Genomic DNA, 144179 nt, shown 5'->3' with positions numbered 1-144179 from the left:
GTTTTTTTATGAACAACTAGAAAGAGCTTTGGTGATGGTGTGTGTATCAACAGGGGCTGAGCACAACTCAGAGCAGATTTCCAATTGTTAAGACCAAGACAGGTGCAACACAGGCATTTTGGAGAAATTTCGTGTCAGTGACGATCCAATTCAGCTCCTGAAATTAGATACTGCCTGGAAAAGATTGAGAACTATGCACCACGAACCACATAGTATCTGAAATACCAGAACACAAAATTATCTCAACTTATTACTAGTTTTATGATTTCTATATAGCCACTTATAATTTTCCTCATAATTTTGAAGGAATGAATCCAAGAAGTCCACACTGTTTTGAAAAATCTGTTTTGTTGTTGGTTGTTTAAACCCCCAAAATTTGTACTTATCTATGCTTAGCAAGCTTAACAGCTCTTCAGGATGTATTCAGTTGAAGGCCTAGAAAGTTTCTACACAATTAATTTTAGGAAGTCAGGAAGACAGTCTCCTATGCTAGTGTTAATGTGCAACACCACTAAAAAAGGAAAAATCTAGTGAAAGTATAAAATTACACTGAATTTTAACATTGAAGGTCCCCTTCACATATGGGAGCAACATGTTTTACATTCTATCAGGCTTTCATTCTATCATAATTCTATTCATTAATCTTATTTGTTGTTCTCTGACCTACAGTTTATGACAGCTGTTTTTCACAATGTTTCTTTCTGGATTCCCCAGCTAAACCTTTCTAAAAATCAGTGCTGTTCTCATTTCAGTTTTAACTATGGACAGAAAAAACAAATGCATACAAGAGGGGAGGAAGTAAAATAAGGACTTAGAATATTGTAAATACAATATATTTCCAAGCAGTGTACAGCATATGACCAAACTGTAGACAAACTTTACCTTAGGAAGCTGATTTTGCATCCATTACTTCAGACCCAATCTAAGTTTTCACTATGGCAAAATAAGCATGTTTCAGTACGTATCATCTGGTGGATGGTTTAAAAAAATTTTAAGGCAGACACCCCTTATCACTACAGAAATATCATCAAAGGCATTCCTACTCTGTTCAAAGAGGGGACTGAAGAATCAGGGAAAATACCCCCTACCTCTAACCCTTTTCCAAAACACAAGAACTTCCAGGAAAAATAGCCAGCTGCACCAATGCTGCTAGAAGGTTTATGCCTTGATACTAAACACACACAAAATTTGCGATGAATTTACACTAACATAATTTTAATAAAATAGAATTTGAACATTTTACCTATAATACACTTCTTCCTTTAATTTCTGGGGCACTGGCTAAAACAAACAAAAAAACCCTCCTGGTTTCATTTGCATTCATATGAATGTTACTGCACATTTCACAGTTCGCATTTCACCAACTGCTTCTGATGTCACTTTTCCATTTTAGAGTTATGGTTCAAGTTTAGTATTTGCCCCAGATTTAAAGAGTACAAAAATAAACAACCTTAACTGAAGTCTTGAACTCTCCTTCACCACAGGTCTGAACACTGACACCACGTGGCATATACAAGTAGTACCCTTAAGTCAGTGGAGCAACATCTGCTCACACCAACTAAAGATGGCCCTCACAAGCAAATTAACAGCCAAAATCAGTAGTTTTATCAGCAAAAAGGTTCTATGTTACTGTGCTCAACAAGACCCTATAAGCAATATCCTTAACATCTATAAAGTGTTGAAGTATCACACTAAATGTTAGGAACACTGTAAACAGTCTTTATTTGTTCACTAAAACTTACATACAACATGTTCATTAGTTTAAAAAAATCTCAACGCAAAAGGCAGTAGTTGGAATTTTTATTTGCAAAGGGCAAAACATCTAAGATAAAATTAAGTTCTAACAATTCTGAGAAGTCCACAGAGGATAAGTTTACTTATAATTTAGTATCAGAAAAAAAAAAAAAAAACTGTTAACATTCCAGATCACTGTAGAAAAAGTTAATACCACACTTAGGGCATACAAGATTTACAACAAACAAAAAATACCCTGTTTTAAAAGTAATCTCCCTTCCAAACAGGTTTTCATTTTAGAGCATCCTATCTCATAGACTTTGCATTTACATTTCTCTATATACAAAAAGGTACAACAAATTGGTACAGTATTTATTGCAACAAATTAAGAATGCTAAAATATACACAGTTTTAATTAGCCCCTCCCCAACTTGTATATCCTCTTGCTTCTTACTCCTCCCTTGAAGCAGTCTCATTCTCTGGTTCTAAGATTAAGTTCTTTCATTGAAAGGCACATACTTATCTACAACAGAAGAGATCAATGCATTAATGTGAAATATCCTGTTTCAAGGGTAACTTTAGCCCACATTTTTAAAGACCAAATATTAAGACAAAAAAGTACAGTATTTTATTACTAAATTTGTCCATAAAACACTTAGTTACCACATTACTATGAAGTGCCATAAAACAACATTCATTTAAAACTCCCAAATGGAAAAACAGTGTGTCTACAATGACATATTAACCCTCTTCCACCCATGTTAGATGTATTTTTAAAGTAGACAGGTTAAATAGTGAATAGATATGTTGTCACATGAAGCAAAACAAATACTTAATATTTATAGATCTCCATATATTATTATTTTAAAAATATATATATATATATATATGTGATGTGCAGCCTGTAAGATTAAGTACCACTTAAGACCCAGTGAACTTACAAGGCTCTTGAGTTCCTATTCAAATTTCAGTAACTCTAAGTAGCATTCCGTAACTGGAATGCTATCATAAATAGAATTATTGTTTACCTTGTGACTTGCAGTGCAGCGAGTAGGGCATACATGAAGTGATTTAATGAAGATTGTAAACTATCAGTGTGACTGCATTGGGTTTATGTGGCAAGGGTTTTGCTAGCAGGGGGTTGCATGGGTGGCCTCTGTGAGCAAAGCCCAGCAGCTGTCCCATGTTAGATCAGAGCCAGCTCCAGCTGGCTCCAAAAAGGGACCTGCTGCTGGTCTGAGCCGAACCAGTAAGTGACACTGGCTGGGCCTCTGTGACAGCAGACTGAAGAAAGGGAAAAAAAAATCTGCTGCGCAACAGCAGCTGGGAGAGGAGTGAGAAGCAGCCCTGTAGCCCCCCAGGTGAGTGCAGCAGGAAGGCAGGAGGTGCTCCAGGCATGCAGCAGCAGTTCCCCTGTGGCCTGTGCAGGGAGAGGCCCCTGGTGGAGCAGGCTGTCCCCCTGCAGCCCACGGGTCCCACATGGAGCAGATCTCCACGCTGCAGCCCCCCCGTGGAGGAGCCCCCGGTGGAGCAGGTGGATGTGGCCTGGAGGAGGCTGCGGCCCATGGAGAGCCCCCGCAGGAGCAGGCCCCGGGCCGGAGCTGCAGCCCGTGGAGAGGAGCCCACGCAGGAGCAGGGGGTCTGGGGGGAGCTGCCGCCCACCCGTGGGGGACCCGTGCTGGAGCAGTTTGCTCCTGGGGGATGGATGGACCCCGTGGTACAGAGCCATGTGGGAGCTGTTCTTGAAGAGCTGCTGCCTATGGGCAGCCCCCGCAGGCTCAGCTCAGGAAGGATGGCATACCGTGGGAGGGGCCCCATACTGGAAAGAAGGTGTTTTTTCCTTTGGGGAGTAGGTGTTTTTTTGTTTGCTTTTAGTTCTCACTGCTCTAGTCTGTTAGTAATAAGCAATAAATTACATTAATCTCCCAATGCTGAGTCTGTTTTGCTTATGATGGTAATCAATGATCTTGTTCTCATGAGCCTTTTTTCTTATCTTCTTCCCCTGTTCTTTTGAGGAGTGAAAGCAGTATGGTAGAGCTTAGCTGCCCATCAGCTTTAAACTACCACAATCTGTCATGCAAATACATATGATTTAGTTGAAACGAGGTAAAAGAAACTAACTGAAAAAGTGTATACCTAATTATTGATACAGATTATATACATATATATTATTTAAAAAGTACTCTATTTCAGTTTTCAAGCTTCCTTCCCAGCAATGCTGTCCCTTTGCAAAGTATGGGCAGCATTTTATTAAGCTGATCTATACTGAGTTTTGTTGAGCACACTCACATCGTCCAGCACTGTCTTTCTCCTATGCGCAAACATTATTTCAAGATAACAGCAACTTTTGTTAGAATAAATTTTCAGAGCTTCTCCCTATACAGAAGAACACAGCTAGCTCTCAGTATACATATGCAGGGTAAATTTGCTTTATCAACTATATATACCTTAAAGTATTTGTTTTCTCATAATGGCTTTGATCACTGAAGCACTTACTTTCTGAGCTATTCTGAAAAAACAGTAACATTTTCTTCCTTTATTATCTATCGTTATTCACTTCTGTGGTTACTACTTTTATTCTGTTTATTTCCTCAGCATGTTAACAGAAACATCTGCTGTTTGGTTAGATCACTCAGTTGCTGCAATACAATTCATTTTCTTGCAGTTTGGCTCAAGAGTGACATTATCACCTCTTCTGTAAGCCAACACCATTAAATTTTATGCCATTTTGCAGACCCACAGGAAAGAAAGAAGGATATACATATGCTACAAGTTATATCACTATATATTTACCCCAGGCTACGATATGTTCTCATGTTGTTCAAATATTCCACTTATCCCGAGCCTTGTGTATTCTTGGTTTTCATCTGAAACTGATGCTTTTAAATCAAATACGATGTATGCACCAGAGGTTCTTCCATCAACAAGATGCCACAGTATGTGAGGAGCTAATTGTTAACACTAATAAACACTTGACTTATCTGACAACAGCTATGTCATCAGATAAACGAAATACTGCTAACGTATTCAAATTGTTTCTACCCTATGTCATTTTGACAACTATTTTTAAAATGGTCTGATCAGTAAATTACTTTCAAATACTTCAAAATTACTTGGTATATCTAAAGCAAATGATTTGCTGCAGTACTGAGAAGAACAGCTGAATAGAAATTAAGTATTTGGAAATTGGGACAGCTTCTTCCTCAACTACGACACTACACTATAATGAAAATTTGTTTCTTAGATACCGAAGTTAATGGCAAGTGCAGTCTGGGGCCTGCTGTCTATAGCTGTAAAGCACCTTAGAGTAAAACATACTTCTGTCCTTACTGTTTTTGCTTCCATTTCCTCCTTATGCATCCTGTAAGGGACAAGAGTGAAATATCCAAGAATGGAATAACTGAAGTATGTAAAGCAGATAAACTTGGTAAGCTTTAGTAATGACACTATTTTTAACCAAAATATCCTACCTTCCTCTCCATTTCTCTGGAACTCATATGCTGAAGACAAACGGTGTTCTGGAGTAGATCAAGAGTAGATGAAGTACTAAGTTTATCTTCTTGCCCACTTAATTCTTGCCCATTTAAAATTTAAATGTTCTTGATACCCTTTCTGCAACTACATACATATGAAACAAAGTAGTGAGCTGTTTCAGTCAAGCTATTTATCATCCGTACCTTCACTGCATAGACATACAGCTCCTATATACAAACCTTCGAGGATGATTGGCATCAAATAGTGTTGTATCATCATCATCATCATCTTGCTCTAAGGGAGTCAGCTCCATGTTCTCTATGTTTGTATCCAAAACTCCATATCTTCGGGTTTTTCTGTTACGTCTTCTGAGCCTGAAATGTATTTTATGATATTTAAGTTCTATAAACTTATGACTACTTTCAATTCCAACAATGCAAGAAGACCATCCCTTAAAACATAGCTATATTGATACTGATCATAAATTTTAAGAAATTACCGTATTTACACTGTACACCCTTAGCTCAGTGAAATTCAGACTGCACACAATTCCAAGTGTGAAGAATTTACAAGAAATGACTGAGGCCAATAAAAATTTGTCACCTTTAGCTAGTATAGAATTACTGCAGAGAATACAAAAAGGCACTTAACAGCTAATACAAAAAGTGAATACAAAACAGTGTTTAGTAGCTATATGCAAGAGCCAGATAAAAATATATGCAAGCACACTTCTAGCAGATCCTACAATGAAAAAAAAAATCACCTCGTTATGAATTTGCTACTTGCTTTATAAAACAGCAGATCAAATCAGAGATAAACTCAGTAAAACTATAGTAGAGATGCAGCGCAAGCCATGGGTTCCATCATTTTAAGCCTGATGCCTAGAGAAGACTTCACAAATTACAATAAAAAGCTTCACTGTTCATAATTGAGTCAATCACCCATACAATAAATAGCAGTATAATGTGCAGAACAGAATCTGAAGAAAAACAAAGATCTCTTTTTCATAGTAATGAGTAATAAACATCTTGCATTAATAACATTGCATATATACAAATGCACTGCCTCTTATATTGTAAGTGAACTTATTTAGACCTTTGACCTTAAGTGTGAAATAGAATAAATTCTTGACATAAATGAAAACTCATGTGTAGAAGAGAATTAACTTTTTCAAACCAACTCATGGTGAGGGAAAACCTAAAAATACTCAGCAGACACTCACTATTCATCAAGGTCATTGCTACTGCAATCAGGAAATGGACAGGTCAAGTTCGTAATTTTTAAAACTAACACCTCTGTTTCTCAGCTATTTCCTCTTCAATACACAACCTCGCATCTACAGTTGTAGGATTTTTATTTTATTTTTTATTTTATTTTTATTTTGTGAGGATTTTTACTTTATTTTTTTAACACTTCAAAAAGTGTTAAACACTTTTAAAAGTTAGAGAGAACCTGTAGAATCAATGTCATCTGCATTTCACAAAACTGATTCACAAAGTGAAGAGTATTTCAAGATTAAGACAGTACTTACAAACACTGTCTGAATCTTACTTTCTTATGTTCTCTGTGTGGGCCTGCGTCCCATGTAAGCCTCATGCACGCTTTTGGCTTTGCACAACTATAGGCATTGAATATGCCTTGCCCATCTCTTTGAGGACCAGGAACTCAAGACAACTAGCAATATAACTAACAATATACAAAGGTGTCTGTTAAAAAATGCTGACAGAGTCACTTTCAGCTACTTTATACTCACAAACAGCATCTATGTGAGAGCTGTACAACTGAGTAAAGTTGTCTTAAAAACAAATACTTTGTAGACATTTACAGCTAAATCCACAGAGACACAACATTTCCTCTTAGCAACACCAGAAGTAGAATTTACAAACCTAAGCTAAGTGCCTAGGAAAGGCATTCATGGCTTTCAGGAATTTAACTACGAGATATTTCAAAGCTTATCATCAAAAAGAGTATAGTAAGTTATGCTTAAATAATATTATATACATTATACTATTATTATGCAACATATAATCACCTCTGAGGCAACCCTTCAGTTACCTTGTTAGATAGATGAATATGATATTGAGAGTTATGGCTTCAGAGTTTGTCCTGAACTCTGGTATGCTTCTAGAATTCTTTTTATTTTTGCTTACTTATTTTTTAAATGTTACAGAAAAGAACCCTCCTTTTCAAATTAAGCAGCATCCAGTCTTGGTCTACATTATATCCCAGTGAATTAGATCTCCTTTTGGAGTTGAGAAGCAAATACCAACATGTTCAGATGAGAAAGGTAAAAATATATACTTTTTTTGAAGCATGCAAACTTATGATATCATTAAAAAAACCATCATGATGATTTCCTCCACCTGATTTGAAATAGAATCAACTGTTTGCCAGACATGCTTTAGTACAACTTATTGTTTAAATCTAAAGCTAATCACAAAGACACACGAATATCACCTCTCCGCTCAAGATAAAATTCATTTTTTTCAACAGTCCTTAACATAGAAAAAAGCAGTATACTAGAAAGTACCAAGTAGAAGAAAATTCAGAAGCCTTATGATGAAAAATATGCTTCATACACATCGTGCTTCATTTTTACTAAAGTATAAGCTACACAACTGACACTCGGACAAGCACTTGTGGACATGCAAACAGTAGAAACCCTCTGCCATCCAGAGGGACCTCGGAGGGGTGGGCCTGTGCCAAACTCATGGGATTCAACAAGGACAAGTGCAAGGTCCTGCATTTGGGTTGGGGTAATCCCAAGCACAAATACTGGCTGGGTGGAGAATGGGTGAAGAGCAGCCCTGAGGAGAAGGACCTGGGGGCGTTGGCTGATGAGAAGGTCAACATAAGCTGTCAATGTGCACCTGCAGCCCAGAAAGCCAACCTTACCCTGGGCTGCATCAAAAGTAGCGTGGCCACCAGGGCTGGGGAGGTGATTGTCCCCCTCTGCTCTGCTCTTGTGAGACCCCACCTGGAGCACTGCGTTCAGCTCTGGGGCCCCCAGCACAAGAAGGAAATGGACCTTTTGGAGTGAGTCCAGAGGAGGGTCACAAAGATGGTCAAGGGTCTGGAGCACCTCTTCTACAAACACAGGCTGAGAGAGCTGGGCTTGTTCAGCCTATAGAAGACAAGACTCTGGGGAGACCTTTTAACAACCTTCTGATACCTAACGGAGGCCTATGGGAAAGCTGGGGAGAGACTCTGTCAGGGAGTGTGGAGATAACAGAAATAGTAATATATTTAAACTAAAAAAAATAAAAATAAAAAAAAAATCTAGATTCAAGTGAATGCTGTTGAGAACCTGACAACAGAATTACTAGTGACATGAAAACTTTCTCTGTATACAGATCAGTTACCAAACTAAAGCTAAAACGATACTGGAGATGCTTATACGACATACACGTATAATTACTAGGGCACTAAAGCACTGTCAAGAAAAATTAACTTAGGCTTGGCTACCATGTGACTTTTAGGAAGAAAACCTAGGACAAAATCCCAATTTCGTTAAGGTCTGTAGCATTCTCTACTGCTCTCAGCAACTTAATGCAGACTATTTTTATCTCTGTAGTTATAACTGATAAAAGGTTTTATTAGACCGCATGGTCTAAGAAGATGAAGTTACAAAAAATGTCATTAAAAGTGTATAAGACAACTCATATTTTTATTTGTTCAGTTCCAATCCTTTTTCAAAGCCAGCTGACAGCAATAGAGGAATCTGTAATAAAATACAAGCAAATAGTATGACAATAACATCAGAGATGGTATAAATAATAGACTGTTAAGAGAGGAGATAAATAAGAAATATTGGTGGTCAAAAAAAAAGGGCAGAAAATACAAGAAAATGAGCGCAGAAGGAAAACAGGTCAAGTTCAAAGCACATCTAAGAAACATGAAAAAGGAGAAAGGACATAGGAGGGTAAGAATCTCTTTTTTACACTACCCTAATTTGCGCAGGTACAAGGGACTACCCTTCCTACAAGCCACAAACACTGAAAACAAGATCAGTTCAATACAGTATGAATTGCTAATTAACCTTTCTATGTAAAATGCCTTTCTACTAGAAGATTTTTACTGATAGTAAGCTCTCCAATAAACCAATCTCCCCTATTCCCTACTCTTCAGCTTCACAATACTTTAGAGGATTCTGTGAAGTACATGACAAGGGAATTGTAGCTCTCCAATCACCTCAAGCCTCAACTGTTACTTACAGGCCAGTATATATCTCCTTAAAAGTGAAAATCATCATTTTTTGATCAACAGTTCCAAAGAATGACTACTTTCAAAAATGTGGATAAGTTGAGGTAAACACAGCTCAGGAAATATATATATGTATCATTGAGGAGTTCGGTAATGGTCTTTGTGACAGAACTAAATTCTATCTGTCCCAGAGTTGACCCAGTGTTGGGAAAGTCGCACCCTAAAGTATAGCGCATGGTATGAGAAAACGACAAGATACAGCCCATTCGCATTCTCCATTAATGAATATTTCAAACTAAATGGATTCTTCCTGAACCATGAACTGGGTCAGTTACAAAATGTATTCTCAATAAAAATAAAGTTATCACTTGAACCTAACTGAGCTTTTTTTCTTTTTTTTTTTTTTTTCCTGTGAAGGGCATGCATGATCTACACATTTATATTACACATATATATACACATTTATATCCATGAAAGGATCAAATCCAAAGGCTTACAAATAAGTTCCTGGAAAATTGTTTTAAATTGAAATTATGGAACACAATTCATGCTGAACCACGTTTTGGAATTCTGTCTTAACATGCCGCATTGTGTAGCACACTAACAGTTGTCTAAAAGAAAAAAAGCCTTTCATCTCATCTGCTACACTTGCTTTCTCATCATCTCAGAAAGACTGAAGAACTAATGGCATGTACTTCTTCCTACATAAACAAGGAAGACAACCTTTGACTGCAATAGGCTTCATGTAAAAACAACAGAGCTGTACTAACAAGAGGAAGGGGGAAAAACAAAGGATGCATGAATTGCAACACTGGCACTTCTGTGCATGGTGAAGTGCAAACAGAAGGCATTTTTTGTAACGTATCAAATTTAAGAGGCAAAAAAGGCAATAAAACTAAAGCTGGTAGACTAAACAAGGCATCATACTGTCCGAGCTTTCTTACTCCTAGCTTTGATGGATGTGCTGTATGGTCTTGCTGCTACATACATCGTTCCTTGAAAATCTTCTGTTATAAAAGGAAGGTGCAGGCAGCTCAACCTTTATAACAGGGAGGCTGAAACAAGTCCCACACATAAAACTAGAAACAAAATCAAGATACATTGTTTTCCTGGCAGAGAAACTGCATCATCAGCAATGTCACGGAGAAGGTCCATGGGAGCTTGATACAGTTTACACAATATTACTCCGAAAAAAAATAGTTATAGCCACAACAGCAAAGTTGTAACAGCTCTCAAGATTTTCTTGAAAATGGATTTTCAGGGAACCACCTTGAAACAAAGTCAAATGGCTCTGAAAACAGAAAAGTCGTATCTTTATCAGAATGTACAAAATTTATTAATTATCAACATCCATTAAGAAAGCTTTCTGATGTGGTAAAGAATGCATAGTGGCTACAGACTGAATTATTTTATAAAGAATCTTCATCACCATTCAGTTTCTATACCTGAGCTATCTTTTATAATACCTAAATTTCTGACAAATAATTGAGTGTAACAAAACTACTCCGCTAGCAGAAAGATAAAAATGTCTGTAAAACCTCAAAATTGTTGAGAGCACAAATAGAACTTGCAGACATTTTCTCTCAGACCAACACTAGCAAACAAGCATTTTTCTCACTTGGATTTAAGGTTGCTGCTACAAGTCTATCTCCAAGTTAATCTGAACTGCTTACTACAGGCATAGATTGAATGTTTCAGACAAGCACTTCCAACCAGGAACACCTTAAAAGTGCAGCTGTCAGGAGCTTATCAAACCCAAAATGGACTGGTGCAAGCGGGTAAATGTTTTTGTGCACTAGAAACAAAATCAACTAGGCTTGCACTTAAACTAAACAAAAGAGTGTATTGAAAAAAAAAAAAAAGGCTTTTAAGATCTAATCCTCTAAAGTGGTAACCACTTATTTAGTTGCCCCTAATCCTAACAAGACAAGTACAGAGAAATTGGTGTTTTGTTCTGAGTGAGCACTCGCGCTGTGCTAATTTAAGCAAGACTGTCACATTTCCCCAATGCTGGGCAACGTTGTGTTCATTCAGGAAGAGGTTTGTTTAACAAGGTTTCCCAAAACCAAAAAAAAAAAAAAAAAGAGGAAAAAAAGAAAAAAGTCAACTGCATATTTATTTTCTAGATGTTGTAAAAAGCTCTACTGAAACTCTAGTGGACGTGGTTCTTTAAACAACGAATTAAAATTATCTGCTAATGAAGTTGTGAAATTTGTAAGCAAATCTATAGAAACTTGAAAGAGAATTACATCTGTTGAAAGAAACAGCCTGATAGCAGGCTGATTTGGTAACACCAAAAAGTGGAAGCATTCACAGTGCTGTGTGGTGGGTCAACCTCAGCTGGCTGCCCGGCGCACACCACGCTGCTATCTCAGCCCCACACAGCAGGGCAGGGCGAGAAAACTAGATGAAAAAAGTTCCTGGGTTGAGATAAGGACTGGGAGATCACTCACCAACTACTGCTGCGGGCAAAACAGACTCAACTTGGGGAAGATTAATTCAGTGCCAATCCATACCAGAGTAGCACAGTGAGACCTGAAAGTTATGAACACCTTCCTCCCTCATCTCCCCCCGACTTCCCAGGCTCAACTTCACTCCCACGCTTCCACCTTCTCCCTGCCCCTGAGCACCTCAGCAGGGTGGGGAATGGGGGCTGTGGTCAGATCACAGAGCTTTTATCTGCGCTGTTCCTTCTTCCCCATACTGTTCCCCTGCTCCAGCGTGGAGTCCATCCCAGGGGATGCAGCCCTTCACAAACTGCTCCAACAGGGGTCCTGATCACAAGCAGGGGAACTTCTGCTCTGGTGTCTGGAGCACCTCGTGCCCTCCTGCACTGATCTGTGTGTCTGCAAGGCAGTTTTTCACTCCCCTCCCAGCTGCTGTTGCACAGCACGTTTTTTTTCCCCCTTCCTTCAATCTGCTCTACCAGAGGTCCACCCAGCGTCGCTCCCTGGCCCAGCTCTGGCCAGCAGCAGGTCCCTTTGGAACCGTCTGGAGCTGGCTCTGCTCTGACATGGGGCAGCTGCTGGGCTCTCCTCACAGGGGCCACCCCTGCAGTCCCCCTGCTACCAAGCCTTGCCACGTCAAACCAATACACTCTATAATTCCTTCATAATGCTAACCTTTATCATGCAAAGTGACAATGTTTGTATACCTGTTTCCATCTTCACTTCCATACTTTCTATGGAAGAATACCAGAAACAGTAAAAAAAAAAAAATTTCAACTGCTGAGTCAAGGAGGTGCATCTAGCGTCTGAATAAGAATCTCACTCAAAAATAAAATCAAATTTGAACTTAAGGTGTAATTTCATAATATCATAGAACCGTTTGGGTTGGAAGGGACCTTAAAGATCACCTGTTTCCAACCCCTGTCCCATGGGCTGGGACACCTCCCACTACACCAGGCTGCCCAAAGCCCCATCCAGCCTGGCCTTGAACACCTCCAAGGATGGGGCATCCACAGCTTCTCTGGGCAACCTGTTCCAGTGCCTTACTGGAAGTATAAAGAGTTTCTTCCTTATATCTAATCTGAACCTACCCTCTTTTAGTTTAAACTATTGCTCCTTGTCCTGTCACCGCACCCCCTGACAAAGAGTCAGTCCCTCCCCAGCTTTCCTGTAGGCCCCCTTTAGGTACTGGAAGTCTCCTATAAGGTTTCCACGCAGCCTTCTCTTCTCCAGGCTGAACAACCCCAACTCCCTGAGCCTGTCTTCGCAGGAGAGGTGCTCCAGCACTCTGATCAACTTTTTGGCCCTCTGGACTCCCTCTAGCAGCTGCACATCCTCCTTCTGCTGGGGGCCCCAGACCTGGATGCAACACTCCAGGTGGGGTCTCACAAGAGCAGAGTAGAGGAGGAGAACCACCTTCCTCAAGCTGCTGGTAATGCTTCTTTTGATGCAGCCCAGGATACAGTTGGCTTTCTGGGCTGCAAGTACACACCACCCCAGCTCACACTGAGCTTCTCATCAACCAACACCCCCAGATCCTCCTCCTCAGGGCTGCTCTCAACCCATTTTCTGCCCAGCCTGTATTAGTGCTTTGGATTGCCCCGGTCCAGATGCAGGACCTTGTACTTGGCCTTGTTGAACCCCAATGCTCACACAGGCCCACCTCTCAAGCCTGTTCAGGTCCCTCTGGATATCATCCCTTCCCTCCAGCGTGTCAGCTGCACCACACAGCTTGGAGTCATCAGCAAACTTGCTCAATCTCTCTGCCCATGTCACCAACAAAGGAGTTAAACAGCACCATTCCCAGTACTGACCCCTGAGGAACAACCACTTGTCACTGAGCTCCACCTGGACACTGAGCCGTTGACCACAACTGCTTGAGTGTGACCATCCAGCCAATGCCTTACCCACCCAGTGGTCCATCCCTGAGACCCATTACTCTCCAAATTAGAGACAAGGATATAATGGGGGACAGGGTCAAATGCTTTGCACAAGTTCACACAGATGATGTCAGTTGCACTTCCGCATCCACCAAAGCTGTAACCTCATCATAGAAGGCCACCAGATTTGTCAGGCATGTAGCGAAGCTATGTTGGCTGTCACCAATCACCTCCTTATTTTCCATGTACCTTCGCATTGTTTCCAGGAGGATCTGCTCTGTGATCTTGCCAGGCACAGAGGTAAGACTGACTGGCCTTAGTTCCTGGGATCCTCCTTTTTTCCCTTTTTAAAAATGATTATTTCCCCTTTTCCAGTTAGTGGGAACTTCATTAGACTACCACGACTTCTCAAATCAGATGGAGAGGAGCGCAGCAACTACATCCGCCTGTTCCCTCAAGAGCTGTGGATGTATCCTGTCCCATGATCTTAAGGAACCTTCAAGTTCCTTAAATGGTCTCAGACCTGATCTTCTCCTACAAAAGCCGGTTCATCATTCTCCAAGACCCTGCCTTTGCATTCTGGGGGCTGGGCCATGTTGCTGGAGCTTTTGTCAGCGAAGGCTGAGGCCAAGATGTCACTGAGTACCTCAGCCTTCTTCATATCCCAGAAACATGATCTCCCATTTCCTTCCAGAGAGGGCCCACAGTTTCCCTCATCTTCCTTTTATCACCAACGTACCTACGAAAGCCACTTATAGCACCTGCAGAGCCAGGTTGGCTTACACTTCAACAATACCAAGTTCTTATATTGTACAAGCTTTGAATTTAAACCACCTTATTTTTGCCGTAAAACGGGATTACTTGTGTCATGGTAAAATATGTCGTATTTATGTTAGAATTCTGCTTAGTAAAACCAATGTGAAGGAATTATTTTTCCTTTGCTCTCAAAAAGCAAAAATTTACTCAGCACTTCTCACATTAAGACACTATTCTGGTTAAGTGCCAGTTTTTTCCTTTTTTTTTTTTTTAAACTATTTTGCACCACCTTGAATCTAACTTTGTGTTCCCTCCAAGGATAGGGAACTTGTTAGTCACAGCATAATGAAGCACTGCTTTAACTTTGAGCACAAATATTCATCTGCCTCACAGGATCAGTGAAATAACTAAGCTCAGTGCCTCTTCTTCCCGTTCATAAACACTTCACAGCATCAAGATGAAGATGGTTTTCTCTGCAGAATCCCAGTGGAGCAGAACACATCGTATTAATGGTTCTAGACCTCACATAAGGTGCTGAAGAATTCTAGAAACACAACACCAGGTTTAACCCTTCTGTTCGCATTAGTGCCTAGAAGGCAGCGCTCCAGTTTCGAATGCAGAATAGTAACCTTCCTATTCCAAATACAGAATACCAGACAACTGCCAGCTATCCAGAAAATAATGACAGCAGGTGAGATGTTCTTCCTGCACCTTAAGCATTGACAAGCTTTTATTTATTTTCCTTCCTTGGCCTTCCCATACTCAAAACTCCAACCCCAGTCCATCTTCACTTGTTCTAGAGACCATGCAGACTCCTTTAGAAGGTATTACCATCAAAACCCGTGCTCTGAAGACAACGAGGGTTAAGGCTGCTAAACCACGACCTACAGAGACTGCGGAGCACTCAGGCCACCCATGTCCGCTCGGAGGGCTCCCGCAAGGGTCCCGCAGAGCACAACATTTCCCCGCTACCTCCCCACCATCAACAACGAAGGCGCGCAGAGCCCCCGTCCCCACCGCGGAGCCCGTCACCGTCCGCCCTTACCGCACGGTCCGGATGACGAAGTAGACGATGAGGGCGGCGCTGGCCAGCACCAGCACGGACAGGGCGCGCTGGGTCATGGGCTGGCCCTGCTCGGGCGGCGCCGACACCTCGGCCAGCCGCCCGCTGCCGCCCCGCGTGGCGCCGCCGCCGCCGGCCGCCTCCGTGGGCCGCGGGGAGGCGGAGGTGGCGGAGGCCCCGGCAGCGCCGCCGAGAGCTTCCCCGCAGCGCGCTGCCAGCACCAGCCCCGCCAGGAGCCAGGCGGGCGGCGGCGGCCACATGCTGCTGCCCCCCGCCTTCCTCCTCTTCCTCCTCCTCCTCCTGCTCCGGCCCCGCGGCCCAAGCGCGGCCGGGCCCCGCCGCCGCCCGGCCCACGGAAGCGGAAGCAGTCGGCGCCCGGCGGCTGCCGCTGCCATGGAGGCGGAGGGGGGGGGCGTGACTGCGGGGCGGTGCGGCGGCAGGGGGGGGACCCTGGCGGGGATTGGGCTGCCAGGCACGGGGATGGCTCGCTCGCGCCCCCCCAGTCAAAAGAACAGAGGGGTGGAAATATAGTGGGAGTGAAACGTGTAGGGTGAGATACCGAGAGGGAGACTGCTGGCCGATTACGGCCATAGGAAAAACACACTCAACACGGGGAGATTAATGTAATTTATTGCCTATCAATAACAGACGAGAGTAGTGACGACTAAAAGCAAACCAAAAACACTTCACCCAACCACCCTCTTCCACCTCCTCTACCCAGGCGGTGCAGGGGAATGGGGAATGGGGGCTGTGGTCAGTCCCGGACGCTTCGAGTCCTGCGAGGGCTCCTCTCCACGGGCTGCAGCTCCGGCCCGGGGCCTGCTCCTGCGGGGCTCTCCATGGGCCGCAGCCTCCTCCAGGCCACATCCACCTGCTCCACCGGGGGCTCCTCCACGGGGGGGCTGCAGCGTGGAGATCTGCTCCGTGTGGGACCCATGGGCTGCAGGGGGACAGCCTGCTCCACCAGGGGCCTCTCCCTGCACAGGCCGCAGGGGAACTGCTGCTGCCTGCCTGGAGCACCTCCTGCCCTCCTGCTGCACTCACCTGGGGGCTGCAGGGCTGCTTCTAACTCCTCTCCCAGCTGCTGTTGCGCAGCAGATTTTTTTTCCCTTTCTTCAGTCTGCTGTCACAGAGGCCCAGCCAGCGTCACTTACTGGTTCGGCTCAGACCAGCAGCAGGTCCCTTTTTGGAGCCAGCTGGAGCTGGCTCTGCTCTGACATGGCACAGCTGCTGGGCTCTGTTCACAGAGACCACCCCAGCAGCCTCCCTGCTACCAAAATTTTGCCACTGAAAGACGTGTAAGCCCAATGCAGCCTTGCTTGTTTTGGCTTTCCCAACTCAGAGGTAACTTCTGTAGGTCAGAGTAGCAGAGGGTACCCATCTATTTGGTAATGACAGTCACACCGCAATGTTTGATGATTATGAATCAGAATTGTTGTCTCCTTGGCTTTTTCTATATTAACCTTTTGTGCAAAGTGTTTAAAAAGGGAGAAGCAAAAGGAGAGTTTGGAAGTAGTAGTGTCTGAAGAGTTTAGATCCTGTTTCCATTCAGGTAAATTGTGGATCAGGAAACTAGTGTGTCTCCATTGGTGACAAACCAAGGCCACAGAGCCATCAGTACCTTAAAAAGCTAGTGGAAGTTCATAAACTGGAGAGGTGAGACCCCAAATTATGTTCAGCTTTTGTACAGAGTGAATCCACTGTGATATTTATGCTGCTTGTGTAATGTGCGTGTCTAGAGTGCAGTTCCTTCAGTAAATGTCATCCAGTAGGATAATCCTGTAATTATTCTTTAATTAGGGGGTTGTTTTCTTTGGCTCCTTTTTTTTTTTTTTGCTTGTTTTTTTTTGTTTGTGTGTGTGTGTGTGTGTGAATAGTAAACTACAGCAAGGAGTTCAGAGAGTTCCATGGAGCACTGGCACAGGTTGCCCAGAGAGTTTTTGGAGTCTCCTTCTCTGAAGATATTCAAAACCCGCTTGGCTGCCATCCTGCGCAATGTGGTCTAGGTGACCCTGCTTGGCAGGGGGTTGGACTAGATGGTCTTCAGAGGTCCCTTCTGACCCCACCCATTCTGTGATTCTGTGATTCTGTGATTCTGTGATTGATTCTGTGATTCTGTGATTCTTTTCAGCTTGTCATACTGTAGAAGAAAGTAGAAGAAATGGGTAAAATGTGGGGATAGAAAAGAAGCCTTTTACATTTCTGCAGCTGAAGTATAGTTAACATGGGTAACAACCAGATTTTGTATATGGCTTTTTTTTTGTTTGTTTGTTTGTTTTTTTTTTTTTTATATCCCAGAAAACTTCAGGTTTTCCAGTAAGCAGTTATACTGTGTCATATAAGATCATGTATAATACAGATCATTTCAATAATGATTTGCTAATAATCTATTAACAAGTTTGGCTGTTACTGATAGTTAACTGGGAAAACATTTTCAAGCTTTAACCCACAAAGAGAATTTGGCATTGAAAGGGTGAAACTAGTTTACATAGCATGTGCACCATATATTTGTCATTCCCTTGAAAATTCCTGGTACTTTTTGTGTGAATGTTCTTTTCAGATGCTTTGGAACAAGTTTATCCTAAGGGTGCTGAAGGGAATATGTGACTAAACTTTCTTCATAAGCTTGTCTGTGGTTTATAACTTGGATAAAGTTTGCCTGATTGAGACCATAAGGGGTCCCCTCCAACCCCAATATCTATTATAATTTCTCTTCCCTGTGAATCCCCTTGAGATGTACTTCTTCGTGCTGAGTCCAAGCAGCTGCATTCCAGCCCAGTGGGAACATCAGTCATTAACGTTAAACTGTTCTAAGGATATGGCAATGATGTGTGGACCGTGTAAGCTGTACAGCGCTGGGACATTTACTCAGGGGAATGTGGTGGTATATTTCATGACAAACTGCATATCTGCAGTCAATGTGTGAGAAGAAACAAGGGTGATTGTCGTGATCAGTAGAGACTATGGAATGACTTCTTAAATACTCTCTTCTTTCATAGTATGTATTTGCAAAGCTACTCTTTAAAAGCAAGGGTGCCAGTGTTGTATGTCCAGGAAAATGTATTTTTTGAAGTTTTTTCCAAAATTAGAAGATAATTCACTTACTTCAGTAAGGTAATATAGTCTTTGAATTTTCAGAACAGAAGCCAAAGCTACAGTAGTTTGTGTTCATTGTTCTGAAATAATAACAATTATTTTAATTAAATATTTGCAGATTTCTTTTTATATTCTAAGTCATTGAAATGCTTAATTTTGTTAAGTATTCAAGTGAGGCATAAATAGATTCCAAGTTTGTAAACAATTTGCATTGAGAAAGATGTAAGATAATTCTTTGATGAAATGTATTGCTTAAATTTGTCATGACTTTGAACCTGCATAAGGATTGATTTGACAGCCATTTAAAAGTTTTCTAAGTGTACCAGCTTGTTAGTAATCATTGTCTAATTTATTGTTTTCAGTGAAAGAAAGAATTAAACACAAATTGTGACATTCTGTGATCATTCAGGCAGCTGTCGAAAGAAGTGGGTTATATTCCCCATTTCATGTGGTTATATTCCCCATTTCTTTTCTTGCTTGCAAAAGAAATAAAAAACTTTCAGATTTATATCTTGTATCCAAAAGGTGACAGAACGTCAGAAGGTGCCATTGAAAGACTCTGAGACTGCTAAATTGTCCATTAAAATTAATGGAGCTTACATGACTTCCACCTTTGACAAAAACAAAATTGGGCAATTTTTTGAATTCCTTAAAATAGGCCTTGTAGATGAATTGAAAGAACAGAGAAATTACTTTGCAAGATTATGTGAGTGTCAAAGATGTCTGGGAAGGGGCCTTTTCATCACAGAAAGAGATGATAACTTAGAGCAAGGCACTTAGCAGCTCTGTATATTCTTTTTTTTTTTTTCTTCTCTTTTTGCTAGGCCAACTAAAACTGCAGTGCATGTGTCCTGATACTTATAGAGACAAAAGCACAGTACAGAACACATCTATTTCCTTTTCCCTCTGCCCTCTCAGTCTGTAGCTGCACTCCCTGATGAAGTCCTTGAGGAATACTTTCACGTGGTCTTGAGAAGGTACAAAACCAGAGATGACACTCTACACTACAGGCTTCTCTGCTCTGATAGGAGGCTAGAAGGCTACTGCCCTCTGCCCCCTAAAAGAGATATGAAGCTCATATACCCTGAATAGCACTATCAAATTCTATGGGTCTCCAAACTCCATTGTAATCACTGCTATTTATACTATCTGAGGACATCATTGCAGAGGTATACCTATCTGTGCTTGCCCTTGCATAGGTCAAGAAACTTTTCAAACAAGCCAAACAAAAAAGAGATTAATATGTCCCTTTTAGTGATTCTTCCCCCACTGATATGCAAATTTAGTAACTGTGGCTTGTGGCAAAGGATTGCAGGTGAATGTACTCTGGAAAGAAACCACAGATGCTACAATTTCAAAAAAGACACATATAAAACTTCTCTAAAGAAAGGAATATAGAAAGTGAAGCATTTTATGTTTATGCACAATCAGATGGAGATTGGTCCCTTTTAGAATGTAATGCTTTTTAAAATGTAACAAAGTGCAGTAGATAGAAGACATTTCAAATCAACCAGTCAAACTATTATCTTAAAACAACAACAATAACAACAAAAATGCCTTTGTGATTTTGATTTTCTGGATGTAAAAATGGCATCTAGTGTTTGAAGGTAAGGAACCTTTCTGGAGTTTGAGAAAGGACTATCTGAAAAGAGTCTTTGAGTGGTATTTTGGCGGTGCACAGAGACAAACACTAGCAGAGATGGGGAATAGCTTTTCCCACACAATTAGAGAGCCAGAGACTACTTTATCTTGTAACTCTGAAGTAAAATAATTCTATGATGTCATTTTCATGATAGTCCTGTGCAAAATGTTTATCATAAAGAAAATAATATTTTATACTTCTGTATTTTAAAGTTTGTTTATTACCTTTTATCCTGGTAGTGTCAACAGTCTCTGTTGATTTCCTGTCAGTTTGTTGTGCTCCAGAAAGTGCAGTAATTTGAAGGGCAAAAAGAATGCTACAACAAAATCTCTCAAATGCTTCTTATTATAAATCATGCACATAGGAATGCATCATATAAGTTTAAATTCTTTCTGTAATAGTGTGTTTATTATATGTGTAATATGATATTTCCTAATAATATCACAGCTTTTTGTATTCTCTGCATTTTTTTTTTAATTTTATCTTAAACATGAGTATAATAAGACTTAACAATCTGTGTTGCTCTTTTATAGTGCTTTTGTAAATTTGGGTTGCCAGATAAACTCTGTTTTTAGCATAATTGCATATTGTGGAAGGTAGACAAGCTAGTTCAATTTGTTGCAAAGAAGAAATTATTTTATATACCTCCATAAAAAAATCAGTAGTTTATAATGGCAATAAATTGGCTTAAGGATTTTAAAATGAGTTCTTATTACTGGTCTGAAAAAATGTTTCTCTGGAAGGTTTTCACCTACATCAGTCTCCTCTAGTATTACAGCAGTATTTTCTTTCATTAGTCTTACACGTATCTGTATCTCCAACATGTTCCAGCAGAATTTAGCCTATTTACGTAGATATAAGTTGAAGGGGTCAAGCATGGTTATATGTGATCTTCTATTATTACCTGCTGTTTGTTTATTTTTTCTTAACTGAATTGGTCTAGATCTGTGTTTTTTAAATGTTTTAGGCCTATGGGCCATTGTCACCTCTTCCTCTGCTACACAGAAACTATAAGTTTCCTAGAAGCAGACTGCATTTCCATTGAAGTTTTTGGTAGCAACAGTTTTTTACTATCAGTAAAAAAGCCATGGCTGTGCTCCCTGGAAATCTGTTCTCTCTCCCATAAATCACATATATGTCCTGATAAGCATAAGGAAAGAGAGGTCCCAGTAGAAACAGCTGCACTGAATGCTGTATATTATTTGTCCTGATGACAGCAGTCACGTCTTTTCTAGGCAACTCCAGTGAAATTTAACCGCACAGGTATGCTACTTTTGGCACACTGCAGGGTATCCCTACTTCATGCAGGTAGCCGTGTTCCTCCCTAGAAGCACTGAATATTCTCTAAAAGGATGAATGGTATGTGGTTGTACCCTGATGGTGAAAACATGCAGAATGTCTGCTGTCAAAAAGAGTTGGATACCTCCCGCTGATCCTCACCCTTCTCCACCCAGTTATTCACACTCTTCACAAAGGTGTTTACGTAGAAAATGTGGGAAGAAAATCTGAAATACAGACACAAAAAGCTGGCCCTGCTGTCCTGTCAAATGTGGTAGGGTAGAGTGGGAAGCTCTTTGCTGTTTTGATGTTATTTGTTTGTTTGTTTTCCCTCTCCCTTTTTCTCTAATAGCAAATGGCTGAGGTATAATGGACATTTCACTCAGCCTTTAGACTTTTGTCTTTGACTCGGTCTAGTTGTAGAAGAACACATTTAATTCTGTCCTGTGATACCTCAAATCATTGTGGCCTCTGATACACACATTCAGTCTAGAAAACAATGACCTAAATTTATAGTTTTAGGGAATAGAATTTGGGTTGAATATCAGGGCTTAAAAATAAAGAGTACTGCTTGTCACTTTATTTATTTTTTTATTTATTTAAATCTGATCTATCAGTTCTGGAGATTTATCTATATGACTGTCTCATTGGATGCCAGAAGTTCAACAGCTTTTACATGCAAGAGTATCTTGGCTTGCATTATTATTTACATTTTAAAGTTTTACGTGGGCTTGTTTCTGTTTCTGAAACTTCCATTTTTTTTGTCTGCTTGCACTCTTCTTTTCAAAAGTGTCAAGAACAAAATGTGTTTTTTTTTTTTTCAGTAGAGAAATATACCACATAGGATTTTACTGCTTTCCTGAAAGATTATTTCTGTGAACAATCAAAAAAAAAATCAGAATAAAAATAAAATTCCCAAAGTATTGTAAACATTTCTGAAAGAGACTTTGTTTTAGGAATAATAAAAGTACAGTGGTTAAATAAAATAGTTACAAAAATCCATTTTTTTTCCTCTGTGAAACTACAATTACAGCAGAGTTTCCTGCTTAGAACTGCCTGGACTGTTTGCAAAGTGTGAATTAAATTTCAAAGGCTTAGATTCTCAGTGTTATGCACACACCTAATTTACATTTAAACTTGTAAGACTAGATACAACTGTACTTTGAAGACATACAAAGTAAAGTACATTATTAAATTTTACTGTAATCCTAAAGCAGATGGTGACATTAAAAGAATAGTCAGTTTAAAATCTAACTGGTTTTCAACATAAAAATGAGTTAGAAATGTTTTCAAATACAGCCTATATCCATGAATCAGGGTGTCAAAAAGAAGAGTTTTATAACTGTATTTTAAGAAATATTTTTATCTTTCCTTATTTTTTGTCTTCAAAGACACAGTGAAATGGAAGAGAGGGAAACGAAGACCAGACCATATTGGGGTAATAGTTGAATACTATTTAAAGAAAATATGGAGAACACTTTGTTCATAACACTTGCTATTTTTTATTGTCGTTAAATATTTGGAAGTGTTACCTGTAAAGAATTGAATATATTAGAGACAGAAAAGGAATTTTTATTCAGCAATCTGTTTTTTTGGGTAATATACGTTTAGCAAAAGAAAGTATGAAATGTATCATATCCAAGCAAGATGCAGACAGAAAATAGAGCCCTAAAGAGGGCAGAAAATTTCATAATAGTGCCTGTCTAGACATTACAGCAAGACTCAGATGTACTTTAAATCAGGGTTTTTATGGCAATAAACCAGTGAGAATGTCTTTCACATTTGCATTGGGTTCTTTCACTAGATGGTATTAGAGCAGAGAAGAGAAGCTTTAATTGCCATAACTAATACCTACATAAAATTCAGTCTTAAATTATGTGATTAAATGCTGTAATACTATCCTGATTTGTTATAGGAAGTAATTTGTTATAGAGAGTTTTCTTTTACATGTCAGTCCTTTTTATCATTAACAGCTTTTCCAATATGAAAGTTTCAAAAGTGGTTTTGGGGATTTTTTTTTTTTTTTACCTTCTTTTATGTACAAGTTCCTTGCAGACGAATTTAGCTGATGACAGATGACATTGCTAAATTAGGTTCGTAGAGTCATAACACCCATCTTTTCCACCTAAAGTAGATTAGCATAGCAGAGTACTTACAAAAAAAATAGTCTCTTATGTGCAATTTTGCAATCTTATTCCAAAAAGTGCCTCAGAGAAAGGTGGAAAATACCTTTAAAATTGTATGTCTTCTTAGTCTTTTAATGTCAGGGGAAAATACTGGTTTGTATATTTGAATCTAGTACTTTATGATGGAAAATGAAACTTGCAACCTTCTAACAATTATCTGCCACATTTAACTGAACACTGTAATGCTTATTTTTTCTCTGTAACACATCATACTATATCTAAGAAGAGATTTAGGAGGCAAGTGAGAGAGAGATGTAAGTTTCCTCCGCAACTGGAAGCAATGCAAAAATATATTGACTTTAAATGATGCCTGTAGCAGAACTATTTTTCAGACTATACGTTACATTCAATCAGAATTTCCATTTTACATCCTCATTTTGTCAGATGAATGCCTCTGTGAGAAACTTGGGACTATAAGTGCATCATTATTCATAATATAATAAAAATTTCAAAATATACATAATTTAAAAGCATAGTTAAAAGCTTGCCTTTCATACTGAAAACTTACTATGAAAAAAAGGGGAAAAATAATATCCTAAAAATTAATTTTGTTCTTATTGCAGTAAGCAGGAACTTACTAGAAGCCAATGTAATGGACAGTCAATACTTCCTAGCATATAGACTTGAACAGTCTTTTTGGGGTTAGTATGAGAGGCAAATCCTCAGTGCTGCTGCCTCTTTTGCCAGCAGGTAAGCCAAGTAAATAATGCTAATGCTTATGTTCGTAGTCCTCCTTCTTGCTCCTTCCTCCTACTCACACATTGTTCACTCTCTGTTCCTCAACTTGGTGTGCGTGATGCCTGCTTCATTCATCTGCTCTGTCATTTCCCTCCTCTGGTTGCCTCAGAGGGCTGGAAGCAGGTTCCTTATGCCTGCCTCTGACTGGGGGCAGTAGATGGGCAACCTGCTCCTGGGCGGTGAGAGGAGATGAAGAGGGAAATGTGGGTGGTGGTACAGGTGTCTCTGGTAAAGCTGGGACCTCCAGAGACAAGAGCCACCTCCTGTGTGTCCTCATCACAGGTGCCTCACATCCTGGATATGTGCAGCCAAGTCATTGCTGAGAGACGGAATTGTGCAAAAGGCTAAGAAAGAGCACTGAGAGTACAGACTTGCCTAGTTTCTGTAATGCCTGTTAATGGTACTGTTTTGTATTGGTTGAGTTTCTTACTCAGAAGCCTTGTAACTGCTGTTGTGTTGTGGTGACATGTCACCTTCACAATTCAACTTCTGCAGAGAAGTGGAAGAAAGATTTAGACAAGAACTATTTAAAACTAGCCCACAGCCAGCCCTAGAAAAATCTAAATTTACATTTAATTTTAAGTTATAAAGGCAGCACATGTCTTTTTGGGGTGCTTTAACAGCACTAAAACTAATTTTTCTCAACATCAGTGGTGGTATTGTTTGATTTTTATTTATTTATTTATTTATTTAACTTGATCTGATCAGTGTAACTTGAAAGAAATCCCAGGTGAAAGAAATTCAGGCTGGATGCAATAAAGGGCCCCTTTGGGATAACTGAGTTAATGTCTCAGTGAGACATTACTCCTTGGTTCTTGGGCAAAGATTGGGCATAATGTTCCTGCACATTTCATGTCTCTCAAAAATATCATGAAGCTTTTCATCTCTGAAAGTGTAAGGCAATGACTATAACAGAAGATAAATTGAAAAATTGGTGTTGAGGAGTGCACAAAACTACAGCTATCAGTCTGGACTACTTTTCACTTGACTCCTTTTACTTAACTTCAGTCTCAGAAGTTTTTGCCCATAGGGGGAGACACCCGTGGACACAAAAGAATGTGTCCAATCAGAATGAAATCCCTAAGGAAATCCCATAAACCTTTCCTCTTTTTCTTTTAGTTTCTTCCTTTCTCTGTCTTCCCACTCTCTCCTTAAAACCTCTCACTTCTTTTCAGAATATGAAGTAAGTTTACTTTATCAATGAGACAGGCAATGAAAGCTGTTAGCTGTGTCTAAGCAGTGGCTTACTGAATTGCTGGTAGCACAACAGTTGCTTTCTTACTCTCCTCAAGCCAAAGGGAGTCACAGGACGTGTAGAGATACCTACACTGAAACCTTGGACAGAAGAAAGCTTCTTCACAGGGAAGGTTTGGGAATGCCAGCCTGAGCAAGGCACTGATCCAGAGGAAAAGCAGCTCTTCTGGAGGGTGTCCTTGCAGCTGGGGAGTACAGGAACTTAAGATTGCTAACGCAAGATGAAAGAATGGAAGGGCTTTTCTGAGAGCTAAGAGTGGAGAAACCTAGGAAATATGGGAACATAGAGGAGGACTGGGGGTCTGGGATTTCCTGAGCTTGCTTAGTAGGGCAAGGATGAGGATGGCTTTCTAGATCTTACGGTGCAAGAATGATGGAGGTTAGTGTGGACTCATACAGCTAAACACTCAGGAGTGCAGTGTATTGATTTAGTGTAGGTCATTGTATGAATTGTATGCATACGGGAAAGGAAGGAAATTTTAAACTCTGTGGGACTATAGGAGCTAGTCCAGCACCCAACTACTACTGCCTGCTCTTACTCCACCTGGGCACAAATGATACTGCCAGGGGAATCCTGGACAACAGCAGCAGTGACTGCAGAGCTCTAGGGACAGTACTGAAGGGCATGGGGGCTCATGTGCTGTTCTCAGTACTGGTGGTGAGGGGAAAGGGTGTGAGGAGAAGGGCACTAACAGGACAGGTCAATAACTAGCTGCAAAACTGGTGTTGGCAAAAGGATTTTGGTTTCTGTGACTGTGGGACCTTGTTTGCTGGTCAGCATCTGCCTGTGAGAGACTGGATCCACCTCAGTGAGCAGGGCAAAACTATTTTTTTCCAACAGGATGGCTGACCTCCTAAAGAGGGCTTTATACTAAAAATGACAGGGTAGGGAGAGGGTAACCAGTAGCCCTGTGAGGAAGGACAGGATGGGAAGATGAGGATGGGGAGTTGCCCTTTATATGAGAATAGAGTTCTACTCAAAAAACACATTAGCATCAAATCAAGTCCAGTCTTTTTCCTTAAAGTACTTTTAAAGTTCAGCTAGAAAATGAGAGACTTTTGATGTTTCTTAGGAGTGTGTGTTTATTGAAGGAGTGGTTTTGGTCACAGTAATTTGCCATGGGATCTCTGGTGGTCTAAGTACAAGTATAGTTGGCTTAAACTCTTTCTACCATTCCCAGCACTGCATTGTAGCTCTGTGACCCTGTGTTAGGAGAACAGAGGTTGAGAAAGAAGAACTTCATCTTTTTCTCTCTTTTCTAACTATCTTTTTGCTGTTGTTTCCATGCAAGTGCTATCTCCTACATACAAGATAGTGGAAAGAAGTATAAAGTCCAAGTTTGCAACGTATTTCAGACACAATGAAGTTTTTTTCTGCACATCTAACACCTCTGAAAATTAATCCATTGATATATTATTAGCTATATTATAGCTACAGGGGTTTCTTCCCCCCCCCCCCCCCCCCCGAAAACAAACAAACAACAAAAAAAACACACCTATGAAGCATATTAGAAAAGCACTAAAAAAGTCTCACAGCCTTAGTGTTTTATTAGATCAGTACCAATTAATCACATAACTACAATAACTCTGGCTGTAATCCTGCCAGGTCTGTGTTCTCAAGAACAAAACTCTGCTTACCTTTTTGTGAGTCTTTTTTTTTTTTTTTCTCTAAAGATTAGCTTTTTGTGTGTGTGTGTGTGGTCTCAAATACACTTATATCTCCGTGGCTGGAAAGTCATCATATTCAGTGATCATGAACCTGCAGATGGAATTGCATGCCTCTAAAGGCAAAGCCTAAGTATCTTACAGGGAAATCTGACTGGCACCAAATCATCTGCAAGATGCATCTTCTTCACGTCCTGTGTGGTTTCAGACTCTTTATGTGGTGTGTGCATTAAGAAAGAAAAGAAACAAAAATGCAAGAAATGTAAATAAGGCAAGTGGGTAGGAGGGATCATCATGAAGTAAGTGTTCATAGATTAATCTCTTAAATAAGTGAATAATTAAGAAATAATAAAAATACTGTTCTTTGTTGATGATGCCCATGATAGAAAGCTTTTGTTTTACTTTTTATTTGCCATTGAATTTTCTGCAAAAATGAGCTCTAAGATAACTGGTCCAACCCAAAGAAACACTTACATGAATTAGTCAGATATTCTCATGCCTTTATTTTAGAAAGGTCCTTTAATAAGCCAAGTTTTTATTTCCATATCAAATTAAGGTACACTAAAATCTGTAGTTTTAACAGGGAATTTGTGCTACATAAGATAACCATGGGTAAGGGCACATTACCAATTACCCATTACAGAAGTTTAGTGGTTACCAGTGAAGTGCTTCCCAGGACTTCACAGATCACATGACATTGCTGTATTCAGGCAAAGTTTAGGAAAAAAAAAAAAAAAAAAAGATTTGACAGTATAGCAAGTTGTTCAGCAACATTCCTATGGCTTTTAATATTAAAAAAAAAAAAAAAGATAAATTTCTGCTATTTGAAAGAAAAATATCAAAAATTCCTGGATTATAAGACACTCTCCTTTCCCTAAACCATCTTTTATTTCCATATAATACCATCATATTAAAATACACTATTTAAAATATTCTGGCATGCAATCTTACCAGTTGGCCAATTGGTAACAGTTCATAATTGTCACATTCTGTGTTGCTAAGTGTCTTTAAAAAGCACTGCCTTCTGCATACATATGGATTTTTATGGTTATGCAGATCATAAAAAGATCATTAGCGGGGACTCCAAATAATACAGTTTTCTCCAGCACATAATTTTGATAGACATGGTCCACCTTCTTTATAAAAAGAATTAAAATCACTCAGCAGAAAAAGAACTGAAGCTCAGTTTTATTGGCAAAAGGGGATAGCTAAATCATACCAAAATCATTACACAAATAAGCAGTACTGTGCTTTTCAAAGCTTAATGCTTGTCATCCTAAGTTTAAACAAAGCAATATTTGCTGAAGATCTGAAGTATTACTGTAATGTTTCACTATTAGAAGTATTCCTTTAAAATTTATAACCAGAATTTCCATTACCTGAAGTTTGAAAACTGATGGTTTGATAACGTAATTTTGGATGCTCTCCAGTCCTTTACATTGAGATGATTTTCTATGTTCTTTTATCTTGCGTATGTGACTAAGGGTCACTAAGTACTTCAGTCTCATATTCTGTTGCTTATTAAAACGGTTTACTCTTATGCATGAACCTTTGTTAAATCACTAAGAAACATACACAATTTGTGATGCTCAGAAACCACTTTAACAAATCAATACCTAAAGCAAATTAAGTTTGACTTCATTCTTTAACTATTTTCATTTATACACAAAATCCTGATACATGTTGAGAACTAGGAAGAAATACATAAGAACACTCTGTACTATGCAGCTTTTCCCAACCATCAGCAGCTGCCTGCTGTTAGGGACATGATGCTTTTCTGAGTGGACCTTTAATCAGATTTAAAATCTGGCAAGGAAATACAAAAATACCAGAGCTGGCTTTAGAGAAGCCATGTGAATGACTAGAGAGCAAGCATCTTTTCTGCTGAAAACAACTATTTTGGATACCATGCCATGCCATGCAATGCTGTACAATTCAGCTCTCTCTTCATTGCCAGACATACCTAATGAAGGCTATAGCTATTTTTCCCTTCCATTAATTCAAAGATTCCCGGGATCCTTCTTTATAACATTTTAACATACACTATTCCTTTTCCATCTTTCCCATTTTCTCACTCACCTGTGCATGCTCCAATTCATGAATGAATATACACTGCCCAGAAACCACATCCCCCTCACTGGCTAGATGTAGTGTAAAACTCATTCCAGTATGGAGTGGGATGCAGCCAAGACTGTACCCTGACCTAAGAGCTAAGTGCCGCAGAGACATGGCTGCACCCAGCTGGCCTTTCAATCAGCTCTGTTACATGTTCTTTGAATCCCTTGATTAGAAACGCCTTCATCCTTGCAATACACTCATTTGTCTGATTGCCCTCAAAATTCTGGATGCCTTGCCTATTCCCTACTTCCTATTTATCTCATTTTTATTTTTTGCCTCTTACTGTGCTAATCATTGTCTGTTGCACTTTGCCTTATCTTCCTGTTTTGACCATTTGTAGTAAATTAAGCTTTATCCATACTTACTGTAAACATTGTTTTTATATATACCTACTACATTTTATCCTCATGTGATTCCTTTCACAAGGCCTGTTTAAACCATGGTTTTTGGGAAAAAAAAAAAAAAAAAAGAAAAAAAAAGAAAAAGAAAATGACTAGGACAGGTTAAAAATTAAACCTACAGAAATTAAAGTCATTTGTAAAAGTTAGGCAAGCATTAGCTCTGCATATATTTTTATTAAGAATGAGGACAGGATAAAAATACTAATGAAAGAATAGTATAGTAGGATTAATTACAGTATACAGCCCCAGTTCAGCATTAATGTCTACTGGCAATGATCACTGGAGCCACGCAGACATTTAAAGGTCAAATAGATTTACATAAATTCATTTCAGTGGAAGTTATAAACTTTAAGAGTTAAAGTCAGTAGCTGCTAGAGACAGGTATAGTAAAAAAATAGAAAATCAACATAGGAATAAAGATAATAGAAGCTTAAGCTAGTTAAAATACAGAAAGAGGTACATTAGCTAACAATATTAGTACCACAAATGTTTCCTGTCTCTGATACAAAAGGTCAGCACCTGAAAAGAAATGATGAGTAAATGGTGTCCATTAGAAGGCAAAGTTGGCAGCTGGGAGGTTGATAGAAAACCATCAGAAAAGAACGTCTGATCTTGGGAAAAATACCTGGGGGGCTGTCAAAGTACCACCAAGAGTCACTGAAATTGTGATCAGCTACAGTAATTTTTTTATCAAATAAAAACGAAAAGGGATTTTAATATATTACTTTTAAAAATAAGGTTAATAAGTGGCTATGAGTGAGAACCTATATTGGGAACAAGGCTGGCCTTACCAATTAAATCTCTGCTAAATAAGGGTACAGGCTGATAACTAACTTCAGGAAGGAACCATGACTTGTCAGAATTAAAACTATAAAAGAGTATTTGATCTAGAGCACCTTAATTGGCTCACTATATTTGCTGTGCCTGAAATTTTCTTGTCTCTTCTAGTGTTAGCTTTTGAAAATCATCATTATTAATACAAAGCTTCAGTATTTTGTTAAGATATCCAAATCACACTCAAGTCTGTTCTGCAGATCATTAGACCTAAATTCCACTGCATGCTGTGTCAGACTGGAGAAACTGGGACAATTTAATGTACAGTAAAGTAGAAACTGATTACATTTTTCATTTTCCTATTTATTTAATCAGTGAATGTCTCCCATGTTATTTGTTCGGAGATTAAATTCGTTTTATCTTAAACCATCACCACACATGCTTTTTTTTTTTTTTTTTTTAAATGTAGGTGGTTTTATTGGCAACACACAGCTGCACAATTAAGGACCACAGATTTGCAGGGTTTAATGACTATGTAAGGGAGAGTTGGACCATAACAGAGAAGATGTTAGAGAGCTTTTGAACTGTAATATAAATATCTTAGTTGGATGGTTTCACTAGAACACTCAGCAACTATATCGTCAAGGAAGGCTTTGCACTGCAATTTTTATTTTCTCCTTAACACTCCAATGAGAGGATAGGGTGCATAAATCCTCTTCAGACCTCTTGTTTCAGGCTGTACATAGGTTTAGGGAGGAAATACTGAACTGATAATGAATTCTTCGTGCTCCTCTCCATAACAGCGTCTGTACGGAACCCACTGGAAAGACTTTCTTTTCTGTATACATATTTCAGTCCTTAGGTTTATTGTTTCCTGTAATGAATACCACTGATTTTGTGCAGTCCTCTGTGCAGTACCTGCAAAAGATCCTAATGACAAAATATAATTCAGCTCCACCCTGTATTCAGAGGTAAACCACACATTACCACTGTAATCTCTTTGTCATTCAGTAGGGTGCCAAAGACACTAAGGAACTGGTTTGCGCTGTACCAGTACTGCTAGTCTGCACACTGGGGACAAATAGAAGGCAAGAGAATACTGCGCACTGTACACTAAATGCAGACTGTAAACAAAACCTTTGCCAGTGAGGTATGCCTCTCTGAAGTGTAGTGGATTTGGGTTCCTAGAGCTAAGTCCTGAGAGACCCAGATATCTTAGTCATGGCAGAGCATGTCTTTGAGGGTTGCCAAATGTAACATTTCAGTTTTCACACAAATATCAAATTTATTCCCATCATTGAGACCTATTTAGTTCTATAAAAGCAACCCACAAACACACAGATTTGTTTATTTCAAGCATTACTCTCAGGTAAGTAAAACTAACTGTAATTTCAAGACAGATTATAGTACTGAAGAGCATTTTTATTCATGCAATTGGATAGTGGATCATGTTCTGCTAACTGCATGACAATATACTTCCTTGATTTTAGGTACCTTTTCAGTATCAAGCTGTATTCTGATAGTATTGTACCTACAAAAAATGTTTTGCTATTTTCACTTTAGAAATGAATGAAGATGCTGCTAACCAGTGGTCTCTCTTATTTTCCATGGTCATTTTCACATATCTTGGAATTTTACCATCTATTAAAACTTGATGGAGAAAAAGCACAGGTTCCTTTCTAAGAAATGCTTAGAGGCGTAGCAAAACAGAGGGCATCTGATGGAGCATAAATCAACCACTCTCTCCATCTATGTTCCCCTTTACTCATTTTTCAAAATGAGAAGTACTTTAATAAATAGTGGCTCTTGCCACTATACAGACACAGTGATGTTGAAAAATCACCCCCATTCCGGTAAGCTACATTTGCAGTTAAAAAAAAAAAAATCAAACTGCAGTATATCTGTATATACAGTATCACTGCTGTATATTGCATTTGAAATCTGTTTTTCAAAAAGATCTTTTCAATAGGTATATCACTACAGCATTAATTCAATATTTTTTCTTTCCAGATAGTTATGGTGTTAATGCATAGTTCATTGTTCTCAAACACAAACATGCACATACACACAAACAATTAAAAAAAAAAAAAAAAGCACACATGTATATAAGTGAGCAAGTGAGAAACCAAAGTTTAATATAAACCAAGTAAATTAATAAGATTCTGAAGGACACAACTTTGGAGAAACAGCTAACACCAGATTTGGAAGCCAATTAACAAATGTATTTTTTTAAGTGGGATGTGAAAACAGACAATGTTCATGTCAGTAAGACCTATCCAAGATCAAGACATCACCATGAGGAAACATACAGAGAAGAGTGGAAAGGAGTAGCAATTTAAAAGGAAAGAGGAGAACACCAAGGCTAGAAGCAGGGCAGTTGTGAAACAGATTAGCTGACCTACTCTTAGAAGTATAGACTAAGATCCCCACTATACAACACAGAGTTATGATTCAAATCATACTTTCAAGGGTGATTTTAGTTTGCCTGACCCAGAGAATATCTAAATTACACTTACACCACTGAAGTTCTTAGGCATATTATATTTCTGCTTTTCTCTTATGCAGAACCAGCTATGTCCAAAAGGCTACGTCACATAAACGCCTATGCCATGGGTGAGAGCTAGCAGAATTCACAGTCAAACCAATAACCTAGGGACTAATTTAATAGATCTGCTCATTACATGGTCCACAAAACAAGGGAGCAGTACACTGAGAAGACTTCAGCTCAAATTCTGTTGTATAAATGCTGTTTTTCCAAAGACAGAACTGTGCAGAGAAAAAAAAAAAAAAGTCAAAACATTTTCTGCCAAGCTGGAGTAGGCCTGGAAGAGTGAGGTTTGAGGCACACGCCTTTGCTTTGCATTTCCCACAGCAATCTTAGGAAACTTATTTCTGATCTACCTGGCTTTTATTATCTTCATTCCTGCTAAGAATGTTGTGAACTGTGAACTCAAGTAGCTAAGAGAAACTTTTATCTAGTAGTCCAAAACTCAAACTCATTTATGAATTCAGTCCAATAGAGGGAATGACATATACCTCATAGAGTCCAGGACCTCTCAGCCATGCAAAACAGAGCTAATTGTTCAGTGGGGATTTAATTTTGTTACTATATCATAATTCATTCTTTTGTTGCTTTTGAATAAATTTATCAATTTAAGAATTTGCACGTAGTTTTTATTTTCTTTCCTTTTCTCTTGTAATTTGCTTTTCTGCGTCTGCTCTGCTTCTGTGTCACTCTGTTGATAATCTAATGGTGAGAAATTAAGGTACGGAGAATGGAGTGACTATTTACAATGCAAGCGCAATTAAGACAGTATTAATCTTCAAGACTCTTCCGTAAGCTTCTCCTTGCATATAGGCTCGTTTTCCTCATATACATACACAAAATAAGTAACTTTATTGAGGGTAGTGGGATTGTAACATAGCATAAAACCAGGATGAAAGACAAATGCATCAGCTCTTCACCTAATGGGTAATGAAAGCTGAATTCACTACTAAGTCATGTCATGTATTGGTAGCTCTTCCCTCAACTACTGCTCACATCTGCACTTGTACAATCTGAACAGATCCTGCAGGGTAGCTATGTGTTAACTAGCAAGTCCAGATTAAGACAATGAATGCACATCAAGGTGTCTGTCCTGTGGATAACCTAAATAATAAAATATCAAAACCTGGCAGAATCTTTGAAGAAGTCAGTAGAAAGGTGACTAGATTAGCTTGCAGACTTTCTTTTTATTTTATTTTATTTTTTTTTTTATTTGCAGAGCACCTGTTAATGGTTTGAAAATATTAGTTTAAAGAAGGAAGAATTCTGCTTAGAGACTACTGGCACTGTGACTACACATAGAGTTTATTTCACTATAGTAATGCTTATTTGAACATAGAGGCTGAACCAATCACTACCTTTGGCAGAAGGGTGAGTTTCTTCTGATCTCATATTGATGTAGCTTTTGGTGAGAAACTGAACAAAGATATTTATTTATTTATTTATTTCTCTAGCACTAGATATGGGGACCATCACTGAAAACATTTTTTTTTTTTTTTCTTTCCTCTCTCAGTTCAGTCTTTGTCCCAAACAGTTTTCCTGCAAATCTGAAAGGTTTATACTTTTCCTTTTTCATCGTGGTTTCTGTACAGTCCCTGGAGGAAAAATAAATAAATAAATAAATAAATAAATAAAAGGTAAAGCATTCAGAAATACATTTTAGTTGGAATCATGCTGTAGAAATATGCAGCCTTACATAAGGGAGATATTTTCTACCTCTACAAACTGCTGTGAATGTTGACATATTGCAGCTCACAATTAAATTATATTGCTTGTTGATCCCTGATGCATTGAGTAAATGGTATCCTGCTACTTGAGACTACAAAAATTCTGACATGGATGTTTCTTGAATTCAAAGATTTTCTGCTTGGCTACAGTTGTCTAAGATGGGGATTTGTCAGTAATTGTTGTAAACTGTGATGTTGATTATTATTTTTGTGTGCTATTAGTGTATTTTATGTACAAAATTGACATCTCTCTGTAGATTTCAAGCTTGTCTTACAGCAAAGCACTTTCGGGCCTCATCCGGTAATCTGTAAAAATTTACTGTGTTTGGCAAACTTCACTATTTTAAAGGATTGTTACATGAACTGAAAAACATTTGAACATACTTTTATTGAAAAGATATATACTTATTCAGTGAATGGTTTTGACCTTCAATCTCATTACAAACATTTGCCTTTTTCACTACACAAATTACAGAAATCATCTGGTATTTTTCTATTGTCTGATTGGATGATTTATGTCACCAAGCAACAGAATACACACTGGGAACCACATTTTACAACAAAGTATTTGTGGCTTTGTTCACTGGTTATAAACTAGTAAAATTATATGTTATTGTTTCTATGTAATGTCCACACAGTCAAAGAACCTCTATTTAAATGGGGAACAGAAATATGCAGTGCTTTTGTCTAAGATCTCGGTGCTACTAGCATTCACAAACTCATTCCTGGCACCCCAACTCTACTGAAAAGCAGCTCTAGACACCTAATTTCTGTTAGCAGACAGAACTGCCTACATTTTGAAAATTTCAAATCCTTCAATGACTACTTTATATTTTCATATTTTCATATTTTAATCTCCTAGTGTTTTATGTGTTATGTGTTTCTCCCATTATCATTCCTGAAAGATTTTATCTGGAAAGGAAGTTTTGATACTTGTTACTCTACATAAAATGAAGCAAGGATTAATTATTGTTAATATTACAATGAAAGACCTGAAACACTCAATAGTTAAACACCTTTGGGGCCCATCCTTTGGGGCCCCAATCTTTACTGATGATTTGGGCTAGGCAACCAAGTGCACCCTCAGTAAGTTTGCAGACGACACCAAGCTGGGGGAAGTGTCGATCTGCTGGATGATAGGAAGCCTCCCCTACTAGTAGGAGGGACCTGGACTGGTTGGATCAATGGGGAAAGGCCAGTGGGATGAGGTTCAATATGGCTAATGTCAGGTCCTGCACTTTGATAACAGCAACCCCATGCAGTGCTACAGGCTTGGGGCAGAGTGACTCAAAAACTGTGCAGAGGAAAAGGATCTGGGTTGACGCTTGCCTGAACATGAACCAGCAGTGTGCCCAGGTGGCCAAGAAGGCCAACAGCATGCTGGCTTTTATCAGGAATAGTGTAGCCAGTAGGACCAGGGAAGTGATCATCCCCTTGTACTCAGCTCTGGTGAGGCCACACCTCAAGTACTGTGTTGAGTTTTGGGCCCTTCACTTCAATAAAGACATCGAGGCCTTGAGGTGTGTCCAGAGAAGGGCAGTGAAGCTGGTGAAGGGCCTGGAACGCAAGTCCTATGGTGAGTGGCTGAGGGAACAGGGGTTGTTTAGTCTAGAGAAGAGGAGGCTGACATGAGACTTTATTGCTCTCTACAGGTACCTTAAAGGAAGGTGTGGGGAGCTGGGGGTCGGCCTCTTCTCGCAGATAACTAGTGGTAAGACCAGAGGGAATGGCCTCAAGTTGTGCCAGGGAAGTTTTAAGTTAGGAATTAGGAGACATTTCTTCTCAGAAAGAGCAGTCAGGCATTGAAATGGGTTACCCAGGGAGGTGGTGGTGTTACCGTCCTTGGGGGTGTTTAAGGAAAGGTTGGACGTGGTTCTTAGGGACATGGTTTAGTGGGTGATGTTGGTGGTAGGGGGATGGTTGGACCAGATTATCTTGTAAGTCTTTTCCAACCTTAGTGATTCTATGACTATAACTTCTATGACTTGTAGATCAAACCAGAGGAATATGTCAACAGAGATGTTTTAACCGTTAGGCTCTTGGGCAGCATGCTGTATATGATTGATATCTTTGAAGGGCTAAAAGAAAAAAAAGAAAAAGTCCAAGTGAATCCATTTAACATCCAAGTATCTCCAAGTGAATCCATTTAACTACAAGAAAGACATTACCTCTTCTTGCAAACCATATCTTGCATGCTCACCATCACAGCTGGAGCAACAACATGTGACTTGCACTTCATATGTTTTCATGACAGTACATCTGAAACACTCAAGGGTACCTGGAAATAGCCAAGAAAGGTTCATTAAAACCAATCAAATTGACATTCAGTTTTAAATGAATACTCATGACTATCTGTTTTCTGTTATTTGCTCAGCTGCAGTTAGAACACTAATCTGTAGTTAAGACCCAAGTCAGACACCATCCACCTTGTTCACATAATAGATACAAAGAGAGAGCTGGCTTGGCAGGGGAGCTTAAGCTAACATGGTGAGGAACTCTTCATTCATACTCTGGCTCATTTAGATGTGGCTATTGTCTCCCAGATTTAACCACGTTCCCCTTGCTTAAAGCTTAGACTGAGAATGCAACTGATTTTTTTTTTTTTCGTGACTTTTCTATTTTATGGCTGTGTGCTCAGACTTCAATATAACCATTTTCAAATGTACAAGAACTTTAGAGATTTTTTAGTGTAGAGTATAAAAGAGTTAGGAAACGATGCTCAGCAATACTGATGTAATGCATTCTTATAACTGAATTCAGTCAGACTGTTTGGTTAACATGCATATTCTGTACAAAATAACTACACATACTCTTTCTATGCTCGACTTCAGAAATATTAATATTTACAATATAGAACTCATCAAAAAGATACAATATGTACAAATATATATGCAGATATATATTTATCAATACATTTTTTGCTGGCATTTCTTTTGACAAATACAGTAATACAAAGCCATATATCCTTACAGTGTTTTTCATTAAGGTGTAAATATATCATCTTTGTCTGTGACTATATATTCAAATTTTCTTTGGAAAATGCAATATCAAATTTAAAGATTAAATCTCTTATTTGATTTTTCTCCAAATAGCCTTTTCTTTTTGACACTTCTTTCATTTCTTGTAAGTAAGGTTTCATTGAAGATTTTATACATTCTGTATTTTAAATAAAGTTATTTAAATGTTCTTGCTTTTAGCAATTATTTCTTTAATTGTTCATTAAGAGTCCAGAAGTTGCTTGTTAATAAATACATGAATAGTATTAATATTTCCAAGGAGATATTACACATTTAGATCTTTTTAGTGAAGCGTACTGAAAAATTATAGTTTTTACATGAAAAATAAAATAAAATAAACCAAAGAACAGGTGTTTTTAAATGTGCTTCTATATTTGTGATTTCAGTCACATATAGAGTAGTTCCTGCTCCTGAGGGCTGCCTGTTGCCTTACAGTTTCCACAGCTCTGAAAAATGGACACTCAATCAGAAGTTTTAGATACAAATTGCACAACAAGCCTTCTTTCATTCCTTACTATCATATGCTGTCCTTGACAGTTTCAGGATTTATTCATTATACCCACTTCATCCAAACACCATGTGAGAGTGCCCAATCAGTCAGGACTCTTACAACGTAAGTAGGAAAATCATCGCAGAAAATTACCTAGACCTGCAAATTTTGCCTTGCAGGGTGCTAGTAGCTACTTTTATAGTGCTGCTCATGGTGTCTCAAAGAATTGCAGGAGCCTCTCAGATTTTGCACAGTTCCACGTCATGCCAAGCACAGGTTACTGTGCCCTCCCCTTGCATAAGCTATTCTTAGACACCTTTGCTATTAAAACTTTTACACTTCTTTTGATGAAACTTTTACTATTTTTCTAACCTCTGAACACCATAAAATCCTTTTTATTTATTTATTTCCTAGTGGTTTAGGGGAAAGGTCTTATACTATTGTACACATAAGAAACCACACAGCAGGAAAAACTAGATTTACAAAGGGGATTTGCTGCTATGGCACAGTTTTGAATCAGATACCCATCTTACTGATAGGTAATTCTTTGTGGGAAAAAACTGACCATGTCAGCTTTTTCCTTCATAAAACACATTTGATACAAGGAGGAGGAGCACTTACAGCAAGTAGCCTGCATATGAAACAGTCCATCAACAGAAGCATTAAGAAAAGCGAGTTAAGAAGTGTTAAGCGAGTTGAAAATAAATTAGTACTGGGAAAATTAAGCTAGCAGGGGATGTTCAGGCACCTATGAATTTAGGCAGCAACTGCATGAAGTATAACAATTTGATCTGGTATTAAGTTGCCCAAAGATGACCAACTGTGGGTCTCAGTTTCTGTAAAGCTAAGTCAAAATGTCTTGACTAATGCCACCTAGAGCCAGGAAATTTGACTCGGGATCTCTCGTATGCAGATGAATACTTTTATCACATTCTTCCTCTCAAGAATGAAAGAAATACTTTCAATATGTATATTTCAGTTGAGCATAGCTAAGTAGTCTGCTATTTTTATTTAACTTAATGACATACCTATTTCTAAAGTATTTTTGCTTGCATTCACATAAATCGGTGTTAATACAAGCTTTCTTATTATCTGTTGAAAATCAGATAAATACAAAGAGCTGATATTACATGCCACTATAACTGTCTCATCTCATACATGTGATAGTTACAAGACATGTTTCTGCAGCCAAGACTCTGCTTGATTGTATTCAAGCACAGTAGGTTATATCATTGATGTAAATTGCTTTGACATTCACTCTTTTTTCAGTCTATCTGAAAATTTCAACTTAAAACAACAATTAGTGACTTAGTAAAAGCAGTTTATCTGGAGGCCTTTGAAGATGCAGACACTGCTTCAGATGTATTTATTCTAAACCTTTCTTACTAAAGACTCCAAGGAAGTTGCAACATGGAAGACTGCATTTTCTGACTCAGCTAAAAAAGCCAATGATAATTCCTAAAATTCTAATGTTACCCATCACTATTCTACATGAGTACATTCTGGAAATTGAACTTCATGATCTCTTTTCTTTCCTCTTTCTTCTCCTTTTTCCGGACAAAGAGGTGACCTACAGCTTCAATCCTGATGACAGTCCAGAGCCATGTAAAGAATTCTGGAATATCATGGTTTTCAGGGTGGTGCACTTTCCTCTGTTAAAAATACATAAATTAAAAATACTGTTAGAATAAAAAAATACTTATGTAAGGTACATTTCTTTGCATCTTAAACTATTCTTAGCGATCTCCATTAACTGGAGAATTCAGGAGCACCTAAATTACCTGTTGTACTAATGACTGTTACTTACAAAATGAACATTCCTTGATAGGAGTTTAAACCTGTCTCTTCATGCTGTGTTTTAGATATAGAAAACTCATCACTACATTTTTATTTACAGCAAATTTTATTAAACAATAGAGTCATGTTTTCTCAGAGCTAAACCACAGCAATTCATTCAACTCTTCCACTTTCATTTTCTAGAATTCTGATTACTTACACTACTTTCCTGTATACTACCTTCATCGTATTTAAATGATTCCTTAAAAGCTTATTCTTCCATAGGTGCATTATCTTATCACAGAATTACAGAATCATAGAATCATAAAACGGTTTTGTTTGGGAGGGACCTTAAAGATAATCTAGTTACAACTAGAGGTCCCTGCTATGAGGAGGGACACATTCCAGTAGATCTTCACTGTACCATTGGTATATTCTGGCTTCATGACATCTTTCTATAGCTCAATAGTATAGCATGTCATGACATGCTTTCTATCAGATCCCCTGAGACATAGATAAAAAAGGACATATTTGTAAAATGGTTGTGTGAGCCTCCTGGTTTTTTGCATTCTTTTTAATGTTTAGCTCTGTATTATTACATCAAAAGCACTTTCCACTATAGCCTTATAGAAGACTTGAAACTCATTCCTGAGTATATTCCCTGCATGGTTCACAAACTGATGTGAGGTGGTGAATACAGACCAGATCAGCTTGAGATCAATGTGCATTTAAGGGCCTTTGTGGTCTCTGTAAACCTGTGCCAAGAACATGGTTGCAGGGATGAAAACTGTGTTTAGCTTCCATAATTAACAGGTTTTGTTCTTGCATTTTTGTTTTTGTTTTCTGGTAGGCTGTAATCTAAGGCCCCACAATTAGCAGCCCTTCCCGTCATTTTGTCACCACCATTCAGCCTGCTGCTTATCTCTGTCCCACAAAAATAATGTTGTTCAGCTCTGTACCACCTCAGTTACTCTTAGTGATCCTTTTCCTCTTTCTGCAGCATGGGGCTGCAGTCTGTGTCTCACAGCCTTGGTCTTGATACCTGTGCAGTAACCGTTGTCTAACAGGACAATCCTCACTGAATGTGTGCTCTTCTGTGTCTTATATGCAACATTGCCCTAAGGATAAGGAAGCACATAGAGCATTAGCCTATATCCCATAATGGTCTTACCAGTATCCAGTATCTGTAGGATCCCCCCACAACTATGAGCAAGCACAGCCCCCACACCATTACACCCCTTTTCTGTGTGACAACATCTTTGAAAACTATTTTGCTATTCATGGGCCCATTGGCCAGTGTTTCTGTTTTGTTTGGTCTTTTTCTTGTTTCCACACACACGTTCTTTTGAAGTAGGGCTTTTGTTCCAGTTTTATTTTCACAGACAGCATTGTCTGAGTGCTGCTGCACTGGGCAAAGCCCAAAGGCTGCCCCTGTAACCCTGCACAGACAGGTATCTACAGGGCTGTAGCTCACAGGATTAGACCTTTCTTTGTACATGACAGGGCTTTTGCAGAGGACCTTTACTGGGCCTCCTAGTAAAGGTTCTTGGGCTTGTTTGGGGCCCTCACTATTTGGGTGCCCTTCTATCCTCTTGAAGCTCCCTCCCAATAGCTAAGGGCATCTTCTGCAGCCTTGCAAAGAAGGGGATCCTGAACCTGCCTTTAAGTTTTGTTTAATTACTCTAGTTTTCACATTTTTATTATTATGTGTTCCATTATCTCATATTAAAGAATATTTTATCCATTTTATATCTATACCTTTACGGATACATGCAATTTTATATCTTCATAAATATGCATGCACACGCATATGTAAATCTATAAAAATAGTGTGCATATATAAAAGACAATATTCATACATATTTGTATTCTACTTAATATATCTATTTCTGTATGTCTAAATAATGTATACATTGTATACAAATGTATATACTTGTATATCTGTGCACCTTCTGGACCACATGAAACAGACATCCAGTCAGAGTGCTATCTGGTCTGAGATCAAGTGGCTATAGGAGTTGCAAAATGGCCACCAGCTGAACACCAAGCAGTATTAAAACATGCTGGGAGTGACACACTGCCAGAGCAAGCTTTCTTTTCTGATGTTCCTTCTGGGTAAACTGGTGGGGGAGCCAGTCTTCTCAGCCAATCACTGGGCAGTTTGAAAACACCTGGGTTATGATATTTGTCAAAATAGTAGCTTCCTCTCGTATGATGGAAACAAAATGGCACTCCACTACACATAGGGTAGGAGGAGGGTAAGACATGGCGTGCGGGTAGGTGAGAAAAGGACAAGGTGTTGGTAGACCAAGTGGGTGAGACCAAGTGGCATCCATGGGCCCCAGAGTGGGTGGGGCTGGGCTACATCACTTTGTGTCCCGGGAGGGCCAGGCACCCTCGGGGCTGGTGTCTGCTTGGTCCAGTTGGTGCCCATGGCGTTGCAGTCTTCATCGCAGTCAGGAGCATGATGTGAACTCACTGTGTAATTAAAGGCTAAGTGAAAATAACTGATCAGGATCTCAGAGTGATTGAATCCACTGTGGGTCTGTGTGGAGTCACAGACCACTAATTATTTTATTTTTTTATAATTTCTTTAATATGAAGTAAAACCAGTAATATTTATATTTATATATATATATATATAAAATTTCTTTATTTTGAAGTAAAAATATGTGTTTTGTAAACTTTGACTGAAAGCTTTTTAAAACTTTACTCATTTGCTATAGAGTTTTGGGGCCAGCTGGAAGAACAATCTCAAATGTTGCTGAAAATTTTAATGGAAAGGAGAAAATATTTTCATGGAAATTCTACCATTTTAAATTATATCAGAATTCACAAACCAGGGATCCACTTAAAAAATAGCTATATTGGAAACAGAAAATGGTTATAACAGAAGGTGAAAATAGAAGTCTTGTAGACATCAAAAGGAGGCTGAGGCATGATTTTATGAGGTCATTCCCTGGCTTGATTCAATCTCTACTGTGACATTTCAATAAAATAAATACGCAAAAGTTAATAAGGTGAATAGAAAATGGATGAACAGTATTTGTTAAGCAGATGATACAGTCTTGCTGGTCCTGTAATAAAATCAGTGTATATCTGAATAAAATAAGAATATGATTTAAGCTGAATGTAAGCCTGGCAAAAATATTGTGTTACACAACTATTTAGGGTGAAATGAACAACAGTTGAACAACAGAGAACCAAATATTCCAGTTAGGGAATCACTGTTGTAGATGACAAGCAGAAGACTATGTACAACTGGAAAACTATAGTAATCATCATACCATACAAACGCAAAAAATGTAAGGAACTGTGCTTGATGCCTCTCATTTAGTTTGATCATGAAAGGTATTCTGCTGCCCTTGAAATCCTGAGACTGAAAAGCATATTTTTCAATTTATACCAAGATAAAACTGACACCTGTCAAAATTTTCAAAGGAAACACAGAAAGAGAGAGAGACCAAAATAACTAATAATTTATTTATCAAGGTTCTCTTTAGTTTTGGCAAAATAAAAATTTCCAATTAAAAAAAAAAAAGTTTTTTTTTTTTTATACTCTCATTGTGCTTTGACAATTTTATGCATATCCCTCACTGACTACTATGCAATTTTTCTTGCTTATTAGAGAATTGGACATGTGAAACATACATTTTAGGTTCAAATTTTGAATCTTAAGAGAATCTTATGCCCATAAAATAATCACTGAAATTTCTTGATGGAATTTGTGTTATTTGTGATTCCAATGTGTCAAAATTGTTTAAAGTCATAGATACTATGCAGCCCACTACATCACAAAGTAATTCAAATTATTTGGGATCTTTTGAACTATGTTAACCATCTACAATGTCCAGCACAAAATAAACATTGAGGAGAGGGTACAGCATGTATGTCTATGTCTGGCTAAAGTAGACCAATTTATCAAACTGGGGAAAACTTCCAAGAACAATGCAAGGGAGCAGAATCAAGGAATGTTAAATAAATTTGCCGTGCTTGTGCATGAGATTGGTTGTCCTTGAAGCTGCAGAATAAAATTTAGCACTACTAAGTTGTAAAGAGCTAAGAAAATACTCTGTTATGAATACTATCTTGGCATTCTTTAGACATTGGGCTAGACAAAAGAGGTTTTAACTTCACATTTAGCTCAAGATAACAGGTACAAAGAGATATTCAGATACTCTTTTTAAGTGCTTACTAATGATCTATAGTTACTGTAGCAACTGATCCTTTCTCATTCATTTTTACTGCAACAACAGTAATACTTGAATGTATTTAATATGCCATGAAAGAACTAAGCAATAAGGAAAATAAGAATTTTGTTCTAATTTTGGCACAGTAAGCAATACCTGTTGTCAATGATTCCTTAAGCTGCTAAAATATTTTTTTACTTTTTAAAATTTTTCACATTTAGTTAAGAATAAAAACATACAGTACCAAAGAACCAGTGAAATCAAATTATCGTTCTGATTTGGAAAAGTCTTTCAAGATTCTGCTGACCAGATTCTCTGGATTTTATACACACAGCTTATTTTTGGAGAGTTAAAAATTAATTATAAGTGTACTTTAAAAGGCAGGGCATAAATGTAAATAACGTTATAGCTGTAAAGGGCAGTTTACACTCCTGCTTGCATATAGGCTCACAAACCCTCTGAAAAACTGAGTCACCCAGATTTGTCAGTTTGGTAATTAGTTGCTTGCATGTGATCCAAACTGATGTGACACTGCCGAAGTTCAAACAATTAGCTAGCTGTTAAGAACATTAATTGTAGAAAATAGATTCTGTACAATAATCCTAAACAAAACTATTTTTTTCCTTTTATGACGTGGAGTTGCTGTGTTCTCTGTTAGCTTCTTCGTGCTTAGTTCATGTATGATATCTCTTAATACCAGTAATTTACACAGCAGAAACAACCACTCAGTCTTTTTCAGGCATTTCTTTGGAGAATCAGCAGGTATGTATTTCTGTGACTATCACACACTCTTCCTCTTTTCATACTCCTTCAGAAAAATACAGTGGTTGACATTAAATAATCAATATTCTGACTTTTTGCTGATGAGCTAGGTTATTTGTTTCACTAGCAACATAATATCATCATGTAGCAACAGTACATTTTCTGTTAACTTTCCTCCAGTTCAGAAGCAAAGCTCAATTCGACTGTATTCACAGCCTGTTCGCTAGCTATGGAAAGCTGAAATGCTTAAGATCTAACTGCATAGATACCAATAAAAAGAAATTATTTAGTTTGGCTGCTTGAGGATACCCTTACAATTAATTTTATATTGTAAATTTGATTGTGAAATTTACAGGTTTGCTATTCATGCTGGGCCAATGCATTACACTTAGAGCAGTCAGAACAAGAACTGAGAAAATAACATGATGTGCTGAACTCAGTCATTCCATATAAATTATTAATTGCAGTTAATGGTATGTACCACAGAAATTATCCTCTGAATAAATGTGTGAAAAATTACAGGAGCAACCAGTTTGAATGCTCTTCTGACTCTTTCTGAGCAATCTGCAAACCAAAAAGAAACACAATTATTTGTTCTTCTGCTGACAGGTAGACAATTGGAACACTTGGCCTTTCATCTTCTGATTTAGATGGTGCTCTGCAGGTTGTGTGGCTGACCTGAGGTGGAGAGAGCAACAGTTTTCAAACAGAGGCAGACCAAGGGTATAGGCCGTCTGGGTACAGACAACTTAAGCCAACACAGGTTTCAGGCTGTTGTAATCCTGCCTTTTTCCTTGATCCCAGTGTTTCATTCCTGCAATTTTCCTTGTGCTGTCTCTAGCACTTATCTACTCAGCAGTGATCTGTCAGAAAGCTAACCTGCCAGAAAGAACAAATAGTTTTCTGTTGAATGTGTGCTAAAATAGGTTGGTGAAGTGCCATGCAAGCACTGCAGCTCTCAGAAAGGAGGGGCCAGAAATGTTGTATTATGTTTGGCTACCATGAAATCATGTATGACTGGAAAAAAACGAAGAATAAGACAAAAACTCTTTTTTTTTTTTTTTGTGGTGGTCTTTTTAGACTTTTTAACTTATTAAAATCTGAGTTTGAACTCATAGCTGTAATAAAGAGGACAACTCTTTTAAGTGAAAGAGTGACATGCTTTTCAGTAAGCTGCTGTTAGAAACAGAATACTGGTTCAACCGTTATGCTCAAAGTTGAAAGAGCTAAAGACCTTGTATGGTCTTTTTTGTTCAGTCCATTTTCCTTTCACAGTTTGGCAATAACTCAACACCTAGAAATTCAGCAAAGAAAAAGTTTGTAATTCATGTTGGTTTTGCTTGTTTTGGTATTTTTTTAAATAAGAAATGATTTTAAAAAAAACTTCTTTTTGCTGTACTTGCTAAAATGAATTAAAATTGATTCCCTCTTCTAAAATAATAATAATAATAATAGTTCTAAGCAGAGATATAGAAGGGTTACTTTTTTTTTTCTTTTTTTTTTTTTTTCTTTGAAGGCTACCTGTCATTGTATTACATGGTGTCTGAATTCATAGGTTCAGGCATTTGGCACTAACTCTGACTGTAGGGTAACCTCTCATCTTCTTCTCTGTCCTGTGACCTAAGGCAGTGGATCACTGGTGCGATCATCAGCTGCCAGTTTGCCGTGTTCATGGGGGACACTGAAAACAGGATGCTTCATGACTGACAACAAAGTATAAGGTATAAGGTACCTGCCATCTGTGGGAGAATCTGATTTAGATGTCACGTCTGGGGTTTGGCACTGAGACTTGAGAAATTTGACAACTATATCTTGAACCTCTTTTTCTGTGGAAAATTGGCATGGAAAATGGCTTGGTTTTGAAGATATATTCTCTCAGGAAAACAAGGTACCAAGAAATATTTATTCTTAAATTTTGCTTTATATTCTGTTTCCACTTTCGCTTTTACATGCTTTTACAATGAGCATTTATTTCACTATTTTGCACATATGAAGAGCATAGTCAAAAAAGACATTGATTACTGCAGTTTAGCTATGGAACTGGCTGGACCACTTTTAACATTAAGCAGGAGAAAACTTGTTCTGATATGTCACAGCTCTGAAGGAGAACTGACTCCCACTGTTGTGGAAGAAAAGGAGAAACAGGTGATTTTAGAAAGGCACCAGAGAGGTTTAAAAGGCAGAGACAAAGGTAAAAGGGAAGAGGAGGACAGGAAAGAATAAAGGCATCAAAATTGCTCTCAAACAGAAGATGTGAAAAAGAACTACTGTATTTCTGAACAGAAATAAGTATGCATATACTGTACAGAGAAGCATTAGCCTTACAAAACATACACTGGTTAGCTCTGTAGCTAATGGAGCATAGGCTTGGTTATCCCAAAAATGTCAAATTGACTATTGCTAGTCACACAGTACATAAGTGCCCAAGAGCTCTGCCAAGGCATCCAGAAATCAGAATAAGGCTAAGATTGTAAATATATTTATGGATATGCTGCATTCAGATGTTTAGAAATAAAAATTAGATAAATGTGTGATATCCTCCAGATGTCCTGAAAAAGCACCTCCAGGCAAGAGAACATATGTGAGTGCAACCAACTTTCACGGCACAGCTTTTTACACTAGTGTAAATCAAAAAATAGTAGTGAAACATGTTCATTATTTCAATTTTTATAGTGCTATAATATAAGCAGTTAATATATATGCTTATGAGAAGGCTGGCATCTGTATTTAAAGCACTGCTGAAATCTCGATTGAACTTTGTCCTAGAAGGTGGAAGGGAGGCTTAATGACTGAAATAATTTTTAACAAGTTAAATCTGGGCAAAGATATGGAATTTCAGAGATTTCAGGTACATCTTCTGATTAAAACACTATAACTTGAGAGTATCCTAGATGTATTTCTTAAGACATATGAAGTTCTGGACACTCACCATATGTCCTCTGAACAACTGAAATGGCTGCATTCATCTTTTGCTACAGGTGGTGATTTTGTCTACTGTGGAAGAGGAAGCTAATGAAGACAAAACAAACAAGAGGATAAGTTATTAACAAAAGAAGGACAATGTACAGGTCTAAGAAAGTTAGAAAACTGCATTTCTTACTGGTGTTGTGTGGGAATTTAACAAATACTAGGTCTTCTTTGGGGAGACAGGTTTTTGCGTATGGATTTTCCCGTCAAGTATTTATTGAATCATAGAATACCCTGAGTTGGAAGGGACCCACAAGGATCATCGAGTCCAGCTCTTGGGCCTGCACGGGACCATCCAAAATCAGACCATATATCTGAGAGCATGGCCAAATGCTTCTTGAACTCCAGCAGGCTTGGTGCTGTGATCACTGTCCTGGGGAGCCTGTCCCAGTGCCCGACCACCCTATGGTGGAAGAACCTTTTCCTAACACCCAGCCTGACCCTCCCCTCTCCCAGCTCCATGCCGTTCCCTCGGGTCCTGTCGCTGTCCCCAGAGAGCAGAGCTCAGCGCCTGCCCCTCCGCTCCCCTCGTGAAGGAGCTGCAGGCCGCCATGAGGCCTCCCCTCAGCCTCCTCTGCTCTGGGCTGAACAAACCAAGTGACTTCAGCTGCTCCTTATACATCTTGCTCTCTGGACCTTAGTAGCCCTCCTTTGAACACTGTCTAATAGTTTTATGTTCTTTTTATACTGTGATGCCTAAAGCTGCACAGAATACTCCAGGTGATGCCATACCACCGCAGAATAGAGGTGCGTCAATCACTTCTCTTGACCAGCTATCAATGCCGTGCTTGATGTACCCCAGGATATGTTTGGTCCTCCTGGCTGCCAGGACACACTGTTGACTCATATTCAACTTCTTGTCAACCAAAACCTCCAGATTCTTTTCTGTAGGGCTGCTCTCCAGCCTTTTGTCCTCTATTCTGTACATATATCCAGCGTTGCTCCATCCCAGATTCAGCATCCAGCACTTGCTATTGTTAAACTTCATATTGTTAGTGATTGCCCAGCTCTCTGATTTGTCCAGACCTCTCTGCAAGGCCTCTTTAACATCAATGGATTCAACATCCTCCCAGTTTAGTGTCATCTGCAAGTTTACTTGGTATACCTTTGAGTCCTACATGCAAGTCATTTATGAAAGCATTGAAGAGATGTGCCTCTAAAATACAGGCCTGGGGAACCCACAAGTAACTGGCTGCCAGCCTGATGTAGCCCCATTTCCTATAACCCATTAAGCCCAACCCATCAGTCAATTGTTCACCCATCATATTATATTTTTATCTAGCTGTATGCTGGATATTTTGTCCAGAAGGATACTGTAATAAGCACTATTGAAAGTTTTACTGAAATCCAAAAATATTGCATCAGCCATCTTCCCTAGGTCAACTAGATGGGTGACCTTGTCATAAAAGGAAATTAAGTTCATTACACAGGACCTTCCCCTCATGAACCTGTGTTGTCTGTGACCAGTGACTTCATTGTCCTTCAGGTGTTTTTCAATAACTCCCAGAATAATTTTCTCCATAATTTTACCAGGCACTGAAGTGAGACTGACAGGCCTGTAATTACCAGGGTCTTTCTTCTTGCCCTTCTTGAAAATTGGAACAATGTTTACCAGCTTCCATTTGACTGGGACCTCTCAAGATTCACAAGACCATAGAAAATAATTGAGAGCGGTTTCACATTGACATCAGCCAGCTCTGAGTACCCTGGGATGAATCCCGTTGGGCCCCATAATCTTATGTGCATCCACGTGTAGCAGCAATTCCCACACAAGCGTGGGGTTGGCTGGGAGTATATCATTCCCACAGTCATGGTCCTCCAGCTCAGGGCACCAGGGTTACAGATCCCATCATAAGTGTTGTAAGTGTAAGGCTTGTTAATTCCCACATCTGTGGCATGTCTCTTTTTAACACTGTTGCAGAGACTGAATGAAGTGAATATAAATGGAGAAATTTGAGTCTTGCAACTTAGGATCCTCAGAACTTGGGTTTGCAATCTGCTCACTCTCCTGCCAGAACACCAGAGTGCAAACAGATGCATCTATCACAACAGGCTTGGAAATGTGCCATATTTAAATACTCAATCCAATGCAAAACTTAGTCCTTGAGTACTTAATGGCAAGTCTGTCTAATCCTCCAGTGCACAAACAAACAGTACAGTCCCCCAGCTATGGGGAATAGAGGTACTTGTAATAAATTACTATTAGCAACTGGTATACAGAATTTAAGCAGCTGTCTACCATACTTCAATATGAACATTTTGCAGCAAACACTACTAGACGAAAAGCTCTGTGAATGAGTTTACATTCATTATCAAGCCTTTCTAGAAAACAAAGTAGGATAAAGTAGTATTCAGTCATTATGCTTTATTGTTATATAAGATCATTTAGTAGAATGTTATCAATTAATACTAATTCTATGGTGTCAATAGATATAATAGTATTTACAGACACTTTATTTTAATGTCAGATTGATTTGTCTCAAAGTTTCAAGAAAAAGACGTAATTGTCATTTGTCAATTGTACTCTATTTTATCACTTCTTTGCTTCTCTTTTTTAAATAATTATTCTGATCCAGAAAAGAAATGACAGAAACAAAGCAGTGTGTTGCCCATTTTTGATTATGGTAAATAATGTGGATTATTTTAGCTGTGGTATTTATAGCATATAAATGACAGTTACAGTGTCAAGTTTTTGTAACTCTATGTTATTTTTAGGACCAGACTGATTCTAGACAGTTCTGCTGTAGAATAACACCAAAAACAATGGTGGTGAAATAAAATACCATTACACATTAGTTAGACTGACCAATCTATCATTATTAGGTGACTGTAGTGCATTTGATAACATGCCATATTTTAAATTTACAGAAAAATCAAGACAGATGAGTTCTGAAAGATAAAAAAGTCATCATCTTTCCAAACTGATTAAATGCATCGTTGGTACTTTTCTTTGTTACAGTAATAACAAACAATGAGCAAAAATGTCATGATTCTTTAAGGCTAATGTCATGATTCTAAAGTATTCAGTCACTTAAGCGTATTCACTTATAATGAAGTCCAATAAACTATTCCCAAAGTCCTTGGATGTGTAAATGTCATTTCCTCCAAAAGAAGTTCAAATCTAGTTGCTCTGGAAAACTTACTAGCCACTAGTTTGCATCACTAACTGTTGTAAAAAAAAAAAAAAAAAAAAAAAAAAAAACATAATTTGCCGAACTAGTTCCATTTTACATTTTTACATGGTGACTAAAATTTTTATCTGGTATTTATGGTCTGACAAACATTACTGTTCCAATTGTCAGGGCAATCTGGTGTCTCTTTATCTACATACATGAAGAGTTTCAGGCATCTCAGTAAAGATTATGTAGGTGCCTTGTGGAATTTGTCAGAAAGCTTAAGGCATTAAAACCCTGGAGAATGATGCACTTAATTGGTGGAAGGGCCTTCAAAGTCTCACAGGGTAACTGCTCAGTCTTTGATACTATGACCCTTTCATTTTGTTGGAAGGAGGATACAGGCCTTGATTCAGTTGCTCATCTTTGATCTGAAAAATAGAATGCTGGGGGATAGGCAATCCTATTGTAACAAAACATTACTATAGCAGGACTGTATAGATCATGAAACTCTCGTTATACCTTCAGATACCCTTGTGAAATACACTTTTGCGTGTTCTGTGCTATGTGACATATATGAAATCAGCAGAGAGAGAAAGTCATTTGTGAAAAAGCTCTTCATAAACCACTGTTACTACCTTCTGAAATTTAATTTTAACAACCCAAAGTATCAGTGAAAATGTGCAGGAACAGAGTTTAGTGTACCAAAGGCAGATATTTTGCTTTCTCATTCCCAGAACTGCACATGAAAATAGGCTGTGCTGCTGTCTGAAAATGAATTGTATGGCAGATTTTCCTACAGTAAGAATCTGATCTGCCATCCTCACGCATATCAAGAAATACTTCTATAATTCTTTATTTAGACCTCACTGCCTAGAAAAGTTTAATACTGAGGAGTCAGGGAAACAAATTGTTCCACAGTTGCATGCTGGAAGTTTAACTTTCATGCAGAACTCCAAAACTTTATTTCTGCCTAGAAAGCTAAAATTAAAAATCACTGGTACCTGCAATATTAATCAATCCACAAATGAAAATATGAACTTCATATTATTTCTTACTCACCCCTATTTTAGCTGTATGATATGTGTTTTGTTGTTGTTGTTGTTTTTCTTTTCTGATTAAGATTAAAAAGAGATAGTGGGATGAAGAGGAGTGTGGGTGTCTTCAATGAAGCAGAAGGTACATGTATTGTGGTTATTGTTGCTATTCTCCTGCACTGAAGGAGAATTCTTCAGTGCAGTGCTATCAGATATTTTAAAAAAAGTTCTGTGAGAAACAATCTACAGCCAATCTACAATCTACATATTCAAGTGAATATTTCAGTGAATTAGCATTTGTTTGGGATTGCAATGGTGGGCGTCCTGCAATCAGAAGCACACAGAGGCAATGTAGCATAGCTCTATATTCCCTATTAACTTGTGCTTGATTCCTCCCATTTCCTCATTAGCTGAGTACTGCAGGTTCACAACCTACCTGACACTTGTTACTACGCCCTGTATGTGCAGTTTTATTTGACCAACTTTTAATCCCCCCCCCTTTTTTTTTCTTTCTCTGTTTTGTTTTGTTTCGTTTTGCTTTGTTTTGTGTTGCTTGGAACTGGAGGGGCCCATGTTCTCATAGCTTCTTGTTTTTGCTCATTCCACAACTGCTTGTTTTTCTTTGCCATTCTCCTTATTTTGGGACATTGAGACCTTCCACTGCCCCCTTATCTGCTTAACATAGCCCTCCCCCGCTGCCCCCCTCCTCCCCCCCCCCCCATTATGCCTGCACAATCACATTTGAATATGCAAGGTTCGCGGAATTTTTCATTGCAAAAACACAACTTTAATTCTTTCACTTCTTACAAATTCTGTCTTCAAGAACTTCTGTGTATCAAATAAAACAGATGACCCTATACAAGGAAGTTTGATTCTTGTTAGAATAAGTGTTGGAGGAGTAGCTGGCAAACAGAAGCACATGACCTCATTGGCATTGTAGAGATGTGGTGTGACGGCTCCCATAACTGGAGTGCTGGAATGGAAGGATACAGGTTCTTTAGGAAGGAAAAGAGGCAAAGGCAAGGAGGGGGTGTCACCCTGTATTACAATGAGCAGCTGGAGTGCATGGAGCTCTGCCTGGGGAAGGGTGAGGAGCTGACAGAGAGCTTGTCAGTCAGGATTAAAGGGAGGGCAGGGACAGGTGACATTGTAGTGCGGGCCTGCTACTAGGAAGACCAAGCAGATGAGGCCCTCTATAGACAGATAGAAGCAGCCTCACTTTCACAAGCCCTGGTTCTCATGGGAGACTTCAACCACCCCAATATTTGAGGGACAGCACTGCAGGGCATAGGCAATCCAGGAGCTACTGGAGAGCATTGATGACAACTTCCTTCTCCAAGTGATAGAGGATCCAATGAGGAGAGGTGCTATGCTGCACCTCAGTCTCACCAAGGAGGGGCTGATGGGAAATGTGGAACTCAAGGGCAGCCTTGGCTTCAGTGACTATGGAATGGTACAGTTTTGTATTCAGAGGACAGCAAGGAGGAAGCACAGCAAGCTTGCTGCCCTGGACTTTGGGAGAGCAGACTTCGGTCTCTTCAGGTAACTGCTTGGTAGAGTGTCATGGGACAAAGCCCTGGATGGAAGAGGAGCCCAGGAAAGATGGTTAATATTCAAGGGAGACCTCTTTCAAACTCAGGAGCAATGCATTGCAACAAAGAGGAAGTTGGACAAAAATGCCAGGAGGCCTGCATGGATGATCAAGGACCTCCAGACCAAGTTTAAACAGAAGAAGACATAAAGACAATGGAAACAAGGACAGATAGCCTGGAAGGGATACAGAGGTGTCCAAGCAGCCAGGGATCAAGTTAGGAAAGCTTAAGTATTGATAGAATTAAATTTGGCCAAGGACGTCAAGGGCAATAAGAAAGAGTTCTATAGGTACATTTGCGATAAAGGAAGATGAGGGAAACCGTGGGCCCTCCCTGGAAGGAAGTGGGAGACTTGGTTACTGGGATATGGAGAAGGCTGAGGTACTTAATGACATTTTTGCCTCAGTCTTCAGTGGCAAGAGCTCTAGTGACATAACCCAGGCCCCAGAAGGTAAAGGCAGGGCCTGGGAGATTAAAGAACTGCCTGTTGTAGGAGAAGATCAGGCTGGAGACCATCTAAGGAACCTGAAGGTGCACAAGTCTGTGGGATCTGATGAGATGCGTCTGTGGGTCCTGAGGGAACTGGCAGATGAACTTACTAAGCCACTGTCCATCATATTTGAGAAGCCATGGTAGTGCAACGACATTCCCACTGACTGAAAGAGGGGAAACATGATCATCATTTTTAAGAAGAGAAAAATGGAGGACCCTGGGAAATACAGGCCAGCCAGTCTCACCTCTGTGCCTGGCAAGATCACAGAGCAGGTCATCCTGGAAACTATGTGAAGGTACACGGAAAATAAGGAGGTGATTGGTAGCAGCCAAAATGACTTCACTAAGGGCAGCTCATGCCTGACAAATCTGGTGGCCTTCTATGATAGCGGTTACAGCACTGGTGGATGGGGAAAGAGCAACTGACATCATCTACCTGGACTTGCACAAAGCATCCCCAAGCTCTCTCAGCCTTTCTTCACAGGAGAGGTGCTCCAGCCCTCTGATCAACTTTGTGGCACTCCTCCAGACCTGTTCTAACAAGTCCACATCTTTCTTGTGCTGGGGGCTCCAAATCTGGACACAATACTTCAGGTGGGGCCTCACGAGGGCAGACTAGAGGGGGTCTATCACCTCCCTCTACCTGCTGGCCACTTCCCTTTTGATGCAGCCCAGGATGCGGTTGGCTTTCTAGGCTGCAAGCACACACTGCTGGCTCATGTCAAGCATTTCATCCACTAGAACTCCCAAGTCCTTCTCTGCAGGGCTGCTCTCAATGAGTTCTTCTCCCAGTCTGTACTCATGGAATCATAGAATAATCAAGGTTGGAAAAGACCTCCAAGATCACCTGGCCCAACCATCCCCCTATTACCAGTATCACCCACCAAACCATGTCCCTAAGCACCAAGTCCAACCTTTCCTTAAACACCCCCAGGGACGGTGATTCCACCACCTCCCTGGGCAACCCATTCCAATGCCTAACTACTCTTTTTGAGAAGAAAGTTCTCCTAATTTCCAAAATAAACCTCCCCTGGCACAACTTGAGGCCATTCCCTCTACTCCTATTACTAGTAATCTGCAAGAAGAGGCCAACACCCACGTTTCTTTTCAGTTGACTGCTTTGTTTTAATGCTTTAAGTTTCTTTGCCACTTCACGTCTGCCTTTTAAAAGATTCTGCATCATTACATTAGACAAGCTACATGCAGAGGAAAATAATGAGGACACACATAGAAACCCCAGTAACCTAATCAGAGAAACAGAGTATTCCGACCTGGATACTTCTGAGACTGTCACAGGAAAGAGATCCTTTTCCCTCAGGATGATGCCCTTCAAGATGTGTCAATGGAAGCAGCTCTCTAGATTATTTTATAGACTGAGGTGGGTCACTGTTACAGATATGTGGTACTCATTATGGGATGTGAGGGAAGTACAGCTTGGGGTTCTATAAGACTCACTAAGGGATTTTTAAGGAAGGAACCAAAGTTGGGGAAAGAGTGGAAACAGGGTGGACTGGGGAGGAACAAGCATGGGAAAACAGATAGATAAAGGCATAAAGATGGGGTGGTTGCCTGTTAAGCAGTTGCTGGTCCATAGTTCCGTCTGACCAAGTTGGTCACTGTAGTCATTCCTGTCTTATTAAACTTCATTTCTAATTATGTAATTATGTCCTGGATGATAGACTCCCTATTCTGTGTACATGTCTGTATATGGAGGCTTAAGTGCCAGCAACAGCACTAGGACCACAGGCCATAGGGCCCATAAGGGGGGATGGGATGGGATGACAAAAAAATTAGAGAACTACTACTGTAAAAAATCTAAGTTTATGTCAATGGAAATTTTGCCACCGTCCTCAGTGAGCCATGAATTATTCTTATACTTGGTTTCCAGTAATTTTTGCTGTTAATGGTAGGTAAGTTCTCCAAGTGATTTTTTTTGTTTGTTCAGTTTGTCTGGGATTTCAGTGACCCAGGTGAAGCACCTTACAGTAGGCTTTGTTGAACCTCATTAGGTTCACGTGGGCCCACTTCTCAAGCTTGTCCAGGTCCCTTTGAATGGCATCCCTTCCTTCTGTTATATCAACTGCACCACTCAGCTTGGTGTCATCTGCAAACTTGCTGAGGGTGTACTTGATCCCGCTGTCGTTGATAAAAATATCAAGTACTGGTCCCAGGACAGACCCAAGAGGAACACCGCTAATCACCAGCATCCACCTGGACACAGAGCCATCAAGCACCACTCTCTGGGTGCAACCTTCAAGCCAATTCCTTACTCGCTGAATGGTCCACCCACTGAATCCATACCTCTCCAATTTGGAGATCAGGATGTCATGTGGGACAGTGTCAAAGGCCTTACAGAAGTCCAGGTAGATTGTTCGGTCATTGTTCGGTCTTCCCTTATCAACTAATGCAGTCACTCCGTCATAGAAGGCCACCAGATTGGTCAGGCACTATTTGCCCTTGGTGAAGCCATGCTGGCTGTCTCAGATTACTTCTTGGTCTTGCATGTGCCTTGACTTTGCTTCCAGGAGGATTTGTTCCATGCTCTTGCCATGCACAGAGGTGAGGCTCACTGGTCTGTAGTTCCCTGGGTCCTCCTTTCTACCCTTTTTTAAAATGGGAGTGAAGATTACCTTTTTTCAGTCACCAGGGATTTCACCTGACTGGCAGGACTTTTCAAATTTGAAGGAAGGAGGCCTGACAACTCCATTAGCCACCTCCTGCAGGACTCTGAGATTTATGTCATTGGGCCTAATAGATTTGTACCCGTTCAGTTTCATCAGGTGGTCTTGAACTTGCTCTTTATTTATAGTTGGAGGGACATTGCTCTCCCACCCCGCATCTATGGGTTCAGGGAAATGAGAGATATAGGAAGCCTAACTGGCAGTGAAGATTGAGACAAAGAAGTTGTTGAGTACCTCAGCCTTCTCCATGTTTGGCATTACCAGTTCATCCTTCTCATCCATCAGAGGGTACACTCTCCTTGCCCTTTCTTTTCTGGCTAATGAACTTGTAGAACCCCTTCTTGTTATTCTTTGCATCCCTTGGCAAGCTCAGTTCCATCTGTGCCTTGGCTTTCCTGATCCCATCCCTGCACATCTGAACACCATCTCTGTGCTCTTCCTAGATCTCCTGGTTTCGGCTAGGATAGAGTTAATTTTCATCCTAATAGTTGGCAGGGGAGACACCAAAATCAGGCAGTCGATTTTCCCACAGTGAAGCTCATCCCCTGCACTCCTTTGTGCTGACCCCTTTGATTTCCCCAAATGTGGGAAACTGACTACATAATTTGTGGTAGTGGGGGACTTTGTTCATGCTTTCCCCTGGTCAAAAGACTGTTGTGGTTTAAACTGGCAGGCTCAGCACCACACAGCCATTTTCTTACCCTCCCCCATGCAGTGGGATGGGGGAGAGAACTGGGGAAAAAAAAGTAAAACCCTGTGGGTTGAAATATAGTTTAACAGGACAGAAAAGAAAGAGAAATAAAAATAGCAATAATAATAATAGTAAAAATAATAATAATTTGTACAAAGCAAGTGATGCACAATGCAATTGCTCACCACCTGACTGACGCCCACCCAATCTTTGAGCAATGTTCCCCTTCTCCCCTCTACCCCGGACAGCCACCCCATATTAGTTGTTCAGCATGATGTCATTTGGTGTGGGACATCCCTCTGGCCAGTCCTGGCCAGCTGTCCTGGCTGTGTCCCCTCCCAGCTCCTTGTGCACCCCAGCCTCCTAACTGGAAGTACAGCCACAGAAGCTGAAAAGTCCTTGACTTAGTGTAAGCACTGCTCTACAACAATTAAAACATCAGTGCATTATCAGCATTATTCTCATCCTAAATCCAAAACACAGTGCTTAATGAGCTACTAGGAGGAAAATTAACTCTATCCTACCCAAAATCAGGACACCAGGCCACATGGCCCTGTTTCCACTGCCTGTGCATTTCCTTCTTTTGCCTCAGTTTGACTCAGCTATCCCGGTTGTCTGCCCTCCCTACCTGCCTTCTTACACAGAGGAATGGAGAGTTCTTGTGCTCTAAGGAAAACATCATCAGAGTTGCCAGCTCTGTTCAGCTCCTTTGTCCCTGATGACAATGTTCCAAGGGAGCTCATCTACTAGGTCTTTAAATAGCTTGATGTTTGCTCTTCAGAAGTTCAGGGTTCTGACTTTGCTCTTAGTCAGGCTCATATTCCTTGAGATCACAAACTCAGCCATTGTGTGATCACTGCAGCCTATACTGTCTCCAATCTTAACTTCTTTAATGAGTTCATCTGCACTGGTGGTCACCCGGTCCAGTAATCCTTCTCTGGCTGGTTTGCCTAATACCTGTACCAGGAGTTTATCCTAAATGTACTCCAGGAGTCTCCTGCATCGCTTACATCCTGCTGCACAACTTTCCCAGCAGACATCCGTGTGGTTGAAGTCCCCCATCAGGATGAGAGTGTGCGAGCATGATGTTTCTTGTAGTTGATGTAAGAAGGCCTCATCCACAGGCTCCCCTGGATCAGGTGGCCTGTATTAGACCCCGACCACAAGGTATGTTTTATTGGTCTGGTCCTTAACTTTTACCCACACACTCTCAACCTGTCCATGGCTGTTTCTCAGAGGCAGCTCTTCACAGTCAATCACTTCCCTAACATAGAGGGCAACACCCCTGCCCCTCCTTCCCCATCTCTCTCTTCTGAAAAGTTTCTAGTCCTCTATTCCAGTGTTCCAGTTGTGTGATCCGTCCCACCACATTTCCATGATAGCAATTAGGACATGTTTGTCTAATTGCACTATAGTTTCCAACTCATCCTGCCTGTTTTCCCATGATGCATGTGTTGGTTTAGAGGCACATCAGCTGGGCTATTGGTTGCATCACATTTCCAGAAGAACCCTAGCTGATTGCTTTGGGACAGTTCACAAGTATTTTACTGTTGCTTCTTAAACTGACAATGTCCTCAGGTTTGCTTCCATCACTCAGAGATGCATCTCCTTCCCCTGCTGCATCTCATTTAAAGCCCTTGTGATAAGCCCAGCCAGCTTACTGCCCAGAACACTTTTGCCCCACCCGGTCAGCTGTGCCCCATCTGGTGTCAGGATGCCCAGTCCCTCAAAAGTGTGTCCAAGGTTGTAGAACTCAAATCGTTGGGCACAGCACCAGCCTTGCAGCCAATCATTCACATGGTCTGTTCACCTCTTTCTTCCTGGGTCCCAGTCACCAACTGGGAGGACAGAGGAGAACACTACTTGTGCTCGCGATACTTTTAACATCTTTCCAAGAGACATAAAGTCCCTTCTGATAATTCAGAGTCTTCTTGTTGCAGCCTCATTTGATCCTACCTGAAAAAATAGGAAGGGGTGTTAGTCTTTGGGAACCACCACGCTTGGTAGCCTCTTCATAGTATCACAAATGTGGGCCCCAGGCAGGCAGCAAACCTTTCTGAAGAGATTATCTGGACTGTGAATGGGAGCCTCAGTGCCTCTCAGAGAGGAGTCTCCAATTACTAACACCCTTCGTTCCTTTTTTGTGGACTGGTTCTGATTCAGGTGGGAGACTGAGCCAACTCTGTGTGGTTGGTTGTTCTGAGGTCTTTACTATTACTCCCGGAGTCTCCTCTCCTGCCCTAGAGCATTGTATCTGTTGCGTGGGGGCCCTTCAGGGACAAGTGGGAGACTCCTCCTATGGCTCTGAGCAGAGACAAGGGTCCACTCTTCCTTGTCCTGTGAGTCTTTCAAATGTTCAGGGCTGGAAGCTTGTTTACTTTCCCCTTGCCAGTACTTAAGGGAGGGCTGTAGCTCTGACTGTGTCAGCATATAATACCAATATCTTTGGCTCAGATTCCTGGGTGTTATGTTGCCCGGTGAGCTCCTCTTGCAACAGAGCCACCTGTTTGAAAAGTTCATCCAGCTGGGCACACTTACATCCACTTAAACCCCACACTTAAACCCTCTGCCTTCAGGACATGTGGGAACTTCCAGAAACTGGAGTTCCCTGGAACTGAGGGTCTAGACTGATCTTTTGGGTCTGTTTGGGTGTAGGCATCTGCCCGCGTAGGTAGTGGTCCCTCCGTCTGGGTTTCAGTCTCAGACCTGCAGGCTTGGCAGGTGGACACCATTTCTGCTACAGTAGAAGGCCCTTCCTCTGCATGGCCAGCAGAGCGAGGGAGGTGATTCTCCCCCTCTGCTCTGCTCTCATGAGACCCCACCTGAAGCCCTGTGTTCAGCTCTGCGGCCCCCAGCACAAGCAGGACATGGACATATTAGAACAAGTCCAGAGGAGGGCCACAAAGATGATCAGAGGGCTGGAGCACCTCTGCTATGAAGAAAAGCGGAGGGAGTTGGGGTTGTTCAGCCTGGAGAAGAGAAGGCTGTGTGGAGACCTAACAGAGGCCTTACAGTTCCTAAAGTGTGCCTACAGGAAAGCTGGGGAGGGACTCTTTGTCGGTGGGTGTAGTGATAGGACAAGGAGTAATGACTTTAAACTTAAAGATGGTAGATTTGGATTAGCTATTAGGAAGAAATTCTTTACTCTGAGGGTGATGAGGCACTGGACCAGGTTGCCCAGAGAAGCTGTGGATGCCCCATCCCTGGAAGTGTTCAAGGCCAGTTTGGATTGGGTTTTGAGCAACCTGATCTAGTAGGAGGTGTCCCTGCCCATGGCAGGGGGTTGGAATTAGATGATCTTTAGGGTCCCTTCCAACCCAAATCATTCTCTGATTCTATGTATTCTACTTAATGCACATGCAGACACAGAGAAGTAAAATCCCTGTAAGGAAGTTGTCATTGACAAGGCTGTTTATTAGAGCTAACACAATAAGAAGATAGAGATAATCTTATGTCCCTTAGATGCTGGGAACCCCAGGCAGTGTGGCATGTAAGGGACCTCTGATCCATGTTGAGCAGGCTTGGTTCATAACATATTCTACCCTTTCAGTCAGTTGAGCTACTACATGATTTTCTTACAAGAAAATAACTGTATTAATCATTTCTAATGTTAAGCAGAGGTGATGTGCTCATGAGAACTTCTTGCTGCTCTGTTAGATAAAGGCAAGATCACAGAGCAGTGGTAATCACTGGTACCAAGCAAAAGCTGCCCGCAGGCTCCTCTGTCACAAGGAGCTAGAAGGAGCTGGCTGAGTTTGCCCCAGGCCAAAGGATTTGTGCCCCCCAGCACAGGTCTACTGGCCATGCAGTACAGGCGACACAGCACAGGGCAGGCCTGGGCAAACTCGGGTTTACCCTGCTGTGGATCACCAGCTGCTCAGTGCATGGTGGTCTTCTGGTCAGGATCACTACATCCAGCCGTGGGCTTTGGTTCATTTACACCTGTATTAATGATCCAAAAGAGTAAAGGTCTCAAAATCCTGCCTCACTACACACTGAAATATGTACATTACAGATATATTAATATATATTTTTAAAAGCATATAAACCACAAACAGCTTGAGAAGAGGCTGCTGCAAAACTTGGAACTATCCAGGAAACCACTATATATACAAGTTTAAGCCTTGGAGGAGTTGGAAATTAAACCTGGGCTAACAATTCACAAACAATAATTTATCTAATCAATATAGACTTCATCTCGCAAATCAACAGCGAAACATTTTCTGATTATATCAAATATAATTTATTGCTTGATTTGATTAATCTAATTTCAGAATAATTTATGAAATAGTTCATGGTCGATGAATTATAAAAGTAATTCACTGGAGGTATTTACTACTCATGATTCAAGTGACTGGTTGTTTTTGACTGGAAAGAAGACAGGGGCTGTTTCTCTGCTTCATCCAACGGGGTAACACCTAGACACTGTTATTCATGGATATCTGCACTGTTAATTTATTTTCTTCATGTAATTCTCAATATCTTCCTGAAATTTACTCTTCTACACAAACATCTGTTCTACCCAACTCATGTGCATGTTATTTAAATAAAATGTATGAACATGTTGGCAACTACAATAGAAAATCAGTTTGGAAGTACATACAATGTTCTCAGTGATTACATACATTACTAGTGATATTTTTCTAGTAAGTTCAAAGGTTTCTCTGCAAAATTCCTTATTAACGTGCTTAAAAGAATACATGCAGGATGAGTTTGAAAAACAGTAAATGCCACCATCTCTTGCCTTAAAACTGGGCTAAAGCAAGTACAAGAATAGAGTGATGGAGAGAAGTGTAAAATGCCATAACCTTTTCTTTTTTAAAAAAAAATAAATCTATATCTATTGTTGTCCCTTTTTGATTAAAAAGACAAAGTAATAATGAAGAGCATTCATGTTTTGGCTTTTGACAACTTTGGAATTGACTTCTGCTCACAGGCAACTAGGCTACCATTTAACTGCAAAACATTTCTCAGGCTTAACCACACTTATGCATAATGCCACAGCAGTGTCCCCAGCTTCTTTGTTAATTGCCTGCTGCACTGTCATTACATGTCAGAAAACTTCCAAGGCTGAAGCAGTTCAGAATTTAATGGATCTCCAATGGCATTACTGTTATTTTGATTTTTTCACTATATTTTATGACAAGGCCACTGACCTTGCACACAATCTTAAATCTACATTTCAACATACATTTTTCAAAATATAAACCATCTGGTCCTCACCTGACAGCCACATTAGAACATCATTTGCACGTCACAATACTGTTGTCATCCTAGAGATTTACCCAATTATTTTTGTCTTCATTTCTGATAATTTAGAGACTTAGCTTCATTAAAATTAAATATTTGATATCTATAACCTAGCTCTTGGTGGGGTTGAGAAGCTCTACTGTGTCATATTCATGTATCACAGGAATTCCTCTAAAACAGGGAGATACTAGATCAGGATTTCTCTCAACAAAATTATTTATTTTTAATTATATTTTTCTGTCTAGAAGTTTCATATGAGCAGAGGTTTAGGATTTTCTATACAAATAACAATTTCACCTGCATAGATTGACTTCATTCTACTGTCTGTAAATTTGATCTATATGCCATACTTTCTATGCCTGCATACTTCAAAATATTTATATGTGGAAAATCATGGATCAATCATAATAATCCTACTGATTAAAAAAAAAATAGCTTCACTTGTAAGCTTATGTTTTGTACAGGAGGAAATTTCACTTAATATCTGTTGATAAAATAGATAATTCCTTGTTGCAAGTTTAGCAAACCCCAAATGTACAGTCAATTTTACATATTCTTAATTGGTGGGTGAATTTGAATCTACATGAGAAGAGGTGGTGGGGTGGCGATGTATGTGAAGCAGGGGCTGGACTGTGTGGAACTTCAGGTCGGCGATGGCAAAGTTGAGAGCCTCTGGGTAAGGATCAAGGGACGAACGAATAAAGGGGATGTCGTTGTGGGAGTCTATTACAGACCGCCTGGCCAGGACGATAGCGCCGATAAATTATTCTTTACAGAACTAAGAGAGGCCTCGAGATTAACTCCCCTTGTCCTTATGGGGGACTTCAACTTGCCAGACGTTAACTGGGAGTGCCACACGGCTGACACGAGCAAGTCCAGGAGGTTCATGAAGCACCTAGATGATAACTTCTTGGTGCAGGTGCTAACGGAGCCAACTAGGAAAGGTGCCCTCCTAGACCTGTTGCTAGAAAACAGAGAGGGTCTGGTGGGAGATGTGGTGATTGGTGGCCGCCTTGGTCAAAGCGACCATGAAGTGGTTGAGTTCAAAATTTACGGTGACAGAAGGAAAAGTGCCACCAAAACCTCATCCCTAGATATGGGGAAAGCGGACTTCAGGCTGCTCAGGGAACTAGTCAGCAAGGTCCCCTGGGAAACTGCTCTTGAAGGCCTCGATGTCCACCAGTGCTGGTCATTCTTTAAACGATGCCTCCTAGAAGCACAAGATCAAGCAATTCCTAAATATCGCAAGTCAGGCAGGCGGGGCAGGAGGCCGGCGTGGCTGACCAGGAACATTCTAATGGAGATTAGGCGGAAACAGAGAGTGTTTCGCTACTGGAAGGAGGGCCAGGTGTCATGGAAAGAATACAGGGATGCTGTTCGTGTTTGTAGGCAGAAAATTCGTGTGGCCAAAGCACACCTAGAGTTGAAGCTGGCTGTGTCTGTGAGAGAAAATAAAAAGGGCTTTTTCAGATATGTGAATGGAAAAAGGAGAACTAAAGAATACATAGGGCCGCTCCTTGATAGGGAAGGTCTCCTCACAGACAATGACATAGGCAAAGCAGAGACGCTTAACGCCTTCTTTGCCTCTGTCTTCAATGCCGATGATGGGCTTCGGGACCCAGGGTGCCCTGAGCTGGAGGACCGGGACGGTGGGGATGACAAACTCCCAACCGACCCTGAACGTGTGCGGGATTTGCTACTCCACCTGGATCCCTACAAGTCCATGGGTCCGGATGGGATTCATCCCCGGGTGCTGAAAGAGCTGGCGGACGTCATCGCGGAACCTCTCTCAATTATTTTTCAACGATCCTGGGAATTAGGAGAGGTCCCGGTAGACTGGAAGCTGGCAAATGTTGTGCCGATTTACAAGAAGGGTCAGAAAGAAGACCCTAGCAATTACAGGCCTGTCAGTCTCACGTCAGTGCCTGGTAAAATCATGGAGAAGATGGTTCTCGAACTTATTGAGGCGCACCTGGGGGACAAAGCAGTCATTGGTCCCAGCCAGCATGGGTTTGTGAAGGGCAGGTCCTGCCTAACTAACCTGATTTCCTTTTATGATAAGATCACCCATATGATGGACCAAGGGAAACCAGCTGATGTGATTTTTTTGGACTTCAGCAAGGCTTTTGACACGGTTTCCCATAGGATCCTACTGGACAAAATGTCCACCATACAGCTAAATAAAAACATCATACGATGGGTGAGCAATTGGCTAACGGGCAGGGCCCAAAGGGTTATGGTAAATGGGGCTGCGTCAGGCTGGCGGGCGGTCACCAGTGGGGTCCCTCAAGGCTCCATTTTAGGGCCGGCTGCTCTCTTCTAGGCTGTCCCTGGTGACAAGAAGAAAGGAAAATTCACTCCCAGTTTTAAAAAGGGTAGAAAGGGGGACCCTTGGACCTACAGACTGGTGTGCCTCACCTCTGTACTTGGGAAAATCATGGAATAGATTTAAAGCTATGTCAATGCATATGGGTGACAGGGAGGTGATTTTGAGACTGTCATTCATCAAGGCAAATTGTACCTGACCCATCAGTTGGCCTTCTAATATGGAGTGACTGAATCAGTTGACAAGGGAAGACCAACCGATGTCATCTTCCTGGACTTCTGTATGGCCTTTGACACAGTCCCACATAACACCCTGATGTCTAAATTGGAGAGATACGGTTTTAATGGATGAACTGTTCAGTGGATAAGGAATTGACTGGATGGCAGCATCCTGAGAGGTGCAGTCAATGGCTTGATGTCCAGGTGGAGGTCAGTGATGAGTGGTGTCCCTGAGAAGTCTGTACTGGGACTGGTACTGTTTAATATCTTTATTATATGTTTCATTATAATATCTTTTTAAATATATATATATTATATATACCATAAACAAAGGGATTGAGCACAAATACAAGCTGGACAAAAAATGGAATTAGAGCAGCCCTGAGGAGATGGACTTGGGGGTATTGGTGGATGAAAAGCTCGACATGAGCCAGCAGTGTGCACTTGTAGCCCAGAAAACCAACAGTGGGGTTGGAGTAGATGTTTTTTAAAGGTCCCTTCTAACCCAAGCCATTCTATGGTTCTAAGAAGCTCATAGTAACTTTCTTCTGCCCCACTTCCTCCACTTCCACACCCATAAAAACCTAAACCATAGAGTATTTTTTACAGAAATAAGTAAGAGAAAGCCAACTGTTGCATGCGTAGAAAATGAGAGGTAGCACAGACAGAAACTTGACAATGAAATTTCCTAGCAGTGATAAAGAAAAGTGACTCAAAGCAAAATTCTTTCTGACTTCAGTGGAAGGAGAATCATGCTCTCTTCATTGTTTGGCATAATCTCTCTACATTGAGCTACAAGTAATGAATGATAAACAAAGCAAAATTCATGATGAGGGTCAGAACTTTTTTCCCCATGCGGTCTAGAGAGCTGATACAACTCTTACAAAAGTCAGCACAAGTTCCTTGACTTGCATGGGTGAGGGATCAGAAGCTTTTAAACTATCAGATAACGTCCTTTGACATCCTAGAAGCTCAAGTATTTTAAAGGACAATTGGACAAAGAAAGTGTATGTGTTAGTGTGAAGGACCTTATTTACAATTCTGAAAACAGCAGGAAACCCAGATAAGCTGGACTCATGGAGCAAGCAAAATCACTTCTGAAGCCAAAATGCTGTAATTTTGATAGTTTACATATGTTTTGACATTGTAATCCTGAATTCAGCTTAACTTTTAGACTATTCAGAAAACTATTGATAAGAAATAATCCCTATTTTATACCTTTCTATAAAAATAGGGAAGGGGGAAGGAAAATGACATATTATTATCTATAAGTAGATTTTACAGTGTATTTTTATAAATACACACACATCAAAAAAAAGGATAACAACTGTAAAACTGGCCTCAGCAAATACGTATTTGATGGATTTCTTCCAGCAATTGCCTATGCAGACTTGAAGTGTGACAGAATCACAGAATGGTTAAGATTGGAAGTGACTCATAGAATTCACCTGTTCCAACCCCCCTGCTCAAGCATATATTACATTTATATTCTGTAAGACCAGTGCAACAAATTGTATGTTCAACTTTTCATCATACAGATGATTTTAAGGGCTATATAAAGCAGGGATAAAGACAATCTTTGAGCTCAAACTTGAAATATGAAGTCTTGATTCAGGAAGACATTTGAACACATTCAAACTCTTTCCTAAACAGCAGTGGAATTACTCACAGAGTACTTCTGTGCTTAAATGCTGGCTGTACTAGTAAAGGAAGTGTATTTTGTTCACATCCTCAAAAGGAAGGAAAAGGAGGAACCTCTAGACATGTAGATCTTCCTATCATTTTTCTATGATCCAAAGAAGCTCCATCTATCCAAATGGGTCTTTTCACTTCCCTTCCTTCTTCAGCTCCCCATCAATCCTTGTCATCCTTGTTGGCCTCCTCTGCATTTCTTACTTTACTCTGCTCCTCCACCTCCCACATAAATTAGTGATGCTAGTGCATCAGCAGAAGGAGCTGTGTAAAATGGGTATTGCATGCAGTGTGCTCCGCATTGGGAAAGCCCTGTACTGTAGGATATAAAGGGCTGACCATAAAGTATCGCTGAGCACAGTGTGAAAGGTTAGGGGGAACTGCTGCATGGCGACAAGGAGCCATTTAGCTAGCCAAATTCCCTGTGACATGATGTTCTTGGATGTGATGTGGACGTGTTGCAAATGTGAAAGCATTGCACTGTACTACGGAATTATGGAAGCAGCAAGTAACGTGAATATAGAGAGATGTTCTGGATGTAGACCTATGCTGTTTGGAGGGGGTCCAGGGCTATTGTAAGCCTGAAATGTGTGCCAGAGGCTTGGCATTATGCTGTGTGACATGTTATTGTTGACCATTAGAAAGTCCTTTGTCACACAGCATGATGGTCCTGTGGGATCAGTATTGGTGGAAGTGAGGTAGGAATTTTTGTCATGAGGGTGATGGAAGAAGCATGTATAATAAGCAGAATCACAGGGAGCTCTGCAGTGTATGAGATAGTGGCGGAACTAACAAGATATATATTAAGATATATCTTAACGTGATTAACGTATCAGAACGTGAAGAGGGTTTTGCAAGTCCTAATTGACTCTGCAATAACCAAGTACCTATGAAGATGTTACAGGGATAAAGCATATCTGTATAAAGTGAAACACACCAAGGAGAAGAACAGATATGTCATACATGAAGAGAAACATGAGAAATACTCTGAATTCTGAGCAAAAAATACGTACAATGTTAAAGCATCAGTGCTTCATAACTTTTACTGCAAAATACATCTAAATGCATCCAAAGTCTGAAAAAGTTTATCTCCTGCTTACTCCCTTGCCTTCATTCTCCAAAGGTATATTTTGCTGCTACTGAAGTAATTGTCCAAGCAAGGAAACTGAATTGTTAAAATACCTTGAGTTAAAATTCTGCCTCTTAATGTTTCTTTCAAGCCAGTTAGATAAGATTATCCTGCGAGGTTTCTCACCACACTTTGCAGGTAGCTTTATTGCTTGAACTGTGCTTACCAGATCACAGTTATCTTTAAATTTCTCTCCCTCCTTTCCTGATCTGGCAACCTAAATGCTTTCACAATCATTCCACATGACAGAAACTGCAGTGGTTTCACACTGAATTTAAGTAGCAGCTGAGGGTATGTCATATCTAAGACATCTGCAGTAGGCTAACCTTGAACGGCCACTAGGTGCCCACCAAGATGATCTCTCACTCCACTTCCACAACAGGATGGGGAGAAAACAGATGAAAAAAAATCATGGGTCGAGATAAGGACAGGGAAAGCACTCACTAATTACTGTCACAGGCAAAACAGACAACAGACAACTTGGGGAAGATAAATTTCAATTTCTGTCACTTCAGAAATGCATTCTCATCTCTCTTTCCTGGTCCATCAGTCCTGCCTCTTCTATTTGCTAAACACAGATCAAGGATCAGAGACCTCTGCATGGTTCATGATATTTCTCAAGGTATTCTACATAGCACACAAAAATCTGACAATAGACAATTTATGTGGCTTTTTGTTAAAATATGAATGTCTTGCATCAAACAGTTAGTTCTGTTTCATTCATGTATAAATTTCACTTTTGCTTTTTCAAAATTTCTTCAGTGTTCTGTTCAGAAACGCAAATGTTTCAAAAGTATATTTTTGTAACAACTGAAGTAACCTTTGTGAATGTAAGGTGCTGCAACATTTCTTTTTGACTAGTGGATGATGAAAATAAATGATCTACAAAACTGTAATATTTGTCTTTCATTGAATTTAATCCTGACAGATCCCTGCAGTCATAATTTTAATAGTCTGCTGAGTTTGCTGAGAAAACCACATAATGCTGTCTTTTCAATCATCTTTCTCAAGTATTATTTCATGTTTCATTTTCCTTTCTTAGGAGGTCATTTATTTATGTAAAACAGAGACTGAAAGAAGGTGATTTTCTCTATTGAACATAGCTGGATTGCTTTTAACTCATAGGAGATTTCACACCTATATTCCATAACTGTACCATGACAACTCAAAATAGACATGTTCTTCCCACTTCCCTGCAAATGCTAATTTAAGATTCAAAGCCTCTTTGGGTCTTGTGGTAACTAAGTGGAGCCTTTTTTAACCTTTTCTTTTCTCATCTCAGTATTTGATATTTCTTGTCTTTTATAGAAATAATACTATATATGTTTTATAAAACTTCATTGGGATGCCAGAAGTGTTCTTCATGTAGCTTTTCATCCCTTACTTTTTCCCTCTTTCTCTTTTTAGCTTTTTTTTTTTTTTGAGTTCCTATTTCAGCAAGTCATTAAAATGTAACACGGGTATAAAATATAATTCACTGTAAGAATTAAGAGAGTGCACAAATTCAGATGGAATTTACAATATTGATCAGCTTTATATTATTGCTTAAATATTTTAAATTATAAAGTTATTATTTTAAGTAGTAATCCATTGGAAAACAACTTCAAGATCAACAAGTCCAGCAATCAACCTGACCTAATGAGTCAAATCACTAAACCATGTCCCTTGGTGCCATGTCTACATGGCTCTCAAATACCTCCACGGCTGGGGACTCCACCACTTCCTGGGAAGCCCATTCCAATGCTTGACCACTCTCTCCATGGAGAAATTCTTCCTAATATCCAATCTAAACCTCCCTTGGCACAACTTGAGACTATTCCCTTTTGCTTTATCACTTTTCATCTGAGGAAAGAGTCTGACACCCTCCTCACTGCAATTTCCTTTCAGTTGGATGTAGAGAGTAATGAAGTCTGTCCCCCAGCTTCCTCTTCTCCAGAGTTGGAAACCCCAGTTCCCTCAGCCCCTGCTCTTGTTTTCTAGTTCCTTCACCAGCTTTGTTGTTCTTCTCTGAACGTGTTCCAGCACCTTGATGTCCTTCTTGTAGTAAGAGGCCCAAAATTGAACACACTGTCTGAAGTGTGGTCTCATCAGTGTCGAGTATAGAGAGACAATCACTTCCTAGTCCTGCTGGCTGCATTATTTCTGAAGCAGGTCAAGATGCAATTGTTCTTCTTGGCCACCTGGGCACGCTGCTGGCTCGTATTCGGCCTTCTGTTGACCAGCAGTTCCAGGTCTTCTGCTGGGCAACTTTCCAGCCAGTCCTCCCCAAGCCTGTATTGCTGAATGGGGTTGTTATGATCAAAGTGCAGGACTCACTGCCTACCCTTGTTGAATATAATGCAATTGCGTTCAGCCCATCAATCTAGACTATCCATATTCATTTACAGTCTTCCCACCCTCAAACAGATCAACAATCCCACCCAACTTGGTATTATCTGAAAACCTTCTGAGGGTACATTTGTTCTCCTCATCCAGATTGAATTTCACCCGAAGAAATAGCAATGTAATGTTCAAGCTTTGGCATATAAAACTTTTCCATATCTTCGTTTTAGACACCTATATCAATACCCAAATTTCAGAAAACTTGAAAACTTAGAAATCATTTTAGAGGACTAGAAAGAATTCAGTGATAGAACTTTTGTAATTTGAACAGGAGTACAGATGGTGCTATTTCGCCTGTTCTTGATAAAAGATTTTGACATTGTAAATGTGTTTTTTTTTTTTGTTTGTTTGTTTGTTTTTCATGTTTCTCTGCTGTTTGATAATTCAACTAAATTTGAGATCATTCAGTAGGAAAAGGCATAATATTCAGGCTAGGTTTCAGTCTCCCGTAACAGCTAAATTCAGCTCTTGCAGACAGAATTCTGGAAGTGCTTCCCCCTCTTGACTGTAAGAAATTGTCTCTTTCATAAGACAGAAGCAAGCCAAAATGTTCAAATGCTATAAATCTATATAGCATAGATATTTGTAAGATGAATGTGCTGATAATAACAGACGCTGTCTCAAATGAAGAAGGTTTTTAAATAGTTTATCTTGTTTTTTTTTGTCATCGTGTTAGAGAAGTTCTGCACCCAAAAGACTGTACCCAGAAATGCAGTACAAAAAGCAGTCTCAACTTCCCTCATCATGCCTTTGTTAACAAATTTTGAAGCTGTCCTAAAGTGTCCATCTAGAAGTAGATTGTTCTATTTTCTATATCCTCAGATTTACTGACTCTTAATTCAGACTATGGGCTGTTTCTGGCATTTTTTGTGAAAAAATTGCAAATGCATTTTTTTGCATTTGTTTTTTCTTGCATTTGTTGCGAATGGTATGGATTCACAAAGGGAATGTAAAAAACCAAATGAAGTAGTATGAAGTATGAAGAAGCAAATGAAGAAGTAGCAGACTGGCAAAGGATGCAAAGAATAACAAGAAGGGATTCTATAGGTACATTGTCCAGAAAAGAAAGGCCAAGGACAGTGTGCACCCTCTGCTAAACGAGAAGGGAGAACTGGTAATAACAGACATGGAGACACGGAGAGGACTGAGGTACTCAGCAACTTCGTTGCTTCAGCCTTCACTGCCGGTCAGGCTCCCCATGTCTCTCCAGTCCCTGACCCTCTAGGGTAGATAAGGAACTGGCTGCATGGCTGCATCCAGAAGGTTTTGGTCAATGGCTCCATGTCCAGGTGTCAGCGATGAGCGGTGTCCATCACGGGTCTGTCTTTGGACCAGTGGTGTTTAATATCTTTATCAATGACATAGACACCAGTAGGATCAAGCGCACCCCCAGCAAGTTTGCAGATGACACCAAGCTGAGTAATGCAGTTGATACAACAGAAAGAAGGGAAGCCATCCAGAGGGACCTGGACAGACTTGAGAAGTATGCCCATGTGAACCGTTTGAGGTTCAAGTCCAAGTGCAAGGTGCTGCACCTGGGTCAAGGCAACCCCAGACAGGAGTACAGACTGGGAGAAGAACTCATTGAGAGCAGCTCTGCTGAGAAGGACTTGGGGGTTTTGGTGGACAAAAAGCTCGACATGAGCCAGCAGTGTGCACTTGCAGCCCAGAAGGCCAACTTCATCCTGGGCTACATCAACAGAGGTGCAGCCAGCAGGTTGATGGAGGTGCCCCTCTGCTCTGCCCTTTTGAGGCCCCACCTGGAGTGCTGCATCCAGGTCTGGGACCCCCAGTACAAGAAGGATGTGGACTTGTTAGAGTGGGTCCATAGGAGTGCCACAAGAATGATCAGAGATGGAGCATCTCTCCTTTTAAGAGATGCTGAGAGAGCCTGGTGCTGTTCAGCTCAGAGAAGTGAAGGCTCCAGGGAAACCTCATTGTGGCCCTTCAGTATTTAAATGGAGGTTATTAAAAAGAAAGACGGTATTTTACTTGGGCAGATAATGATAGGACAAGGGGGAACAGTTGTGAACTAAGAGTGGAGATTTAGATAGATGTTAGGAGAGAATTCTTTACTCAGGGGGTGGTGAGGCACTGAAAGAAGCTGCCAGAGAAGCTGTGGATGCCCCATCCCTGGAGGTATTCAAGACCAGGCTGGAGGAGGCCCTGGGCAACCTGACTGTTCCTCCATACTGCTGCTTCTTTATTCCTAAACCACCCAGGTATCTCAGCCCTCCATTTCATCAACATCCTGCTTAAGCATGGGGATTTCTCGAACTAGTAAGAACTGTTTTTAGTTGTGACCAACATGCAAAACAAGGAGCTCCTTAGCAATGCCACAGTAACTCTACATGTCAGGAGTTCTTATAATACTTGGTCCGTAGGGTGTAAGTACATACTGCTGCATTGCCTTGTGGTTTCCGCTTCCTATGTAATCTTACAATGACACTATTATTAGCAAGCTTCTATAAAAGAGAGGCCTGTGTACTTGCTAGTGGTGTCTGGCTTGTTCTGAAATGACAGGGCACATTAACAAGCAATCTATAATAATGCAAAGTGATAGGATACGTTATTTCTAAGGTTTGGTCAGTCCAAGGTTGTGTATGTAATTCATTACACTTCTGGTTTGTGCAATTCTTTCCATTGTATTTTTGTGTTCATGCATCATAGAAAGCTTCCTAATTGAACATTTGATTCCTTTATATTTTAATGTCTTTTTTTTTTTTTTTTTTTTTTTTTTTAGTGCAAAAGGGGATACGTAACCTCAAGCTGCTTGGTACTCTATTTAACCCCTGGCATTCAGCATTTGCATTGCAACTTGTTAAGTGAGTTCTACACAACTTTCTTTTTCCTGATCCTCTGTGGAATTCAGTCAAAACAACTTTTTCTGGTGCCTTTCCTTTTTGGAATACGTGCCTTTTTACATTTACATGGTGTTTGGAAACAGGTGATCTTTAAGGTGTCTTCCAACCCAAGCCACTCTATGATTCTTTGATAAAATAACTGTGAGATCCCTGGCCAGTTAACAAATATATACCAGAACACCAACATGTCAGTTATCTAGTACTTGCAGATTATGAGTGAGCATGGAACTTTCTACATGCCAAGTTGGAGAAAGACACTGTAAAAGAAAAACAAACAAATAGGAAAAGCATACAAGTGCAGGTGCCATTTAGACAAACTACTCCAGTTGGTATAAAAATTGCTGTAAAAATGCCAGAAGGATAAATTATCCTGAGGGATTTTTGGTGATTCCAAATTTTGTTGAGATTAAATATAACACAAGAAGAAACTTCTTCCATATTCATAAAATCCCATTGAAAGCAAAATGTTCAAAAGAGTTGGATATTAAAAAAAAAAGGGGGGGGGGGGGAAGGACAGGTTGAGACAGAAATCTGACTACCTAATAATGATGATAAAAGCACCATCAGAATACAACAAAATAATGTTGGGCAAGACCTAGAAGAGATAGAAATCACTTGATTTTAGCTTGTGATTTGAATCAAAGAAGCTGTATCCTCTAACGAGACAGAATTACTTATTCCCTGAAACAATCTGTTTTCTCTCGTGGGCAAACTCTGTTAGTTTTCTACAGTTTGCTGAACAAAATAGCAGATTGAAGGTCAGAAGGAAGCAGTGGTTTCAATCAATTAACAACATCTTTTGGAATAGACTCCATGGAGTGAGGAAAATAATTTATCCAAAATTCTTTGTCCAAAAGTAATTAAAGCACCCAGAGTTATGCATGCTATGAAGTACTTATTGTTGTTAGGTTCCCAACTGCAGAACCTGAGGTGAATTATTTTAATTCAGTTTTAATGAGTTTTCTTACTAAATTACAAAAGAAACTGTTTGCATGTTAGGATCATAGAAGGTAATAAAAAGTTGGGAAAAACTACTTAGCCACCTAATCTGGGCAGAAGATGAAATGTTCTGAAAGCCTTCAAGATTTTTACAGTTCTGACTGCAGTGGAGTTGGACATTTTACTTGGAGACTGCTCATCATCCTGACCAACTTGTACTTAGAATAATGTTAAATTATTTTTTATCTTATTTTATTTGCTCCTTTTTTTAACATGATCAAAATTACCATGTCTTGCAAGGACAGTATCATTACTGAAATCGTCCTTACTCCACCAACCCAACTGTTCAAGAAGCCTTTAGGTTAACAATATGCCCACCCTCATGTCCTGCAGGACACAAACTGAAAACTATTTCTGCATACATAAATCTGTTGTTATTCATTGCTCAGCCTTCCACTACAGTTTAAAAAAAAAATGTTATTGTTGGAAATGGGTGGAGCTATTTCCTGCATTCTGTAACCTAAGCTTTTTATCTTTCAGCTCCTTAAAAAAAAATAATGTAAACTGGTAGACAAATCAGGGTTAAATAATGATGATACAAAGCATATTTTTTTTCTCTTCCTAAGAAAATAGAAAGATTAAGGTTAGCATTAGAGAGCATAAGATTAAGGATGAGCATTTGGCTCATCCAATATCAAATTTTTCTCAATTTAGTTTACGTCTTAGCAAATTAGCACTTGTTTGTCCTAGATAACTCTCTCTCCTCGCTCTGCTGTCTGCTTTAGAGTCTTAGGTCATATCACAGAGTGAGCTGGCACTAACAGGATATAGGAACTAGTACTTGGATTAATTTGTGTCTTCATTGTTAACTGGTTATATGACTGCCTTCTTTTCTGGTTTAGTTGTTTTCTTCCCTGACAGCTTTAGAGTTCTTTCTCAGTTTACAGCATGTCTCCTAGCTTCACTTTTCTTTGAATCCTAATATTTTAACATTTAAATTATGCCTGTTGTTTTGCTGTTTGAAAAATTTGCATTTTCATATATTTCAGTCTTTTTGTAATAATGCCAGAGCCCTAAAGAAAATACTGATCCTATTGACATCTCTCTGCTTCTTAGTGTCTGAGATAACAGCAGATTATTGATCTTCATGCTGAACAGTTAGATTATATCCTTTTTGTAGGAGTAAAGGGATCAGTTATTCTCAACAACAACGACAACAACAAAAACAGTTAAGTTACAACATCTTGAGGGACCTGCATGTCCTGTTTCCCAGGTGGCTTGCTTTTATTCCTAAAATTGATTATTGATTATAATAATTTCAGGGAAGCAGTACATTTTGGTGCAATTGCTACATTTGCTTAAAAAAAAAATGAAGAAGAAGCAGAAGAGATGGTTGTGTAATTAAACAAATACAAGCAACCTATATCTCCTATAACCTATAACCTATATCCTCATATTTGCCATATTTCTTGTCAAGTATAACATGTGTGCTTGTTTACTTTATATAAAATTTGGTGTAACACAAAATAGTGGAAAAAAGGTTTCTGATGTTTCATTTGTAGATTTCTTTCTAAAGACAAACAGCATTCTGCTACACAAGGATGAGCAAAATATGAATCAGGGTAGTCTAAACGAGAATTGTGTTCCAGGTGGTCACATATCAATACTGCATAGACATTCAGTTTAGGAGCATACAAATGATTAATTTGCCAAAACTTGTGTGCCCTGTGCCATTTTAGAGGTTGTAGACTACTTAAGGCTTCCACATATATATGGCAGGTACAGCAAAAGTCTAATAAAACTAAATCCTTCTCCAGTAGCTAGAAGAGGCCAAGAAGGATTATTAAAACACTAAAAATAACATGTATATTTAAGCACCAGAATTGCTCTGAAGATGTAGACCATGCTGAACAATCTGTCATAAAGGTTACAATTTGGAGAAAACTAGTAATTTTGCAGTTTCCTTGTAATATTTAGGCTTTCTTTGGATCCAACACATAAAACAGGAATTTGTCATTCCCTACTCTGATTTTTTTGCAAGCTTATATCCTGCCACTATTATATTTATAGCATATTTATTAATCTAATTCTGTTCCTGCATTCCATGTATATTTTAGTACATTATAGAATAAGTCTGAAAATATATGCTTCCATTTTTCACAGTTTCCTACTTTGCACCAAACCCTATTTGATATGGGAAGCCAATATGTATGCCAACATCTACTTCTGTCTGGTACTTTTATTTAGTCACATACCAAGGACGTCAGAATGGCTTGTGTGAGACAGAGCACATCCTGTCTCACAATCTGTGCTGCTCAAACACTGACAGCAACTGGGTGGAGATGGACTTTTCATTAAAAAAAGGCACAAGCACCTTCTGTTTCATCCAGAAGCTTCTAATGAAACAAAACAAAACAAAACAAAACAAAAAAACCTTGTCTTCAGAAATTTGCTTTCTAAAAGTACAATAAAAATACGAGTGGTTATTTTCCAATATTAAACCACCTCAAGGGTTTTAGATTAAAAAAAAAAAAAAAAGCCCCAGAAATAGTCAACATTTGCACAAAGAAAAAATAAAAAATAACACCCCTCCAACATCCAACATCCTGTTCCCCACCCACTCCACTCCGCATGCCATTCCCTCCGCTCCCCACCCCCCCCAAAACCTTGCCCTCAGATTCAGAGGAATGGATCTGTTCATCTCTAGTCTACAGAAATCCAAGTTTTCAATAAAAGCATTCAGATGAATTCTGCAGAAATACAATTATTTCTCCCATGGACTGATATCTGCAATAATTTTCCCAACAGACTTGTTGAGCACAGTATTGGTTCTCATGTAGTCGCGGGTCATAAGCACAGGTGTTTGAAATAAACCTGAAGCTGAAGCTGTTTAGAGCTGTAACTCTTCTCACGGAACAGAACTAACCACAACTGACCTGTTTTGCTCAACCTATAGCAGAAAAGAGTCAAACAACTTCAATTGCAGCTGGATCTGACTTGGAATAGAAGTCAAAAATTTGACTGGTTAAACCTCATAGCTATCACTATCATTCTGATTTCGGTGCATTTCATAGCCAAGTACAACTTTCAGTAGCTGACAGACTCCTATAAAGTGTGCATGATCTGGCCTGCAGTTTCTCTCCTTTAGGCAACTATGTCTGTTATTAATCAACCTCTGGTATGATTTAGAACACTGGCAGTTTGTGTACTTCATTTAAAGTCTTGCTGATACCAAGAAGAGCAGAATTTGGTTCAATGTGATTTAAGATACTGCATTTCTGATGAATGAGCTGTTTTTACGTAATCCATCATGCAAAATAAATTCCATGACGTGAAGTATTGGAAGATAGCAGATTAAATAAAAGCAAGTGTTAGAAAAGTTTACCCAAAGATTAGAAGGCACATGAAAAAGTTCCTGAAGCTATTTTTAAATATTGTATAGAAATGCACACCTTGAAATATAAGACCTAGGACTTCTCATAGGACTAGCATACTAGAATACAACAAGACAGTGAAATACTACAGAAAGGAAATGTTTATGTGTAAATATTTGTTTTAAGGGACATGTAGAAAAAAAAATCAAAATTTGACCAGCATATGAATAATATTTTGAATTAAAAAAAACACCATATAAATCCCATCCTTCTTAGCATCCAATACTGATAAGACTGCACTGAAAGCATAACCTTAAATGCAAATGTGCTTGGCTGTACATCAAGCCTTTTAAAACTCATTACACAGCAGTTACTTTTTCTTGAAAAATAAAAAATAAATCTCTGTCAAACAGATATATTTCACTTATTACTCTACATCTATTTGTGTACAAACACTACAGCTTTAGACAAAAAAGAAATGATTGTGATCCCCCAGCTTTCCTCCCCAAGTGCACACATGTCAAAGATCTCAGCTACTGACTTTTGTATCAAGTTCATAACTTCTGGATGAAGCAGAATTTCTCTTTCTAGATGGCAGCAAGTCACTTCAGAAAGCTTCCTTTTCAGGGTAGCATGAAAATTTGGAAACCCAGATACAGAATGGAGTTGATTTATGTTCCTATCTACTATGGTTTTACAGCTGAAACATCTGTCCTGCCTACTGACAAGTTATCAAAATGCTTTATGTACTTAAAATAGAAATGACTCTTGTCTTGGTTTATCAGGTTACAAGATAACATTCTCTGAATTATTCTCTTTTTATACCTTACTATTGATCATAGCATGTCACATTTATTCAGACTAAGGCACGTGCTGTAGACATAAAAATATATCTTTCAAATGTTACTGGGGGCTGAACAAGTTCATCCCATTCCGAATTTAAATTTGGAATTCTGCCATTTCATAGTTAAATAATAAAACAAAGAGTAAAAGCAAGGCATAGCTAAGCATAAATTCGCATACACCTCCTTGCTGACTCAAATTATTAATGAAAACAGTAGAAGGTTAAAGTTTATAGTGATGTCACAAAATAAGCGGAATTATAATGGTATTTACTATTTTATGGCTATTCCATATCCTCTATAACAGAAAGTAGAGATGTTTTGTAGGTTACCCTGTGCAGGCTGAAGCTTGTTCTAAGCCAAATTACACTATTACAAGTAAATGATGTTTAATGCACATAATATAAATTGAGTTATTTTTAGAGGCAAACAGGGCATCTGGCTAAATGGTGAGACAGGTGAGCCATAGACTAAGTAGTGCAAATCATTGGGATTCTTGCCTTTTTCCCTGCCAGGAGCACATGAAAGTAATTCTGGGTTTGACTGCAGCATCTTTTTCCACAGGAAATACTACTTTGCTTCAAGCCCCATTAACTTCACTATGGTGATTTCAATATAAAAATAAGTAAATAAAGATATTACCATCTAATGCTGTATACTGGATGACTGTATTTTGTGGCTCCAAACCAGAAAAAAATGTACATTCAAACAACATCTTGACCTCACTCGTAAGCGTAAATATAAGTATCCTCAATGAGCATTTTTACAGATAAATTTTTGATTTTTACCACGAGAAGCCCCACAACTAACCCCCCCAAGAAAGAAACACTATTCTAGAGAAAACACAGCTAAAAGAACTGCATAAATTACGTGTCACCAATGCTAAGCAGAAAACACTACAAATAACTCACTATATTTCTACATAAATGTTTATTCATTCATTTATTTATTTATTTTGTGAATCATAGAAAGCTTCCATTTTCCTTTATTTTCCACAAACGCAAAACCAAACAGTTCCACAAAGGAAACCAAGAACGTGCCAAAAATCTATTCCAAAATTTAATGTTACAATAGGCAGCAATTTTTTCTGTATAACCTACCTTGAAAGCCAAAGTAATCTTATATACTAGTATTAAATTTTGAATATTCCCTCTACATACAACATGTGAAATACTGTCTTTAAGCTGCTGTCTTATACCAATTATAGACTGTTTGCTGCAATGATGTTTTTGTTGTTGTTTCTTCAGCAGCCTTCTGCCCACAAGTTCACACTGAAAAAAAAAAAAAAGAAAAAAAAAACAACACACTACAGACTGTTGTCCTAAGAGTGTTTTCTCCAGAATTTCAGTACTCTGAGGTAAATATCAGATAGCATTCAAACCTGAAACAATGATGTTTTAATATTCAGCAAGTACTGAAAAACATTACTTAAAAAACACATTTTGTTAAAATTCTCACTTCTGTACTTTTTTGATCTATAAATAATTCATTTCCAGATAATAATCACGGAAACTGTACCTATATTACTATCATCCATTGTGTTCTGGATTACTCTTCATGATTTCTAAGAAATATCTGTAATTTTCTTTCTCAAAAGTCTTAGCTAATGAGTTGGCTTTCTGAATGAAAGCATGTAAAACGTTGCCTTACACTTTTAATTTTCTAATTAAAATATTACTATATCAACCCGCAATCCTTAAAAAAAAAAAAAAAAAAGAAACCCTGAATGACTTCAGAAGCTTTACAAAGTTATTGGAGATTGTAACCTGTCAAAAATATTTATGAAATTTTTGGATTAGTTATTGGATCGGATTGTCCTTTAGTTTGACCAGTAATTAACGTAAGGTACCAAGAGTCTCTCTGGTCTTAGCCTGCCAAAAGTCCAATTAAGACTTCAGTCAGGATAGAAAGGGTATTCTGTGTAAAACTGGAGAAAACTGTTTTTACAGTGTCTGACCATGCTCATGTATAAAGGAAGTTCCATATATTACCTCAGCTCATTAGTGAAAACATAACCTGTGAACTGTATTATGGCGCAGATGAACTTTACTGCACCAAATTTCATGTCTCAATAGCAAAACGTTCTCATGTGTTTCCAAATAGTTATTTAATTTTTCAAGAAGACAGATGTTTCCATTGTTCTTCTCACTTGGTTATTGTACAAGCCACATAATCCAGTCTCCACTATCTCACTCTTAGATTCTGAAAGAGATTAAGCAGATGATGTACTGAGTTAAACGTAAGCACCATATTCTTTGCTGCTGCTCCGTGATCTTCCTTCACTCATTTTTGGTTATTATTGGATTACTAGTATGATGTTTTGGCACCTGGATGGCACCAAATTATCCACTGACATCACACATTGCCCCAGAAAAAGTGGGATATTCCATTGTCTGTGTTTTTCCATTGTTACGTACACTGTTCAAAATTCAGCAGCATCTGTCCTTGTAAATGATCTGTCACTTCTGATATGGCTGTCCATTCACGTGGTAGGCCTCCGCTATTTGCATTGCTTTGGTAAAAGGACACATGAAGCACTCAGGTCTCAGCAGTTCACTTATGCTTTAACCCAAAACAAAAGAATACGATGGTGATAATCATAAGCTACTACCTACTATGGGTACTTCATGCTAGGAAAACAGAACCCAAAGTAAATATTGCAAAACACATTGTGATCTGTCATTTTTTATGTGCTATAGAAGCTTATAGATTTTTGCAGATGCCTGGCATAGTGAAGGTTATCTTCTGCATTTACTGGGTCATAAAACACGGTTAAATTTCAGTGTCTGAGGCAATAAGTAAATAAATAAATAATCTGCTACACACTAAGGACAGATTAAAAACATGTAAGGCTTTGTCACTGAGAGCTGGCTAAGTGTACTGTGTGATATTTTGATAGATAAATACAGGAAAAAAAAAACAACAACAACAACAAACACCTTCTAGAGCCATTTTTTCCTAGCTTTATTATATGAAGTTAAAACATGAGCTTTAGAAGTAATTAAATATTTGTGTAATATTAGAAAAAAGCTCTTCAATCAAATTTTTTATAGATTGAAAATATTAAATGTATATTTATTTTTTAAAGAGATCATATTTTACATTGGTTATAATCTATTCAAAAGCATGTTTTTAAAATAAAGTTATTTCCTTTTGCTGGCTTGCTACTGAAATAATTTACCAGTCTATATTAGTATATATTAGGACTAAAGACACTGTATTATCGTCTTCTGCAATACTTTACAAACAACAGGTTAGGTTTTCTCACAGCAGAGTCAAACATAAATTGTGGAAGAGACAATAAAATAATTAATAATACAGAACTAACAGGTAGCGTTACCAGATAATTGCACTTTACTAAAAGCAACGAAGTGCTGCATATACAAAATTTATAGGTGTACTGTTGCTGTAGTTATATGTCTGTCTAATCTAATGCAGTTTACATAGATTTTTTTTAAATTGCATCTGAGGACACTCATAAAAATCTGAACAGCCAGAAACGAATTGTAAAGCTGTGTATAGAAAATCTTTGTAATCCACACTAACATGGCAGCAAAGATCCTGAAAACAATAGAAACTAGTTATTACTGTTTTGTTTGCTTGTTTTTTGTTTGTTGCTTTATTTTGTTTTTAATTTTCATATAGAAGCTCTTCTCTAACTGCAATATGAAGAATTTCTATATTTCTACATAAACAGTCTCATTGGTATCCTGTCACTGATTTACAAACTCTTGTTCTGCTGCTTTTCTCCTACAAACAGACCCTTTATCAGAAAACACATTAGAATCATCTAGTTATTGCCACTAAGGACGGATAAACAGCAAAAGCAAGACAGGAAGGACCTTTAAAAATAACTCATTTCTGTCTCTCCTATCTTTTCTGACACTCACCTGTAATTCCAAAGGTTCATTTTGCCACTGTAGTGGGTTTATGTGGCAAGGTTTTGGTAGCAGGGGGCCATAGGGGTGGCTTCTGTGAGAAGAATCTAGAAGCTGCCCCATGTTTGGTGACGGCCCCACTGCTGACCAGAGCTGAGCCAATAAGTGATGTTGTTTTGCACCTCTGTGAGAACATATTTAAGACGGGGAAAAAAACATGCTGTGCTACACACAGCAGCTGGGAGAGTGAGAGGAGTGAGGAACAGCCTTGCAGGCGCCAAGGTCAGTGAAGAAGAAGGGGGAGAGGTGCTCCAGGCACCAGAGCAGAAGTCCCCTGCGGTCTGTGGTGAGGACCATGGTGAAGCAGGCTGTCCCCCTGCAGCCCATGGAGTACCACGGTGGAGCAGGGTTCCACGCTGCAGCCCGTGGAGGAGACCACGGTGGGAGCAGGTGGACCTGCACCGACGGAGACTGCAGCCTGTGGAAGACCCCTGCCGGAGCAGATTGCGGGCTGGAGCTGTAGCCCGTGGAGAGGAGACCACGCAGGAGCAGGTGACCTGGCAGGTACTGCTGCCCATGGGGGATCCAGGTTGGAGCAGTTTGCTCCTGAGGGATGGACCCCGTGGTATGGACCCATATCTGGAGCAGTTCTTGAAGAGCTGCTGCCTGTGGGCAGCCCACGTCGGATCAGTTCGGCAAGGACTGCATCCCATGGGAGGGACCCCACAGCACAGGGGACAAGAGTGACCAGGAAGGAGCGGCGGAGAAGAAGCGCTATAGACTGACCATAACCCCCCATTCCCCCATTCCCCTGCACTGCTCAGGGAGAGGAGGTGGAAGAGGGTGGATGGGAGGAAGGTGCTTTTGGTTTCTTTCCTTTGTTTCTCGCTTCTCTAGCTTGTTAGTAATAGGCAACAAATCTTACTATCTCCCCATGCTGAGTTTGTTTTGCCCGTCACGATAATTACTGTGTGATCTCCTCGTCCTTATCTCAACCCTTGAGCCCTTTGCATTGTATTTTCTCCCCGTTCCTCTTTGAGGAGGGGGACTGAGAGCGGTTGTGGTGGAGCTCGGCCGCCCACCCAAGTCAAACCACCACAGTCACTAAGCTATACAGGCCCTACTCTGGACTTATACAATGCTATAAAACCAAGCTAAGCAATGTTGAGGACATAGTAGCCAAGAAAGACTAGATCTTCTTGACACTGAACCCTATTTCTTGCTCCAAAACATAGAGCAGGATGGATAAATTGAGATCTAGTAATCTAAAATGAACAATGTACAACTTAGCGTCAGTATTTTCTGGTACCTTTTAACCATAAAAAATATTTTTCTTCTCCATATTCTGTTCATCTTACTACTAGTTTCCAAAAACTCACCCTGAAAGGCAGTGCCTAACTTAAAATTAAAATCCCATAGCAAATCTAGACATAAAATATTGGAAATAACACCTTGATTTTTACAACCCAACATTTTCCATTTTGATAATCTAAAGAAATGAGATGTGTTGATCTTTTCTGGAGCTCAGAAGAATGAGGACTACCTAATGTAAAAGCATAGTTATTATTTGAAGGTCAAGAATATATGTGTATTGTTAGAGCGTGCTTCCTATTTTCCAAACAAAAAAACTCTTGTTCATTTCAACTTTTGTTATTGTGGTCCTTAGAATTGGGTTATATGTGAAAACTTCTCTTCTGTGAGGTAAGTTTCTTTTAGGATTACAACTACCTTAGGGCATTTCTCAGAAGACATACAGATCTTGACAGTAAAATATGCTGGAGGCCCATTCCTTACCATAATTTAGCACTGGAATTTTAGCAGTGACAGGACCACCATAAGGAAATATCAGAAAAAGAATCGGAGCAAGGATGTGGTCTACACACAAATATACTGACAAAAATAAAATATATTTATATGACAAAGATCTGTCATAAGTTATATTCCCTTTCCTTTACAACTTAGTACGTAAAATCATACGTAACACATCAGAGAAGCTCCAAGAAATCTTTCTTATCTCAGTACCTTATTGAACTACATTGTGTTGTGCCTTACAGCACATTTCAGTTCAGGGAGAAGAATGCTACACCAGATAAATATATTTAATACTTGATTGATTGATTTATTAAGGTAAGAACTACAGATCAGAGATTTAACACATACCTGTGTTAATATTTTCCCCTACTTATTTAGCAGGGAGTGTTTCTCTGTTTAGAGGTGTTAAATACTTTACCAAGTGCCCTTATTCACTGCAGTTTTATGCATTACTAAAGGGAATGAAACACTGCCTGCCTTATGGTTTTATTCAGAAATTTAAACAGTATAAATAAAACAGTGTTTTATTGTTTTTACGATGGATAGACTATGTGTAGAGCCAAATCCAGTCTACTGGTTGCTAGCAAATTTGATGCCCATCTACAAGAAGGGCCAGAAGGAAGATCCTGGAAACTACAGGCCTGTCAGTCTGACCTCGGTGCAGCGGAAGCTCATCAAGCAGATTGAATGCCATCACACAGTACTTACAGAACAACCAGGTGATCAGGCCCAGTCAGCATGGGTTTATTAAAGGCAGGTCCTGCTTGATGAACCTGATACCCTTCTATGAGGGTGTCACGCACTCAGGGGATGATGGAAAGGCTGTGGATGTCACCTACTTAGATGTCAGTAGGGAATTGACACCATTTCCCACAGCATCCTCCTGAAGAAGCTGGCTGCTCCAGGCTTTGGTGGGTGTATGCTTGGTTGGATTAAAAACTGTCTCTGTGACTGGGCCCAAAGAGTCGTGGTGAACGGAGTTAAATTCACGGGGAGGCCAGTCACTAGTGGTGTCCCCCCAGGGCTCAGTACTGGAGCCACTTCTCTTCAATACCTTTATCAGTGGTCTGGAAGAGGGAATTGAGTGCACCCTCAGTAAGTTTGCAGAAGACATCAAGTTAGGTGCGAGTGTTGATCTGCTCTAGGGTAGGAGGGCTGTGCAGAGGGATATGGATAATCTGGACCAATTGGGCTGAGGCCAACTGTATGAAGTTCAACAAGGCTGAGTGCTGGGTCCTGCAACTGGGGGACAACAACCTCCCAACCTCTAACCTAAATGCTGCAGGCTTGTAGAGTGGATGAAAAGCTACCTGGTAGAAAGGGACCCAAGGTTTTGATCAATAGCTGGTCAAATATGAGCTAGCTGTATGTACAGGTGGCCAAGAAGGCCAACAGCATCCTGGCTTGTATCAGAAACAGTGTGGCCAGCAGGACTATGGAAGCGATTGTCCCTCTGTACTTGGCTCTGCTGAGGCCAGACCTCGAGTACTGTGTTAAGTTTTGGGCCCCTCACTACAAGAAGGACATCAGGGTGCTGAAGTTTTTCCAGAGAAGGGCAATGAAGTTGGTGAAGGGTCTAGAAGAAGACCCTTTACGATGTGATTGATACCATAATAGCATCATTTTTCTTTGGATAACTTTCTAAAATATTGACAAAACTTTTTTTTTTTTTTTAATATTCCTGAGAAGTAGTTGGTTTTCTATAGTTTTATTTTCAATTGTTTGAAGTAGACACTTCTATTAATTCATTTCTTTCATGCTATTGCATTATATATGTTCTTCTTCATTTTATTTATTTATAAAACAGTTATTTACAAAGCCATTTTAGGGATAGTATTTTAGTTTCAAATATTCCAACAAATTTTCCTATTGGATACTGAAAGATAAGAACATGCTATTTGGTTTTACTAAAATATTTGAAAGATAGAAAAGTGAATGAAATTCAGGAAGAAACTTTCTTTATCATGTTCTCCTCCTTCTTTCCCCAGATCCAAGAGTGAAGTGATGACCCTGATACCCAGTTAAATCTTTATGCATTTTATAGTAGCTTTATACAGTGGTCTTCAGCATGTGATGTAAAAGTTTCCAACTTTATGTAAGTTAATTTAATGCTACATAGTATATATTAATATAATTTTTTGTTAAAGCCAATCCAAGCATTATTACATTTACTATCTGTCATCATAAATGGATCACATGTCACTGTCCGTAACTGATTTTAAATAAATTGCTTTCCATGTAAGGTTTCATTAAGTAGGTTTAATTGTCTTCGTTAGCCAAGTCAATCTGAAATATCTAACAATGAAGAAATGATTAAACCTTGAAATATTCACAATAAAAACGTAATTAATGTGTCAATTAAACTTTAGTAATGCTAAGTAAATGTTTAATTATCTCCTGCAACTATGAAGATCTACTAGATTGAAATATTTCATGCTAAATTAAGGGAAGAAGATTAGAATATGTAACTAAACAGTGCACTAAGTAACATAAGCAGTTTAAATGTCTTCTTAATTAGAAACAAGTGTAAGTGACTGAAAATCAACAAGATATGACAAAAGAATCTGCAGCACTTTGACAATTACTAGAGAAATTTCAGATTGACATGCTATTCAAACAATAATGTTTTCTTTTTTTTAAAGATCTAGTTGCTCAATTTTCAGTCATAAAAAAAAATAAACACAAGACTGGAAATAAATAGTGCATTAAGAATTTACAAAACATCTCATATAAGATGACACCTCAGGAAAAGAACCCTTGTCCTGTTTAAGACAGCTGAAGATTCACATGGGAAAATCGGAAGAGAAAATATATATATATCACACAACAAAATTTAGGAAGGAAAAATGCTAATTATGGAACACCCGTAGGAATCAATGCAGAGGAGTGAATACAACAGTTCACACAGGGCTTCTACTGGTCTTCTAGGAGGACTTCAGTAGTTCATGGCAATCAGCCTTAATCATAGTTATTGCTACATCCTCAGGTTTGAGTAGATTGCTGTTTCTGCTCCAAGGCATTGCAACTTCTTGATGGATCTGTGTTAACACACCTTTATTGTCTTCATGCTGGTCTTCTTTGGTGAGCTCTAGCACTCATATTCCTAATCCTGGCTTTTCTGCAACCATTTTACAAATAAGGCACTCGGAACATTCTCTATAAGCTGTACAGAGTTTTTCCCCATGATGACAGCAAATAGTTTGTGGTCCACTTTCCCCCAGCTATGCTGATGTTTTCTGCCATCACAATTCCCTCCACACTTGCTTTGCTAAGTACCTCCTGAGTCTGAGTTTTGTATGCCCTGCCAGAAGACAAGACTTTGGATTTGTCAGCAGGGGAAGGGAGATTGTAGGACAGGTGCAGCTGTGTTGACAGCCAGAGCTATGGTGGCTATGTGGGGCTGTGGGCAGTGAGAAACTTTGGAAGCCACTGAGTACCAGGGCTCTAGCTGGGTGTCAGCAGCTAGCAATACCTCTACCTCTGGAACCACGACTGTTTCTACAACTACACTTTCTTAAGAAAGTTCTGTGGTTTATCCTGAAATGGAATAAAGCTTACATCTTAGAGGAGAAGAGCTGAGGTTCCCAGGTGCTTTGTGGCAGGGTGCCCTGACAGGTAGTTCTCAGAAGCATGGGAATGCAGTGGAGGGTGTTTCTGATTGGGAGAACTTTCTGGGAGGAGAAGTGGGAAATAAGGAACTGAGATGTGTTCAGCTGAAAAATGGAAGATATGGAACAGAAAGGACAGAATGCCAGTACAGGGAGACACAGACATCTTCAGCATCCTGTCGTTTCCCTACTGGATTGTCCCTTTGTGCTCTTAATGCATTCCTGCAAATCTCTCTTTCCATTTTTTATTTCTAAAATAGCCAAACTACAGGTGAAGATGATACCTTAAAACAAATCAAATCAAAAACAAACAAACAACAAAAAAAAATCCACCTTACCAAGACAGTTTTGGTTAACAATAGTATATTTAATTGTAGGAATATCATCATAATTATTTCTGAGTTGTTCTGTTACTACTAGTAGGAGGTGAAATTTTTATTTTTTAAAGTGCTTAATTTGACTTTCATCAGCTTTATTAAGTATGCACAGAGTTTTTAGATTAATGGTAAAATTGAGTTACATTAAACTAATCCCCTCAATAAATCAGAGGTTACTAACATTTGCAATACTAAGTTCAGGTTTTATGTGCTAATTTACTGATTGCAGTTTTAAGATGCAAAAGATTTATTGATAACTCTTTTGTGAGTTTATCCTAGTACGTAAGGTACTAGAGGATGAAAAATAGGGTAACTCTGGTCGCTAAAGTGTGAAACTATAGATCAAAAACTACCTTAAGTATTCTAATGGAAGACAAAAGAAGCATAGGGAGCAGAAATAATGTGAAAAGGAAGGACTGGAAATATCCCCTTGCAAAATTGTATTTATCTATTTATTTTCTGGTAGTGAAAGGTTTCGTAGCATAACAAGATCTGTGCTTTTCTAAAAGTCAGCATATTGTTGCCTTTTGCTGTGGTAAAACATGTTCCAAGGTCCTGTCCACTGCTAACTTCCAGATGAATTTCAAATTGCTAACATTGGTAACATCATTCTTGATTCTTAACTATAAGAATGTTAACGACAGATGGAAAAATAAAAATAAAAAATAAAAAGGGGAAAACTGATCATTAAAAGGGGAAAAGCAGAGAAAGTACAATTTAGATAGGATTAGGTAATGTAACCACATTCTTAATTTATACTTTATTTTCCTTCAACCAAGAGCAAGCCAAAGAATCTGGGAGAGTATCACTGACAGTCTGAGAATAATAGTCTTATAACAAGATCATTCAGAGCCATTTGTATATGATGAGAGAGTTCGTAAGACAGCACAGCCAACAAGAAGCCACAAAAAAAAAAGAAAAAAAAAAAGTTGTAGATCAGGAACACTGTGTACATACTGTGGGCCTTACATAGATGTTTCATAAAGAGGTAAAATACATTGGGCATCAAATACCTGCAACATAATTTTATTAGTGTGAACATTGAATAGACCATGTTAATAACTTGGAATAGAGTAACAGAAATAATCTGATATCAAAACCAAAAGACTAAGATTTAAATAATTTGCAGGAAGCTCTTCCATGCTTTTATGGTTATCCTGGTCAAATGGTTAAAGAAATGAGGTCATATCTGAGTATTCTAAAGACTTCTACTAGCACATTATTCAACAAAAACAAACACAAGAAACAGGTTTTGGATTACTCTAAATCATACTATATTAAAACCATGAAGATTCTCTTCTTTCCTACACCAATTTTCCATACAGTCAAATCTGTAAGATTTTAAGAATAAAAGAATAAGAATAAGATTTTAAGAATAAAAGAATTTAAGAATAAATTAGGAATCCTGTTACCTACTTCTGTTAGTGAATGACGTGCCTTTTTGTAATGTTTAGGTTTTTGGTATCTTTTTAATATGAATATGCAATGTCCTCTCTTGCATTTCAGCAATTTCACATCCTTTTCTATAAGAGGGCACAGTCTTTTAATGTTTGACATTTAGTTTACAGTATAAATGAGCAGCCCTAGAGTGACAAGGTTGATACAAAATGCTTATGTGATTACTCAGCTCAAGCATTTTAGAAGTGTACATTAGGCAGCTGTCAGACATCCATTTTTGAAAATAAATCAGACAAAAATCATGTTTGATAAGTAACACAAGAGAAGTGAAAATTTTGCTTCTAATCCATTAGTTAGTGACAGACCAGATTTCCTGTGATTCATTTAATCTTCCATCTGCCATTGTGAGTCATACTGGTTAAATTGGATGAACACTACAATACTTTGAAAATTGCTTGCATTCTTGAGAAAACTGAGCTTCATTCTTTGGTCATGACAGATCTTGTCAGAGATCTAGCCTGGCTCCTCAGAGATACTTAAATAACTACCTCTCTCCCACACAAATTAAAATTATTAGGAACTAATAGAGAATTATGTGCAATTCTGAAAATCCAGACCTATGCCTCTGTATGTTTCTTCTTTCATTTGTAAAATAGGCAAAAGAAGGAAGCTAGACAAATTATCAGCTAGCAGTAAAGCTTTGATTGTTCCTGTCAACTGTGTCAAAAGGCTCCAACCAAAAACAATTTGTTTTCAGGTTAACAGGAAAGAAGTTGAGCAGACACCTACTAATCTATTGAGGACACCAATGGGCTCATTATGTTCCTTGAAAGACAGGTGCTGACCAGAAATACTCAGCTTATTTTATATGAGGATTTTGGATCAAACCTGAAACCTCAAACTCTGAAAAAGGCATTTAGATATTTTTTATTTTATTTTCCCCAGTTTCCAGGTAAGAATTCAAGTTAGTGGCAACATGGGTGCTGATCATTAAGAATATCCTGCTGACATGATTCCACAGAGCATCAAAGTGCAATAGAACTGATGCTACAATAGTGGAAAATAGCTAGGTTTTAATTGGAAGCAGTGCTGTTTTTAAAAGAGTAGCATTTTGCCCTTTCTCTCTCCTCACAATAAACTTTTTTTTTTTTTAAATGAGTGAAAAAAACTCTCATAGATGAATTATTTATGGTTTTTCTGTCTTAATTTTACAACTTATTTTCATAGTATTTAAATGTGTAAAAAGCATCTTGATGTTGTCATATTTGATTACAAAGAACAATTTCATGAGTTGCAATGCTTATCATTGAGGTATATTCAACAAACTTTTTTTTTTCCCTCTTTTTATTTTTTTTTTTAATAAGGAATCGATCTGAGAGATGAGAGATGCGTTTTAGATTTTCTCTCTGTGACAAACACTCTGTAGCCAATAACTTAGGCTCAGGAGAGGATCTCAGGATTACTACTAAATGAAGTAGTAATTTATTCACGATTGCAATGGCGGGCGCCCCACAAGCAGGAGAGCGCCCCTACTAGTTCCATAACACAGTTCATATACATTTTTTTTTTTTTTCTCTCGAGGGCCGGGACCCTCCCCTGTTTCCCTATGGACTGGGTAATCCAAGTTCACAATCTAGCTGGTGCTTCACAGACAATACATGGCTTTCAGTTGCCGGCCTGTTACAAGTCAAATTTCTTTTGACTTTTATACTCTTTGAGGTGGTAATGTTTCTTAACACAGTGATTTCCGCCTAATTGCTCTAAGGATTCTGGTTGTCTTCATTTTACAAGGTAGTCTGCTAAGCTTTCTTATCACTGCAAGCATATCTCAATACCACATTCCTTCCCTCTAAACAATGTAACTCTGCAAAAACATTTTTATTCCCACAGTTCCTCACTTTTCTTCTTTATAAATTGTTGATTTTTGCAAAACTTTTCTCTAAGATCTAATTTAGTAGATATCTTCCTCTTCTTCACTTTCTTTGCTTTCCATCTCCTCTAATATCATCCTCTTATCTGAGTAAGGTGGTGGCTCCATGGTCATTTGTTTCAATAGTGCAGTTTCAATTAACCACTGTACTAGTCGTCTTACACAGGGGATAGTGCAACAGCCAATGGCTGTCAAAACTCCTGCTACTACGATCAAGGATGTAAATATGGACACTACCATCCCTTTCCGTTTACCAAACCAAGATTCCAGCCGTTGGTGGTGGAAGTGTCTGTTCCTACGTTTTATGCCAATTCACTGGCAAGGGTGGTAAGCCCTTGCAATGCTCTAGTTACTGTGCCATCTGGGGCAGTATTGTTGGGTATAAAAGTGCAACAACGGTTGCCCAGTATCACACAAACACACCTCCTTTCTCCGCAAACATCATATCTAATGTTATTCTGTTTTCCCAAGCCATTTTGCTGGTGGCATCTAGTTGTTCAGCGATTCCTCTTATCGCATCCCTTGTATAATTTATGAATCTCTGCGGATTATAATAAATACAATTAATCCAATCCACATTCTTATTGGTTGTTACCCACCAGAACAGTGACTCAAATCCTGCAGCAATTTGATTCCTGGCTTTATGTTCATCAGGAACTCCTCTAGGCACCCCAATAGAATCTATGTATACTCTATCATAGAATGATACTCCTAAGCTTCTTTTACTTCTTCTGGATACATGTGATATTTCTCTTTCAAATGCCAGGGTGAAGGGTATAGATAATTGAACAAGTACACAAGTGCTTCCCCAGTTAGATGGTAGGGTGGACCATAAGATCTTCCCTCCACAGTACCACCAGAGATCTGCCCTGGGGATCTCAAGTCTTGAGCAGTTTCCCATCAAGTCCTTGGTAGCATTCAAGGTCCTCGGCACAAGGCAAATTCTCCCAGATGCCGGTAGCACTCACACCCTGCCGTGAGAGGCAAACTGTATGGTTACCTATAGCTGTAGAGAATGCAGGGGGAACCCTGACATTGCTATCGCGCAAGGAAGGGAACAGCAAAGAGAGAGACTTACAGGCCTCATTTCCCCAGGCAGTCTTTTCTTCGTACAATGCAATCATACATCGCATCCCCTGGGAATCCTTTGTCCACCCCAATGGGAAGGACACTATCTGGGCAATCGGTCATCCTGAGGCACAAGCATAGCAATCACTATGGTTGAGACCCTGGACAGTATATTTGACCCATTCTATCCAGGCATTCACATCCCCATACCCTGTTTCAATCTCAAATGTTTGAACTGTCGCATTTCAAAGAGGGCCTCCTGTTTTCTCTCCTGTTTTCTCCTTGAGTTTCTCCCTTTCTCTGATGGAAATAGAGGATCGTTTCCATACAGCTATTCTCAATCTGGCTGTTGGGTCTCTACCAGTTATTTGTTCTCTCTGCTCAATTGTCGTTGGGCATTTAAATCTCCACAAGCTAACACGTCACAAGCATCAAACATGATGGATTGTGGTACATAACCCTCTGTCACAGTTGTAATGGGTAAAGCCTTGTTAGTTCATTAAATATTGCTGATGGGATGGTTTTCAACGGTTAAGTGCTTATACCCCCAATATCCTGTTGAAGGAAAAAAACAAGTATAGGAATTTCCTGTTAAGTTAACAATTGCAGTAGAAACCAGCTCCAAAAAAGGGCAAAATGGCATTCCCCCTTGCATGAGAACACACATAGCAGCAGCAAAGTCACGACCCCAACGCAGAGGAAGACGACGATCTTCATCCCCACGACCACCAGAGGACTGACGAAGACCCCCTAGCAACAGGCCTCGCAGTCGTAAGAAGACACCAGGATGTGCCACTAAACCCGGAACTACTAGGCTATAAATCAAGACTCTGGCGGGCTTAGGTGCGCGCCGTTGGCGGAGCAGGAGACTCCCCGGCCGCCCAGCGCTGTTTTACTTATCGCTGCTTGCTGAATTGCTCAAATAAATAGAAATTCGATCTACCTTACCCACGATGTGTCGGGAATGATTTCTACCAAAACTAATTTATAACAACAGTCACCCATATTTTGACGGGGTATCCCATCTTACAATTATCTGGTCATGCCTTTTCCAAGTTGCCAGTTGACCAAGGCCTTCTCTGAGGCCTACAATCAGTAGAAATAAAATTAATAGTTGATTTTTCCCTGTCATTATTTTTAACCCTTAGGTTTCCAAATAATTATCAATACAAAGAATAAGATATATATACTACTAGAACAAAACCCCCTTGGGAGCACTTCAATTCGCTATAGGCCAGTCCTTTCTCTCATTCACAAGCCACGCTCATTAGTTACCTGTGAAAATAAAAGGTTAGTTTACAATCGTAAGCTTTTATCCCGCTCAGAGTCCACTATGAGATTTTTCTCTTCGATTTCAACTTCCAACAAGTCTTCTGTAGGAACAGCTTCCCAGGTACCAGGGTCGACAAATGCCTGCACTCAAGTATAGTGAGTACAACCTTTTTCTGCAGTTCTTACAGCTGTTTCAGTGGTTAGTAATGGTCCTTCCCATTCAGGCCAGAGTTTTGATTCTTTCCAGGTCCGAATCAGGACCCGATTTCCTGGTTGATGGTGGTGGGGGTTTGAGCCAACAACCCACGGGTCTTGAGAGATGACAAAGAAGAGAACAACCCCAGAATACAGTTCTTAAGAAAACTCTCTTGTTTCGAATTGTGGTATCTCATCCCTTCTGCCCAGATAGGGTAATGCGAACAGCATCTCATACAATGAAATTCCTATATCGTTTCTTGGTGCTGTTTGAACCTGTAGGAGTGCTAAAGGTAAGCATTTTACCCAAGGAAGTTGGGTTTCTAACACTAATTTAGTTAATTGCTTCTTTAATGTCTGCTTCATTCGCTCTACCTTCCCAGAAGAGGAGAGGTGCCAGGGGGTGTGAAAATCCCATTCAGTCTCTAAGGTCTGCATTAACCCTTGCTGTACTTGTGAAGTGAAATGACTTAATCAATGTTTTCAGCTATCCCATATCTAGGGACTATTTGCTCCAGTGATACCTTAGCCACCGTGCTCGCAGAGGCAGATACTGAGGGGAAAGCTTACACCCATCCAGTCACGTGGTCAATTAGGACAAACAAGTACTTAAGTCTCCCCGCTTTAGGTAACTCAGTAAAATCTACCTGTATACTTTGGAAAGGTCGAATCCCTGGCTCCCGTCCTCCTCTAGGTGGGTTACGAATGACCTTTTTATTTACCTTTTGACATATGGTACATCCTCTGCATATTTGCTTCAATAAAGTGTATATTCTTACACAGACATACTTTCTTAGCACAACATCACACATTGCTTGCACCTCCCAATGACTCTCTTGATGTAAAACAGTTAATATTTGCCTCATTGGTGCTTTACTCAGCATTTCTCTCCCATCAGGAAGTATCCATTTTCCCTCAGACTTTGTGGCTTCTGATTCCTTAAAAAAATATATATATATCTTTCTCTTAAAACTTTTTAGTTCTTTCTTAGTTTTCAACAATTCCCTGAATCCTCTCTGGATTTATTCTTTGTTTTCCCTCAGACATTAGATGCCTTAAATACCTGACTTCTCTTTCTACATATTGTAATTTATTTTTCAATACTCCCAAGCCCTGCTTTCCCAGAAAGTTGAATAGCTTGTTAGTAGCTTCCTTCACAACTGTTTTCTCCTGTCCTGACAATAAAAGATCATCCACATATTTGTAACAGTAATACCTCTTTGGGAGGTTGGAATTGCTCCAAAATCTGTTCTAGAACTTGCCCCAAATAAATTGATGGCCCTGTAAACCCCTGAGGTAAAACTGGCCATCTGTATTGTTGCTTCCACTCCCATTTCAGGGTCTTTCCAGTCAGAGGTGAATACATCTTTGCTCTCAGGGCCTGAGAGCACTCCATTAATAACACTGTTATTCCAGTCTAACAATTTACTATTTGAATGCCCAATTTCATCATCAAATCCCTTCCCAACAAGTTAGTCCCTGCCTTGGGTACATACAATAATTGCCCAGTGATAATTTTATCCCCTAGTCTCAGCTTGGTATCCCCCAAAAGTGGCACTGTTGTCCCAGCCCCTTCTACCCCCATCACTTTTTAGGGTTTCATTAGTTAATTTAATCCCTGATACTTTACAGGCCAGTAATGACCTAGCTGCCCCAGTGTATTGGTTTCGATGGCAAGGTTCGGGTTGGGGGGTGCAGTGGCAGCCCCCCTGAGAAAAATCCAGAAGCCTCCCCGTGGCAGATAAGGGACAATTTCAGCTGGCCCCAAGGGGGCCCACCACTGCCCAGAGCCAAGCCATGAGCAACACAGTCCGTGCCTCTGTGAGAGCACATCCACGAAAACAAACAAACAAACGAACAAACAAAAACCTGCTGCTCAACAGCAGCTGGGAGACTGAGGAGTGAGAAACCTGCCCGCAGACACCAAAGTCAGCACAGAAGGAGGGGGAGGAGGCACTCCAGGCACCAGAGCTGAAGCCCCCCTGTGGAGAGGCCCCTGGTGAGAAGGCTTGGGAATACTTGGGAAACCGACCAAAGACCACAGCAAATATACCAAAACTTCTAGACTGTTACTTAGATAATGCCTACATCCTCTTTCCCTGCTCATTCATCTTCAAACAGCTCTGTCAAACACTACATACCACACCTTTAACACCTTCAATAACCCTTTTTAACACTTCTTTCTGTCTTTCTCCAGCCTGTACTTTCACCAAAGTCTCAGTCATTGGCCAGCTTAATTCCATACCTTTCTCCATCCACGATGCTGAAACAACATATCAGTATAACATATTTCATCCCATTTTCCTTCTCTCCTCCTTCTTCCACTCCGGATATTCCTACCTGAAGTGGCCAGCCTGGCCACACTTAAAACATCCCATCAAAGCCTGTCCCTGCTAGGATTCAGGCCGCAACACAGGCAGCCTTCCTTGCCTGCCATTCCTTCATCTCTCCGCCTCTCCTTTCCATCCTGGTCCCTACTCCCTTTCTTCCTCTTTCTTCAACCCGCTGCCTGACTACCTGCTACACTGTCAATACCATTAGTTTCGCTCTCTGCTTTTCCTTCTCATCTCCCCTCTGAACATACACCTCCAGGGCCTCCCTTAGGCGGGCCCCCCAATGACTGTTCACTACATCCCCCCACCTTCTGGAGCTTTTTCTGTGTATCTTGCCAGGCTTTAATCACAAAATGAACTTTCAAGAGCCCCCAAGACACTGGGTCCCCGGGACCCATCCCCGAGCACTCCCCCACCCCGACCCCAAATCTCCCACATGACCCCTCTGCTGAGCACTATCACCACTCCAGCCAGGATCGGCAGGTGGGCACCCCTGCTCTGCAGGTATTACCCCCTGTCCCAAAGGATGAGCTCCTTCCCATTCTTGTATAGCAGCTCTCCTCCTGATCATTCCCATTTCTTCCCCTGTAAACAACATACTTAGTATAGACATCATTTCCCCCCAAGAGTTTAAGTTAGGTCCTAGGAACTGGTCTAATTGTTCAGCTAACCTGATGGGGTCCTCAATTAAAGACTTCATCTCCTTCTTAAAACCCCTAACACCTCTCTGCCGGTAAGGAGGGGGGGGAGTTCACCTAAGAGGATACACAGTTAGTCTTAGTACTGTTAGTATCAGGGAAGGCAGAATTCTCAGTACCTCTTCTACCTTGTTCTAATTCTTGCCAGAGCCTAGAGTACGCTCTTCTCTAAGGACAGTGTTAATTGCAGTCCCTGTCTCCCTTCCTGGAGCGACTGCTGCTGCCACCGGTGCAATATTAAGATTAGAGGGAGCATAACTTGGCTCCTTCTCCGAAAAAGGAATCATATTGTTTACACATATATTTAAAGCCTGAATTTTCATCAGACCCGTATTTTGGCCGAAATACTGCTGTTTCCTTAATTGGTTCTTTTGTCCAGACTGATACACAATATTTAACTTTTTTTTTTTTTTTTTTTTTTTTTTATCATCTCTTCTAATTTTGAGATTCTTTTTTCAATTTCTTATAATTCTTCAGGAAGAACTTTCGGTGGGCACTCCCCAGGGATATTTCCCTGTCCCCTGGAACTCATATTTCCCATTTTTCCTAGCCCTTGTCAGTGTGCTGCTACAGAAATTTCCCTCCTGCAGGGTACCACACACTAACGTTCCGATTCTGGAAAATGGGGGTGTACTCCCAAGCACTTCCCCGTGCAAGGGCTTACCACACTCCAAATTTCCCGAGACTCTTCCTTTCTCTCCCTTATCTCACACTTCGTCCGTCTCCGGCCGCACCCCTCGCGGAGCTGCGGAACCGCGGATCAGGACCCCACACTCGCTTCGTACAAAAGTACGTCTCAATCACACGTCACACAGAGTCTCACCCGACCCCCAAGGCAATACTTAATATTTCTTACTTTGGTCTGTGCACAGAGTTAGCGGATCAATACTCAAACCCGGAGTGCCTACCTTCTTCCCTTCCCCACTACTTCATGAATCCTGCCTCTTTAATCAGTCTCGAGCCCTCTGTCAGCTCTCCGCAGAACCGCCACCGTCGATGCACAGGACCGCTGAAATCAGCGGGGCATGCCTTCCTGCTGCTGCGGCGGTGGGGCTCCCCGGTAGGTGACTGGCTCCCGGATGAGCCCCCAGACTGTGAGAAACTCCGTAGCCAATAACTTAGGCTCAGGCGAGGATCTCAGTGAAGTAGTAATTTATTCGCGATCGCAATGGCGGGCGCCCCGCAAGCAGGAGAGCGCCCCTACTAGTTCCATAACACAGTTTGTTTTTGTTTTTTTTTTTGTTTGTTTGTTTTTTTTGTTTGGCCGGGACCCTCCCCTGTTCCCCTATTGTCTGGGTAATCCAGGTTCACAATCTATCCGGTGCTTCACAGACAATACATGGCTTTCAGTTGCCGGCCTGTTATAAGTCAAATTTCATTTGACTTTTATACTCTTTGAGGTGGTAATGTTTCTTACACAGTGATTTCCGCCTAATTGCTCTAAGGATTCTGGTTGTCTGCATTCTACAAGGTAGTCTGCTAAACTTTCTTATCACTGCAAGCCTATCTCAATACCATATTCCTTCCCTCTAAACAATGTAACTTTGCAAAAACAACATTTTTATTCCCACACTCTCCATTTCTCCATTTTTTAGAAATGTCATCCATAAATGAAATATTGATTTTATTTTTTTTTAATAAAGTTAGGAAAACTTTACCATATCAAATGTGAAGACTCGGCTATGTTTTAGAAAAATGAATAGACTAAAGAATCTACCTCAGCAGAATAGAAATTTGTTCTGTATTTCTGAAAAATAAATGCTACCTCATTAAATTTTTGTCCTATCGTTCAAGGTTCTCAGAACTGTAGTGAAAACTGAAGAAGCTCATGCACACCCCTGAACAGTATGGCAGTTAAGCCATGTATTTGTCAAGGGAGTTCACAATGGTGGACAAATGGTATTTGTTGTATAGAAACAAATGTCTTCACATGATCCAGTTACCACCAAATATTTTAAGGTGGTCCCTGTCTCCCATGATGTATCTGTCTCCTGACTACATTTTAATCAAGCTTGGAAGGGCTGAACTGAAAGGTTAAACATTTAGTTATTTAAGTTCCTTTTTATTATTTTACAATCCTAACCAGGATTGGGAAAAGCTCTCACAGAAAACACTTTCGCTTTACTTCGCTTTACTTCATGTTCTGTAAAAAATATATCTATAAAACCCAAGTTTTTATTCTCTGTGTTTGTTGCTGTTTCACACTTTCACACATCATTTCACAGTACTTCACACCTCATTTAGTCTCTCATGTCTTCCTGTCTTAGCTCCGGAAGATATTTCCACTGATTGTTTAGTTATAAAAGTTATAAAAAGTTATAAAAGAAAGTATTTTCAGATGCTGGAAAAAAAAATACAACAAACAAACAAAAAGCAAACAACAAAAAAAACCCCTGCATTTTAAAGTGCTCTTTGAAGAAAAATGACTGAACTACATTTCACCAACATTCCATGCACATTTTAAGAAATTTAAAAAATAATTTCCTTACTTAAAAAGAAACTTTCATAATTAAGATTCTGATGCACTAAAATATATATTTTGAAGTTAAAAAATGAAAGTAGTTTGATCAGATCTGTAGTAGCACTTCAGAAATTACTGCCTAAGAACCTTACAGTTCGAGACTGTAGGAATCTTTCCTCAGTTCATATTTTAATGCATTGAGAAAATGTTCATGCAACTGCACAAATGCATGTTTAACCACATGCCTTGTAATAATTATTGCAGTGGACATAACCACATGCAATTACATTGTATGTAATGTAATAATTACAGCATGTGCTTATGACAAACATTTTTCAGGTGCTGATAAACGCACATTTTTGCTTTGCAGTTTTACTTTCATATTTACCACTTACAGTGTAATTTTGTGCCGGAAACATTAATTTGGAAGATAAATTGAGTTGTAAAGATTCAAGCTCCTCTATCATACCAATGAGCTGAAAATACTCACACTGCTCCTTAGTGAATCACTGAAAGCAAAACTGAATCCTGTTATAGAAATAGGGACAAGTAGTTAGGGATAAGCTACACCTTTGTATGTTTTTGTGAAATCTGTTTGGGTATATGTGAAAAGTGTTGACTTCTGGAAATATCTTTTTAAAAAAACTACATCCTTCCATCATCTTGCTAGGTTATTTCAGTGTAAAATATGTACATTAAAAAAAAAAAAAAGGCTTACAAAGAATCTCTATGCAATATCTGAAATATATGGTGCAAGATTTTTAGTTATTTCTAATAGTCATATGGCCAAGAAAATCCCCTTGAACCCTCACTTTTTCCAGTTATTTTTAAGTGCATTTTTATGCTTTAATAAATGCTGTATGATGAAATGTATGTATGAAGTATGCTGAATAGTGAGACACCTAAAATCAGGTGAATCCAAGTCTTGCATAAAATGTAACTTATAGAAATTCAGAAATACGTTCACTAAGCTTTCCATAGTATACAAAGTGTAAAAAGAGAAAAATAATACATAGAGCTATATATCAGCTGTTAATTATGGTTTTCATATATAAGGCAGGTATATGTTACAAAAACAAGGCAGGGTAGGTTGCAGTGAAGACCTCAGACTGCAAGAAGTCTTTCTCCTGTGGCACAGATAGGCAACAGACCTACCTGCAAAAGGAATACCCAGGTGGAGGCCCTCCTGCATCAGGTTGCTGAGATACAGGAGCTGGTAAGAAGGCTGAATAACATCAGGGAGGCTGAGGAGTTAGCTTGTTCCAAGCAGTTTGCAGTGGACCCACAGTCAAACAGCCCACAGGCACACACACAGAAGGGAGGAAGGCCCATAACAGAGAAGAATGGAAGCTTTCAACAGCAAGGACCAGCAAGAGGAAGAGACTTCCCCCAGATCCTTAGATGCTCTTGCAGATCCACTCCACTGCTCTGTGGACTGAAGAGGAAGGACCTGTCAGGTCAGAGGAGATGCTGGCCCTGAGTAAGAACATACTGATCTGTTTCCTATATAGCAACCAATGAAATGAAGAAAAGGTGACATGTAATAGTTGTAGGTGACTCTTTTCTGAGTGGTACACAGGTACCTGTTTGCCAGCCTGACACATGCTCAAGAGAGGTGCGTTGCCTGCCAGGGGCTTGTACTAGGGACATTGCTGAGACTACCAAGCCTTGTGCAGCTCACAGACTACTATATGCTGCTCTTTTTCCATGTCGGCACCAATGACACCATCAAGAGCAGACCTAAGCATATCATGAAGGACTTCAGATCCCTTGCAGCACCTGTAAGAGGCTCTGGACCACAGTAGTCTCTTTGATTCTACCAGTCAGAGAAAAGGGCATTGAAAGGACCAGTCAAATCTTTCAGATGTGTGGCCACAGGACCAGTGGAATTTGGCTGTTAAGACCATAAGGCTCTCTCTGAGAAACCTTGTATACTGGGGACTGATGGAGTCCATCTTCTGGAGGAGGGAAAGAGCATTGTTGGTCACAGGCTTGCCAAGCTGGTGAAGAGTGCTTTAAACTTAAAGGTGCTTGGGGGAGGGGAACCTCAATCCACCTGACTCTTATCAGATTGATGCCAGTGCTGGCAATAGATGCCCAGAGACAGGAAAAGGATCAGAGGTCGGCAGGAGAGCACTAAGGATGAATCATGCCTGATTAATCTGGTTGCCTTCTACAATAGGTTTACAACGTTGGTGGATAAGGGAAGAGCAACTTATGTCATCTGTCTGGACTTGTGCAAAACATTTGACAGTGTCCAGCATGATACCCTTGTTTTCAAATCGGACAGACATGGATTTGATGGATGGACTACTTGATAGATTAGGAATGACAGCATCCAGAGAGCTGCAGCTAATGGCTCAATGTCCAGGTGGAAACCAGTGACAAATGGTGTTCTTCAGGGGTCAGCATTTGGAATAGTACTATTGAACATCTTTGTCAGCAACATGAACAGTAAGATTGAGTGCACCCTCAGCAAGTTTGTAGATGATGCCAAACTCTGTGGTGCAGTTGACATGCTGAAGGTAAGAGATGCCATCCAGAGGGACCTGGACAGGCTTGAGAGGTGGGTCTGTGCAAACCTCATGAAATTTAACAAGGACATGTGCAAAGTCCTTGACCTGGGTTGTGGCAATCCCAAACACGAATCAGGCTGGGCAATGAACGGATTGAGAGCAGCCCTGCTGAGAAGGACTTGGGGGTAGTGGTGGATGTGTGTTTGCATCCCAGAAAGCCAACCATATCCTCGGCTGCATCAGAAGAAAAGACAGCAGGTTGAAGGAGGTGATTCTCCCCCTCTATTCTACTCTCAGAGTACCGCATTCAGTTCCAGAGCCCCCAGCACAAGAAAGACATAGACCTCTTGGAGCAAGTCCAAAGGAGGGTTATGAAGACATTCAGAAGGCTGGAGCACCTCTTCTATGAGAAAGTCTGAGAGAAAAGAATGCTCAGGGAGAGACCTTTTCACAGCTTTTCAATACTTAAAAAGGACTAATAAGAAAGATGCAGTGATGCTCTTAATCAGGGAGTGTAGTGATAGGACAAAGGGTAATGGTTTTAAATTAAAAGAGTGTAGATTTAGATTAGATTTTGGGAAGCAGTTCTTCACTATGAGGGCAGTAAGGGCAGTAAGGTGAAGATTATTCAGAATATGTAGGAAAGTTATTCAGGGACTGAATGGAAAAAAAAATTAATGTAAGAAAGAAAAATCTGTATGACAGTGATTTCAGTGCAGAAATTATGATTTTTGCATATAGTATTTTTTCTACCACGCCATGTAGTTACAAAACTTTCTTTAAAAAGAAAGATCAAGGATTAAGTGAATCTTATGCATGGAGTATGATCTCGATCCTGTTACCTTTAATCTGTCTATAGAATATAGTGTGAGTGTGGTACCAGTGCCATCCCAATGGGATGCTGCTGTTGAGATTTAGTCTTGAAGTGTCGTATGCTTTAGTCTTGAAGTGTTGTAATAAACCAGAAGTAGGGGGACATAGAAACTGCTCTATGTAAATTCAGCTGAAAACATTCTGTCAAATCCAAATATATCACAGTTATTTTAAAACTTTTGAAAGAAGATACTGCCATTATTTAAGTTTAGGAATTCAGAATATTTTATGCACATAAGGTAACCCTAAGTAATGGCATACGCATTTATTTTTTTCCCTAAGCAATGGCATAAACTTTTTTTTTTTTTTCAGTAACAGTAATGTGATTGTGTCAAAGGAAGTATGATTAAGGTTCTGATTTCATACTTCAGCAGGCAGCTGGAGTCTGTCATTTACTATGATTAAAATGGGATCAAAAATAAGTACTATAATAACAGATGTGTTATAGAAAAATACTTTAAAAGTCCTATTTAAAGAAAGACTTTAAAACTGAGATTATTTTTCCACCTGATTTTTCTCAAAAATTCAGGAAAAGATTACTTTAGAATTTAAAACATTGTTATATTTATGAGTAAGGAAAGAATAGATATCTAATGACACTGCAGTAATAAGATAACTAAATTTACACTTTAAAAAACAATTTTTCAGCACAGTAAAATGCAATGGAAGAATACAGAAAAAATATTGTTCTTTAATACTGAGCATGAAACATTGAAACATTTTGAGTGTGTAAGTGCATAAATTCACATTAGATTTAAAGTAGACTGAAATTTAAAATAGACTTAGAAAAATGTGCAGAAAAAATTGCTGTTCTAGTTTGAAACAAAAAAAATCTTTATTATTTATTAACACTAGTGCAATAATGGCCTTTTAGTTTCTGCTATACAGATAATATAGATACTTTATTTATAACATATTGGCAATGAGTCAAATACCCTTAAAGATTATTTTATTCATATATACATGCCTAGATAAATATTTAGGAAATGATACCCCCCGCACAAAAAAAAAAAAAGGCAAGTTAAAAGAACCAGGTTGGCGACCTGCTACGGAGCTTGGATGTGCGCAAGTCGATGGGGCCGGATGGGATGCACCCGAGGGTACTGAAAGAACTGGCGGAGGAGCTGGCCGAGCCGCTTTCCATCATTTATCGGCAGTCCTGGCTATCGGGGGAGGTCCCAGTTGACTGGCGGCTAGCCAATGTGACGCCCATCTATAAGAAGGGCTGCAGGGCAGACCCGGGGAACTATAGGCCTGTCAGTTTGACCTCAGTGCCAGGAAAGCTCATGGAGCAGATTATCTTGAGGGTCATCACGCGGCACTTGCAGGGCAAGCAGGCGATCAGGCCCAGTCAGCATGGGTTTATGAAAGGCAGGTCCTGCTTGACGAACCTGATCTCCTTCTATGACCAAGTGACGCGCTTGGTGGATGAGGGAAAGGCTGTGGACGTGGTTTACCTTGACCTCAGTAAGGCTTTTGACACAGTTCCCCACAACATTCTCCTCAAGAAACTGGCTGCTCGGGGCTTGGACTGGCGTACGCTTCGCTGGGTTAGAAACTGGCTGGATAGCCGGGCCCAGAGAGTTGTGGTGAATGGAGTCAAATCTGGTTGGAGGCCGGTCACTAGTGGTGTCCCCCAGGGCTCGGTACTGGGGCCGGTCCTCTTTAATATCTTTATCGATGATCTGGATGAGGGCGTCCAGTGCACCCTCAGTAAGTTTGCAGATGACACCAAGCTAAGTGCGTGTGTCGATCTGCTCGAGGGCAGGAAGGCTCTGCAGGAGGATCTGGATAGGCTGGAGCGATGGGCTGAGGTCAACTGTATGAAGTTCAACAAGGCCAAGTGCCGGGTCCTGCACCTGGGGCGCAACAACCCCAAGCAGAGCTACAGGCTGGGAGATGAGTGGCTGGAAAGCTGCCTGGCCGAGAGGGACCTGGGAGTATTGGTTGATAGTCGGCTGAATATGAGCCAGCAGTGTGCCCAGGTGGCCAAGAAGGCCAACAGCATCCTGGCCTGCATAAGAAGCAGTGTGGCCAGCAGGTCTAGGGAAGTGATTGTGCCCCTGTACTCGGCTCTGGTGAGGCCGCACCTCGAGTACTGTGTTCAGTTTTGGGCCCCTCGCTACAGGAAGGACATGGACGTGCTCGAGCGAGTCCAGAGAAGGGCGACCAAGCTGGTGAGGGGTCTGGAGAACAAGTCTTACGAGGAGCGGCTGAGGGAGCTGGGCTTGTTCAGCCTGGAGAAGAGAAGGCTCAGGGGCGACCTTATCGCTCTCTACAGTTACCTTAAAGGAGGCTGTAAAGAGGTGGGGGTTGGTCTGTTCTCCTACGTGCCTGGTGACAGGACGAGGGGGAATGGGCGAAAGTTGCGACAGGGGAGTTTTAGGTTGGATGTTAGGAAGTACTTCTTTACCGAAAGGGTTATTAAGCATTGGAATGGGCTGCCCAGGGAGGTGGTGGAGTCACCATCCCTGGAGGTCTTTAAAAGACGTTTAGATGTAGAGCTTAGGGATATGGTTTAGTGGAGTACTTAGTGTTAGGTCGGAGGTTGGACTCGATGATCTTGAGGTCTCTTCCAACCTAGAAATCTGTGATACTGTGAACCAGAAATTTTATGCCTTTTCAGGTCTCCAATCTTAAACTGACCTTTGTTTTTAAGTTAAATTAAAATAAATTTTAATAAAACATCTTCCAAGACAAAGCAAAATACTGCTGTTACCATTTGCAGGTGGTGATCCAATGGAACTATTGAGACTTCCTGTAGAAAGTGTAAGGGGGAAAAATCTTACGTATGGTCATTAGCAATGAGTATTATCTGGGCAGTGAGCGGCCTTGGACAGCAACCTTGCTGAGATACTTCTGCTGATTTATCTTTTGTATCTTCTCAGCAGCCATTTGGGATGGAACTTAAGTCTTAGTTTGTCCCTGTTTATTGTTTCATTGTAGACACAAAAACTCTAGTGTTGGATTCCGGCTGTACTACTTGATTCTTGGGAACAAGACATTACTCCAATGACAAGTTAACTGCAGGATGGAGGTCTTAGCCTTTCTATCTTGCAGTCTTTTACTAGTTCTGTTGATCTGCAAGTAGAGATGAGTCCTTGAGAAAAGCTCTTTCCACTTACTCAGAAAATACGTTAGACTATACTTTTATCTCAGCCCGTCTTGGCATTCTACTTTGCTAGTTTTATAAAAACAATAAAGCTGAAAAGAAAGCTTCAAGGGAGGTGCTACAGCTTCCTTCAAGACAGAAGAGCAAAGACCATTCTAATTTGAAAGAACAGGCAGAGATTCAGAAATGCTCATTCTGTCACAAGCAGTCTTAACAGAAAAAAGAAATTATTAGAATGTTTATTTCCAAGAGATGAATAAAAGAAGACTTGATAAAAGCATGCAAGACAAAGAACATTACTAGCATTAGGATTCTGTTTCATATCCTCCACGAAGTATGAAAAGGGGTACATTTAATAAACTCAGAAAATAGCTGATAACTGGAGAAAATATTTATAAATTTCCTTCCACGTAATGGGAATTTACCATATATAACTTACTGTAGCAAATTTACCTGTATCCAAATACTAACAAGACCTTGCTATTTTAGCATTCATGCTAGATACTTCCAAGCATTAATGAAAAATGCTTCTGAAACTGTTTGAAAGGATATTAAATACTTGCACTTCTTGTGCATAAAACATCACCTACATGAAGGGGAAATGAATATTTAAAAATAAACTTTCTCTGTAAGTAGGTAGCACTAGCACTGTTTGAAATCTTATGAATTAGGTTGATCATTGGTCTAATCCACAGAAAATCTTATAATCTTTCCCTGTATCAGAAAGAATTCATAATTGCTAAGCAAGACCTGTTTTGTAAAAGAAGAAATAGTTTTAGATGTTTTCACTGAAGTCCAATCTTACCAAGAGTGTCGATGATTCACTCTTTTTCACATTAAAAACAAATAAACTCAAATTATCCCTCAGGTACTTTGATGATTTATTCTGATATTAGAGTTTATAATTTGTAATAAATCATTTTGTCTAATTTTTGTTTTTGTATTCTTCTGCAAATGCATGGAAAACATTGGAAAGAAAGTTACTCCTCCACTGGGAGCTTTAAAAATATAAATGCAAAAGATGCTGCTATGGTTTCAGAATGGAGGATGAAATAAGGAAAACTGCAAGAGTGAGAAAATATATAACAAATACTAATATACGTCCAGGACAAGATATAAAAAGAAAAACAAAAAACAAATAAAATCCACAAAAAATCCATTATTATTATTATTATTATTATTATTATTATTATTATTATTATTATTATCATTGTCGTTATTATCATTGTCGTTATTATTATTGTCATTATTATTATTGTCATTATTATTATGGCACTTTGCAAACAAGGGAGATTTGAAAAACAAGGGAAACGTAAGTAAGTAGCTTCAGCTACTCTTCTCTCACTCTGGTCAGAAATGTAGTAGATTCTGACACAAAATTTGTTGAGGCATTGTGAAATCTCCAGGGAGAAGTAATTTTATGGAGTAGAATCTTCCCCATTTCACCTTCTCAAAATAAAATAAAACCTATACAGAATATATCATAGGGATGACATGCTGTACATGTGGACAAAACACTACTAAGAGGGAATATGAAATCATGGAGACTGTCAGCCTGTTAAAGCTCAAATCCTGGACAGAATGGGAGACAAATTCTAGGAATGGCATCCTTAAAAGTGATAAATTCCTGAGACATATGTGATTTCTTCTTTCAACCATCTTTTTACCTAATTTCCACATTTTAAAACTACAACTAAAAAGAAACATTTAAGTAAAATTTCTTTTGTCTGAGCTAAGTAACAAAAGCATCTTTGGAAAATAAATGTTAACTTAGACATCTTGAATGTGTCATAGGTACATTTTTCAGAGGCATTTAGCTAAATCTGGAATTCAGTTCTAACCACTTATGGAAGCTGACTATGGAAAACCAAAAATCAGAAGTTAAACGGGACTACTGTGATTTGTAATATTACAATTCATAGAACATTGCCAAGCACATAGAACAAAAATCATTATTGTTGCTTCCACCTTGACATATTCAAAAAATTAGACAAGCTATCCAAAAATATGATCACAATATACCAATCCATGCAGAAGTGTAGTGACCTAGAAGGTAACTATTAGAAAAGAAAAGGTCTAGAGGAACAGGCAGAAGTGCTATGTCTGCAGGTGGCACATTTATGTGCAGCTGGGGAAGGTGCCTAGATGACAAGGCAATGGAAGGAATGATAGAAAGAGAAGGTGTGACAGGGATTTATCAGTTAGGTGCAGTTATAGTCAATTCAGTCAGAATAATGATACTATTATAACTGGTAGAAACATTTTGAAATCAACAACCATTCAGAGAAGGAAAAGGTGCAGAAGTGAAAAAATAGAAAGAAAATTTCATGCAGAGGGAATATAATTAAAAGAACATCCCTCACAGAAAAAATCTTACAATTCCCATTGGACATGAAACATATATGAGACTTAGGAAGATTTTCCAGCAAATATTAGGTCATGCAATTAAAAATATATTCTTATTTTGCTCTCACTAAACTCTTTCTAAAAGATTTTATATTTCAAAGGCATAAAAATAAAATTGCAAGTATTCTGGACATTTTTAAAGAAAAGTAAAAATGCTTTGATAGCTAACAATCTTCTATAAGAAATGCTATTTTCTTATGTGTGAATTGGATTTAGTATCTCTGCTTTTCCATCAAGGTCCTTATAGCCATATGTATAGATAATCTTACAAAATTTATGATAAAAGCTAAGCACTGTTCCCCTCCCCCGTAATAATAATAATAATAATAATAATAATAATAATAATAATAATAAACAACCCTAAAGCCCTTACCCAGAATTAATTTAGTTCATATCAACTGTAATTCTGAGACTCCTTATGCACTTTCATGAAAGGTAAATGTGGGGAATAAACACACATATTTACTTAACAATGAAAAAAAGTGCACACGTGCAGTCAGATACCTTGGCTTAATTGAGTCATGAAAGGTCACAAAAAACACAGCAAAAACAACAGTGTTGTTGTTTCTTCAACAGTGTTGAAGTCCACATGACAGCTTTAGCAGTATCCCAGGATTCACGTTCTCTATTAATAGCCACCTGAGACCACAAGAAGACAGAACTACTAACATGTCTATTGGGTATGCTTGGTAAACGCTATTTGCATAATTTGACCTAAATACAAAAACTGGGAATATAATTTCACATAGATTCGTTCTAGCTTGTATTGAACTTCCATGAATACCTTTTTTCTCTGACATGAACAGCAGTACTGCCTTCTCTGGGGAGTAATATAGTGTATTTCACCTCCATCTTCAAAATGGTGGAGAACTTAAACTCATTTCAATATGTCTAAACAATTTGTGAGCTATATTTTTTTGATCTTTCTATTTTGCAAATTGGAATGGCCAACAAAATGCAACATAGCATTTCATTTTATTGCTTTATGGATGTGACTAGTTACAGAACCTGCTATCTGCAAAGAACAGTTAATAATCATAATATACATTAAAGAAATCTGTTATATTCATTGACTATTTGTGAACTTCCCAAATAAAGCAATTCAATAAATTTAGCATGTTTTGCAATAATCTATTAATTTTTTGATAATGTAATTTTGAGGCAAGCAGCTAGATAGCTAGTGAGCACAGAAAGTTAGCTGGAAACTAAAGGATTGAAACATTATTATTATTTTTATTTTTTTTTTTAATAATGGTGATAAAACTGTTTAGATATATAATAATGCCACTGAGAAAAAAAATAAAAAAATAAAAATCCAGATCTATTACTTTAATTTAGGAAATCATTCTCTAGCAGCCATCAGGAAGAGCATGCACATTTAGAAAGGTAAGAAATGAAGTTTTTTCTTCAATAATGAACATTATTTTAAATACTTGTTTGTCTTTTCGGGTGCTTTTGTGAATTATACCTGACCACTGATTTCATATTGAAATTTATCAACTGTCAAACCATTGGATGTGAAAAAACTTTTGACCCAATAAGGATTCAAATGAACTAAGGAAATTAGATTAGTTGGTTCTCTTCTTGAAGCTCTTTCTTTGGAGAAGAAAACAGTATGAAGGAGAGGAATCTGGCAGAAAAAGAGTAAAGGATTCCTGGGGAAAAATACATTGCAGATTTTTCTGTGAGGCAGATGTGACTGCAGATGTGGAAAAAAACTATAATTTATTTAGAAAAAAAAAGGATTAAATTACTTCCATGAAGCGAGGAAGATCAGTTGCAACAATATAGATTGTGGGTTTCTTTTTTTTTAAATCTTTTTGGCATTTCTGAAAACATACTTCAAGAAAAAAAGGAACTTTAACGTGTCCTTAAAAATTTATGCTGATTTAAATCTTCTCTCATGCACTGAGAGCTCATCATAACTAACTATAACTAATAAAAATTAGCAACAACAATTTAAATTATTCATCTTTACTGATTTCTACCATTTGACTATGTTAGTACACTTGTGAGCTTATCCTCTGCTAGCACAAGTGTGAATCCTCTGCAACATTTTAGAAGCACAGAATAATTCATGTTAGAAAGGACCTGTCAAGGTAATCTGGTCCTATTTCCTGCAGAGGCAATGATAACCTCAAAGTTTTAGCAGGTTGCTCAGGGTCTTGCTGAATTTTGATTATCTCCATTCTCTCAGGAGGAACATTCTTACTGTGACTTATTTGTTTGTTATTCAGTATTTCCCTTGCTGTAATGCATAACAGTTCATCTCTTCACTAGGCACTTTTGAATGAAGACTATCTTTATCTTGTTTATAATCCCCCAACAGTCAGGTTAAATCAATCGTAAAATGTCTTTCTCATGCTCTCTCCTCCAGGCTGTAAGAGCACTGATCTTCAACCACACCACAAAGCCCAGGTCCTCCAGACCCTGGTTATCTTAGGGGCCCTGTGCAGATGTTGTTGCAGTTTACCAGTCTCAGTCTCACAGAATCACGGAATGTTAGGGATTGGAAGGGACCTTGAAAGATCATCTAGTCCAATCCCCCTGCCGGAGCACCTAGATCACGTCACAAAGGAACATGTCCAGGTGGGATTTGAATGTCTCCAGAGAAGGAGACTCCACAACCCCCCTGGGCAGCCTGTTCCAGTGTTCTGACACCCTCACAGTGAAAAAGTTTCATCTCATATTTAAGTGGAACCTCCTATGTTCCAGCTTGCACCCATTGCCCCTTGTTCTATCATTAGATGTCAATTAGTTTCTCTTTCTTCATTTTGGAAATCCCAAACAGGACAGAATATTCAGGATGCAGAATCCATATAGGTATTACAGAGAAAAATCACATCTATTGACCTGCCAGCTATGCTCTTGTTGTTGGGAATTTAATAGGCAGGTACCTTTTTTATACTCAAGGCTGCACTGTCAAACCCATGTTCACCTTTTTGTCTGGATGGACGTTTTCTGCACAGATGTAGTACAGAGTTATTCCATTTCAGGCACAAGACTTTTTTTTATTTGTTATTATATTCCGTAAAGTGCCTTCTTTCAGCCAGGTCCTCCAGACTGTAAGAAGTCCCTTTGTTGAGCACACAGGTCGCTTCTCCCAAATTGGTGTTACCCATACGCACAACGACAGTGCAAAGATGACTTTGTTCACTTCCTTATCTTTATGCCCACAGTAATATGCACTTCCCTTCTGACCCTAACACGATCATCTGTGCTTGCCATTCCTATTTTACCTTTACCCATAGCTCTACTGGAGGCATGCAAGTTATTCTAGCAGTTCTTTGTAATTCCAGAGATGCCGCAGGTCTGTGCTTGAACGTGAGTTATCCATTCTGCATCAGTTTTTGTACATAGACGTGAACTTTCTTTATTCTTTTTGAAATTCAGATGTGAAATCATGTTGAATTGCAAGGTAGTTAGCCTATTAATCTCCCAAAAATCTTTTCATAATATAAATTCATTAGCTTCTAATCAAAATTAATATTTAACAAAATTAATGGTAATTAATTAATTGCTAGGATTAAAGGTAATCTAAGAACAAGATAAAAGATTTTTCACAAGTCCCTGCTTTTCCTAAAACCGTTAAATGTCAAAAAATAGGCAGGACATTACATTCTGGGTATTGCCAGAATATGCCTTGTCATAGTTACACATAAGGACCAATGGTACATTTTATTTGACTGAAGAAAGAAACCCATGAATTATCTCTACAGTTCAAGTAATATGAAATACTGCTTTCCTAGTTTCTTAATGTCAGCAAATGAGCTTTTGTCTCTGGTAACACATGAAAGCTGTGTTTTCATTTTGCTGTAGCAAGGGATACACATTTCTCCTACTTATCACCGCGGCCTCTGTCACACTGCATATTAGATTTTTCAGGTGAACACTTCCGAGCTGGACACTAACTGGCAGGTATTAGCTGACATTAAACTCTAGCAGGTACCATTAGCAGGCTCCATCACAACTGTCACATAAAATGCCTCAGTTATGTACTAGACTTATGTGGCAAGGCTTTGGTAGCAGGGGGCTGCAGGGGTAACCTTTGTGAAAAGGATTCCTGCAGCTGCCACATGTTAGATTAAAATCAGTTTCAGCTGGCTCCAAAAGGGACCAGCTGCTGGCCAGAGCTGAGCCGGTAAATGACCCTGGTTGGACCTGTGAGAGCAGGTTTAAGAAAGGGAAAAAAATGGGGCACAACAGCAGCTGGGAGAGTGAGGAGGGGGAAGCAGCCCTGTGGCCCCTCAGGTGAGTGCAGCAGGAGGGCAGGAGGTGCTCCAGGCAGGCAGCAGCAGTTCCCCTGCGGCCTGTGGAGAGGCCCTTGGTGGAGCAGGCTGTCCCCCTGCAGCCCACGGGTCCCACATGGAGCAGATCTCCATGCTGCAGCCCCCCCTGTGGAGGAGCCCCCAGTGGAGCAGGTGGATGTGGCCTGGAGGAAGCTGTGGCCCACGGAGAGCCCTCGCAGGAGCAGGGGGTCTGGGGGAGCTGCCGCCCACCCGGGGGGGACCCGTGCTGAAGCAGTTTGCTCCTGGGGGATGGATGGACCCCGTGCTATGGAGCCATGTGGGAGCTGTTCTTGAAGAGCTGCTACCTCTGGGCAGCCCCTGCAGACTCAGTTCGGGAAGGATGGCATCCCGTGGGAGGGACCCCGCGTGGAGCAGGGTAAGAGAGTGACTGAGAAGGAGTGGTGGAGACAAAGTGCTATAGACTGACCACAACCCCCATTTCCCCATTCCACTGCACTGCTCAGGGGGAGGAGGTGGAAGAGGTCAGATGGGGGGAAGGCATTTTTGGTTTCTTTCCTTTGTTTCTCACTTGTCTAGCTTGTTAGTAATAGGCAATAAATCTTACTATCTCCCTATGCTGAGTCTGTTTTGCCCGTCATGATAATTGTTGAGCGACCTCCCTCTCCTTATCTCAACCCTTGAGCCCTTTGCATCGTCTTTTCTCCCCCTTTCTATTTGAGGAGGGGGAGTGAGAGAGCGGCTGTGGTGGAACTCAGCTGCCCACCCAATTAAAACCACCTTAGTTGCAAAGTACTGGAAAATTTTTCAGAAGAAACAAGATGTTTAACAAGGAAAAATATAGTTTCCTTTTTAAGGCTTCCTGGATAATTGGGGTTATTTCGTATTCCCAACTCGGAGGAAGAGAATTGTTGATTTCACCTTCTTTTTTCTTCACGGAAATAAAAGGTGAACAGCTCTGGAAGTAAGGGGAACGTATCACAATCAAGCTCCTTTTGTCTGTAATCCTTGCTGAAGGACAAGATTTATCACACACCTTCCACGGATGTATGGTAGCAGAGAATAATTTTTGAACTACTCTAATTAAAGTCAACTTGGGGATAGTGGCACTTCTCTAATTGTTTCTGAGACATACGCATTAGCAACAGAGAGTGTTCTGTTGTCATTGCAAGGCGCCTACGGTGATGACTTCAGAAACAGAACTGAATTATGTCACCATGGCAATTTGGGAACAGCTGCCTCTGTGCAAGTTTAGCTAGGAGGGACAGAGAAGTGTGCTGGATGTGATGAAACCACGTGAAGATTTGTGGATCCCACCTTGAGGTGCATAGAGAGGGCCCATGCCTTTCTGTAAGTGTTTTGATGCTTGGTTGAGAAAAAAAAATAAAAATGTGTTTTTATTGTGAATACTTCATTTTAGTATTCTGTAGTTTCTGTAAAGTCCTTTCACAAGCGTTAAGTTTGGTACTTTTGCTCAGTGATGTAGCTGCACAGAGTGACAGATCCAGTGTATGGGTGAGGGCCTCTACACGTTCTCTTTTTCCTATACATGATCAACAAATAAGGGTAGACAAATAAGAGTGTGTTGTGGTCCTCCCATAGACCTCAAGTACTAAAGCATAAACAAGAGACTTAAAAGTACACCTGTCACATTAAAATGGTACTTCATCAAATGGGCTGGCCTGTTGAGTAGAACGTCTCAGGATGTTGTGTATGAAGATGTACTCCATCTGCTTTCAGATTAGCATTTACGGTGAGCAAGCTTCCTGACCTTAACATTTTTCATTTTATTTTTCACCTGAGTTTTGCTGGTTCTCCATAATTCATTCTTGGTCTAGGAAAAAAATAATAGAAAAAAAAAGTGAACTCAGATCAAAATAAAAGGATTTCCTGGTTTGAAGTTTTCATAATGCACTGCTATGTGTATTCCCTATTGTTTAGTAAGGGCTGAGATCATACTGCAGACAGAAGCATGTTTTCACCCAAATACTTAGCTGTCTGTTTTCACAACAGGTCTAGGAACAGAAGGTCCTATGACCTTCAGTTGTTTCCACAACCACAGTTGTTTCAAAGACAAAGTTCATTCATCCTGGTGGACAAGGTAAAAGCTCTGGACAAGCAAAGGGGAGGGATGGATGGACATACAATATGATCACTTAAATTTTATTTGTCTAAGAAACCTTACTGAGGAAACAAAACAAACCAAAACAAAATGGAGCAAAACAAATGAAACAAGCAGCTAGCTTGCTGGAGACATTGTCTGGAAAACAGTGAAAACACTTCCAAACAAAAATATATCAAAGGACTAATGCTTTGAGCTTAATTCTAAAGAAACGTCATAAACTCAAACTCTTGTTTATGTTCATAACAGAAAGCAACAGACTGGTATAGTAACATGTCACATTTGATGACTGCAGCATAGATGTCAGGAATGCAGCTTGGGATCACCTTCTCACAGTTCAGTTTGAAGGGATGAGCAAGTAATTTTTCCTGGGTTGATGGAAATCTGTTCTAAGGTCTGTTTTCTAACACTCTCATAGATACTTCTCTGTCCATCGCTCTGTCCTGCCAACTCTGCTGTGAGTGTGAAGTTGTGGCAAGAGGGATTTCCTATTCCTAATGTGACCTGGTGGACACCAACTTTCCTACTAAATTGCCGACATTGCTGAGGAGGCAGCAGTATCAAAGCCCTTGTGGATGAAGATATAACAAGTTTGGGGAGGCTTTGGCATTTCTGTACAATGCTGCTCCCTGATTGTGACCCAAGACTCAGATTCTGAAGGAAGCAAAGCAAGCTAGAGGAAAACTGTATGCCCTGGTAATTTTTTATTTTATTTTATATTTTCATTCTTCACCTGTAAGAAAATCTAAATCTTTAAACCATTTGTTTGAAAACAGTTTTATGGAAATGACTATGGGCGTGCTCCTTAACCTTCTTTGGAACCTATTTAACCTTGCTTCAGTTATAGGAGACCTATGCTCAAATTTATGCTTACCATGATAAAGCGGTATTCTTTTGGTATTCTTTCCTTTGACGATTGCAAGTGAGGTTGAAAGGAGTTTTCAGTATGATCCTTCTTTTCCTTTGCAGTCTCCAAAACTCCATATTATAGCTGATCTTCATCTCTGATCTGAAAAGCTTCACAGGCCAGAAGAGAATTGAGATGAGGAAGGAAGCAGAGAATGCTGATGAATATTTCCAATTACCACCTGTAAGTTTTGTGAAAGAATCAGGTGCATTTCTGTAGTGGTCGAAAGTTTAGTTGGAAACACTTCATAAGTACATCAAATTCAATTCATTTTTCTCAGTTAGAGCAATCACGTTGTTTAGTCTACTGTTAAGGTATTTGTCTGTAGGCAGCTGCCACCTTGTATGGCTAATCAAATTAAGCCCTGACAAAAAAAAAAAAAGTTATACAGAAACATGTAGTTTATTGAGTCCAACTGTCTCATTTCAAGTATTATGGGTTTAAACAAGTTTTGGGTGACTCCAGGGCTGGGTTCCCTGGGAGCCTTTCTTTAATTCCTGGCAGATCAGCCATAAGGACAATACATAATTTTATTTCTGTGTAACAGCAAAATGAAATTTGTAGCTGTGAAAGCAATTTTTGAGGATTTTTAAATCCTTGCTTTTGATATTTTATGAAAACAATTTCTACGTAGAATATCTTCGAGAATCAATATGCTCTTTAAATTTTTGCTTTGCTTTAAACCTCAGGTGACAAATATAATTGGTTGTCTGAGTACAAAGAAATGTCAAGACTGACATATTTGATAGTATTTGTTTGAACCAAAATGTAGAAGAATTAGGAAAAAAAATAAAAAAAAGAAAAGATGCATTTTCAGCTATAAAATTCAGTGGTCTTTGTTCTTGAGAAAGTAATTATCATGCACTTGAAGGCAAGTAATGGTATAAAAATGAAGAATGCAAGGCCCTGGTTAAAGACAGTCTTTAGGCTGCTTCTAGATAAACATTTTATTTGGTTATTCCACAACCTCATCTCCACTTGCTTAGAAGCTGTGAAGACTGGAAGTACACTTTGTGTTTTTCATCCAGTCTGTGTAAAATTATAAGAATTTTCACTGGCTATAAAAGCAGAAAAGACAAACAGACCCTCCTCTGGGTCTTCAGAATGCTCATAAGATCACCCAGACTGGATAAGTAGAGATGTTCTAGTATAGGTGCGTATAGATGCAGTACAGATGGTGGTAGAGATGCTCTAGCATAGACGTGACGCACTTTGACAGCATCATTTCTCTGACAGCAACTTACGTCTTGGTTCTTCACATCAAACCAGAGCAGTTTCTTTGCCTTCACAACCTGCAGACTGACCTCTCGTGTGTACCTGTGGTGGATTGAAGGTAATGCTTGTAATGTTTGTAACACACCCTGATGCTGTATTCACTTTAACTTTTAGAAAAGAGAGCAAGAAGCTTCACAGCAGTTTCTTAGGTGCCTGTCTGTCTGTCTGTCTATCTATCTATCTGTCAATCTATCTACCTATATGCATATATATTTAATTATTTATTTACTTATTTAAAGATATCTTTTGTTCACTAACATGAATCCTCTGACTGTTACTAATGTATGGGACATACCGTGACAGTATAATAGTGTATAAATACCTTTCATCTCATCCTTGCTATTGTTACTGTATTTTAAAAATAATTGTGCATATAATTACCCGCTTTTACTCTGTTTTAAAAAAATACCTACTTACTCTATTATAAAATCCCATAAAAAGGGGTGAACTCAAAAGGAAAGAGAAGCCAATTTTCATTACATTTCTAAATTAAATAGCTAATCCTGATAGATTCACTCCCTTTCAAATAGAACACTCAAGAAATAAAACAGTAAAAATTCACATAATACTTCTTTTATAACAAGATTGCATTGCACAATAGTTCTTTGCCTAACCCTGCAGTTACCCCATAGGCACTACAAGTGCTTACTTGGTCTTCTCCTTTACTTGTTTTCAAGGTTTACTTTCCTAACCAATCCTTAATGTTCCAACATTGGATTTATTTACCTCCTTAGATATCAAGAGAATAAAGCATTTGCTTCATAGGACAGAACTTTGATGCTTTATGGGGCTAATGACCAAAGTTCTCAAAGCACTTTTCATCCGTGATTTAGATATTTCTCCATCTTTCCATCTTTCTTTAGAACTCTTAATTGAAGTATTAGGTGAAGAAGAACACTGAAACCAGCTGAAGCCATAGCAGACATAGTAAGGACATGCTTCTGTTAGGAAGTAATTCAGAGTGATTCCATGGTGTACTTTAGACAGATTTACTCTGGTCCTCTGGACTAAGCATCCCCAAGGGCTATTTCAAAGCTCTTTGAATGATCTGTCATTATCTCTTACACTGTAGTCTCCATTAGGAAAGGGTAAATATTTATTGCCCATGTGGAAAGGAACTGCTCAGTTAGTTGTTTCTAACCAAAATCTCTTGATTGTGTTCTATTTACAGAAACCACTTGGCTAGCAAAGCTAAATCACTGAAAATGGAAGTAGTGGAACTACTTCAAAACCGTGCTTCTGCTTCTAAGCAAAACTGCACTGTAGGTGGGGACATAGCAAGAGGACGTGCCCAAGGCAGGGTGGAATTGAAAGTCACCTGTCCGAGCCACAGAAAGAAGTCAGCGATTCCCAGTTTGAGACTCTTGCTTGACTAGTGACCCAGCAGCTGTAACGCTTATGATTACTGCTGATGGATTCCCATGAATCAGCCAGTGATATAAGCTACGAGAATGACTGAAGCGATTTGAAGTGACGGTTCTCCCTCTTCGGCATTCAAGTTTGTGAAAGAAAGGAGAAGAGAGGAGGAGAAGAGAGGACAAGAGGGGAGGGAAGGGGAGGGAATGAAGGGAAGGGAAGGGGAGGGGAGGGGACAAGAGGGGAAGAGAAGGGAAGGGAGGGCAGGGCAGGGTAGAGCAGGGGTGGGGAAGGGAGGGGCAGGGAAGGGAGTGTAGGGGAGTGTACCGTAGTATTGGGGAGGGGAGTGTAGGGGAGTTTAGGGGAATGTAGGGGAAGGGAATGTAGGGGACTGGAGGGGAGGGGAGCGTAGGGGAGGGAGTGGAAGGGGGAGGGAATGGGAGGGGAGGGGAGTGCTACCCTAAATAAAATGGCCAAATAAATGACATTTTGGATCTGGAGCCAAATATTTATGTTGCCATTCATTCCACAACCTGATTTATCACTGCAATGTGCGTATTGCACAGTGCCATTAAAGGTTTGGCATGCACAGAGGTGGCTGAGTATTTTCAGAAATAACTTTTCTTAATAACTGAATCAAGACTTCTGCTGTAATGCAAAAGATCAGGTGATTGATTAACATAGGGATGGCAGCTGAGCAGGGGAAACATCTTCAAAAGTTCCAAACATTTTCTTTATACAGAACTACAGCTCCTTCTCTGCTCACCGGTTATGAAAGTTTCTCTCACCTGCTTAGCAAGCAGAAGCAGTAAAATGGAATTTAGAGGATCCAGCTAGAGCAGAAGTGCCACTTAGAGGAAGCAATCAATGTATAGGTAGTCCAGTGTTTGAAGAGAGTTCAAGCGGCTTTCCAAGGAACATATACTAGTGCAAAGCAACTGATTTATCTGACTCTCCAATGAAAGAAAAGGAAGTGCAAAGCAGCAAATGCTTGAGAGAGGGAAAAAGAGGTGCATCTCAGCTGTCTGGGGGGAAGAAGGCAGTCAGCTCTTAACAGGTTATTTGCCATCTAATTTGGTTCTCAAAGGCGTAACATTTATTTAAGACAGTAGCAGTTTACTCCATGTGGTGCTGATAGAGGTTAAATAAAAGACAAGGGCAGCAAACTCCCTCACTTGCTTCTCACCCAAGGACAAAACTGTTATGGGAGAGAAATGCAGGTTACTTTCTCAAATCTCACTGCACTTTCTGACACCATTGGCTACGGGTTACCTCTTAAGTATTTGAAGATTTCAGTAGGGCTGACTGATTTAGATGTGGATAGGTTTAAATCACACTTGTCAATGTGCTGTTAATGTTGAACCACAGCCATTTTTTCCCTAGACCTCTTAATATGCTAGGCAGTCCCAGGAAGCGTAAAACTTTGACCCGTGCTCTCCAGCATTTGCGTACTGCACTTTTTGTAGGTTCCTTATTCTGTAACCGGAATTCTGACAATCTCCTTGACAGCATACAGATACAAAATCCACAGACCCAGATAAAACAGGCTCCCATCCGGTTGTATGATTGTCAGACATGCATTCTTTTATATTAACTGCTCTTTTCTTACTCGGTTCAGATGAAACATAAATAACTTCAGCTGACTTCTAATCTCTACAGACAGCTCTGGTGTTGCTGTGTGATGGAATATGATTTTTCCTTACAAGCCACCAATTGTTTCCATGTCTTTTCTGGACCTTGGGATCTCTTTTGGGAGCTACATTACTCAGAGAAAAACAAGAAGGCTGAGATCACCACTGCCTCAACATAATGCAAAGTTTAAGGCCTTTATGACAGCCAGTTTGCAAATGAATGCAGCCCCATCTTCTCAGCATTTTGAGACAGATGACTACCCAACACTGAACTGTCTCAAGGTTTCAAACTGAGACAGCTTTGTAGAAATAATAGAAAAATTTCATTACAGTTGGCCTAGCATGGAATTTATTCTTAAAAAGTTTGGTAGAATATACTTGTAGACTTCAAAACTAGTACATCATCATTTGAACACTCCTTCGTCTACACGATATTCTCCAGAAATACCAAACTTTTAGTCCTGGTAGTTAGAGCTATTCAGTCATATTAGCTAATCAAATTCCCTGATCGGTCACTTGAAGTCTGTTGATGACATCTGCTCTGAGCTCTACAGCATTGGTCAGCTACTGACTTGCGGAAATCAGACTCTGTCTAGAACCTCAGAATGGTTATAAAGCAGGTCTGTTTATTCAGCGCTGCGCACCCACGCCGGGCACAAGGGGGATAGCTCCACCTAACTTGCACACCAACAGTTGCTGGCAGTGTGCTTCTGCTAGTGGCACAAATCCACCTTCACTTCATTTCCCCCATAAGTCTCTTGCGTACTCATCAGGTCTTAAATGCCTGTCGATCTCAGAATCTTCTACTTCATTTTCTAAGACTTTTGTTAATGCCTGCTTTTCTGCTTCTGGTACTAGTGCCAAAATTTGACTCTCAGACGCCCATTCTGCTGCCCCTTTGGCTTCTGCGTCAGCCAGTCTATTTCCCCTTTCAATAGCGGTAGCCCCTGTTTGATGTCCTTTACAGTGCAAAATGGCAACTTTAGCTCTTCTGCGTGTTTAATTGAGGATGATAAGAATCCTCTCTCCTCCCAAATTGCCCCATGTGCATGCACCACACCAAAGGCATATTTCTAATCTGTCCAAATGTTAATTCTTTTCCCTTTTGCCAGCTCAAGAGCTCTTACCAAGGCAATGATTTCAGCCTTTTGGGCTGATGTTTGTTACCGCATATCCTGGGAGGTACCGCATATCCCTGGCGGATGAAGGTGCTGCTGTCTACGTACCAATCCTCTGCATCTTCTAGGGGTGGTCGGCTGGAGTATATCGTGTCCATGGTCTTGATGCAATAAACTCTGTTCCTAAGGAAAGAGGCTGGGTTCACAGAATTAATGCCAAACAAATTTAGGAAACTAATAGTCCATTCTACACATTCCTTTTCTTCTTGAGGAGCTATCAACAGGTCATTTACGTATTGCAAGTGTCCCCTTTCCCTGAAGGGCTTTTCCAAGCTTCAAGATTCCAGGCTACTTGGTTTCTGAATACGGTGGGGCTATTTTTGAACCCCTGTGCTAACACAGTGCAAGTAAGCTGCTGAGTTTTTCATCTTCTGTTAGGATTTTCTCATTCAATGGCAAAGAGTTGCTGGCTTTCAGGTGCCAAGGGCAGGCAGAAAAAGGCATCCTTTAAATCTAGTACCGTGAACCAAACTTGACTCTTTTCTAATTTTGCCAAAAGGTTGTAGTGGTTGGCTACTACAGGGTATAAATCTTTTGTGATCCTATCGATGGCCCTTAAATCCTGAACTATACGATAGGTTCCATCTGCCTTTCTAACCGGGCCTATATGGAGTGTTATATTCTGACTCACATTCTACTATTAGTAGATTACTCCATAATTAAGCAAGTTATTGATTATTCCTTCCATTCCCCTTCTGTCTTTCACCTTTAGTGTGTATTGCTTTTAGCATACCTTCGGAGCATTTTCCTTTAAATCAACTTTTTATACAGGTACTACATTCTTTGCTCCCCCAACTAGTCCTGTAGCCCAAACTCCCAGATACACTTGCTTCATAATTACACCCATCCAGGGAGTCCTATCTGGAGCTTTCTCTGGACTCGCCACGGATAGATAGACTTCAGAGCTTAAGCTGTTACTTTGATTTCCATTTTCCCTTGTTCCAAAGAAACTTTTGCATCCAATTTTTCCAGCAAGTCCCTTCCTAAGAAGGGCCTAAGCAAATTGGGTAAGTAGAAAAACGGATGGATTCCCATCATTTTTCCCCAATTCCAATCTTGAGCATTGCAAAAGAAAAAAGCCTTTTCCTTTTGGCCAGTTGCTCCTACTGCATTGACAGACCTAGCGCTTTTCCAGAATCAACTTTTGGATTAACACAAAGAAAGAAGCTCCCATATCCAACCTAAAAATCCATGCCTCTCTCTTCATTCCTAGCTTTATTTCAACCAGTGGATCTGCTAGGATAGATGCCCCTGGTCCCCGTCATTCCTGCTCTGACTGTTGCAAGTTTATCCTGCAACCTAAGACAATTTCCTTCTGATATCAGGAGCTGATTGTCCTAGAAAGAGGGTAGTCAATTGCCTCTGTTTGTCTTCCGAAGCCAGGTCCAAACTGGTATATTTTCTTTCTTCTCTGCATTTCAAAGCTGGTCCAAAAATTCCATAGGGGTTTCTTTTGGACCTTGTTAGAATAGATTCTCAATTCCCAGTTTAACCAGATTTTGGTATTTACCAGAGGCCCCAGAGGGCTCACACCTGTGATTTTGATATCCTCTTTCCCTGCTCATTCAGCTTCAAACAGCTTTGTCAAATACTACATGCCACACCTTTAGCACCTTCAATAACCCTTTTAACGCTTCTTTTTATCTTTCTCCATCCTTTACTTTCACCAAAGGCTCAGTCAAGGGCCAGCTTAATTCCATACCTTTTTCCCTCCAGGATGCTGAAACAACATATCAGTATACAACATTTCAACCCATTTTCCTTCTCTCCTCAAAAACAACGCTAATTGCAGGACAGTTCTAGCCGATTCATCCATAAAGTGGCCATTTAGCTCCATCCTCAAGCTTGTATAGTGGCCACCCTTGACTGCAATGCTTAAGGAGAGTCCTCTTGCTTTCTGTGCCCCCCCAGTTCTGACAATATCCTTCCCATGTGCCACTATGCACCCAAGGGGGCTTTTCCTTAAAACGGCTTTGTTCTGGGTATTGCCCATTTCCTTGATTTCCTATCCCCCCTTTTTTATCATTTCTATTCCTTATTACTTACTGTCCCTTGTTTCAATTTCCACGCAAACCTTTTATTGCAGGTTTTTACCGGCTTCTCCCAATCTTCTTCCCAAACGTCCCACTTATTTCTGTTAAACCTGTAGGTAACACTTTCCGTTTACATCTTCAATTAATTGCTTATTGATCTCAGAGTCTTCTACTTCATTTTCTGAGACACAATTGTGCTAGCTAAAACCTAGGAATCACCATTCTTTATCTTGTTCCCCATCTCCCTGCAGAGCTCACTCTAACACCCCTGTTGGAAGGAAAACGCTTTCTTACCTGAGAGGACTACTGTGCATGGCTGTCCTGTGTCTCCATTGATCAGACTCACAGGAAAGTAAACCAAATGACGATGAAACAGATTTACCTCTGGATGTATCACACTATGTATTGAAATGGGACCTGTAAGAACAAAGTGCATTCTCAAGTGAGTCCTTTCCCGTTAATTTCCTTAGTCACTGGGAAACTCTTACAGAAAATTCAGGCAAACAATTCCCCTGCATGGAAACCTCGTTTCGTCTGTAGAACTAAGCATTTATCCCGGGATATTCAGTTTTTCGACATTGTATAAGCCTTCCTGCTCTCACTTCCCTCCGTTTTTCATTTCTTTTCTTCCTAAGACACCCGTGAAAAACTTAAGAAACCTCCTGGTCAATAACTTTCTTCAGACAGCGTCAATGATATCACAGCAACCCAGACTTATTTAACTTTTTCTTTAAAATAGCTAACACAAATTCTGTATCATTCTCACGCAGACCAGTCCCCAGCTTGATCATCTGAATTGAATTTGTTTTCTATTAAACAGATTTTCTTATCATTTTTATTACAGCAGATGAAAAAAGCACTCACTCTTTTGCTGGCTTTCCATCACATCTGATTGACCGAGACACCCTGATTCCTTGTCTTTATTTGCTTTCTGCAGAATACTCCGATCTCTTTTGGTTCAAGTTCGACTGGCAAAAAGCTTTTCACTGGTTACTACACTTAGCTGCTATACATTTTTGTTTCTTAAGATAACTGTTTTCATATTTTTCAATAGAACGTTGCCATGATCTATTTTGTAAGGTCTAGAAAACAGACCCCCCTCCCCCCACCCAAAAAAAAAAAAAAAAAGATGCTTAGTCCTTTAACATAAAATATTTATTCATTTGGCTGGATGGAGGAAGTTATACACGCTTTATATTCTATCCATGTAGACTGCACTCAGGAAAAGTTTATGTAAAATTCTGCTGACAAATGGCAGAATCCAGCTTGACTGCTCTAGGAAGTGGAACAGACCCACAGTGGACAGGAGAATGTACTGTCAGAACAATTAGGAAATAAAATCTATCGTGATCTAAGTTACTGACAACTGTTAATTCACTTTGTTCTTATTCAACTTGGAAGAAATGGGCACAGAAATTACTCATTTACCCTAAGTACATCTCTGTCACCTTCTTCTCATCTCCAACATGATTCTCATTTTCAGATTGACCTCCGTGTAAACTGTGAGTCTACGTTAAGTGTCATGCACCAAGTTTGCTGATGACACCAAACTTGGAGGAGTTGTGGACTCGAATGAGGGTGGAAAGGCCTTGCAGAGGGATCTGGATAGGTTGGAGAGCTGGGCGATCACCAACCGCATGAAGTTCAATAAGAGCAAGTGCCGGGTCCTGCACCTGGGACGGGGAAACCCTGGCTGCACGTACAGACTGGGCGATGAGACGCTGGAGAGCAGCCTAGAAGAGAGGGATCTGGGGGTCGTGGTAGACAGCAAGTTGAATATGAGCCAGCAGTGTGCCCTGGCGGCCAGGAGGGCCAACCGTGTCCTGGGGTGCATCAAGCACGGCATCACTAGTAGGTCAAGGGAGGTGATTGTCCCGCTGTACTCTGCGCTGGTGCGGCCTCACCTCGAGTACTGTGTGCAGTTCTGGGCACCACAGTATAAAAAGGACATGAAACTGTTGGAGAGTGTACAGAGGAGGGCTACGAAGATGGTGAAAGGCCTGGAGGGGAAGACGTACGAGGAACGGCTGAGGTCACTGGGCCTGTTCAGCCTGGAGAAGAGGAGGCTGAGAGGAGACCTCACCACAGTCTACAACTTCCTCGTAAGGGGGTGTCGAGAGTCAGGAGACCTTTTCTCCATTAACACCAGTGACAGGACCCGTGGGAACGGGGTTAAGCTGAGGCAGGGGAAATTTAGGCTTGACATCAGGAGGGGGTTCTTCACAGAGGGGGTGGTTGCACACTGGAACAGGCTCCCCAGGGAAGTGGTCACTGCACCGAGCCTGTCTGAATTTAAGAAGAGATTGGACTGTGCACTTAGTCACATGGTCTGCACTTTTGGGTAGACCTATGCGGTATCAAGAGTTGGACTTGATGATCCTTAAGGGTCCCTTCCAACTCAGGATATTCTATGATTCTATGATTCTATGATTCTAAGTGTCAGAGGCAACCGTGCTCTGACCAACACTGCCTGTGCTGGACAAGCTATGGAGAGCAGAAATATTTCTGTAGTGGTCCTAGGAGAGCCCCAGTTCATTTGGATGCAGCTCTTCTTAGAACACTAAGGAAAATCTATTCCTCAAAGGCTGCATCTCTATTAGATGCTGGGATGGAGCAAGAATGTAGTTTTGCAAAAAAACTCCAGTAATCACATTTACTCCATGCAGTTGCCGTTTGACAGAGGATTAGTGCTACATGAATGAATGTTCTCTCTAAAGAAACAGAAATTAAAGATCTGTTTCAGGTGCAAGACCAATGTATTGCAACCCCGAAAAGGGATATAAAAACCCAAACTAATCACCTGTTCTTCGGATAGATTTGAATCAAAGTTTGCAGGCATTTTTTTGTCCAATGGCTCCAAATGAATCTAGTCCAAAGCTCCTATATGCTGGAACCACATGATGAACATGTAAGGCCTTTAGCCTTAGGTGCTTTGATCTACTGATCTTCTCCAATTGGACTATATTGCTTGTTGCTATACCTCCAAGGAACAGAACACAGTTGGGATAAATTCACAGTCTAGAAAGAGCTCCAGCAGGAACATGGGTCTCCCTTGCTACCATCATCACAGAAGGTGTGGCAGCCACAGGGGCACTTCATTCATTCACTCACAGAGCACCAATAACAAATACTCATTGCTGTAATATTCATTTGTTGCAAAACTACATTATTGCTCCATCTCCACATCTAATATAGATGCAGCCTTTGATGAACAGACTTTCTTTAGTGTTCCAGTAAAAGTCATTGCTTATTAAGTTTAACTGCCTTTGAAAAAATAATACTAGGAGGTCTGTACAATTGGCAGCACAGTGGTTGACCCATATATCATCAAGGGTCTGTCTGGAACGGTACGAGCTGGTAATAGTTTTGTTTCAGATGTATTTCAGCTATGCCCATTGCCTACCACAGAAGCAGGAGAAAATGCCTCTTTACTGTTCTACATGTCCAACACTCAATTTTAATTCTTCTTGAAGTTAGCGGTTCCAACAATCCAAACCAGATGCCCAGCCTCCCAATCTAATGCATGAGCAGAGGGGCTCTCTGGAACACCAATACAGACTAGGTGAGAAATACCTTGAAAGCAGCCCTGTGGAGAAAGACTTGGGGGTACTGGTTGATGAGAAGCTCAACATGAGCCAGCAGTATGCACTTGCAACCCAGAAATCCAACTGCATCCTGGGCTGCATCAAAAGCAGAGTGGCCAGCAGGGCAGGACAGGTGATTCTCCCCCTCTACTCTGCCCTCCAGAGTCCGGGGTATGGAGTAGCAGGGCTCCCAGCACAAGAGAGACCTGGACCTGCAGTTGGTCCAGAGCAGAGCCACAAAAATGATCATCAGAGGTATGGAGTACCTCTCCTATGAAGACAGGCTGAGGATAGACTCAGGTAAGGAAGAAATTTTTATGAGGGTGAGGAGACGCTGGAAGAGGTCGCCCAAAGAAGCTGTGGATGCCCCATTCCTGGAAGTGTCCAAGGCTAGGACAGATGGGGCATTGAGCAACCTGGTCTGGTGGGAGGTGTTCCTGCCCATGGCAGGGGGGTTGGAACTTGATGATCTTTAAGATTCCTTCCATCCTAAACCGTTCTATGATTCTATATGGTATGGAATATCCCTTTGGCCAGTTTGGCTCAGATGTCCTGGCTGTGTTGCCTCCCAGCTTTTTTGCAACCACAGCCTCCTCACTGGCAGGGCAATGTGAAAAAAAAAAAAAAGAAAAAAGAAAAAAAAAAGGCCTTAACACTGTGCAAGCCCTTCACAGCAATACCTAAAACAATGGAGTGAAGCTAGGATTGCTCTGATAGCATTCTTCATGATCCAGCACAACTGACTGCTCTCGCAAGATCAGGTTCATTTCTTCTGAACCGGTCCGTATTTTGGAGGCTCCCGTTTCCTCAAAAATCTCCAAATTCTAACAAAATACATCATTCATGCTTCTGTCAAGCACACACGGATTTCTTCTGTTTTATTATGGACAGCGAGCTTAGGGAGACTGAATCTACACCTCAGTAATGGTCATTACAGCCACAAGGGAAGATGGAGCTGAGAGACACTCTCAGCTGAGGAAACAGTTTTATCACACGTGCAAGAATCAGTTGTGTTGTTTCAGAGTTAGCTTATTGTCTTTGTGAAGACCTCATTTCTTCAGCTTCTCCTACATTAGACAAATTACTGAGTGAGAAAGCAATTAGTACTTAATGCTATAATACATCAACTGTTCCAAATCCAACAATTGAGATCTTCTCATGTTAGCGTAGCAACCACATAACCACCAAGTGATTATATGAAGGTGCTTTATTCAGCGCTGGAAGCCGGGGCAGGTGCCCAAATCTGGCTTCAAGTCCTGTTACTTCCCAGCCATTATTTATACATTCAACATTACGTAAGGCATACATATTCATTACAGGTTGCAACATCAGCCTCGCATTCCATTCTAATTAGCTCTCCTCCCGTTTGCACATGCGTGGTGCTCTCTGGTGGTCGTCCAGGTGGTCGTCCAGATGAAGTAAGGAGTCTTCCTCTCTGCTAAACTTTTCACCTTTCTCACTCGACGCATGCTCTCTCCGCTCCTTGGTTCTGGTTCAACTCATTTCAGCATTTTCAGGTTCTTATCAAAGGTCAGGTTGTACCTGTTCCCTCCCAAGGCTCCCCTTCAAAGATTCATTTGACTGTTCAGTATACTCCCTAAATTTCCCAGTATACATAGATTAATTGATAATGTAAGTACATTTGGCAATGCTTGATTATACTTTATGACCCACCACCTAAGAGACATTAGTAAAACATCCATTCGATTCTCCCTAACACTAACATTTCCCCCCTTTGAAAATACTTCACTCATACCGAGAGCAAGTATTTTCATTACTATTAGGTTGAATCAGGTTAGTAGAGGTTAGTAAGTATAACTTGATATAGAGATTAGTAAGTATAATTTTAATGCATCTTCGTTAGTCTACTATCTTATTGATTCCTCCATGCCTGCTTGTTAACGCTAGTACTATAGGATGGGGGTGGAGTAAGTGGGATAGGGTGTTCTGGGTGATTCCCAGTAACCTACTAACCTCCTTAACCACATTGGCAATGAAATGTGGTCCCCTGTCTGAAGAAATACCCAATGGTACACCAAATCTAGGGATTATTTCCTGTAGTAACCGTTTTACCGTTTCCTTTGCTTGGTTGGTGCAACAGGGAAGGGCCTCCGGCCATCCTGAAAAAGTATCAACCCCTACCAACAGGTATTTATAACCTCTTGCTTTAGGCAGTTCCACGAAGTCTATTTGCCAGTAATCTCCAGGCTCTATCCCAGCCTTAGTTCTTCCCATCTCAGCATGTTTCCTTGCTACCGGATTATTCTTTAAGCAAAGCTCACATTTTGACATTACTGACTTTGCCATTGTTAACATGTGTACCGAGATGACACCTCGTTTCAAATAGGTCACCGTTGCTCCTGCACCCCAGTGACATTCATTATGTTTTATTTGTAAGATTTCTCGCATTACTATAGGAGGCACTATGAGTTGTCCTGTTGTAGTCACATACCATCTGTCAGGATTCTTCTGGGCCTTCATCAGATTTGCAAGTCTCTCATCTTCTGCCGAATACTTTGGGTCTTTAGGTAATTTAAAACAAGAGAGGCCTACCTTTGATGGAATTAGAGCCATTACTTTCCATACTTCACGCGCAACCTTCCAGGCCGTCAAATCTGCCAGTCTGTTACCTTCTGCAATCTCTGACACCCCTCCTTGATGGGCTTTACAATGCATTATGGCCACCTGTTGGGGTTTCTGTACAGCTGTTATTAATTTCAATATTTCTTCCTGGTATTTTATATTAGTCCCTTGTGAGGATAGCATTCCCCTTTCTTTCCATAATGCCCCATGTACATGAACTACCCCGAATGCATATTTTGAATCTGTCCAAATATTCACGTTCTTACCCTCGCTTAGTTCCAGGGCTCATGTCAGGGCAATTATTTCTGCTCATTGGAGAAAAAGAGAAAAATCATCATATAGTTAGCCATCTGTTATATCAAAAAATAGCAAATTTCTTTAAAGAAAACAATTGCACACCAAAATTTCAATATTACCAGGTGACAGCCACTCCTACTTAAACTTAGCACCCTGGAAACCTTTAATTATCTTATTCTCAGTCTCTGACCTCTCTGTATTCTGCGTAGGTGTAGGTATTACTACTGTCCAACAAAGATTTGGGGCTACAAGTTGTTTGTAAATGCTTACAGTGCTACACTTTCTTTACAGTCATTTGAGGCCAAAGGCATATGATATTGTGCAAGTGCATATACTGCTGCCTGCAGCATGACACCTGTGTCAAGTGCTCTGACACATCCATGATACGTTGTCTACTCTGCCCTCTCTTTCTCCAGAAGGGGTGGGTATTTCTCTAGGTTTACACATAGCAGTATTTTCTCTGAAAGTAGCTGGTAAACATTAATAATGCTCTCTAAGTAAGACTAGAAGTCACAAAAGATAACAATTTACTTATTCAGGGATGTAGTCTGTTTTAATTAACTTTGGGGATCACAAAATTTAATGAAGTCTACACCAGAGTCTCATTTCCCCAGTTTCTAGTCAATGCTTTAATGTGATTTCTCCTTGCTTTTAGCCACATTCCCTCCACATCCCCAAAAGTAAATAAATAAACAAAACAACAACAACAAAACAACAACAATAATAATGGTGATAATAATAATATAATAATAATTTAAAAAAACAGGGTTCCCTTTTCCTTTGTGTGTCATGAAGAAATTGAAGAGAGTCCCTATCACTTGGAAACTCTGTACTACACATAGTAGTGTGAGGAAGAGACAAAGACGTGATCTCCACCAGTAGGCCATTCTTTTGTCCATGGAATACATTAAAAATAAGAGATACTTGATTATTTACCACACTCTGATAAAAAAAACTGTATAAGGATAGGTGGGAAAGTTATTACCTTTACGAGAAACTAAACATCTGATGAAAATTAAGGCTTGCAATAATATGCAGTAAATAATTTTCTTTTTAAGTCCAGGTGCATAGTTACTTACACAAGAGTTTTCAGAGAAAATCTTGCTATCCATCTTCATGAAATACCATTCAATCTAGTGGTTCACGAGGATGGAGCTTCTGGACTGAATTTTGCCTGGCTTGGAACCAGAACCTCCTGAATCAAGTAAGTGCTTGACCAAACTTAGGGTTGGTTTATCTTGGCAAAAATTTGCATGCTGAACTACAAAAATCTTTCCTGACAAAGCCTTCTTGAAGAATGGTCTACTATAGCAAAAACTTTCAATTTTTCAAACCTGGATTTTCTGAAGGAAAGTGAAAGATGAGTGTCCCTTAAAAAAATCCCAGATGAACCTGCATGTCTAATATTATAACAGGCAGTTTTTGTAGTCTTTGATGTTAGTTTCCCCAAAGGGGCAAACATTAGATAATTTTATGCTCAGAATAAGTCTACAATTAAAAACATGACTTTTACAGTCAGTTTTTAATTTCATTGATTGCAAAATTATGAATTTTCTGTGAAATTCCATTAAAAAAATCCCTCAGGCAAATATACACCAACTGAAATACTGATATCAATATTTGATTTATGATTGTAAACTTAGATTTAATTACTACAAATCCTATTTCTACCAGCTTCAAGCATTTAAGCACGATCTAGATGAAATTTTAATTTGTAATGTATTTTAAGCACTAATGTTTAGACTAATTAAATTTCATTAGTGCCAGGATATGAAGTTAATTTAAAATAAAGATGGTTTCTTTTTTTCAAGTAGTCTAATGTTTATTAAATGTAAATGTTATTAAAGTTATTTGAATTGCATAAGCAGGACGTAAGCTGCCCACACTTGACTTGAAATGCCATTGCTTCTCACACTTATTTTTTTTTTATATATATCATGAAAGAGTAACACTGTAAGTATTCAGCTACATTGGTAATCTCTGCATATAGTTCGCAATGACTTTGAAAGTATAGAGGCAAGCAGAAATAATTATGCTTTAGAGTTCACACTCAAATAATGAATATCATTCCTTTCAGGCATGTTTTGCAGAATTGTATTCAATAAATTATTCTAGCTTCTCCCCTTCACTTTCATATGAATCTCAATTATCTCACACAGAGGGGAATTAAAGAGTAAGACAACAATGAACTGGCAAACTAGTCCTTCTAAGAGGAAGAAGAAGAGTCAAAGAGGAGAGGTCTAAAAGTTAAAGAGGAAGAGAAGGTGACCACTACTTCTAAATTTTTTTTATTTTTATTTTTTGCTGGTAACATGAAGAGCTTCTGTGTAAAAGCAGTTATTTAAAGGTGGAAGGCAAGGAAAAAATTATGGCACAGAATTGGATTTCTGAAACAAACTGGAAGAATTACAGAAAGTTATTTCTTTTCATCCCATTTTACATTAATGGTAAGACTGTGGATGTTGAATAATATTTTGACAGGGTTTTTGGAAACAGTATTTGCCCACTTCTCATTAAAGCTCTTACTATTTTAAAATTTTAATAATCTTCATTACACATAAAAGTGATATAATCATCAACCACATGACATGCATGAAAGGCCTCTCAAGAAAGCTCTGTTAAACTCTTTTCTTTGTCTTTCATTGATGATAATATTCTTTATGATATTAGACTAAACATCAAGCCTATGTTTTCTAAAAAGCCTCCTTGTTGTGCTTTGCTAACACTGAAGAGTTTCCGTTCTTGAATTACCTTCTGTCTGGTTGACTCAATGCACAGTCAGGAGAACACTCTCTCTCTTAATTGTATAAACCCTTTATTTATTTAAACCTTCAATTTGAAAATAAGATCATAGCCTATAGGTTAATTTTTGTTTATCTTTCATTTTGTATAAGTAGTATTATCTCATTATTGCTTAAGGCTGTGGTCCAGCACTCATCACGTTCCCAGAACCAGACATAAGATATGACTACAGTTTGCCAATAGATTAATGAAGAAGGAAAAAATTTATTTGGTATTATGGATGTCAGGGTCCCACTTATTGGAGGGCATTTGTTCCCCAGCCTTTATCTAGTAAATCAAAATCTCTTTTAATGACCAAGTCTCTGAAGAGTTTTTTATTGTAATAAATGAATTGGCATCTTTACCCATCTCCAGTTCTTATCTCAGAAGTCTAGAATAGTATGTAGGTATTATCTCAGCAGAAACTTGTTTGCACTTCTCATAAGATTCTCATCTCATTTAAGCAATCCTTGATCATTCCTTAAAATCTTTATTTTACAGCGCTGCTTTCACAACTTTAAAGCCTTTTTTTCCCAAACAATACCTACCCGTGTTACATCCCAGCTGCCATTCTTTCACATGGCTATAATATCTGGCTACACCTTTCGTTAATAGCTCAAGCTCCGTTGTTTCAGTGCATTGACCATTCCCTTTTTAAAGGATTCTTTTCAAACTTGTTTCTTTATTTAAAGTTGAACTGTATATTTCACTGTATAAACAGTAACAGTTCTAATATTTCAGCAACTTCTCATCCAAAAAACCTATCATAAAAGTCCTACAGCATATTCTGGGTTATTTCCTGTTGTAAAACTGGGGAGAGAATATGATGTGTGACATTTGGGTGGCACAAAGATTACTGTTTCTATCTTTAAAATATTGACAGATATTTGCTTTTCAATATCCTCCAGGCTGCACTATCTGGAATGCTGATAAGGACAGAGAGACACACAGAGACACACACAGACAGAGATGCACAGAAAGAGAAACAGAGCTGTGAAAATGTGCTTTGATGGACATCACTTCCCATACATGCTCCAAAAAGCAAGAATATTGACACAGGGGAAAAAAAGTGAGAGAATGTTGGCAGCCTAAATAATCAGCACAGTGGGTTTCATGTCAGCCTCTCACAGTGCTACTGCTGCTTACCTGTGTCCCTTCCCAGTTACTGCTGAGAGAGCTCCTGTGTTAGTATTATTCTATGTACTTCTGTCTGTTTTCTGCTCTTGCCTCCTTACAAAGGAATGCTCATTATTGTTGAGGATGCAGAAACTCAGGCCAATTAAGTATATGCAAAAGTGTTTTTTTTTATTTATTTGTTTGTTTGTTTTCCATAGAAACTATGGTTTACCTTCTTATCTGATTACCTTCATATGGGAAGATTATCATCGATGGACTGCTATGACCCAGTTTCAAGACACAACTTCTTTTTCATATGTATGCTAGCTGCATTTCTTTCACTCAGTCTATTACAGTATGTTTTATGCAAGACTCATGAAGGTACCTGGGAAAGGAGTGACTGATCTCTAATGTAACACCACCACAAACATTATTTCACACACCCGAACAATGAGACGTGCCAGAATTAGGCATACTGTTTGTACAATTTTTAGCCCCAGACATGGTGAAACATAAGATCGAAAATTTAGCTGGAAGTGAGAAATAAGTGGGATGAGATTTTTATTTATTTATTTATTTATTTATTTATTTATTTGGTGAAGAATTAGAAACAGCTTTAGGAGAGAGAATGTCTATACAGATAAAAACTGTTCTCACAGAAGGACAGCAGGCACTGGTAGGGAGTTTAAAACACGGAGGGACTGCCAGCAGAAGGGAAGAGGAGTAAATACACAGAAAATGAGCATGACTGAGAAAAAATAAAAAGGTGTATTATGAAAACAGATACCGTGAATGAACAAGTCAATTACTTCCAGTGAAACATAGAGAGCAGGCTAAATCTTGGATTTGGATTTTGTGTTAGGAATATGAAGAAGAATAAAATCAGAGTAATAGTAATCTATGTAAGCTAAAGTAAAGAAATATGAAGACGACTGTGTTTGGAGATACTTAACTTTATGGACACCTGGTAAACAATCCCTTAATTTCTAATGACATAGAAATAATTTAATTTACACCAGTATATCTATCACCGGACTTCTGTGGACATGGCTTAATGGGACTGAGATGTTTTCCTAAGAGGAAAATGAATAACAACCAAATAAATAAATAAATAAAATAAATGAAGCAATATGACAATGATTTGGGAATAGCTGTTAAAAGACCTATATGAAAATAACATTTTAGTGTCAGTAGGTATTTTCAAAAGATATTAGAAACTGATTTGTCAAACTTCCATAGAACTGAACAAACATCTGCTTTTATTCTTAAAAATTTGAAAGTTTCCTCTTTTCTGTCATGTGGCTTTTGCAGGAAAAACTTTAAAGAATTTCCTGTATCTTGATTTATACAAGAAAATAACTTATTGGAATTGAATGCAAGTATCACATAAATCACTGTAAATGAGGTTTTACTACAAAGGTTTACAATACAGTATACATGTCATGTAAAATTACGAAACTGCAACTTTCAGCCAACAAACTACAGTCTGATTAACTGCTACAAGTCAATAGGGTGTTCTTTGCCTTCTCTGTTAATGGTAGCATCAACTACTCTCAGTTTAAGTGACTCTGCTGATTGTTTGTGTTCAATACTTTCATCAAGACATATGTTGCAGGGTCTGTTAATCAGTGTTGAGAAATATATATCAAAAATGTTTCAGCTTAGGGAAAATAAATAGGCAAATGTAAACTGAGTAAATATAAACTAAGATCTATGTGTCATCATAATGTTTTTAAAAAGCAAAAGTCCTGATAAATGTTGATATTAAAGACGTCATTTTGAATTCTTCCTCACTACTTTCTAGAGTTGGTTATTATATTCTGTATCTGTTTTAAAGGTAAGCATATCAGGCACAGGAAACTTGTACAACAGGTTCAGAAGAGCACACTGTCACAGTGTCACAGTCACAAATCCCCACCCATCCATTCATTATCAGATAGACTATATTATATGTATTACAGAAGAGGGTAAAAAGGAACTATGGAGAGCTAATTTAGCAGACCCACACATTTCGAACAAGAGCACAAACCATTAAAAGTAACTTTTATTCAAAATCCTGCATAAAACTAAAATAAATCCATCTATCAGCTCCTTAGAATAATCCTTTCATCTTTGAACATGTCCCACTTGAGGAAGACCTGTAGAGGAATATTTCTTACTGAGGGCTTGTCTACAAGGGAAACTTTCCAATGTAAGTTACTGTGAATTAAACTCATGTCAAAATTTTATTAGTACTACCTTCCTAGTGTAAACATCTGCAGTTGTTTATATAGAGCTTTTTCAAAAAGAAACATAAATTGACTAAGACTACATACCTATAGGACCCATCCAACACTTTGTTTTCAAACTGGACTCACTCTTATGCTCTATTTCACCTTTCATTTGCTTACTGTTTTCCCAGATTTCTCAAGCCTACAATACAACTTGGGGCAGGATGGATAGATTTTATAAATATATTCCTAAATAGAATGATTTAGTCTTGATCTCATAACTGAGAAATAGTATCTCACTAATTCCCCTGACAGCCATTAAGATTAAAAGGAAATTGTATACACCTAGGACATTCAAACAAATTCAGCACAGATTTAATGAAAATACATGAAAGACTGAGCAATTCATGAATAGTAAACCGCCGCAAAGTTTGACCCAGAGGCAGATGGTAAAATGAAAATCTCACAAGTCAGCACCATTATTATGATGCCTTGGAGTAAACTTTCTCTGTATTATTTTATATTCCTGAAGCAATTTATAAAAGCCTACCTGATAGCATTTAAGAACTACTTATTTCTCTGAAGGAAGCATCTCAGTAGAGTTGATATATATATATATATATATATATATATATATGTATATATAGATGGATACTTTTATACACATATACATATGTGTATGTATGTATGTATGTATTTATTTATTTATTTTTATTTTTCCCGAGAAACTTAATCTCATGATAAAATGTAAAACCTATTCGTTATCTCTTTTTGGTTCCACTGCAGATCCCAGTGGAATTATTCCTTGTTATTCTTTTTTAGGTTCAAAACACTCTGTTTGTTATCTCAGAATTATTTTCAAAACAAAAAGGTAAGTTTAGCATATGACCTTTTAAAGAATGTGTTGCATAACTGTTATGTATGCAGGAAGCTCAGAGAAGACCCAGAACCAGCAAATCTTTTTTTTAAGCTTCCAATGAAATCATGCTCACTTTGTAAAGCAGACCAAGCAAAATGTTCTACTGTCACCAATGTATCCATATCTCATGCAAAATGGACAAGGCTCCAGGTCTTTCATTGCAAGATGACAGGTTAAGCTGAGAAGTTGACTCTTCAGCCCTATATGTTTGGCTGTTATGCTTACCCAGACTCCAGGCTGCAAATGGCTTTATTTTCTCTTCTCTATTTGTGTAGAGAAGGGTAGAGATTCATCTTGATTTCTTTTTTCCTCATATGGAGCTTGTAACCATAAAAACATTTGACCAGGTTGCATTTTTTTATGCTCGTAGGTAAATAGAACTCTGTGAATAGTTAGTCCAGGGGAAAGGTGTTAGACTAGATTGCTCTACTGATATTGCTCATTTCAGGCTTCTGTTGTGAGAAAAGGAGATGGACTTGGAGCTGAGTTATTAATCTTAGCCTCATTTGCATCTGAGTTGCAAAGGTTATGTGCAAAAGCCTTGTACCCTATAACCAGTTGTCATAAACCATTTTCTTTTCTACTCTTTTATTTCATATACTACCTGTCAGATTGTATTTCCTCACTTAAATGTAAAAAGGTTGATCTTTTTTCTTTAGAATAGACAGAGAAAGTGATCAAAAATGCTTTAACCTCTTTCAAGAAAGAATTAACTTCCTTCCCCTTAGACTTCATCTTTCTGTCCCTTATTATAGAACTACTCAGTAAGTAGTAGTGGAGACAGTCGTTTAAAAATAACTTCAAGGGCATCATGTTTGTTGACAGTCAAACAGAAAACAGTTTTATCTCTTTCTCACTTTATCATCTTTATTGACTGATTCCACAAAGCTGCCTTCATGGATGAGCTGCGATGTTCTACACAGTTTCAGTGCTCTGAGTGAGAGGAGGCTTTTTGAAAAGCAGCTTAGAAGTAACAAAGAATTTGCCTCATAATATAATATTTGCCTCATTCCTCGGCCAGAAATAGTGTGTGTGTGTGTGTGTGTGTGTGTGTGTGTGTGTGACTTAGCTTAGCAGATGATAATATTTCCCTGAAGGGAACAGATTTTTATTATTATTATTATTTTATGCATCTATCACAAATAAGTAATTTTCTTTGTGTTTGCTAAAAAAGAAAAAAAAAGCATGACAGATCTTACTTTACTCATTTAAATAAATACAATTTTCAAAATTATTCTGTCAAAATAGTGCTGAATTTGACTGTTTGGCTGTTAATTTATACACCAGAGAGCACATTTTCTTTGTTTCCTTCATTATGATTACACAGCAAATCTGATGAAAAGTCCCTATTCACTTTTTAGATTTATGACCAAGAAGCATATTCAGACCTTTGTGTGAATAAACAATTAAACTTAGAGTCTTTTCTCACAGAACGTTTGAATACTACCTTCAGTGTAATTTAATTAATTTTTATTTTAGAATTGTGTGTTATTTTCCATTTATACTATTATAATGTTGTAGAAAATAGAATCAAAGAAACAAAATAAAAGCAGTGAAACAAGTGGAAATTATTATATTCAAGCATAATCAAAGGTATTGCTTAGTATTATGTAAATGACACTCACTTCTGATGTTTCAGATAAATAACCTAACTTTTAAATTTATTTTCTCAGAGCTTTTTATTTAAAAACCATTCAAGCAAACCTAGCTAACTAAATTCAGACTGTAATTAGCCTTTTAGAGCTGAAAGTCTACAAGAACTTCAAGTCCCTAGATAATTGGAAATGTCTAAGCGTATAATAGGTGTCCCTGGTCGTTAGTATTGCGGATGACAGATGCAAAATTGTGCCCAATTAAATCTTATGATAGCCTAGACAAATTAACATGTAGATATTATTGTAAGTTTCCACATTTAGAATCCTCCTCTAGAATTTCTTTTAATTTATGATTTTTATTCATATATGAATTATTATTTGCTTAACATTTGTTATATTATGTTATATTAATATATATGTAATGCTATATGTATGATAGTATAAGTATATAATATGAAGAATAATTTTTATATGAATTTTACACAGCCAGCAATAAAACAAATATCTATTAAATTGTTCCACTCCCTAAACTCTCTAATAACAAGTTTTTTGAGATTGCATTAGATGCATACAAAATAGGTTAGTGTTTTCTCTCTCCAAAATCAAAGTTTTACTTAAAATAGTATTTCACTGCATTTGCAAATATGATTTAAAAATTTTTGTCAAGACATTATATATTGTTTCTGATCATTTTACAAACTCATCTTCATTTTTACATACCAATTTCTTCTTTAAGAAAAACTAAAGAGCAAACTGTCTTTTCCTCTAGAAACATATCAGATATGGACTTGTTGAAAGTTCTTGTTGTTGAGTTGTTGAAAGAATAAAGTTATAACATATAAAACATTTTTAAAAATATGTTTTAAAACAAACCAAGTAAACAAACAAACAATAAAAACACAAACAAACAAACAAACAAACAAACAAACAAACCTCCTTAGGCCTGATTTAGACAAGCCCTGGGGTTCTGTTAGACAAGATATTTTTAACAAAATCAAAAAGGAAAATTTAAAAATCAGTCTCCAGATAAATCATTATATGTTTTCTCTTGTTATGTAGAAGTAGGCATAACCCCAAATTTTAGTTCTGTCACATTATATGAAATATCCTAAAATAATCATTATAAATGATACGCATGCCTACTAAAAGAATACAAAAGCTGTCATTTTTTTTGTTAATTGTTTTTACAGTCATTTGGCTACCATTATATTTAACTTTGGATGCGTGTCTTGGGATGTATGACAGTCCTTTCTGTCTATTAATTTAAACAATCTACATTAAATTTATTGTGAAAATGAAAAGGCTTTATGCAGTAAGATGAGGTATACTGTCATTACAGATGCTCTTCAGAGAGTTCTCCCATGCTAGAAATGCATTCCATACCCAAAGTAGAGGAGGCCATATGCTCAGGTACTGGAAATGAGGTACTTAAACATTCTGCAGCATTCTGTAGTGCATGTTACTGGTGTGTACTAAGAGCATCTATACCAGAGGGAAATGGCCTTGTCCCCTCCTGCCCTGGGGCTGGCAGAGACAACACACTCTGGTGCAGGCCCACAGGAAATGTCCCCAGGCCACTAGCACGTGCACATCCACCTTCCCCAGCCCCAGCATGGCCCCTCTGCCCACCTGGCACCCCAACACACACCCTGGTCTCTTGCCTGACCGCAGGGCCCCTGCTTACTTGCTTATCTTGCTCAGGGCTGGCTGCATGCACCAGCACCCATGGACTCATCCCTCTGGCACTCACTCTCACAGCCCCCCCCCCCCGAGTGCCAGCACAGGACCCCCGCCCACCTGATGCCCACGGTCTGACTCCAGTAGCTGGCACTGCGTGCCTGCTTCTCCCATGTGCACAGGAGAGTAAGAATTAAGAAAGGATTAAATGAGAAGACAGGATAGACTGCACTGACCAGGCAGAGGGCTCTGCCAGACAGGCATGTTGACAACCCCATTTCACATACAAAGCACTCCTTTATCCCCCTTTCTGCCAGCCCCCTCTCTGCACCCCAACGCTTCCCTTCCCCTGCACCTCCCCCAGGGGTTTGCAGAGCTCTGCCCATCCCTGCACCCCTCACAGCCCAGGCCCCTGGTTCACAGCTGTACCATCTGTGCCAAGCCAGGGCTGATCTTCCTGGAAGCGACTCCTGTTTTTCCATAGCCCATCAACCAGCATGACTGAGAGGTTTGTTTTTGTCATTGTCTCCATGATTGTTTTGTCAGGTCTGTGTCTCAGTATATTCTGGTTTTTGGTTTCCCTTTATCCCTTAGTTTCCCAACAGACCAGATCCCTAATCAGATAACCTTGCTGGAATAAGCCTTCTCACCCTATTTCATGTTGTCACCAGTCCATGTGGTTTACCAGGTTTGGCTCCCATCACTTATCTTTTTTTTGGTTAGGTTTCCATCCCTGTGTGGTTTTGTCTACAGCTTCCTCCCTTTCTTATTATTCATTATTGCATTGAAAAGGTCCTGGACCAGATACCCAAAAAGGAGTAGACACTCTTCCTCCACACACTCTTAGACTGCAAAAGGTAGTCTGGTACCAGGGATGTCTCTGTACTAGAATTCCCAGTGGCTTGAGTATCAATAAAAGGCATGTTACTCTGCACAAAGTGTCAGTATCTATGCAGACATTGCTAGGAAATAAGCATATCAGACCTGCAGAAAACACCTTTGTTTGATCAAAAGAACTGCAGTGAACAAGAAATTTCTTTACCTTCCACCTCCTCTACTTGCATCATTTAAACATTCTGCGTAAGAGCTGCCTGTATCTTGAGTTCAGCAAAAGCTAACAGTTAATTCAAACTTGCACAAATTACATGTTGCTTGGAAATTAAATTGTCTTTTTCTTAATAATTTATTTAGTTGAAAATTTCCATCTATTTGAAACGTCCCCTTACTTCAGGTCACAAATAGTTGCCACAATATATAACATCAGGTTATTTTGTTTCCTTATCACGAAATCTTCTGTGTACTACAAGTATAAACTAAGTAATTTTATTTCAACTCCAAGTGCCGAGAATAAGTCTTTCCAGAAATGTCCATTTTCTAGTAGGCAATTCTGTATATTTTTAATTAACCTTATCACTATATATCTAATTATTTCTGAGTACACTGTCCTCTACAGAACTCAGATAACATAAAAGACATATTTACACCAGTAATTCATTTTTCTTAGCAGAAAGTCTAGATTACTTGCAAAGCAAATAATGCAAGTTTCAGTGGAAGACAGAGCTGAAAAAAAATGAAAAAACAAACAACATAAAGATTACTAACAAACTAAATAACCTATCTAAATTGCTAAGTGATACCAGATTCTGAGTAAAATGTGTATGTTTCATGCAAAATTAAGGTTTTATTCTCCAAAGCCTTTGATCTTTTTGCAATTTTATTGCAAAATGCAGTTATTTATTTCCCCTGGACAATTACTGCAATTGCATTTACATGGAAGTATAAAAGTTTGTAGGGTCCATAACCTTAAGATTTTGGAGCAGGTATCTTATGTTTGAATTGTTGAGTGTTGTGGCCAGAATACTGGTAAGGAGTGGAACTTTCAGTTTGGCAACTGACTGCTACAAATATTTAAATATAATAAAATGAATGGAAGCTAAACAAATCTATGAGCGCATTTTGATCTGAACCAACACAGACATTTAGGGTTAAGTAGAGTTAACTGCATGCCCCCAGAGGAGCATTTGGGAAACAGAGGCAAAAAAATTACTGATTGAAAAAGACAGTATTTCCCAGAAAAAGAAAGGATGTTAACTAAATGTATGGCTAACTTAAGGGATGTTAAATATTCTTCAATATCATTTATTGTGTCATACTGCATGTAAAAGTCCCCGTCTACTTCACTGGTTTTAACATTTGGTTAGCCCTGGAAAGATCAGGCACTTTGGCTAGATTGTCTTTGAAGGCTCCTTCCAACTGAACTACCGTATGGTGCTCCTATTCTATTCTATTCTATTCTATTCTATTCTATTCTATTCTATTCTATTCTATTCTATTCTATTCTATTCTATTCTATTCTATTCTATTCTATTCTATTCTATTCTATTCTATTCTATTCTATTCTATTCTATTCTATTCTATTCTATTCTATTCTATTTAGATTATAGCTATAAAAACAATGTTTGACAAAGGCTTGTAGGAAATTGGGACATGGGATTTAAAAGCAGATGCAGTATCATTATTTTTATTAATGTATTCCTACTTTAACTGCTATGTGGTTATTGCAACATACTGAATAGATGTCTACGACGGATGAATGGACTCTTTGAAGAAGACAGGCAAACGGCACAAACTGAAAAACAGGAAGTTCCAGCTGAATATGAGAAAACACTTCTTTACCGTGAAGGTGCCAGAGCACTGGAACAGGTTTTGCACAATTTGTGTAGTCTTCTTCTCTGGAGATATTTAAAACCCACCTGGATGCCATCCTGTGCTAGGTGGCCCTGCTTGGAAGGGTCTTCCAACCTCAACTATTCTGTGATTCTGTGACAGCTTTCTCAGATTTGTGACTTGATATGCTGAGATTCTTAGTAACCAGCTTTATAGCAGCCCCGTATATTTACATATTTAGCACAGGACATTGATGTCTGGTAAGTGTTACACAAGCAACACACTCTCAGAATTGTGTTGCTATCTTACAGAGTGGGGAACACTTTGGGTCATTAAATCTTAATGGTTCCCAACTATACAACCACTTCTATGAACGATTTATCTATTTATCTATCTATCTATTTATTTATTTATTTATTTTCTGATTTTGGATCAAGAGAGCCAGAGAGAGAAGGAATTACCACTTGAAATGTCTTCAACTTAGAGGGAATATATAAGTTTGGAAGCCAAATTTATATAAAACATCCCTGACATTATATTTAAATACAAATCTTATCCTATTAATCACTGCTAGGTATTTCTGATGAATTCATTTCTGCTGAAGTTTGGAGAAGCAGAAGTACTGTGATTTTTTACAAAGAAAAAACAGATGCAATGATGTAATGTTATTGATGGCCATATAAATAAGGTAGCACTTAGTTCTATTAATATCTAGTAATCACTTTCAGGAAGGACAGAGATGTCACACACAAAAGTCCATTCTCATTACAGCTGACTAGAGGCACCACCACTGCAGACCCGTATTCACATTCAGCACTGCAAATCACATCCATCTACAGTCCCCTTACTCACTCACTAGAAACTCACTAGAGTGAAGTAATTCACTTCCTGTTGACAATTTGTTATTATGGCTACTTTTTAAGATCAATGGAAACAGGAACTCTTCAAAGGTCAGGGTTTGTTTGTTTTGCTTTGTTGTTTTTGGCTTTTCTTTTCTTTGTTCTAGACATCCCTACTGCAGACCAAATCCAAAACAGTTTCATCGAAAGTTTAAGAGCAATCTGCAAAGTTTTCTGCTTGTTACTAATACTCTTCAAGAAAACCAGAAATTCTGAAGGGCTATTTTAATTCAATTTTTTGAAGCAGATATCTATAAGTATTGTTCTGGTCTTGATATACCCTTTTAAACAGTCATTGGCTTAGAATGGTCCAAGCTTAAATGTTTAAATGAAGACATGCAGGCAGTTTTTTCTCAGCAG

General features: G+C 39.4%; 1 protein-coding gene, 3 long non-coding RNA genes and 1 other non-coding gene across 11 annotated transcripts in view; 2 read left to right on the top strand and 3 right to left on the bottom strand.

The window, feature by feature from the left end:
- Window positions 1-1785: 1785 nt before the first annotated feature.
- FAM174A (family with sequence similarity 174 member A) lies at window positions 1786-15967 on the bottom strand. Of its 3 annotated transcripts, none has more exons than XR_007158897.2 (4): window positions 15540-15967; window positions 5448-5582; window positions 5205-5352; window positions 1786-2257 (listed from the first exon to the last, which is right to left on the bottom strand). XR_007158897.2 is itself a non-coding variant. In XM_048050250.2 (3 exons), the coding sequence occupies exons 1-3, from the start codon at window positions 15950-15952 to the stop codon at window positions 2254-2256; spliced, it is 552 nt and encodes a 183-aa protein (XP_047906207.1). In that variant the 5' UTR covers window positions 15953-15967; the 3' UTR covers window positions 1786-2253. The 3 variants fall into 3 exon arrangements, 1 of the variants encoding a protein (XP_047906207.1); XR_010827605.1 differs by lacking the exon at window positions 1786-2257 and adding an exon at window positions 2264-5095; XM_048050250.2 differs by lacking the exon at window positions 5205-5352.
- A 19434-nt stretch (window positions 15968-35401) lies between these two features.
- LOC125180383 (uncharacterized) lies at window positions 35402-99881 on the bottom strand. Of its 2 annotated transcripts, none has more exons than XR_010827668.1 (6): window positions 98283-99881; window positions 48146-48225; window positions 41307-41382; window positions 40063-40140; window positions 37182-37259; window positions 35402-37059 (listed from the first exon to the last, which is right to left on the bottom strand). It is a non-coding gene; the product is annotated as an uncharacterized lncRNA (long non-coding RNA). The 2 variants fall into 2 exon arrangements; XR_010827667.1 differs by having other exon boundaries at window positions 37150-37259; window positions 98283-99878.
- Window positions 57583-57740, top strand: LOC125180388 (U1 spliceosomal RNA). Its single transcript, XR_007158900.1, has one exon. It is a non-coding gene; the product is annotated as a U1 spliceosomal RNA (small nuclear RNA).
- Window positions 99882-112896: 13015 nt separating the features above from the next.
- LOC125180381 (uncharacterized) lies at window positions 112897-118845 on the top strand. 4 transcript variants are annotated; one of them, XR_010827745.1, is made up of 6 exons: window positions 113902-114339; window positions 115003-115090; window positions 115530-115807; window positions 116081-116201; window positions 117255-117351; window positions 118465-118845. It is a non-coding gene; the product is annotated as an uncharacterized lncRNA (long non-coding RNA). The 4 variants fall into 4 exon arrangements; XR_010827744.1 differs by lacking the exons at window positions 113902-114339; window positions 115003-115090 and adding an exon at window positions 112897-112993; XR_010827746.1 differs by lacking the exons at window positions 113902-114339; window positions 115003-115090 and adding an exon at window positions 113272-113407.
- LOC136789032 (uncharacterized) overlaps window positions 115837-144179 on the bottom strand; it is a 761292-nt gene continuing 732949 nt past the window's right edge. Inside the window, exons 4-5 of the long non-coding RNA XR_010827751.1 lie at window positions 117263-117335; window positions 115837-116128 (exon numbers count right to left, since the gene is read on the bottom strand). This is a non-coding gene — a long non-coding RNA (uncharacterized lncRNA). The remainder of the gene's footprint in view (window positions 116129-117262; window positions 117336-144179) is intronic.

This window comes from Anser cygnoides, chromosome Z (assembly GCF_040182565.1).
Source record: "Anser cygnoides isolate HZ-2024a breed goose chromosome Z, Taihu_goose_T2T_genome, whole genome shotgun sequence".
Classification (NCBI taxonomy): domain Eukaryota; kingdom Metazoa; phylum Chordata; class Aves; order Anseriformes; family Anatidae; genus Anser; species Anser cygnoides.
This window is presented reverse-complemented; position numbering and strand designations above follow the sequence as displayed.

What these genes read in the sequence shown, in the direction of transcription:
- FAM174A (XM_048050250.2), bottom strand. Translation starts at nt 15,952, where the DNA reads ATGGCAGCGGCAGCCGCCGGGCGCCGACTGCTTCCGCTTCCGTGGGCC. An exon ending in TTCGTCATCCGGACCGTGCG is followed by an intron (nt 5,583 to 15,539) that starts GTAAGGGCGGAC and finishes AATACATTTCAG; the next exon opens with GCTCAGAAGACGTAACAGAA.